We start from the raw sequence: 144,179 nt of genomic DNA, 5'->3' as shown, positions 1-144,179 counted from the left end.
TTTAAACCATTTTTCCCCAACATCTGGGATCCCGGTGGCAGTAGATAAAGTGAAATTTATACTTGATAGAGTGACTTGGTTGTCTTGGAGTTTAGTAATGAAGAGCCTAGTGTGGTGAAGTAAAATTATAAGTGCGGACACGAACGAATTCTTCTAGCCCTATAATGGGTCTAGCCACAACATATACATTCTATGGAAGAATTCCTTAGGTTAGAATCAATCGAGAGGGCCTACCTCTTAGTCTCTTATCCTGCTTCATGATGTCCTCGTTTTCCCGCTCTAGAAATCTCTGCCTTCCTTCTTCAAGCTCTTCAAACAAGTAAACAACAACAACACACAAACATAATAATAGACAAATTACAATTCAACCTACTTAACAAGTCAAGAAACATTAAGACATGAATATGTAATATTACAAAACATGTAGTAAATCAATCGATAGTTCCATATATTAATATCAAAGAGAGATTACAACCATTTGTCTTTACATTGCAGTCTTCCTCTGACAAGACCAGGTTCGCACACACTTCTGCTAGCATTCCATGATGGCTTCAAACGACAATAGTTTTAAAGCTCTTCCCTTTAGGCTTCACTCCAAACCAAAACACATTTTCTCCCTCACACAACTAGATAGATACAACTAGTAATAGCTTGCTTGTCTACTCCAAACCCAAATAGCATCAACGCTCTGCCACTATAACACTCACACTAACACTAGTTTGTGCTTGGGAAGAAGGGAGGTTTATATAGGAAATGTGGATGGGAGATGGATCCTCTTCTCATGGGAGAAGGACTTATCCCTTGAAGTAGTTCCATCATAATAGGGGAAAGGATCCCAAACTATCATCCTCGATCCCATCTAGCCAAACCATTTACTAGACTTCTATTACGTAGCTTCTACAGCTGGAAGCTTTGGCTCTAATTTTAAAAAATTTCCATAACAGGACCAACGAGACTGGAACACAACTCAGTAAATTCGTTCAATGCGAGGAGTAGTGCTAATCTCTGCACATCAGCATGGGGGAGACAAAGGCCATTAGCGTCGATCTTGTAAATTGGACAAAAAAAAAAGTTTAAGGGGAAATGGTGCAAAAGGGAAGTGATCTGCTCATGAAGAGGGACACAATGGGAGTTTGTTCATGAAGGCAAAGCATGCAAGGTTCACTGTAGAGGTCCTCCAGGATCAAGGAACGGGGAGTACAAGGATAGTGAAAAAATGTTGTGTAATAGATGCCCCCTAAAGCGTGAAGGCCGAGATAGAGTGAGGGACGAAATTCTTTATAAATCAGTGCGGGGAACCATAGTCTACCATCGGAAAACCTGCAAGAAAGTATAGATACATATACATAAACTGATATCTCTGTCAAATGATAGATGAATCGTGGCATGGACATAGCCATCCAAAGAATGATCATGTAAATGGATGCAGGTATGGGCGCAACCATCCGTCAGGGAGGATCATAACGAAACCAAGGTATGGTCGCAACCATCCAATAATGAGAAGGATCACATACGATAACTCATGGTCTGGTCACAGCCAGTCATCTGAAAGAGACATGCATATCATCATAACCATGTCACATCACTTCACAACCTAGACATTTTTTATCTAAGTCCAAGGTCTTGCGCTCCAACATGGCCTGATCTAAGTACATATTCTAGCACGAAAATAGATGTGTTGATGTCGAACATGCTAGAAAGTCACTTGATTACCATTTAATGATGTAAATTATTAACAAGTGCGAGAGAAACCACCAACAATGACAATGGTCCTTAAGGTACTATCAGCACAATTCACAGAATGTGAATACAAGAACTGAAGTCGAACACTCGTGAAATCACTTGATTGAAAGCCAATGATGTGAACTTCTCATTGAGTGCGAAGAAATTGCCATTAGGGCATGCAAGCTCTAAGGTACCGGAAAGGAGTCTCTCGGTCAACTTCCTGGATAATGAGTTGAAGTCGATGAAAAGTGATCATGTCGAAGGAGGGCCATAATGAATCTCACATCATCGACGTGAAACGAGAGGATGAAAAATGATTTTGGATGATACAAAGAATCAAAGGTAAGTGTAACTACAAAAGAACAACTCTTGAACATATCAGCGACACAACCGGAAGTTTGGAAACTTTTGGATCCATAGGATCGGTGGTCATGATGACATAGCAGAGATCATATGGAAAGCAAAATGAATGAACCAAAACCCAGGAAGGTCAATGATACAAAGGAGGATTTACCAAACTGAGATAAAGCAAAGAGTGTCATGTTCAAGAGTGAGTTGCCGACACGACTGGTAGATTTCCAAATTTCCCCCCACCATTTCTGGAAAGTACCCCAATTATTTTTTAATCACGAGCTTGAAGGAGATAACATATGCTTGCATTGCAAGTTCACCCTTCGGACGAATCTGACCTAGTAATTTTAATGAGCCCTAGAAAGGAGAAACTCATGTTCGTCATGTTGACGAATCCAATGTCATTTAATAGTTTAACGAGTCTTACAAAGGTGTAACTCAGTATCCTTTTCATGTTTAGAGAGTTTGAAAAAGACACGTAAAAGAAAACTCCACATGGTCCCTTTTCATACATTTGTGTCACTCGAGCCCGAAAGGGTAGAAAACAATACTTGAGAGAATTGCTTGACCATTTCAGTCAAGGAGTACCTTTTTCCTAAATAGTGCCTCTCAGCCAAAAAAAGGGGTAAAATTATACTGGGCGCATGAAATTTTGCATCCATTAACAAGTTCAAAACGACAAGGGCTCAACCATATTTTCATTTTTAAAGGGTCGGAAAAGAGCTAAAAGCAGACCCCCCGTTTTTATTTTCTTTAATGAGTTAAAAAGGGAAAAAATACACGGCAATCTTTTCACATAAGTTGAACGAGTTGAGAAAAGAGTTGAAACATGACTCATCGTCATCATCGAACATCCATCACCTATCATTGCACAAGTAAGGTAAAGCGTATTATCGAGTCCTTAAGGCAAAATAGGTCAAAATATTTACAAAACTTGATATTTTCATGAAAATTGAATAAAAAGGGGAAAAGTAAATATATTTTTACCATTTACCATTTTACCTTTGCAATGAAAAATTTTAACCCACTTTTGCCCTAATTGTTCTGGAGCATATTGCAGGACATCTGGGAAGTTAAGCGACGAGTCACCAGTTCCAGGTAACAGTCGAAGCCCTGAGCTCCATTTTCATACTATTTATTTATGTTTTTAGCCAATTTTTTGGATTTTTAGGGAGGTTTTTGAAAATATTTTCGCCCTCAATCGGCGCGATTTTCGGGCATGGAATCACGCCGGCCGAGGGTGATTAGCAAAGCCATCCACACTGATCAGCGCAACTATTTTTAAAACATTCGCGTCGACACTTTGGATAGGGAAAAACCCTATTTTCTCAAAAAATGACTGTTTAATCTTGAATTTTATGTGCCAAGGATGATTATTAACTCAAATTAATGGCTTTTGCAGGAGAGAATCGCTGAAAATGGTGGATTGGAAGGAATGAGAACATGAAGATGTTGACACCCAGGTAATGAATGACCCAAATTTCCTGGAGGCTTTGAGGGCTTGCGAGCTGGTCAAATTCTTCCTTACACTAGGGATGCGGGCCCAACCCGAGTTGCTTCGATACCTGATAAGCCTTTGGGACATTAATCAGGACCTTTTTTTCATTATCGACTAGAAAATGGATTTGACAACTTCAGATATTTACTTCATCGCTTGACTGTCTCATAGAGGTGAGCCAGTGAACTTGTATGGGTCACGTCTGATCGAGGAAAGCATATCTTCCCTACTTTTCGAACACTGCCCTGAGGCCCTGAAATCCAAGAGTGGGAAGATAGAGATTTCCAGTGTGCAGGATTTGACACTGAGGGTGCTTCAGTTGACTATCCACAAAGTGGCGGTGTCCAAGGCTGAACATGAGACTAACATGTCGAAGTTCCTTTATGTTATTCGTTGCATAGCTCCTACGATCTTCAACTGGGCAGAGGCCATGAAGATGAACATCAAGCACCAATTGTCCAAGGCCAAGGTGGGGACTCTGAAGAAATTTGGCTTCAGAGCAGTACGTGTGACCTTCTTCCTGGAATGAGTGCCACTATTCTAGTATCAGTTGACTGAGTTAGATCCTCCTACGCCCCATGATCCACGGATGGGCCACTGGAGTCGTTTGATGCCTAGGATCACTAGGGGTCAGCATATGTCATACTGACCTACATTCTTTTCATGGCTACGATGACAAAATATCATCGTGGAGGATTGTCCATACAACGACAGTTATTTCCGTGGAGATCTAGGTATGCCCTTACCAGATGGAGAGGACTTCGATGACGAAGGTAAAAAACCAAATATTTAAATTTTGATATTTTTTAATTGTTTTTGATATACATGTTCTTATAACATTTCTCTTGTTTACACAAGCATTGGACTAGAGCGGCTAGCTGGGATGTCCCCGATGGCCAGGCACACCCCCCACCCTATTGATGTTGTTGCCCTTTATTAGGATGGGAGCAACAACGAGGAGGAGATCACAAGGAACCTTGAGGGGTTAACTCATGGTATCATGGAGTATACTCGGATGGGAGACATGCCTCGTCGGTACCAGACGCACATGGCGGGAATCTCAGATCGAATACGTCGACTGCTGAGTTGTGTTGCACGAGTTATCTTGTGCTACCATGACCACCATGTTGATTAGTTCCTAGGTCCAGCACTTGCATATTTTTTGAGGCTTGCGTGCCACGGATGTATGAGGCTTGCGAGCCACTAATGTTATTTTAGACACACATATTATTTTTGGGGTTTTGATGTATCAAAGATTCTAACCATATATATATATGTGTGTGTGTGTGTGTGTGTGTGTGAGTGTGTGTGTGTATGTGTGTGTGTTTTATTTTCCTGTCTATTATGGTATAAATGGTTTGTCTTATCTTTTACATGTTTCGTAAATGTCTATCCAGCACATAATTAGCTAATGCATCTCTCAATGTATTCATGTGTCGAGGAATATGATGATATGTAATATAACCAAAATTCCTTTCCAATAGAAAGATACGGAGATACGTTCGCAATATTTGAGGGTTCCTAACAGAATATTGCATGTTGAGTTGAAGGACACAAGATGTGAATCCAGGTTGACAACCAATTCTCTGATGTCCAGAGTGATGGCTTTTGACAATAGTTCAATGACCACACTGTATTTAGCAATATTGTTGGTTGTACTACCTAGGCAGATACCTTGAAGGTCAATCAACTCACTGTTAGGGTCATAGATAGCCCATGCTGCGGATGATAGTTTCTAGGTACTATGGAAAGCACCATCAGTGAAACCAACGTGAGGAGTTGCAGACATCTGCAAAGCAAGAAAATTATTGTAAATAGGAAAGTTTTTTGAAAACTATCACAAAAAGCCATGTTGTGCAAAAATGAATCACACACTAATGTACATAAGTAACCATGCAAGATGACCTAGGCATAGTACTTTTTGAGGGAGTCCATGCTGGGATTTGGGTAATCAATCAACTCAGATGAACATTGGAGTTTTACCATTGCCATGATAAGTAAGCATCGACTCGACCAAACAATGGAGTGGAACTCATATAAGGCTTTACTCCCATTCCCCTTGGGCGGGGGAGGGTTACGAGTTAGAGGAAAATCGATGAAAATTCAGGGAGGGTAAAAAATCCTGAATCCATGAAGGGATAAATGTGACCTCAATTGAAAGATCTTGATAATGTTAGGATAAACTGACACATCAATAAACAATGTAGAAGGGGACTCCTCGAAAGTGATAGACATGACCACCAGGTGAGGCAGGAATGAGGAGCGATGATGAGTATCGATCCATGGTGGTTCCTCGAGAGACATGATTTCCATGATACCTTCATCAGCGAGGAAGGTCTTGACTAAGGGATCAGACGATTCCAAAGTGCTAAGCCAAGTGGATTGAGAGTACATATCGAGAGAGGTCTTCGGCATATGAGAATTAGAGGATGTAGATTCCAAAGCCGAAACAATTTCCACGTAGTTGACTTCGGCAGGACTAAGTGACATAACCTCGCCCCAAGCATCAACAAGATCTGGTGTAGGTATGACCCAGGGATCAGATTTGACCTAGATCATGCTGACAGAGGCAACATGAGGAGGTGGGAGTGGAAAATTCCCATCAAGGCAGAATCTTTCAAAAGACCTGTCCCCACACTCTCATAGAGAGCACCAGAGTGCTTGACAAACGGAACATTTCCATCTGAGGAGTAAGAGGCAAAAAATTATAGCTGATGGATGGTGACAATTTTCCCTTGATGGGAAAAATGAATCATGCAAAACAAGGAGGAGGCCACGACATGCATGGCATGAGTCCAACTTCGCCCGAGTAGAATATTGTAATTGAGATTAGCATCGAAAATTTCTACTTTGGCTTGCACTGTCTTGCCTTCCAGGGTGATGGCAAGGTTAGGTAAGACATTGAAGGGTCGCGAATCATGCCCATCGAAAGCTTCCAAAGTGTTTGAGGACAGGTTCAGTTCAAGGGAACCAATAGCCTTCCAACATGTTGTTGACATGATGCAGGTGGAAGCACCTTCATCAATGACACTGCGGTGGATGGTTTTCTCATTGATGATTACCTCAATAAGAAAGGCAATCTGATGAGGGAGTCGTGGAACATGGTTCTCCATATCGAAACATATCAAATTGGAATCGATGGGATTGATGCCCCTGATAGGTAACAGTAAAAAATTTCGCTATGATGGGTAGCTTTGGAGTACCTCGCGAGCCGACATGGCTGACATCACCTAAGCCAAATCCTCAACAATATTGTAGTTCTAAGCAGCTTGGGCATTGGGATTATACAAGGATTTTCACAGCACACCTTGAGAGGTGGCCATAGCGAAATCAAGGTTAGGGCGCTAAATTTGTAGAGGGCCAGAACTCAGGGTAGAAGAAGAAGGTGAAGCTTCTTTCTCTTTCCCAGCAGCCGGAGCTGGAGTTTGATAATATTTCGATCGGCTAGCCGTATTAATGGGCATGCTCATCATGAACACTTGAGATCCAAAGGAAGAAGATCGGGGTCGGTCTACCATTTGGGTCTACTAAGACGAAATGGCTCTTTGAGGACAGTAGGGGTCCCTTTGAGCAGGCGAATAACTTTGGATCGTTGAGGACAATCCTTAGTGTAATGATCGTCGTCGCAAATGAGGCAGGGACACTTAGGTTTTTGTTGTGAAGATTCTCCAGTAGAAGATTTGGGAGGACCCTATTTCAAGGCATCGAATTTAGCTTTTCCTTTGCCTTTCTTTTTCCATTTCGAGGGTTTTTCTACTGTGGTAGACTGAATAGTGTGGACATCTGAGGTTTTATCAGGGTTGGGTGGATTCTGAGATGAACTATTAGGAGCACAATTCAAGATCGACTTCTATTTGGAAGAAGTTTTAGCAGGGGTCTAAGATATTGAACCAATAACTCCATCAACGGGAGGAACAACTGGTGACTTTGATGTTGCAGGATCAGATGATGGCCATGGAGCATTGGGTAATAACTCGTATAAAGTGCCATATTGAGAGTAAACTAGATCCAAGTACTGGGCATGAGCGATAGCCTGCTGTTTAGTAACGCATCCACCCATAGCTATATCACGAGCAATTGGGGCTACGAATGATTTGGTAAACCATTCAATGAGCAACTGATTAGCAATCTCAAATTTGATCAGGTGACATCTACATCTCCATTCATGGATGTGATCAGAGATGTGTGTCGTGGTATCTTTTTTAAGCGATGTGAGCAAATAGGTGTCAGTTTCATAGTGAACCGACAACTGAAAATGTGTGAGGAAATCCATGGCTAATGAGTTAAAGTCATGGTAAGTACTTTGAGGTAGCTCGATGTACTATTTTTCTACAGCACCTGCAAGGGTTCGTTGGAAAAGACGAAGATGAATGGAATTGTCCACGTACGAGTTCGACAAGCACCAGAGGTGATATGTCATCACATGGGCTTGAAGATATTATTTAGCTTTTCCATCAAACTTTGGGAAATCACTTGGTATCTTGGATGGCACCGAAGGCCAATATGACAAATAAAGGATCTGATCATTCTTAAGGCGTGATACATCCGGCAACTCGAGTGTAGACAAGAAAGATAATTGAGTGTTAAAAGGCATGGGAGGCCAATAAGCAGACCCATATGGAGGAGCCCATCCCTACTAGTAAATATTTTGGCCACACAATGGGGGATTTTTGCCATATGGCATTTGAGGCTACCCCCATTGTGGATTACCTTGACCATAGGGAGGATTTTGACCTTAAATACCTTGAAATTATCCAGGCTTAGGTTGCTGAAAAGAAACGTATGGGTTAAAAGGTTGTTGAGCCTGTTGACCTGGGACATATGGATAAGGGACCTGTTGTCTTGGAACATAGGGTAGATGAACATGTTGTCCTTGAACAAGAGGATTTTAGACTTACAATCCTTGGGCATAAGGTTGATACACTTGTTTCCTTGGACGTAGATGTTTTTTACCTGGTGCCCTTGGCCAGCAGGATTTGGAACTTGTTGACCTAGGATAAGAGGATTTTGGGCCTGCTACTGCAGGACTTGACCTTGAACCTACCCCTACGAGGGTTGACCTTGTGGTATGCATAAAAGGGTTGCTGCTGCCCTGGTTGGTTTTGTTGTTGCAAGGGTTGACCTTGCTGTTGCAAAATTTGTCCCTGGGTTTGTAGAGGTTGGCCTTCCAAGGGTAGGGTTGAGAGGTGTGCGAAGTGCATTTCATTTGCTACTGCGCAGCTTGCGGCAACTGCTATAAGGATTGACCTTGCGGTTGTTGTAGGTGACCTTGCTGCGGGATAATTTGCCCTTGCTATTGCGCGGAGAGCCCTTACTGCAACAAAGGTTTCCCTTGCGGTAACAAAGGGTACCCTGATTGTTGTAAAGGTTGTACTTGTTGTTGCAAAGGTACTTGAGCAATGCCTGAGAAATTACTGAACTGAATTTGGCTATAGCCAGGCTAGATGTACTGCCCATATTGGAGGGTGTAAGGTTGATTAACAAATCCTTGAGAACCGTATGGAACGCAAGGATTTTGGTATTGGACCTCAGCCCCATAGGGCTGCTGATACTGAACATTGCTTGATCCAAACGGACCAATGGGATTCTGAACCTGTTGGTATTGGAAATTACTTGACCCAGTAGGATCAACAGGGTTATAAATAATACTGGAAGAGGGCTGGTTTATACCAAGCATGTGAGCTTGTGAGCCGCTTACATTAGTGGTACCTGACACCATAGAAACATTCAAGTTCTACCCCCCAGGCGGTGGCACAATCTAGCCACATATTAATGGGATAGAGGAGCTGACAGAGACAATCTTTGAAACTACCGGTTGTGATTGACGTGTAACTGGGATTGATGGTACAAGAGTATTCGGAACGGTGGGTTGCACCAGGAATGAAGTAAAAACTATTGGGAAGTTGTGTTCATGACAAACGGACCTGACGTAGGCCTGACGCCTAACGCCCATATAGGATTATGGTAGAGTGATGAGGCACTAGGTGTGCCGGAAACCAAGTGCACCAAAGACACATAGTTGGGTGGAAAATTAGTGGGAATACCTTTCAAAAAAGGGAAACCCTCGGGAGGAAATTGCAATTGCAATTCTTCTCCCTCAACAATGTGTGGAGTAGAACATTCGGACTCATTCGGAGATGTGATTGGAGCATCACCTTCAGGTTCCATGTTTGAAAGAAAATGACGATGAATGGCCAAAGGTGTACTGGGTGATAGTTCCAAAGGAACACCCGGCTAGTCGTGCAGACTGTAACGATGCTACAGTGATATCTCAACAATGTCAAACAGAGGGTTCGAAGGATAGATAACCTGTCCAAGTTGACCGTTAGTGGTCAATGAGTTCTCTAGAGTTCAAACAGAGTTGTTTGGAGATTCCGGGCCAAGATCAATAAATGACCCTATATTGAAAGTAGGCGAAGGATGAGATGACAATGGTTGAATACTCAAAACAATTGTGAGTTCAAACTTTTGGTCACTGAGTGACTTTGATAACTTAGGAAATGGCTCCTCAGAAAATCTTTCAAACAGAGGAGAGGAAGAGGAATTAGGTGAACTAGATGGTTCAGCCACAATGACCTTGTCTTAGTTGACAGAACAAATAACTTCAAGGATTTAAAATTTCTTTTTAAGGGAACTCATGATTTGGTCAAAAAGACTAACAAGATGTTTTGGATCGTGGGAAATCAATTATTAAGATGCATAAAAGACTAGTGCTCTTTCATTTTTTAAGAGTCAAGAAAGAAAAAAAGATGACTCTATCACTTTCGATTGGAAACGAGCTCGAAAGGACAAGTGATCAAATGATATTTTAAGTTTAATGAGTCAAAACGATCAAATGAATTCTCTAGATGATCTAGGTAAGCAGGATTACCAGGCAACTGTGAACTACATAATACTTCCCGGTGAACCAAGAAGTACGAGCAAGAAATCTCCCAGAATGTTGTGTTCGGTGTATCACGTTCACAAGGCAGTCGACTCGACTTCCTAAGGATAAAACGATTGAAACCTAGTGGGGTCTCCCCTTATATACTTGACGATACAGGGAGCACAATTCTGTACTAGCATTGTTTAATGCTGAAGCTAATGACAGCTGCTAGCTTTAAAGACGTCGGAACACGTCTCTAGCCTAGACCTTCTAGATATGATCGTTAATGTCAAATGTGCCTTAGGTTAATTGAATTCATTTTAAAGTTTATCTTGAGTTAAGTTTCAGTTTTCAAATCTTAGCGATGTGTTGGCATGTTGGGGCCTAACCTAGGTTTTGAGTTAATTAGCCAAACAAATCCCTACACTACTGGCCCTTTTGGCAATAGCCCACAGAGCATGGACTAAGGTCCCACTTGAAGTAATATGGGGGGATGTTGGAACCAAGTTTCCACACAATGGAGATGTTTGAGGGGTTGATTTAGTCCAACCATGAATGGCTTCGTGCAAGTCACTTCGCGCATTGGCCTGACCTGCGAGGCCTTCATGATCTGTTATAATCGCCTTCGTGCAGTCGTACCTAGGGGCTGAGGTGCTTTCACGCTGCTAAGGTAGCGATCTGTGTTATTTCCCCAAATTACATGACATATCTTACTTATCTTCTTATAACTGTTAGTTAACTTTGCATAAACAGATATTTTATCTTATATTCACTTAATCAACGCAATCATATAAGTTTGCGCACCATATAAATAGTGAAATTGCAATTTATACCTAATACATTCAATGCACAAAACAGGAAAAAGATACACATAAATGATATGAAACTCCTCTTTATTACTTCTCCAATGGTTATAGACTCGACTTGCCCTGCACACTCAGCTGCATGGGTCCGCACACTCAGCTGCAGACTTCTAGGCCTCTGTGCACTCAGCTGCAGAGCCTTCTCCTACTTTATGACCCAAGACTCGACTCCAAACTTAGATAAGATTCAATTCTTCTTTATCCCTGTAAATATGGCTAACATATATGCACCTTTACAGTTGCCTGCTAATCCCGGGGCTATGCCTCAGGGTTACCGGACTAAAATAACTTATTTTTTATGGCACAAGTGCCTGCACAGCCCTTCAACATACAAAGAAAATGTAGGATTACTTTGAAAGTTATGAGATTGACGACGATAGTGTGAGAATGAAGATTTTTGTCCAAAGTTTGACAGGCGATGTCAGGACTTGGTTTAGAGCACTCCCGACCAATTCCATAGCAGACCCAGAAGCCTTATACGAGTCATTTATCAACAGATGGGAGAAAAAGAAAGACCCCTTGCACATACTAGTTGAATATGATACAATTAAAAGAGGCCCTCAAGATACTGTTTTTTACTATTGTGCAAGATTCAATAATGTCTATAATGCAATACCACAGAACTTAAGACCTCCACCTGACCTAGCCTTGTATAAATTCCTTGATGGATTCGACCCAGATATGGCCTACCAGTTAAAGGAAAGAGCCCCTAACAGCCTTGCTGAGATGCAAAATTTGGCTGTCACTGTGGAGGCAAATTTAATTGCCAAAAGAAACAGAGCTAGAAATGAGAGAAGAACCACCTTCAAGGAAGAACCCTCAGCCTTAGAGCAAAAGCTAGATGCTATTATCAATGACATGCATAGACTGCGAGACAGAGTAGAGAGTGTTGAGAGGAAATCATCATGGGAAGGACAACAGCCAAATACCATAAGGAACCCAAATTTCAGAAAGAATCAAAACCCAAATGCTGGAAGGGCTAGTCCCGACCATGATATTAGGCCTCCTTTCCAAGAAAACTACACAGAAGCATCCACATCTAGTGAGCCAACAGAAGAGACTCACATGAACTTGATAGATTTGAAGGGTGAGCAACAAATTTTTCTAACTCAAGAAGACCAAGATGACCATGAGATAAATCAATTTCAGACTAAGTCTGGAGAGTCTTTTGATTTTAAGCAAGGCTATGATTCTGCTGTGTATGAGGTCCACAAACAATATAAGCTGAGAACTAGAACCATTGATATCCCTGTACCTAGCAAATCAAAAGAGAGTAAACAGCCCAAAAAGATTAAAGGCAAGGCTATTATAACAGAACCAGCTGATATAACTGTCCCAAACCCGCATCAAGTGACTGTAGAGGACATAACAGACATGCAGCCTTCTATTGATCAGCCTCTGCCACCTTCTTCCTCAGAAGAAAATTTGAACAGCACTCCTAAAAACCTTCCCAAAACAGAAATACCACAAACTATCATTCACCATAATGCTGATAATCAAAAGGAAAACACAGAAAATACACTTGAAAAGGAGAAATCTGCTACTGCTAATGCAAAGATTTCAGTGGAGAAACCATTTAACTTAGAAGCAGAGATTGGAAAACTTAAGATATCCATCCCCCTCTCAAAACTTGCCAAGCATGATGTGTATAGGCAACAAATTCAAAAATCACTTCAAATGCCAGAGGTCAAAGACAGTGTAAATGTTTTAGATGATACCCCTGAGCTGTTGTTTGGTCCAGAAGTTAATGGAAAATCAACATATGGATCTGTTCTACCCTTTTATGTCAGTCTGCACATACATGACAAAATCTTGCATAATGTTATGTTTGACTCAGGTGCCTCACACAACCTTATGCCCAAAGCTGTAATGGAAAAGCTAAACCTTGATATAACAAGACCCTACAAAGATCTATTCTCCTTTGACTCAAGTCAGGTCAAGTGTTTAGGCTTAATCAAAGACCTTTGTGTGTCTTTAGTCCAATATCCCAACAAGACAATCCTAATGGATGTGGTGGTTGTTGACGTTCCAACAAAATATGGCATGCTCCTATCAAGATCTTGGGGAGCAAAACTCCAAGGATCTCTCCAATTAGACCTCTCTTATGCCACTATATCTGTCTTTGGGCAACCAAAGAGACTGTATAGGGAAACACTAATGAAATATGTGGTAAGTAGTGAGGAAAAGCCCCAAAACTTCCCTATCTACTCAATCCATTCTGATATGGATTCATTCATTCTGTTTAATGACGATAGCTGTTATCCAACTAATTAGAAGTTGTTAGCTTTAGAGCTAGATACGGACTTAGATGAGGAAACGCTCACCCATACCCATGAAACTGTCAAAATGACCAATACAACCAGCATACAAGAAAAATCTCCCCAAATAGAAAATTCAAATCTGCCCAATCCTAAAATGACTGAAATTCTTAACACAAACCACAAGCAATAAATCACATGGTATTTAGAATTTGATGGTTCTGTTAACAAGTTAGGAGCAGAGGAAGGGATATGGATTCATAATACACATAACAATCATGCAGAAGGGATAGTAGAGAAGAACACAACATAGGGACAGCAGAGAATACCAAAATGATTAAATTCTCCAAAAATCTACCACCTGATCAAAAACCAAAGTATGTTGATTTGTTCAAAGAATTTCAGGATGTATTTGCATGGAGTTATGAGGACCTAAAGTCCTATGAAACTTTAGTGATTCAACATACCATCCCCTTAAAACCAAATCAAAAATTGTTCAAGCAGAAACTTAGAAGAATCAACCCTATGCTTCTTCCTTTAATTGAGAAAGAAGTAAAGAAAATGTTTGAAGCAGGTATCATAGCACCCATCAGATTTTCTGAGTGGGTATCCAATCTGGTTCCTACAAGGAAAAAATCAGGTGAGATCAGATTGTGTGTATACCTAAGAAACTTAAACCAAGTCTCCCTAAAAGACCACTACCCATTGCCCAAGATGGACCACATCCTACAAAGAATAGTGGGGTCATCTAGAATCTCTTTGCTAGATGGATTTTTAGGTTTCAATCAAATACTTGTTCACCCAGATGACCAAGACAAGATAGCCTTTACCACACCGTGGGGAACATTTAAGTATGTTAAAATGCCTTTCAGACTCAAGAGCACTGGTGCTACCTTTCAAAGGGCAATGGATATTGCATTTGCCAAAGAAATACATGATTTCCTAGTTGTTTACCTCGATGACCTCACCCCTTTTTCCAAATCTGATCAAGAGCACCTCAAACACTTGAGGCAAATATTCATGACATGTAGGAAATATGGCATTTCCTTGAATCCCAAGAAATCTTTGTTTGGCCTTGAGGAAGGTAAATTACTAGGCCACATCATTTCAAAAGATGGTATTAGAATTGATCCAGAAAGGATCCAAGCCATTCTCCAAATACCTTATCCAAGAAACATAAAAGAGTTGCAAGCATTCCTTGGAAAGATCAATTTCCTAAGGAGATTTATCCCAAATCTAGCTGAGCTGATAAGACTGTTAAGTAACATGTTAAAAAAGGATGCCAAGGTAAAATGGTCTCTTGAAACCAAGCAGGCTTTTGAGAGTATCAAAACTGCCTTGACTCAAATGCCTGTCCTCACAAGTCCACAATTTGACAAAGATTTTATCATTTTTTTGTTTGCATCTGAGCACACTATAGCGACTGTCCTTTTGCAAAAGGACGATCAATGAAATGAAAAGCCAATTGCATTTTTCAGCCGAGCCTTAAGAGATGCCCCTTTAAAGTACCAAATCATGGAAAAACAGACCTATGCCCTTGTTAAGGCCATTAAAGACTTCAGAGTTTACATTCTTTACTCCCGTGTGATTGCATATGTCCCAAACTCTGTTGTAAAAGACATTTTAACTCAAGAGGGACTTGAAGGAAAAAGAGGCAAGTGGATTGCCAGCATTCTTGAATATGATATAGAAATAAAACCCACCAAACTGATAAAGAGACAAGGTTTAGCCAAACTAATGTTTGAAACAAATTTTCAAGCCTTAGACATTAACCAACTGGACAATGAACAGGAGCTGGCGACTCCACAGATCAGTGAAACCTTTTTGCAATCCCCATGGTATGCTGATGTATGTTTTGTATTGTTAAACTTGTGTGCTCCCCCAGGATTGTCCAGAACCAAGAAAAGATTTTTGAAAATGAAAGCTGTAAAGTTTTGTGTCTTAGACGGTGCCTTATTTTGGAAAAATCATGAAGGTATATTGCTTAATTTCTTGACTATGAACGAAGCTAACAATATCATGAAAGAATTCCATGCAGGGGACTGTGGAGGGCATTTATATTGGAAGTCCACTGCTGAGAAGATTTTAAGGGCTAGTTACTATTGGCCCTCTCTATTTGCAGATGTCAAGAAATTTTTTGTTTCATGTCACAAATGCCAAATCTTTGAAGGAAAAAGAAAGCTATTGCCTTTGCCCCTTAAGCCCATCTCAACCGAAAAACCTTTTCAACAATGGGGTCTTGACTTCATTGGAGAAATCCATCCCTCTTCTTCAGGCCAACACAGGTGGATTTTAACAGCCACCGACTATTTCACCAAGTGGACTAAGGCCATCCCATGTAGGCAAGCCAATGACACCACCATTATCCAATTCCTCGAGTGCAATATCCTTTCTAGATTTGGTTGCCTTGAGAAAATCATCACTGACAACGCCGATACTTTCAAATCGAAAAAGATGATCAATTTTTGCCATAAATTTCACATTACCCTGGGACACTCCACAACCTAATACCCTCAAGGTAATGGCTTGGCTGAATCATCCGACAAAAGCCTCATCAACATCATAGAGAAATTGTTAGAAGAAAACAAAAAGAATTGGCATAAAAAGCTCACAAATGCCCTATGGGCAGACAGACTCTCAACCAAGAGATCCATTGGGATGAGCCCTTATGAGCTAGTATATGCCATGGAGGCCAGATTTCCTTCATCTTTGGGCATTCCTACTATCAAACTGTTACAAGAGATTCAGGCTAAAACAAATGGCATTCAACGAAGAATCAATCAGACCATTCATCTTCAGCAAACCAGAGAGCAAGTGTATGATAGAGCTCAAATTTTGCAAGAGAAGCTCGAAAAAATGTTTGATAAGAGAGCAAAGACTGAAGATTTTTGTGTTGGCAACAAAGTTCTAAGGTGGGACTCACGAAGAGAAGACAAGGGCAAACATGCAAAATTTGATTTTCTATGGAGAGGCCCATTTGTTATCAGCGCTGTGCAAGGCAATAACACATATTTTCTCAAGTCTACAGATGGCAGCACAGCTGAAGAAGGCCCTGTAAATGGCCGAATGTTGAAGCATTATCATGATCCCTTTTGTTGAAAACAGCCCAGCTGGGTTATATTTGTACATAAATGTTTGTATATATCAGCGCTTTGTTTTATTTTTGTATAAGCAGTCTGATTGTTAGAGGAGCAACATCAAAGTTTATGAAGACAGAACCAAACCAGGACCACCATTTCAAATCTCTGTCATTGCACTAATTTCAGCAAAAAAGCAGGCAGTCCTTCATAATTCACAAACAGTTCAGTTGAGGGAAAGTGTTGTTCTTTTTCCAAAGTTTCAATTATCTAATAGTCAGCACAAAGAGGTGTTTCTAGTCCACAGCAACAATAGAAGATCAAGGCAGTCTGACCTGCTGTTCTTGGCTTTCCATATGGAAAGCCATCCCCAAGTGGAGCCACTGTTAGCCTCCTGTTGCAAAAGTTGTTCATATTTCATGATTGACATTTTTACATGCCAAATATGTCATTCTTTGCATGCTGCAATGCTCCATATTTCTAGAAGAGGCCATGAAAGTGTGCTAGTCTAAATGCCACTGCCGTATTCCAATTTTGATAAGTTATCCATTTTTAAGAAATTTTCAGTTAGAGGGAGGTCCAAACAGCTTAATCTTGGTCTCCCTAGGTTTCAATTTCCTGTTGTAGAATATAGAGAATCATTATCTATTCAAACAGCTTAATCTTGGCAGATTTGTAGATAGGTAGAGAAGCAAGGGTTCTCAACTGCTTAATCTAAGCCCTGGGATGAAATAAGTGTAGATGTAGATAGGAGGGCAGTAAAAAGAAAAGTTGAAAAGCTGGGTTTGCTAGTTCAAGTGCACCCAATCCAAAAAGAAGAAAAATGCTAGGTAAATAGATTGGGTAAGTAGTTTTGTGGTTGCAAAATCAAGCTATGTGATCCATTTCATGTTTTCAAGTGTTATATTTATTCAGATCACAGTTATGAGGCACTTTTTCAGTTGGATCAGATCAAGCGAGGCATGTCTAACTTCCCCTTCTTCTTATTCCCCAAATCACTCACTAACATCCCCTTGAGGACCTTGGGATCTGCCCAACCAGTCCTGTTATCACTTCATTTGTTGTAAAAATACTAAGTCAGGCTTTGACTTTCTTCAGTCAAGAGAAGCCACATTTCTTGTGTAAAAGTCATTTTTCCGCAGTCCATTCACTTCCTGTGTCTAAGTTTCAGTTCACAAACTTAGCCTCTCCCCTACACTTCATCTCACAAATTCATATTAACTCCTAACTCTATTATCTAACTCCTTAAATCATTTCCTTATCCCCTATTATGCAAAAACTATATAAAATCCCAAAAATATTAAATAGCCCCTCCCTTTGGCACTATAGCCATATTTATCAAAGTCCGGGAAGCAGTAGTCCATCTGGGGCTCCTACTAACCCATCCGTGTCTTAACTGGAGTTAGTCTGACATCTGGTCACACTAATAACCTTTCCCCCTTATCCCTAACCCCACAGCACCCATGTTCCACCCTTATCCTAAAGTCTTACATGTAAATATTTGCCCCGCTCGCATATAATCCCATAAACCCACTTTCCTAAAGTTCCCCCCCCCTCGCCGGATTAAACAATTAATTGAAAAACACCGCGGGCCCCGTCCCTTATCCCTCCGCTGCCTTATCTGTTCCACCATCCATCTAATTTCCCGTGCCCAAGATCTACGGTGGACGGGTCTTTTCCCCTCCGAACCTGTTGATGGTTAGCGTCCGGAAGATGGGCGGTTTTCCCATCGTACTCCCGCCACGCGTTGCTCTCTCGATTGTGGTGGAGCCCCCTCCTCCCAAATCGCCTGTGCATAAAAGCGGTGCACCATGAAACCAGATACCGCCCCCCTGCGTGATGTAAGTGCCACGTCACCCTACCACGTCACCCTGCCACGTCATCCGCCGTACTGGGTCCCACTACTGTGTCATGCTGACGTCACCGCCAGAAAGGGGCGCGAAAGGTGAAATCGCTACTTAGGAAGCCCATAATCAAAATCTGAGGTAGTTTTTGATGCACGCGCTAATCGTGCATCACTAAGAAAAAAGGGCCAAAATGGAAAGCCTCAGTCCAGCGTAGTTTTTCAGCGGTCCGTTTTGCCTGGAAGGAGCAGAAAAGGAACGATTTGTCAGTTTTGAGTATCAGAGGACATATAAAACCCAATTTCATGTCAAAGAGTATCAGGATGCGGCAAAGTGTATCAGTGAATATATTTCAGCGGCTCGAAGCAGATGAACATTAAAGAGCCCCCCAGCAAAGTCAACAAAACAGTAAAAGCCATTTAAAGGCTCTCAAATCACAGTTAATGCACATTAAAGCCACATGAGATCAATGGATCAAAGCCCAAAGCACAGTTATTGCAGAAGCACTGCACCGAGCCACCAAGGACACCATAATTAACTCATTTTGATGCAGCTGCCCCCGGCGCAGCTCAAAAGTTACTTTCTTGCATTTAATTTCAGCACAAGTTTAGGTTAAAAGAACCTTTTTCCCGCAGACCTGTTTTAGGTCAGCTGTAATAGATATTTTTTGATATCTTTCTCTATATAAACGACCCTAATTCATTGTTTAAAGGGTTGGTTGGTTGATGAACTTACTTGAGAAGAGACTCGCTCTGTAACTGATATGTTTTACTTAATCAAAGATTGCTGAAAGCTTGGAGACTGGACTGTTTTATGTCTGTTTAATGGTTCTGATGAGTGAATGATGGATTTCTTGTGCTGCTATATGAATCAATAAGTATTTCTTACCTCTCTTAGTTCAATTTCATATATGCTCAAGTCATAGAACGAAAGACTGGTTTATAATTTGCTCGCTGCACTCTATGCTCAGTTTCTGTGGTTTTTTAATGTTTTCCTCTTGATTTAGGCTTAAATATGGATTCCTTATGGCTCATATTTGCTCTAATTCACATATGACTGAATTCTATCTAGGAATTCTTAGCTGCTCCTAGATAGGGCTCATTCATCTTCCCTCTGCTAACCTGATTGAGAGATTCTCTGTTGCCTCTCATTCCTTAGCATTCAATCCATCTCCATTTAGCTTGAATGTTGTTTCATGAGCAGCTACCTTGCTCCTCATTCCTCTTGTGACCAAGAAAACGCACCAACAATCCTACTCAACGACTCCATGCCCAATGGTTTGAAACTTACCACACTATGCATTGCCTCTCTACTTGAAAGCATCATCCTTCCCACCAAAACACAAACAAAACCCCTTGAACCCAATAACTAGCCTAAAATCATCATCAACAAAGCTAAATCATAAAGAGAGAGCCCTCTCTGATTGCAGGTGGGCTAGAACCTGCAATCCAAAGATTGGTCTATGGTTACCTCGGCCGTATCCCTTAAGAAGCCAAGAGACAACCTGAGTGTTAACAGGTTCAGCCACCACAACCCTGCACGAAGAACCCTTTGCACAGTTGCTCTCCCTGCATAATGACCTCCTGTGGGGCCCCCATGCACGTCCGTAAGGATTCTACTTTGTTCAAACTCTGGTAGATGTCTTTGTAGTATCTTATCATTCCCCATCTTATATAGGTGCCCTGCAATGATAGAAAAATCTGCCACGCGCACCACTAGTTCCTTCTTCTACTGAACAGAGTAACCTTCTGGAGCAGTTCCAGTTGTTAGAAAGTGAATTATATCTTCAAAATGTCCATATGCTAAATTCACAACAAAAAGTTGCGCATCGGGTAGTCCTTCCTCCAAGCTAGTAGGTTCCTCCCCTATCTCAATGTGCAACAGATGATCAGGTTCCACGTTCAGTCGTTAGGCTTCACAGCAACTTCAAAATCATATTATTGGAACAATAAAAGCCACTTGCATATGAACCCCCTCATCACAGGCTTATTGACCAAGTATTTTAGCACGAAATGATCTGTATACATCTTGAAGTGTACCCCTAGAAAATAGTGCCAATATTTTTGGAGCACATACACCATAGCCAGTCCCTCGCATTCAGTGGTGGAATAGTTCCTTTCTACTTTAGATAATCTACCACTCGCGAACGCGATAGGGTGATCCAAGCCCTCTCTGCCATCCTTTGTGAGAATTGCACCCAGTGCTATGCATGACACGTCAACATGAACATGGAATTCTTTCTTCTAGTTCAGGAAGACAAGAATCGGCGCAGTCACCATCTTCTCCTTCAAGTTGTAAAAAGGACCAAAAATAAATGCAAAGAGTAAACACACCTACAACCCAACTTAGTGAGTTCACAAACTACTGAATGGCCGACCAACTAGATGCCCTAGTGTCGTTGGCCACTCAATGACTCAATCAATCAAGTAGAAATATGACAAGCCAACAAGAAAAAAAAACCAAATGAAAAGTGGCTTTCTAATCAGGGAGAAAAAGGTCCAAAAAGCTTACGGGGTCAAAACTAGAAGAGCAGAGCACACTGGCCACAATTGGGGTCAAGCCCTAATGTTCACTTACAGACATCAGCACGACTGCCTAACTGAAAATAAGTGCTAGAGGCTAGTCAACATGATTGTTTCTCAGCAATTCGCGCTGGTCGATGCAACTGTCAGTAGATTAAGTGCACTCGCCAAGGTAGCTATGGAAAAGTAAAAATAAAATTCAAAACAGGGACCAAATATGTGACTATGAATTTTAGACTTAGGCCAATAAGTAGGAGAAAAGAAATAGAACCAAAGGGAAAACATGAAACTAGAAAATTTCTCACGAAATCATGAAATCCAAGATAAACAAAAAGATGGGATCCCCAATGGAGTCACCAATTTGTGGTGAAGTAAAATTATAAGTGCGGACAAGAATGAATTGCTCTAGCCTGATAATGAGTCTAGCCACAATAGATACATTCTATGGAAGATTTCCTTAGGTCATAATCAATCAAGAGGGCCTACCTCTTGGTCACTTATCCTTTTTGATGATGTCCTCGCTTGCTCGCTCCAACAATCTCTCGCTTCATTCTTCAAACTTCCAAAACAAGTAAACAACAACAACACACAAACATAATAATAGACAAGTTGCAATTCAACCTACTTGACAAGTCAAGAAACATTAAGACATGAATATGTAATATTACAAAACATGTAGGAAATCAATCGATAGTTTCATATATTAATATCAAAGAGAGATTACAACCATTCGTCTTGACGTTGCAGTCTTCCTCTGACAAGACCAGGTTCCCACACACTTCTAATAGCATTCCATGATGGCTTCAAACAAAAATAGTTTTAAATATCTTCCCTTTAGGCTTCACTCCAAACCAAAACACACTTTCTCCCTCACACAACTAGATAGCTACAACTAGTATTTTAGCTTGCTTGTCTACTCCAAACCAAAATAGCGTCAACACTCTTCAACTATAACACTCACACTAACACTAGTTTGTGCTTGATAAGAAGGGAGGTTTATATAGGAAATATGGATGGGAGATGGATCCTCTTCTCATGGGAGAAGGACTTATTCCTTGAGGTAGTTCCATCATAATAGCAGAAAGAAGCCCAAACTATCATCCTCGATCCCATCCGGCCAAACCATTTACCAGACTTTCGTTACAGAGCTTCTAGAGCTGGAAGCTTTAGCTCTAATTTAAAAAACATTCCATAACAGGATCGACGTGACTGGAGCATAGCTCAGTTGCTCTGGTCAGCGTAAGGAGTAGTGATAATCTTTGCACATCAGCGGGGGGGAGACAAACGCCATTAGCGCTGGTCTTATAAATTGGGAAAAACAGAAGTTTCAGGGGAAATGGTGCAAAAGGGAAGTGATCTGCTCATGAAGAGGGACACAATGGCAATTTCTTCATGAAGCAAAAGCATCTGGGGTTCATTGTAGAGGTCCTCCAGGATCAAGGAATAGGGAGTACAGGGGTGCCAAAATGCTGTGTAACACCTAGTCAACTCAGGATGGTGTTGGACTGCATGAACTTGCTCACAGAAATCATAACATCCTAGCCATTTGAAGGATTTCGTAGTCATAGGGGATGCTAAGAGTTCCCTGAGATATGTGGGTTCAAACCTGTGTATCTAGCCTCCTTTGTTCCCTGTCTTCTTCTCTATCTATTTCCCCTTCCTCACTATGTGGTCTGAATTCCTCCTCTACCATGGTGTTTAGTATCAAACCCTAGGGAGGTGTAAGGTAGGGGGAATGTAATTTTTCGGGAATAGTAAATGGGAAGGATAAATATGAAGATGATGGGTTAAGGGATATTTCTATTGGAGAGGGATATATGGTAGTAGTATGATAGTTTGGGGATGGGGTGGATTTGTTTGCAATATATGGGGTTTGGGAGCCTAGGTAGTTATATCACCTAGGACTTAGGGTTTTAGGACAAAGGGTTAGAGGGTATTTGGGATAAGAAGGTTTAGGGAAAGGGAAGGAGGGTGGAGGGAAGTGTATAAAAGGGAATGAGAGTGGAAGGTAGTTGTTGGGGGAGATCTAGGGTTTAGATATAACAATTAAACCAAATCTTGAATAAAAATTCTTAGGAATTGACTTGAGGAGGAGGAAACGCACATTCCTTAGCTGCTACTTACTTGTTTTGAGGTTGAAAGCACTTTGGAGGAGCTGAGAAGGTGACTGGAGTGTTGTTGGACAAACGTGCAGCACCAATGTAGAGTGTGTAGTGCCTCAATAAAATGCATAGCGCCTAAAGGGAATAGGCATTGCCTTAAGGAAACACAAATTGCCAGAAGAGAATGCGTAGCACCAGAAGGAAACGCGCAGCTCCTGCCCTGTTTCTATTGATTTTGCCCAAAACTATGAAAAGGCTCTCTTGGGGTTTGCTCAATCAGTGCTGGGAGGAAAATGAAGGTATGTTTGAAGCCAAGAATTCCTTTATAGGTGAGTAAATTTGATCTTTTTCTTTTCAAACCCACTTTCTAATGTTTCATTTGACCCCTTTTTGACCTTTTTGCTAATTTTATTTTTGACTTTTTTCTTTGCAGGTGGATGATGTTGAAGTTTTATAAATTTTATCTTTTGACTTTTGTTTGGATGATATTGGCAATGGATTTTGAGTAAATAGCTAAGAATAGTGACTTATTACATATGATAAACATAAAATTACATAAATAAATAAAAGTTATTGCATCTCTCTTTTTGAATTAAAATTACAAACTGGAATGACATTCTTACTTAAAATCAGATTTGGAACTTTAGAAACCATGGTTACATGCTTGTAAACCCTTATTTAAATGAAAAGGGATGTTATTTGCTTCACTCACATACTTTTCTAGCCTTATGCAGTGAAATTGTGTTTTATTGTACCTTGGAAAATAAAACCTAGTGACCTAATGGGATCTTGAATGGTTTGACTCCAGGTGGACTTGACTGGCACAAATCATGATGAAACAAGCTTTTATAGTCAATGTATGCTCAGCAAGACACATGAAGGTGGGCCAACAAATATTGATTTTATGAGAGGGGATGGGGTTTTAACTTGGGCTATCATCAGTGAGTAAATTTTTACATGATGACCTAGCCGGAATGATAAAAATTTCAACATGGGACACTAATATGATATAAAAGAGGAATTTTGATCACTAATGGCAGTATGAAAATACTGACTCTAGCAAGCTCTATAAACTTCGAACCTTGATAAGGATCTAGTGGTTATATGGCTTGGACTCAGTCTACTTCAAATGTCATAGTCTCTCATTTGAGATCAATAACAACATAATTCCAAAATGACCAGTCTATCACCAACAAGGATGGATAAGGACCGTTATCACCAAAATTATCTATAACGTTGAAGTTTGCATATTTCTTCACGCCTATAATATCAATTTCAACATCTTCAAGCCAACTAATTGCAAGTATAAAATATTAATTAGCCATGTGTAGCTAGATAGGTTAGAACACCAACTTGGGCTTGGGAAACACCTCCCATTTTTTTCTTAGCAAGATATTTACATCAGACCCCAAATATAACATAAAATATTTAATTTGGTATCCTTTGATTTGGACATTCATGCGAAACCCTCTACCTACTCTTCTCTTGTTGAGATAGACACACATTGAGTGACATTCAAGTACATTGGCAGAAATAGGTCAATCCCAAAACTTTTCATCTCTAATAATAGTTTTAAGTTTTTTCCAGAATTGGCTGGACAACTTCTCATCGCTCATAATCTGTAAAAATAATTTCAACCACTCCATAACTAGCTGGGATGTATCCTGCAAAGATCAAGGGATGCTCATCTTCCCCTTTTATCGTTGGTCTACTCTCAGAATGTAAGATGAAACTAGCCACTTGAATATTTGTTTTGCATCATTGTAGTATTATCTCTACTATATAGGGTTATAATATTTATTTAGGAACGTAGTACATATTATAGTATGTTTCTCTGGTACTTCTTTATCCTCTCTAGTCCTCTTATCTCCCCTAGTTACAATGTTGATAGTTGGCCGATGAATTGAATTAGGTACTCTAGGTTTATCATTAATCAGATATGCACCTCTTCAGAGATTACACTCTTCCCAATGTGAAATTAGTTTTGTACAATCCTTAGTGGCATGAACATTTACAAAATAATAAGAAAACCAAGGAATCCTAGGTAATGGATAATCACGAGCAACATGGCCCACTGGTCACAGTTGTAACGAATGAACTGGACCTCTTCCTCAAGTTCTCCCCCCTCTTTTTCCTCCACCTCCTCGTCCTCGAGGAGCTTCATTTACCCAGAATGCAGTGTGGTCAAGGCAGTCAGCTAGAGCATCCAAATATCTACACCGATCTATATGGTGAGTTTGAGACCCACATAACTCATAAAACACACTGTTTGTAACATTATAGTACTTCTACAATACAATACAAAGGAAATATGCATTACCATAAGTGCAACAAATTTCATAGAGTGGTAGGTGAAGCTTTTGATCAAGAAACGAATGATATTATGTATTCTCCTAGTGCAGTGCATGCGAGGAAACTTGCACAACTCTAGTTGAAGGTCTTGGTGGTGGTGGAGGTGGTCCAAATGGCATGGTATATGGTTATTCATTTCACATATGTGGGCATTTAGTAGAATGATGCCCTTCAACATGACATATATTACACCAAACATCTGTTCACAAAGGTCGTGCACGATGTATATCCTTCAATCACTCTTTCAAATATGTAATTTGATGTTGTAAACCAATGGTGGTAGGATCACTAGAAGAAACACCTCCTCTATAATCGTGAGGGCACCCCATGAATGATTCAATCTTCATGGATTATTTGAGTGCATCTTGGAAGGTGTCAATCTTCTATTGCATTAATGGGGCTTTTGGTTATGGAAAATAGAGATTTAATAAACCAATCTCTTTAATGATTAGGTTCAATTGGATAACTCATTTTTTCAATCACATCCTTAAATTGTTGCATGCATTCCCATGTAGTTTCTCCTTCATATTATTTAATATCCCACAATTCAAATAATCCCTTTTAGTTTTTCTGAGGAAGTTTAACCTCCTAGATAAACTACAGTTTAACCTAGTAAGGAGTGGGATTTTGATTCAAGCCAAACCATTTAATAAACCAAATTAGTGATCTATCTCTCAATTTTTTTGGAATTAAATAATTATATCTACATCTAGTGTTTGTCTAGCCCTCCATAGGGCTTCACAAAAGTACTAGTGTTGTTCTATATCCTCATTCCCTTGGCCTAAAAATTTAGGATACTGATTGAATGATCGTGCTATATTCTTGGCCATCGCAGACTAACCAAGAAGAACCAATACAAACCCTTATGGACCATGTTGTGAATAAACTGATAAACTAATCTGAAAAACAACCACTGGAACTACTAGAAGTACTAGTTATGTATGCACTATGAACTATCTGAAATTTTAAAGTTTTAACTAGCTTTGAAATAAAACAAGCAGGGTTCTAATAGAATATCAGGGGGATGTTAGAGAGAGAACTAACCATGTTGTTATATTGTGGGTTGTTATACTATGGATTGTTACTTCAGGGGAATGAATCATCTTTTTAAAATAATCTTTTCATTACAAAATTCATTTCATCGTCTCGAGGAGTACTTTGATCTATCACTATGACTGATTTTCTAGGAACTCCCAGTGGTCTGACCCCTTCTGAGTCTTAGTGGGCCCCATTGCTTCCATTAATATTTCCTACTGTAATTCTTCCAACTCCTCCTATTTGGCTAGAATTTATTGCGCTACCTATCTCTGTACCTAAGAACTTCAGGCTACTTGTCCCTTATTTTCACAACCTTGGACTACTTAACACCTCTCATATTTTGTGTATTTCCCTTTGTCATATCCTAATTTCAAACAACTTATTTTCCCACTTCTCATTAGCTATCGTTGCTATCATATCTTCCCTACAATATCTTGTTCTCTGCAACCCTTTTGTAGTCATCGCAACTCCCCCTCGTGTTCTGTAACTAAAAAAAATCTCTCCCTTAAACTTTACCCCCATTACCTAGGGTTTTAGGATGCCATATTTATCTGTTGAAACAAAAGTAAGTTTTCTTCTACCATCAAAGTCTTAATCCATGGAGAGATTTCTTTCAAAAATATTCCACGCAACCCATATTTGAACACTACTTCATATTTAAAGAAGGATTGGTGATATTCAAAAGAAAATTCGATGATATAACCCTCTAAAATCGCTTGAACCCAAAAATCTACAACTCTGGTCAATTCATTATCAAGTTAGTGCAGAGAAACTAAATCTATAGTAGTCCAAGTTCTACGAACTTGAAGGAGATTCCCAATCCCTATTTTAATCTTTGATCTTCTCAATCAGTTATGTAGTTCCTCAAGAAAATTGCACCAAAAAATTTCATGGTGGTCGAATGTAGGTTCTGCATATAATACTTCCTTGTTAACACACTTCAAGTTTTTCTTTCTTAGTTGAGCTTGTTGTAAGATAAATGAGTCAATATTCTCATACCACCACTCTTGGATATCACCTTTGAGAATCCTCAACACCACGATCTTCATCCTCTAAAAGTACATAGGTCTCGAGAACAAAACCATTTGTTGGTGCTAAATTTCAATTAGAAGACCGAGGATTCAACTGCTGGTTGCCAACAAAAGACTTTGTTGTAGCCTAGTGCAATGTCGACCTTGTCATTCCTTCGCAAGGGAGAAACGTCTCACTAGAGGTGTGCCAAGACATTCAAGGATAAAGGGGTATTAACATATAGTGTTGTGGATGGACTAACATATAAGTGGTTCATTATTTAAGCAATGAAACAAAATTCACTCAATTATTTAGGATTATTCATGTATCTAAGACTAAATCATTCACAAAAGAAAATATCACACAATCTATTAAACCAACATAATGAAATTTTAAAGAGGTTAGTTGAATCATAATTATTCCATACATATAACTTAGAATTGATCCCTGCAAAACCTTCTTTATTAATAAGATCACATATTTACATTACATATCAATGAGAGTGGACAGGATCTTTCAAGAATATACCAAAGAATATTACAATAGAACTCAATTACTATCAAAAGATAAACAAGAATTTCTATATTCAGGGTTTTGTGATCCATAATGATTTAAGGAAAGTCTTTCAATAGAAATCACATAAGAGAAATTTTTGGCCAACGCGTTTCAAACCAACAAGTGTGGTTCATCATTAGGATTAGATGAAGAGGCAGACCATGTCAAAGGCTTAAATAGAGAGCAATGTAGAGACATAATTTCAAGTAACGACTATATTTGAACAATATTATTTAAATTATGATATCGATTTATTAATATATTAAAAACAAATATTATTAAGTAACAACTATATTAAACAACGCGCTTTTGGAAAATAATATTTAAATAATGATATTAGTTGATTAATTTATCAAAAATATTAATAAGTAACGGCTAGTTTTTGAAAAATAATATTAAAAAAAAAGGTCAAACTCTAAACAAGGAGGGAAGTCAAAAAGGGATTCAAGACTCTAATCCAGACTACATCATTTAATAAATAAAATAATTAATGGAAATAAAATAAACTAAATTAAAAATAATTAATGGAAAAATAAAATATATATATAGATATATATATATATATATATATATATATATATATATATATATATATATATATATATATATATATATATATATATATATATATATATATATATATATTCAAAGAAAAGTAATCAATAAATAAAACAGGGTCAACAATAAAATATGGGGTTGAGGCTCATTAAACAAATAACAAAAATACTAAAAGGAGTTAAGAACGAATAGGATGATAAAATACATAAAAAACATGAAGGATCAATAAAATAAACTATAATGAAGAATAAATAAACAAGAAATATTATAAAAAGAACGCCAATACCTACATAGATAAACAAAAAAACAAAATAAATCCCAAAAACAAGCCTTAAAAACTAAGAGGACATGACAGGGGCCCAACTTCTACTAATATTCCAACCATCATCTCTATTCAAATTATTGGGTCTTTTTTCAATTTCTAGGGCCTCCCTCAATTTACGATGATGGAAATGACTAACCTTAGCAATGACTTGGGCCTCCTAAATGCAAATGTGATGCTTAGATTTATCTGCATGCTCTGCTAAAACAAAGGAGCAAGTCTTGTCATGCTTGATGTCAGCGCCATGCTCATGAATCCTTTGATTAATTGAGTGACCAATCTCACCAGTGTAGGGAATCCCACAAGAGCATGGGGTAACGTAAACACCCTTCATATTCTTTGGGTTCACTGGGTCTTTTACAGATCTAAGGGAGCTCTGGATGGTATTTAAAGGCCTAAAGGTTGAAGCCACCTTATGCTTCCTTAGGATCCTCACAATATTTTCAGTGGTCCCTTGTCTCTACATTGCTCTTTATTTAAGCCTTTGTCATTGTCTGCCTCTTCATCTAGTCCTGATGATGAACCACACTTGTTGGTTCGAAATGCGTCGACCAAAAATTTCTCTTATGTTATTTATATGGAAAGACTTTGCTTAAATAAACATGAATATTTGGAATTCATTCCAACAAAATATCAACATAGTTTGCTCTCTATTCCATTCTCATATAGTTTCCTGTATCCTTTTATAGATTTGTTTCTTCGATCCCATTTACTTGATTTTGTCCACTTTGGAAAAATCCAAGTGCTTTGTTCCATATAATATTGATCCTTACAAAGCTATGACTTCAGTCCTTCTTCCATGGATTTATAAAGTCCTAATATAACCACTTCCTTATTCTAATCGTCACTTTCTTCTTTAATTATATCACTTTATGGCTTGCTTAATCATCTTTATTTTCCACTCCTACTGATCATTTCCACAACCTTTTTATGGTCAAAATGTAATCAAAATTTACCAAAAACTAAGGACCCAACACTCATTAAAAGAAGAATTAAAATAATTCCAACGATAAAAAAACCACCCTTAGAGAATCAAATCGAATATTTCCCCACCAGAAACTAAAATATTGAATAGACATCACCCTGTAAGAACCTTTCTCACTCCAAAGAAATCCTCAGTTAACAACCACGGGGCCAAAGAAAAAAAAGCATGTATGAAGGCTCTGCCATTCAATGGACATTTGTCTCACCAATGTGGCAACAACACAAACAAGTCATGAACAAGAGATTCTAGAGAAATGTGCCCCCAACCAAATAGCCATGGTGAGGGAAAAGGAAAATTCCAAAAAATATACTTTAGAGCCCTGGACGATATCCATATTAATGAGGGTACTCAAACATGGCCACCAAACTCAACATTAAGTAAATTAAATGCTTACTCCCTAACTCACCAAAGAAATTAAATGGGTCATCCAAAATTCCATGGATCAAATTCTGAGAACTCAAGTCATCAATGGCAACATCACTAGCATATGACGAATGAAAACATGGATCTTTGATCCCCATAGATATTTTATATTCTGCAGAAACCCGCCAACTCAATGTGAAACTTCTTCAATACCCATGACTTGATAATCCCATATACAAGATCCCCCCATTCAGTATCCATTCACCACCAAATATATCCATAAACCACACTTCAAACCATGACACATGAACATCTTCCCTTTAAATTTCTATGGATCTCAATACTGCAACTAAACCACCATACCAATCAACAAACCAGGTAATCAATAAAACTTAATCCCCCATAGAAGAGATCAAATCTTATGCAAAGAGCCTTAGAGCATAATAATAGATAAAGTGAGAACATGATACACCTTTTAAGCCTTATATCAATCAATATAAATCAACCTAATAAATATATTAGAGGAATAATAAATTGAAAAAGGCAGAAATATACACTATCAAATCATTGCGCCATATAAAACTTGTTGAGTCCCTGCTAATCCTTCTAAATTCCTAGCACTTAGTGAATCATGGTAAGACTCTCTTCCCTCATTCAGAAAAAAATCATTTAATATGAGCTTGAATGACCTATCTATTTCATACTAAAATCTTCTCCCTCTAGAATAACTAAGCTACACAATTGAGTAGACATTATTTGTATGAAAGTGTGGAAGAGGAAGTTGTGTTATCATCAGATGATTAATGTGGCTATGAGGACATGAAGGAATATAAATGTGGGACTTTTTAGAAGAACAAAATGCAATATTTTTAACTAGAATGACAAAGAGGCATTAGTCCCTGTTATGTAAGTACGATAATCCATAGTGACATTCAAGTAACTTATTTGGATGATGCTCCAATTATGCGGAGAGGAAGGGAGAGTGATGGAAATTCTGTAGCGACCAAAACCCGACCCTTGCTAGGGTTATGCAGTGACTAGTTCTACCTCACCTGTGACCTAAACTAGCCTGTCTATCCTCCTGACATTGTTTACCTTCCAATCACCGTTCACATGCTCTCCCCGTTTACCCCGTCCAGCACCTGAGCATATTCCGTGAAGCCGTGTATTGTGCCCACATCGCTTTCTTGTCTGCAGTTGTTGGTCCCTCGCAGCGACAGTTACCTGATTACAGAGGCAGTTGGTGTTATCCCTGGAGCAGTTATGGAGACAGAACTTGTAGACTATTCTGAATACCCCCTCGAAGGCACTACCATTTTCGGAAGGCACACAAATATTGAGGGATTTTTACCATTTAGCAAATAACTGATAGAGGTTATAGTGCCACTTCTGTCGATCATGGGTCCTTCATGTTCAGTCATTAGTCTTCTAGAAGCTCCACCCTTCTGGATGTCGTTCGCAACTCCTTAGTTGTCGCTGACTTCACTACAATTTGTGGCCCGGTGCATCGGCCCAGACGTTGCTACCTACACCTCCAGTTATCCTCCACTCTAGCCATCCAGGGGTTCTCATTATCCCTCACACTCACCCCTTGGTGTGACATCGACCCATTTGGATCCCCCCATCTTGGCTCCAGCATCATATCCCTTGTTAGGTCCCTATAATACTAGTGATTACCCCATTACTATTGTAGTTATACCCCTTATTGATATTGTTGTGCCCCTATTACCCCCATATTGTTACTATTGTGCCCCATAGAATCCCTCTATTATTATTTTTGTGGCTTTATATTATTATTATTAGGTCTGCTGGATTATATTGTGACTCCTTACACTCCTATATATAGAAAGGAGGTTTTTTCATTTGAATCATCCAAGAATTGTTCATTTATGTAATGTAAAGGAGGTTGCCCCCTCGAAGAGGCTGAATTCTAAGGCGTTGATCTATCTTTTCTATCTTTTCTTGAGCTAGTTTCATAACATTTGGTATCAGAGCTTTGGATTCTAGGGTTTCGCTACTCCAAACAGGTCATCGTGGCATTTTCACTTTAGCTTTGTTTATGTGATGTTTCAGAAGTCACAAAAAAAACCCATTTGCGAAGACATCACGTTGAACGTTGAGTCCAAATTTCAGAGCTTTTCACACTATATTTACGGAGTTATGATCTGAGGAAGTTGGTCTTTTTGCAGACTCCTGAATTACATTCCAAAAAGGTGACCTGAGGAAAATCGTCATAACTTTTTCTTTGGGGATCGGATTGAAATTTCATAAGAAGGTACAGAAAGAGGACGGACTGTAGTTTCTTGTATGCATTTTTCAGATCCAAAGGTTGAAACAGTGACTCGTGGCACGTCGTACAAGTTCGCTCTATTGAACTAGTCTATAATCAAGTCACTGTGGGAGATTTTGCATAACTCTTCCTTGGAGAATCCAATTTGGGTCAGACTTGTGGCATTGGAAAGAGGACACAGAGGGTTACTACAGATCACAAATTCAGAACTAGATGATTGGAAGGTACAGAGATACATCAGAGGCCATTATCGAGCTCCTACAAAGTGAAAAAAGGTGTGTAGATTTTCTTAAATTTTTGCTTAAACTTGGTTTGAAAATTTATTTTGAAGGAATTCAAAGGGCATAGTAGAGCATTATTATTAGTAACTGATGCCTCGAAATAAAATGCAAACACCTAGTAAGGAACCTGAAAGCTCTAGCATGACTCATGAAGAAGAGGAAGAAATGCAACATGATATATCAAAATTACAAGACCAAGTGCAACAATTGTCCCTTACACAAAAAGGAACAGAATCTAAGATGGATGGTTTAAGGAAAGATGTAGAAGCTAAGATGGACTGTTTAAAGAAAGGCGTAGAATCTAAGATGATTGACGTGGAAGCTAAGCTGGATGATTTGAAGATAGATTTGAAGACAGACATGGACCAATTGAAGATAAATATGAATAAGTTGCTACAACAAATGGGCACTAAGGGTGAAAGGGTACTAAAGGAAACTCATGATGAGAATAAAAAAAATGTTAATCATGATTCCATAGATGCTAATGTTGGATCGAAGACTCACCATATTCCAAAAATCGATATGAGGAAGTTTGATGGCAAGGATCCTGCCACATGGATATTATAGATGGAGCAATTCTTCGATCTCAATAATGTGAAAAACACACAAAAGGTACGTATGGCAACTTTATATTTGGAACCAAATCTGTTTGTATGGTATCAATGGCTTTGCTCTCGTAAACAATTTATCACTTGGGCAATTTTTATGGAAGAATTGATAGCACATTATGAGGATACAAAAAGCAACACTTTTTTTAGCCAATTGATAAGTCTCAAACAAAAGGGTTCAGTAATGGAGCACATTGAGGAGTTCCAAAAATTGAACATAAGGGTAAAATATATACTAGAGGAGCATAGGATTGATGTGTTCATAGGGTCTTTAAAGGATAATATCCAACATGATGTTTGCCTTTGGGAACCTGATTCATTAGAGAAGGCATTCAGGTTAGCAAGAAAAATGGAAAGAAAAAATATGGCAACCAGGAAGCATACCACTCACAACTATAAAGATGGAAGTGTTGTTGCCCCTAGTCTTCCACAACCTATAAGGTTGACACCACAAAAATTGGAAGAAAAAAGAGCAAAAGGGCTTGTTACAATTGTGATAGTAAATACACTAAAGGTCATAAGTGTGCTGAGAAGAAATTATTCTACATAGATTGTGAAGAGGAAGAAAAAAAGGAGCAAGAAAGGTCAAAAGAAGAGGATATACTCCAGGAACAAAGCCTAGATGAAGAAAAAAATAAATCCGACCATATCTTGTAATGCATTGGCGGGAATTACCACTCCTCAAACCATCAAGATAGAAGGACAAATCAAGAAGAAAAAGGTAATAGTTTTGATTGATTCAGGAAGCACCCACAATTTTATTCATTGTAAGGTAGCAAAAGAATTGAATTGCTTCCTATATCCAGCACCAGAGTGTCAAGTGATGATTGCAAATGGAGGAACAATAAATTGCTCTGGAAAGTGCCATAATATCAAGCTATCCATGGGAGAATATGTATTGACTAGCCCAATGCTTTCTATTCCAATGGGAGGTGTTGATGTTGTACTAGGAGTCCAATGGCTACAATCCCTGGGTACAATAGCCTTTAATTTTCAAGAACTTTTCATGAAATTTTCTGCGGAAGGAAAGGAAGTTGAATTAAGGGGTATTAAAGGGAAACCAGGAAATATAATCAGCTCTAATGGTATGACAAAGCTTCTTAAAAAGGAGAAAAAAGGTGTAATTGCACAATTATGCTCGCTAGATGTTTCCACATCGGAATCATCTATTTCTCCAGATCTCCAAAAAGTCTTGGACAATCATTCCAAGGTATTTGAGACCCCCAAAGGTCTTCCATCTATGCTTAATCATGATCATGCTATTCGTCTGATTCCAGGAAGTGTTCCCCCAAACATTAGGCCATACAGATATCCCTATGTCCAAAAGTGTGAAATTGAACATATGGTTGCAGAAATGCTAGAGGCTGGTATAATTCAACCGAGTCAAAGTTCTTTCTCTACTCCAGTAGTATTGGTGCACAAGAAGGATGGATCATGGCGCATGTGTCCAGATTATAGGGGGCTCAACAAGCTCACTATTAAAGATAAGTTCCCCATTCCTGTCATTGATGAATTACTAGATGAATTGCATGGATCAATTTACTTCACCAAGTTGGATCTTCGTTCAGGATATCATCAAATCAGAATGAAGATTGAAGACATTCCAAAAACAACATTTAGAACTCATGAGGGTCATTATGAATTTTTGGTCATGCCTTTTGGCCTTACCAATGCACCTTCAACATTTCAAGGTTTGATGAATTCAATTTTCAAACCATTCCTTAGAAAATTTGTGTTAGTATTTTTTGATGATATACTAATCTACAACAAGTCTTGGAAGGATCATGTTGAACATGTTGATAGGGTGCTAAAACTATTGAAAGAGAAACAATTATATGCAAAAAGATCCAAATGTTTCTTTGGAGTCCAGGAAGTGGAATATTTGGGTCATATTGTATCTCATGAAGGAGTTAAGGTAGACCCTAGCAAAATTAAAGCCATTAAGGAATGGAAAATCCCCACATCCATAAAGCATCTGCGATGATTTCTCGGGTTGACAGGGTATTATCGCAAGTTTGTTAAGAATTATGGGAGAATAGCAGCACCTCTAACAACATTATTGAAGAAAGATGCATTTTCATGGACTCCGGAAGCAACAAAGGCCTTTGAACATCTTAAAGAGGCAATGTGCCAAGCATCGGTCTTAGCTACACCGGTCTTAGCTACACCGGACTTCACAAAAACTTTTATTGTGGAATGTGATGCTTTTGGAAATGGAATTGGTGTTGTTCTAATGCAAGATGAAAGACCCATTGCTTTTGAAAGTCGTCCAATCAAGGGAAAGTTTTTAAGAAAAGCTATTTATGAGAAGGAAATGTTGGCAATACTCCATGCACTTAAGAAATGGCAACCCTACCTAATGGGAAGACACTTCAAGGTAAAAACGGATCATGATAGCCTTAAATACTTTTTAGAACAAAGATTATCCTCTAAAGAGCAACAAAAGTGGGTCACAAAGATGTTGGGTTATGACTTTGAAATCATCTACAAAAAAGGGAAGCAAAATGTGGTGGCAGATGCACTCTCAAAAAAGGATGAGGATGTGGAAGCATTGTTGTGCGCCATTTCTATTATCCAAACAAATTGGATAAACGAAGCAAGGGAGGAATGGAAGAATGACAAAGAAGTGTGGGCACTTATTCAAAAGTTACAACAAGATTCCAGTACGTCTGATACATTTAGCTGGCAAAATGATTCGTTATGGTACAAAGATCGCTTATACCTTTGTAAGAATTCCCAGCTAAAACAAAAGATTCTTATGGAATTGCACACTTCTCCCTTAGGAGGGCACTCAGGATTTTTAAAAACTTACCACAGGGTTAAGAAGGAATTTTTTTGGGATGGCCTTAAATCAGATATTCAAAAGTTTGTGGCAGAATGTTTGGTTTGCCAACAAAATAAAGTTGAAACAATTAAGACACCAGGTCTATTACAACCTTTATCCATTCCAAGCCAACGTTGGGAGGAGGTTTCAATGGATTTTATCACAGGTTTACCCAAGTCTGAGGGAAGAGTGTCATCATGGTGGTAGTTGACAGACTTACCAAGTATGCACACTTTTGTGCATTATCACATCCATTTAAAGCCAATACAGTTTCTACTACATTTATGGAAACAATTCAAAAGCTACATGGAAACCCAAAGATTATTGTAAGTGACAGAGATCCCATTTTCACTGGAAATTTTTGGACAGAATTATTTTCTTGTCTTGGTACTCATTTAGCTCATAGCTCATCTTATCATCCTCAATCTGATGGGAAAACTGAGATAGTAAACAAATGTTTGGAAGGATATCTTCGTTGCTTTGTATCTGATAAACAAACACAATGGGTCAAATGGTTGCCTCTGGCTGAATGGTGGTATAACACTTCCTTCCATACAGCAACAAAAATGACCCCATTTATGGCACTTTATGGGTATCAACCACCATCCATCACATCATATTTAAGAGAAAATTCTAAGGTTCAGGCAGTGGAACATCACATCGAACATCAACAACAAGTCCTCCAACTCTTAAAGGATAACCTCGTGTTGGCACAGAATAGACTGAAACAACAGGCAGATCAACATCGCAGTGAAAGAAGTTTTGATGTAGGTGATTGGGTATTCCTACGGCTACAACCATATAAGAAAATGTCCCTCAAGCAAGCTAAGAAGGATAATAAATTATCACCAAAGTATTATGGTCCGTACAACGTGTTGCAAAAGATTGGTACTATGGCATACAAATTGGAGCTTCCTGCAGCTTATCGATTCACCCAGTTTTCCATGTTTCATGTTTAAAGAAGGTTATAGGCGACAAGTTCCCAGTTCAAACAATATTTCCAGAACTTGACGAGGAAGGAAAAATTATATTGGAACCAGAAGCAATCACAGAAACAAGAACTCGACAACTACGAAATCGTTCAATTTCAGAGTATCTTATCAAGTGGAAGAACTTATCCACTGAAGATTCCACATGGGAGGATGAGAATTTTATGCAGAAGTATCCAGAACTACTCAAGCGTTGAGGACAACACATTTTTGAAGGCGAGGGGCATGTTGGGTCCCTATAATACTAGTGATTACCCCATTACTATTGTAGTTATACCCCTTATTAATATTGTTGTGCCCCTATTACCCCCATATTGTTACCACTGTGCCCCATAGAATCCATATATTATTATTTTTGTGGCTTTATATTATTATTGTTAGGTCGGCTGGATTATATTGTGACTCCTTAGACTCCTATATATAGAAATAAGGTTTTGTCATTTGAATCATCCAAGAATTGTTCATTTATGTAATGTAAAGGAGGTTGCCCCCTCGAAGAGGCTAAATTCTAAGGCGTTGATCTATCTTTTCTATCTTTTCTTGAGCTGGTTTCATAACATCCCCCATCTGGTAGTTTCACGGACATTCCCCCTCTCCCCAACACTTTTCACTCTGTCCCTAACCTAAATCCTCCAAACCCTAACCCTAACCCTCCAAACCCTACTTGCAACAGACCACAGGAGGGCGCATCTGTCGCGGTTCAAAAATCTAGGAAGAGACATAGGTGCGTAAAATCAAAGGCATAGGAGGTGACCATCAATTGGGAAGGGGATTTCCTGTGGGGCGAAGCCATGGACATGATTGAGCGAGTGTTGGTGGGAAGATTCAGGGGAAGGAGCTACATGGCGACGAGAATCAAACAATGGGTTGCAGAGATATGGGGACAACACTTGGTAGATCCACCATTTGTTCAGACGTTCGTCTGTGGCTGGTTCACCCTACATTTTGCACGGGCTAAACATACAAACTAGGTCATGTCCTCCTTCTGGCATATAGAACAAGCCCTTGTCATGTTGCGACGATGGAGTCCGCCTTTTGATCATGATAGAGAGCAGCTTGGGGAAGGGCCTCTATGGGTACGCCTCCCTGGATTGCCGCTATAATTCTGGTACAAAGATATCTTCAGACGCATTGGGAACACCCTCGGCACCTTCCTGGAATATGACAGGTCGTATCTCACCTCGGGGGTCATGACATATGCAAGAATTTTAGCTCACTTAGATATCCGAGGGGGGTTGCAGGAGAAGATCACCCTCCGTTGGAGGAACTACACTCGCATACAGATCCTTGACTATGAGGGGGTAACATTCTGATGCAGGTGTTGTCACAAAGTGGGTCATCTCTACAAGGATTTCACCCTGCTAAAGAAATCGAGGTCAGAGAAGAAGGGGAAGATTGTTCCCACAAAGCAACAGACACTGTCTGGACCATCCCCTCTAACTAAGGATTCAGAGCACTCTGACCCTGAAGCTACTGGTACTAGCCTGACCCCGACATCATCAAAGAATCATGGAAGTGCACCTCTCCAGCCTCCCTCTCCACCTCTAACAAGGGTAAGGGCAGCTACAGGCACCGCGATTTCTTCGGGTATGTCTCTCTCTGAACCATCCTCTATTTACTTTTCGCTTTCAGTTGTTAGTTTACATAATTCTATGGGGTTACAGTACAATGTTGGTATGCCTTCTCCCCCCAGACACCTTTCTTGTCCTCTGCCCTCCCTCCACCCTATTTTCTCATCTACCCACCTCCCTTTGAGAGATTGATTCAACTGACAATGCTCCTGAATTTTCTCCCCTCCCCCACAGATAACACCTCCGCTCCCTTTCCCGCACCCAGGCCCTTGACACCATCGACATTGGCTTGGTTCCTTCCCCCACCCCTTCTAAGATCCCTAGAGGTCAGTCATCCTCCCTATCCAAATCCAAACAACAGGCAGGGGAGGAGATCACTTTGGGGAGGCAATCTACACTTAACATGGTCCTTAGAGCACAGAACTCCCTAAGTGAGTCTCCCCCATGAAGCTGCTCTCTTTCAATTGCAGGGGGATATCTAGCCTGAAAAGAAGCTAGCTATTCGTAGGCTACTAAAATCCGAAGTTGATGTAGCTTCCTTTCAAGAAACCCTGGGATCTATTGATGCCATATCTATCCTCCTACAATCCATGCTTCCAGGATGGGTCTTCCATGCCATCGACGTTATTGGTCGATCAAGGGGTATTGCCTTGGGATATAACCCCCGCTCTATCAAGTTAAATAGCATCTGGGGTGGTTATGGGTTCATTAGAGTAGACATATTCTCATCTGAGTTGGGTACAGAGATTAGGTTGATAAATGTCTATGGGCCTTGTCACTATCGAGAGGTCTTCTGGGAGAACCTTCTGTCGTCAAACATTGTGCAATATGACAATATCATCTTGGGAGGGGATCTTAATTTCTCTCTGGGCTACTCGGAATCTTGGGGACACCATGCCCAAGTCGACCCCCTATCTGCCTTCTTTGAAAACATTTTATAGACTCAAAGTTTCATTGACATTCCCTCCGCAAAGATGGTTTCGACCTAGAGAAATAAAAGATGTGGAGATGATAGCCTTGCCAGAAGGCTTTATCGATTCATTATAAACTAACAATTCTTGGAGGGTGGCTTCTCTTATTAACAGTGGGTAGGCTCGGGTGGATTATCAGATCACCTACCTATATATCTTGATATTAGGGGTGGCATAAGTAATCCAAGAGCCCCCTTCAAATTTAACTCCTCCTGGCTCAAGGATGCCGCCTATACTCAGCTGGTCATAGACTTCTAGAACTCTCACCCTCTTGCTACTGGAGGGCACACAACGGAAGGTTTTGTTAGCAATTTAAAGGAGCTAAAGAAGTTATCAAAAATATGGGCCCATAATAAGAGAATTCAGGAAGAAAAAGATCTAAGAAACCTTGAATCTAAAATTGCTGATATGGAGGAAGAATTAGGAGGGGTCTTTATACCTAGGAAACAAAAATATAAGCTCACTACCTTAATATCTAAGAGGGGGAAGATTCTTAAGGAAAGAGAGGAAACCTAGAGACTGAGAAGTAGAGAAATCTGGTTGTTGGAGGGGGATGATAACACTAAATTATTCCACAAGTTTGCTAATGGAAAAAAGGCAATCAATACCATATGGAAGTTGAAAAATGAACAGGGAAATGAGGTGGATACTTTTCATCAATTGGACAGCCTTGCCACCTCTAATTTCAAGAGAATCTATCAGGCACCTCGCAATGCCACCATAGCTGAAGTCATAAGAGTAGCACAACTCTTCCCTCGCTTTGTTGACCAAGAGGATGCCATGGAGCTTAACAGAGAAGTTACTCTTGGGGAACTGGAAGCTACCCTAAAATGGTTTAAGAGGGACAAGAGCCTAGTGCCTGATGGATGGTCGGTGGAGTTATATTTGGATTTTTTTGAAACTCTTGGAAATGACCTTCTCAAGGTCATAGAGGAATGTAAGATATCTAGCCGTATGCATGGGGCCATCAACTCCACATTCATTGCCCTCATTCCCAAATCTGACAACCCATCCACTTTCAATGACTTTTGCCCCATCTCCCTATGTAACTGCATATATAAAATCATCTCAAAAATCATTGCAAATCACCTCTGACCCATTCTCTCCACCCACATCTCCTCTGAACAATTTACTTTCCTTCAAGACCGCCAAATACATGAAGTGGTTGGCACAACCCAGGAAGTATTACACTCTATCTAGACGAAGAAGATTAAAGGTATGATCCTCAAAGCTGATCTTTCAAAGGATTTTGACCGAGTAATCTGGCTATATATCAAAATGCTCCTTACACATTTGGGATTCCCTTATGGGTTCATCAAATGGATAATGTGTTGTATCTCAAATATCTCCTTTAGTGTTCTAATAAATGGAGCAGCATCCCCTTTTTTCCATTCTGAAAGAGGCCTCAGACAAGGATGCCCTTTGTCCCCGCTGCTTTTCTTATTAGTTATGGAAGGGCTCAACAGACTCATCAAAGATATGCACCTTAGAGGAAGGATCATGGGAATCAGGATCACTGATAGGTGCATGATAACACATCTCCTCTTTGTTGATGATGTGTTGATTTTCCTGAATGGTGGAATTGGAGATCTCACTGCCTTGCAGCAGACCATCACACTCTTCCAAACTGCAACTGGTATGGTCATCAATAATTCGAAATCCACTCTCACTATAGCTGACTGCTCACCTCATGAGGTATAGTATGCTTTACACAGATTTCCTTTCACATTTCTACAGTTGGATGAGGGTCTCAAATATCTGGGCTACAGGTTGAAGCCACTCGGCTACAAAATAGCTGATTGGACATGGTTGATATCAAAGTTAGAACGAAGGCTTAATATTTGGTATCACAAGTATCTCTCTAGGGCTGTAAGACTAGTTCTCATAAAAGTTGTCCTCAAAGCCACCCTGGTTTACTGGATGTCCCTAGCATGGATACCAAGAGGAATCCTTGCTAGAATTCAAAACCTATGTTGTAGGTTCCTTTGGAAAGGAAAACAAGAGGGGAGGATATTTGCATGGGAAAAATGGGATATGCTCACTCTCCCAAAGAAATGGGGTGGTTGGGGGATAAAAAAATTGGAAGACTTCTCCTCGACGCTGGTGACCAAACTGGGATGGCAATTAATCACTTCACATAGTCTCTAGTCCAAGGTGGCATCCTCCAAATATATCGAGCCTTTAAGCATAATGGATTGGTTGAGACAGACTAGCTGGAACAGAACTGGTATCTCGATCATCTGGAAAGCATTTCTAAACTCCTTGCCACTGATTCGAGAAGGGCTCACCTGGAAAATCCAAGATGGCTCATCTGTCCGCATTGGGCTTGATCCATGGATTAGGTGTGGAAATGCACACAAGTTACCAGATGAAATCAAGCAACATCTCAACAACTCTGGCATCACACACATCAATCACATTGCGGACATAGAGAGATCCACATTTCTCCATCAAGCATGGAAATCCGCACACAGTCTCCTCATACCTCCTTAATGGCATCACTACTGGATAGACTACACAACGGCCTTAACAGAATCACATATTAGAATAACAAAAGGGGAGGATGAGATTATATGGGCACATGCTAAAAATGTCTGATACTCACCAAAAGATGGATATCTATGTCTCGCAACTATACACAAACCTCCTCTACTGGAAACATGGTGGAAAGGGATGTGGAAGCTTAAATCCCCCGCCCCCCCCCCCCAATAACCAGACTACTTATGTGGTCAATCCTGAAGCATAAAATCCCCACTGGAGATAATCTGATAAAGAGAGAATAGCATGGGACCTTTAGATGTTGTTTATGCAAAGACAACATTGAAACGGTGGATCAACGTTTTCTCTCTTGTCCCATTATTGCTCTACTCTAGACTTCCACACTTGAGAAAATCCCTTCTCAGTGCTCTTGGAGGGGCTGGTATATCATGGAGGTGTGGAACATTTGGTGGTCATCGGCATCCCCATTGAGAACCAAGAACCTACCCGTCCTTATCTGCTGGGAAATTCAGATTGCTCGAAACTGTCTCATATTTAAGGATATCTCCCCTCACCAGCCCTCCATCTCTGCCAGACTACTGGTAGATTACATGAACATACCCAAAGATTAAGGAACTTCACCCCCAAGACATATCATTCTAGAAAACATAGATCACACCTAGCCTTGGGCATATTTTGATGGATTAGTGCAAGATCATGATGTGGGGGTGGTGCTTCCCTTTACCTATCTACTTCCCACCACTTTCATATATAGATGGGGCTTGGAGGAGGCACTAATAACATTGCAGAGCTCATTACATCCAAATATCTTATACAATTTTCTATTGAAAAACATTGTAGAAACTCACAATTGTTCGGGGATTCAAAAATTGTTTATAGTTGGATCAATAAAACATCTATCTGTCATGCTTACACTTTGCAACCCATCTTGGATGAGGTCCATAGATTCATCACTATTTTTGACAGCTTTATATGTCATCATATTTTCAAGGAACAAAACAAACTTGCTAACAAATTATCCAAGGAGGCAGCGATCAGGCCCCGTGATACATGGTTGATATAGGAACAAAGGAATGTAGAACACTTTCAATATTATCATCGACCTTTCACGGACCTTGTAGTATGGGCTCAATATGAGCTTGTCTATTTTTTTTGTTTCCATTTTATATTATCAGACTTTATATTATTAACAGCTATATGTACAGGCACATACTCTCTGTGTAGAGTAAATTTTGAAAAACATTACAGAAACATATTTTGAGGATAGAGTCTCCCTGTGTGGAGAACTCATACATTTTTTTCTTTTTTCTTAACATGACAGGCTTATAGCCCTTATCATGCATATGCAATCAACATTTACAACATGTAATTTTCCAAAATATAATGAAAATTACGTTTTTTTACAAGAGGAAAAAAAACTTATTTAAGACACATGGACGCATTTTCTAAGAAGATGGGTATTCTTTTGCATGAAGCCGTATCACATTTTCAAGGCTTTGAGTATTGTAAAAGCATGTTACAGAATTATTGGAGAACTACAATAGTTTTATGAGAGATTCTTCAGCGTAAATCACATAAAATATCATTTGTCAACAAGTTTTGAACCAACTAGTGTGGTTCATCATCAGGACAAGTTGAAGAAACAAATCCAGCTTAGCATGTTAAATAGTCTGAGCAGAGTCTCCAACGGCTAATTCGACCAACGGCTAATTTTGACTTTGGAACTAGGGTCAAATTATTAATATTATTATTACTATTATTACTATTATTTACTTATTATTATTATTATTATTATTATTATTATTCATTTTTAATAAATAAAATAATTTTAATTGGTGTTAATTGTTAGTTAAAAAATTAATTCATTGATTTATTTAATAATTAATAATTATATAGATTATAATAATAGGTTGTTAATAAAAGTTAGTTAGAATTAATAAAAATATAGGAATGAGGTAACTTAAAAAATAAAAATAATTGGAATGAGGTAATAAAAAATAAAAATACATAAATAAATATTAATGTATGTAAATTAAAGACGTTGGTTATAAAAGGTACTAAAATAAATAAATAAAATAATAAAAATAAATTATTTAATTAATTAGAACATAACAAATAACCATTAATTAATTAATTAAAAGAATAAATAAATAAAATAAAAATAAAATAAATAAAATAAAAATTAAAATAAAATTAAAATTAAAAAATTAAAAATTAAAATAAATAAATAGATAAATAGATAGATAGATAGATAAATAAATAAATAAATAAAAATAAAAATAAGTAAATAAATCAATAATAATAATAAGTAACAAGAAAATATTATCGAGTTAAATAAGTTAATTAATAAAAATATCCCTCAGATCTGTGAAGGATCCTATCAACCCTAAGGACATGAAAGGGGTTTATATTATTCCTTGTTCCTGTGGGGCACCCTATATTCGTGAGACTGGTCGCTCCATTAGTCAAAGGATTAGTGAGCATGCAGCTGACCTCAGGCATAGGAGAACCAAGTCTTCCGCTTTAGCTGAGCATGCAGAGAGTACCAATCATCATGTCTGCATAGAGGAGGCGAGTGTTATCGCTAGGGTTTCGCAATTCCATCACCGAAAATTTAGGGAAGCCCTTGAAATTGAGAAAAGACCGAACAATCTCAATAGAGAGGACGGATGGAAGATAAGCAGTTGCTGGATCCCAACCCTCTCTTCCTAATTGAAGGATTATATTTTTTATTAATTAACTTATTTAACTTGATAATATTTTCTTGTTACTTATTATTATTATTATTATTATTGATTGATTTATTTATTTATTTATTTTTATTTTTATTTTATTTTATTTATTTATTTATTTATTTATTTTTATTTTTATTCTTTTTATTTATTTATTTATTTATAGAGTTCAGGCTTCTGTGATCCATATCAAGTTTGTGAGAGATTTTTCGGCAAAAATCACATGGAATACCATTTGTTGACGCGTTTCGAACCAACTAGTGTGGTTCATCGTCAGGACAAGTTTTATTTATTATTTTTTTATTTTTTTATTTATTATTTTTTTAATTAATTAATTTATGGTTATTTGTTATGTTCTAATTAATTAACTAATTTATTTTTATTATTTATTTATTTTAGTACCTTTTATAACCAGCTTCTTTAATTTACATACATTAATATTTTTTTATGTATTTTTATTTTTTATTACCTCGTTCCAATTATTTTTATTTTTTAAGTTACCTCATTCCTATATTTTTATTAATTCTAACTAACTTTTATTAACAACCTATTATTATATTCTTTATAATTATTAATTATTAAATAAATAAATGAATTAATTTTTTAACTAAACATTAACACCAATTAAAATTATTTTATTTATTAAAAATGAATAATAATAATAATAATAATAGTAGTAGTAGTAGTAGTAATAATATTAATAATTTGACCCTGGTCCCAAAGTCAAAATTAGCCGTTGGTCGAATTAGCCGTTGGAGACTCTGCTCAGACTATTTAACATGCTAAGCTGGATCTGTTTCTTCAACTTGTCCTGACGATGAACCACACTAGTTGGTTCGAAACGCGTCGACAAATGATATTTTATGTGATTTACGCTGAAGAATCTCTCATAAATTGATATGGATCACAGAAGCCTCAATTCAACAACTACAATAGATATTTTAAATGAATAGAACATTCTAGTATTGATATTATTCATTTGATTCATGGTGCATTCTCAAGTGGGAAGAGGATTTTGGTAAAAGGCGGCTAGGAAATTATATTAAATGTCAATTTTAGAACATATACATCTACTACTAAATTTGAAGTCAATTCCTTGGGATGAGTTTACAACTATTTTTGTGGCTAAAATGTCTTCAAAAAATGCAATCGAAAACTATGTATAAGTAGTGAAAAAAATTCATTCCTTCTTGTCTCAAGACCACGTCAAGGATTACCTGTAGGCCTTGTAGGAGTTCCTACACTTATCTTGTTGGGAATTTTACAAATATGCATGGGTTCAATGTTGCTATGAGATGTAAAAAAAAATCTCCACTATCATGAAAAAGGTGAAACCCTCATTGACTGAACCAACACTCATTAAATATATTTTCATTTCAATTGCCATATTTGAGAAGGCAATATTTTACAAATTTTATCTCATGAATATTTGTGAAACTAAAACTAAAAATAAAAAATTATGAAATGAGTCCAAAGTGTAGTGAATGGAGTTGAAATTCATGTGGGAATTTGAGAGTTTGAAATTAGTATGCCTTTTGTAAAGTAATTTAGTAATGATAAAATCAAGGTAGAGATAAATTTTAAGTTAAAGTTTAAAAGTCACGAAGGAGTCATTTAAATATTAGGCACATATTAGGCGCATGATCAGTGTTACTCGACACCCAAAGTTTTTAGATTTTGATCAAGTCATTGCATAAGGGTTTCTTTTTGACATGAAACCTTATAACTCAAGTGAGGTAAACATTGTTAAAAGTGTCAATGTCATGTCAATCCAAAGTAAAATATTGTAATGAAAATTCTAGTTTTTTTTTTTTCCTCTCGAAAAATCTGTAATTTTTCATTAGATTTGGAAAAATTACATATTGTAGATGCGTTACGCATATGTTGTTGCCACTATGGGCAATGATCATGTGAAAAGTAACATATAAGAAACTATGAGTATCTATAGCTAGATATACCTTGCAGGGCAATCTGCTATAATTTGTTGTATATACTGTCAAAAACTGTGTCTATACATTGAGCCTCACTAGGCTTACATGCTTTGTTCTGTACATTCCAAAATAACATATTGTATTGTTCAGATAAGTAGCAAAAACGCAAAACAAGTAATAGCACCCTGTTCAGTGATCAGGGCCTCTCTGATAGATTTGATCTATGTATGGCCGATGATAATACTGGTAGCCATTTGTCCCTTGCTGTTCGGTAATCTCCCACACACCCCTGTGCATCAACGCGGCCTCCTTGGATAATTTTTCAGCATGGCTGTTATGCTCCCTGTAGATATGAGAGCACGTAATATTGTTAAATGCTGCCTTAAACATAAATACTTCATTTAGAATATTTATTAGTGTGTGTATGTGACAGTCAAATATGCCATTGAACCAATTTATAATGATTTTTGAATCCCCAAAGATGTTTATGTTGTAACAATGGTGGCCCAGTGTGAAATGTAGTAAGTGGCGCAATGTTATTAGTTCAACAAAGTTATTGGTTCCAGCACCGAAGCCTAATTTGACTTTATAGTAATGCTGTGCATTTATGTAAAATGAAACCACCACCGCATCCATGTTGATTCGCGGCCCCATCAAAGAAGGCCCATGGTGTGTTTGTGTCAATACATGACAGTGGGTGTGTTCAGCGATCTTTGGGTGGCGGGGGATCTGGAATCTCCTCTAGTGTTGATATAATCCCTGCCTCAATCTGTGGCCAGTGAGCAGGCCTGTTGTCAAATATATGGCGATTTTGAGCTTTCCAAATGTGCCAGGTGATGAGTAATGGAAGGTTTATGATCTTTGATCCTTTGTGTCTATGAGCCCATTCTTCCCATGCGGATTTGAGGTCATCTCCTTCCCAGTGCCCGGTGTATGGAATCGAAATTGATAGAGAGGACCACAGGTCTAATATAACACTGCAGCGTAGAAAGAGGTGCTCTGTGGATTTTGATGCACCTTTGCATAGTATGCACCAGGTGGGCCCATGATAAGCTCTATGTAAGAGCTTCTCCCCTGTAGGTACCTTGTTCCTCAGCATACACCAAAAAAATAGCTTGGTTCTTGGCAGTGTAGTGAGCTTCCAAATGCTTCTCCACCAAGAAGGGATGATATCCGGTTTTGTGAGTTTAGGACGATGTACCCGAACTTTGGAGAGTGTTTTCCATTCTCAGCCTGGCTCCATATTAGTTCCTCTGGACCCTCTTTGATTCTGATATGGGATTCATTTAAAGCAGCTCTAAATTCCTACCATTCCTGATGCCATCTTTGAGGAAGGTTCATCTGGTGCGTCGTCCTCCATGCCTGATTAAACATCCCTGAGTTCTGCTGGTCAACAATGTGTGCAAATACTTTGATTTCCCGTGAGTGAAGGAATCTAATGAGATCTTGGGAAAGGATATGCATGCCTCCACTTCCAATCCATGGATCGAGTCCTATTCTAGCCAAGGATCCATCATTGATCCTCCATACCAACTTATCTCTGACTAGTGGCAATGAATGTAGCAACGCCTTCCATATAGATGAGGTGCCTGTTTTCTACCAGCTAGGACGCCTGACCCAATCCATCAGATCTTGGGACCAAATACATTTATGATATGATAGGCGAGTCCAAATATTCTGACTAGTCAACAAGGACTAGCCCATTTTGGATGCAAGGGCTTGTGCAAATAGAGGAAGATCTTTTAGACCCCATCCCCCCCATCTTTTTGGTAAAGCTATCTTTTGCCAGCGGATCCAGGCGAAAATACGTTTATCTTGACTCCTAGCCCAGAGATATCTATTGCACAATTTTTATAGTCGAGCTAGAATATATCTGGGAATCTATGCAAGAGCCATCCAGAAAACTGGGGTAGCTTCTAGGACCGATTTGATAAGAACTAAATGACCTACCCTAGATAGATATCTGTGGCTCCAACAGCTGAGCCTTTTCTCCAATTTTGTAACAAGCCATACCCAATCTGCTATCCTTTGACACGTGGGCTTTAACCAATAACCCAGATATTTTAGTCCTCTGTCCATTGGATGGATGCTGTAGGCAAATACTTGATGAGCATACTGAGATTCATGAACAATTGTGCGAGCGAATGTGATTGTGGATTTTTGTTGATTTACAAGCATGCCAGTAGCAATTGAAAAAAGATGGAGGATCCGGGAGAAAGCCTGTGAATCTCTGATGCTGCCGTCCAGCATGATAAGAACATCGTCCACAAATAAAAGATGAGTGAGATAGCAGTCATCAGTGATCTTGAGACCACCGAGGGATCCGTCTCTCTTAGCTGTCATGATTAATCTACTAAGCCCTTCCATGACAATGAGAAATAAGAGAGGAGATAAGGGGCAGCCCTATCTGAGACCCCTTTCAGCATGAAAGAAGTGGGAAGTTGCACCATTGATGAGGAAACTGTAAGTAGGGGTGGTGACGCATGCCATGATCTAGTTGATGAGATTATGTGGGAAACCCAGGTGAATGAGGAGCATTTTGATATAAAGCCAGCTGACCCGGTCAAAAGCTTTTGACAGATCGATCTTGAGGATGATGCTTTTGAGATGTTTGAACCAAATAGAGTGGAGGGCTTCTTGAGCGGAACCTATAGCTTCATGGATCTGTCGATCTTCAAGAAAAGCAAATTGCTGGGGAGAAATATTTTTAGAAAGGATGGGTCGAAGGTGATTTGCGATAATCTTGGAGATGATCTTGTATAGGCAATTGCACAAAGATATGGGACGATAGTCATCAAAGGAGGATGGGTTGTCAGACTTTGGAATGAGGGCAATAAAAGTAGAGTTAATAGCATGATATAAGCGACCAGATGATCTGCTCTCCTCCACCACCCACAGTAGGTCTTGTCCCAATAGTTCATAAAAAGCTATATAGAATTCGACTGTCCAACCATCCGGGCCAGGGCTTTTATCCTTTTTGAACCATTTTAAGGTACTTTCTAATTCTCCTGTTGTGACAGGTGATGTGAGTTCAGCTGTATCTTCCTCATTTACAAATCTAGGGAAATGATTTGCCACATTTATGATCTCTGCCAGATTTGTGCCTGGTGGGTTCCTGTAAATGCTCCTGAAGTGAGAAGTTCCCAGCTAAGAGAGCTTATTGAAAGAGTCCACATTGCCTCCTTTCGGGAGAGGGAGGTTCCAAATAGTATTTGTGACTTTCCTCCCTTTTGCGTAATTTTGAAAAAACTTTGAGTTTTCATCGCCAGCCTTGAGCCATATGGCTCTGCTTCTCAATCTTTGTGATTCTTCCCTCAATTTGAGAATATGAACCTTTTGGTTCTCCAACTCGATCAAACGTGCCTTTTCTTCTCCTGTGTTGAACCCCAAGTTCCGATCATCCAATAAGGTGCACAGTTCAGCTTCAATGTGACAGAGCTGAGTGTTTTCCCTGTTATTCTTATCCTTTGCCCAATTGATAGCCTGATGCTTCAGCATGGAGAGGTTTTTGCAAAAGCCTTTTGCCATGGATGCCTCTCTATCGATGGGGTTTGCAACCCAGAAATCAGTAACCAGCTTTATGAAGTTAGGGTCCTGCAGCCATGTGTGATTGAATTTGAAGGGGGCCTTCGGCTTCTGGTGAGGGCCAAGTATTTCCAGATAAATAGGGGAGTGATCAGAGATACCCCCTATGCCAACCCATTGCTTGTAATGGTGAAGTTGTTGAAGGAGCAAACCCTTCATCAAGAATCTGTCAAGTCTACGGGCCAATGTCGTTGCACCCACTCTCTTGTTCCTCCAGGTGGGCAGAGGATTTTGCATAGGGACATCCATAAAGTTGGTCTGTTCCAAGATGTTTGTCATATACCCAGTGATGGTATCCACCTGAGCCGAAGATCCCCAGGATTCCCTGAAGCCCAAAGAAAAATTAAGATCCCCGCCCAGAATAATGTGGTCAGGGATAAGAAGGGAGAGGTTTAGGAAATGAGACCAAAAAGTTTCTCTCTGGTGGCAGGGGCCATATACATTCACAATACGGAGGGTTTTGCCAAGTTCATCAAAGAATACATCGATACCCATGAAACCAGATCACCCCAGGATGCATCAACCTTGATGGTCTTAGGGTTATATCCGATAGCCAGTCCCCCAGATCGCCCAGTCGCATCAATAGCCATAAAATTCCATCTCGGGGCCAGAGCTTGCAAAGAGAGGGTGATATGCTAAGCCTGTCCTAGAGTCTCTTGAAGCAAAATAATGTCAGATGGCTCAACCTCAATAAGTCTCCGTAAGGCTAGTTTCTTGGGGGCACTAGCCAAGCCCCTGCAATTGAAAGATAAGCATTTCATGGGGGGGCGCTTCTCGGGGTATAATGTGCTCTAAGGACCCCATCGAGAGGGGATTGACGACCGGAGGTGACCTCTGCCCCAGCGTGCAAAATAGCTTTAGATAGAGCAGTCTTCCTTCCTTTGGTGGACAGAGGTCTAGGGCCTGGAGAGGCTAACCCTAACCGTGTCTTATGGCTTGGCGTATCCATGGAATGGGAATGAGGGTGGAGAAAGTATGGGTGGGAGGTAGAGGTCCTAGAGGAAGATGGCGAGGTGGAGGATGATATGGGTGGAAATAGAGATGGAGCAGAAGTGACAATGTGGGGGGGGGGGGGGGGGGGGGGTCGTCATATTACACTGAGCCATAGAGATCTGAGCAGATGATACAACCAAAGATGAAGTGTGATCAAGAACAAAGGAGGAATGGTTTAGAGAGATACTCGAGGCTTGTGTGGCTTCTGCTGCAGCACGAGCTCTGGTCATTGGCGGAGAGAGAGTGCCGAATCCCTTCGTTCCAGACTTTTGTGGAGTAGCTTGGGCTACAGGTGGAGATCTCGATGGTGGACGAGAAGTAACCGGAGAAGCTCCTCTGGATGGAATTGTGGTAGCCCTAGGGGATTCCTCTGGCTTTTTGTTGAGCGGACACTCTTTGGAGAGGTCCCCCACCCGATGACATCGTCTGCAACGAAAAGGGACACCTTCATAATCCAAAATTTGAACCCTGCGGTATTTCCCCCACTGTAGTGTAATTTTCTCCTCCAGTCTTCACGTGTGTACAAATGTACCAGCACACGAGCAAGGGTTCGATTCTTCGATTCCACGAAAGTGCGATTGTGATCTAAGTAGGTACCAAGAGCATTTCCAATTCTTATGAGGACATCCTCACTCCAGTATTACAGTGGAAGCCCTGGAAGTTTAACCCACAAGGGTCCTGCCCCAATTTGTTCGCGCTCCGGGTCGAAAAGGGGGCTCCACCTCTTCAGAAGGACCGGGACCATCTCAATATGCTAGTACTTTGCCAATACCATATCAGTATAGACTTCCTTCGCAAAATGGAGAGAAAACCATCCTCGAGGCAAAACATGAACTTCCGATAATTCTTTCAATAGGGCACCCCAAATTTCCTTGACCCATTGTGACAACCTATTGGCAGAGTATGCACGACCTCTCACATGACCGACCAAGACCGTACGAGCCATGACCGCAGCTTCCCCGATGGCCGAGGTCTCTCCAAACCTGATAGTAATATCTTTTGCAGTCACCTTTATGCACTTTGTTTTCCTCTTCTTGGTATGGGGGGTTGAAGGGTGGTCAACAAAGGGGTTTTGGACACCCTCAGGAGAAATATTCTTAACAGTTTTAATGTTGACCGCCGGGGTTTCGAAGCAGCCTGATGGCCGCAACCCAGTCACAGGGGGGATATTAGGTCTGTCCACAGGATCAAATTTACGGGGGCGTTAGGAGGATAGTGGAGAGGGGCGGATGAAGGTCGAACGAGATCGAGTGAGGAGTGTATGTAGATAGAATATGCAGAGTACCCAGAGAAAGTGGAGGAGCTTCAAGACCCGGAGAGTCCTCAGGGAGCGACTCAGAAGAAGAGGAAGTGGCGCTATAACCGGGCAGTGTAACTACAGACAAGACGGCATGAGAGGTAAACACAGATGCTGGGAGCGGATTAGAAACCGACGTAGTGAAGTTAGGGTTTCCAAAAATAACCTGATCTGGGAAAGGGTCCACGGAATAATCCAAAAGCTCTGTTTCCAAATTCTCCTCCATTTCAGCCACCGGTCAGTAACGGATGGCGATGGGTGTATACGGGATAAAATGGCACCGGCTAGAGTCAGGGTTAACCTCTACGGAACAGCCAACATCCTGAAAGATTATGCAGTAAACCTTGTGCGATTAACCTAATCCGGTGCGCTCCATCCTTCAGAAAGTAGCGGGTTCTCGACTCTCCATCAGGAAGAGGGTTCTAGTAGCAACAAAATTAAAAAATATATATATAGTTAAAAGAATATGATAGTGACATTTAGTTTGGCCAACTATTGTCACAAGTTTGAATCTATGTCAGAACTGGCTATTTCAACATTAGACAATGTTTGCAAGTACCAAACATAATATGTGGAGAAGAAATTGAAAAATATAATGCAATATAATCATATGATATTTGAATGATGACGAATGAAGAAAGGGAAAGGTGTAGATGACTTGAAGAAAATAAAATTTGTGGTAGAAACCATTACAACAAGAAAGTTGTAGCAAGAGGAAAACTTCCAACAGACGTTGGGTAGAAATTATTGAGGCAGCTCCACAGTCATGATGTTGGTAAAAAATTTTAGAAGAAAAGAGCAGGTGAAACTCTTGAGAGAAAGTGAGAAAGATAAAAATCATATAGCTATGACAACTGAAGAGAAGAGGAAGCTTAGAAGGTTCTAGTAGAAGGAACTAAGAATTCCAAGGGCCAAGTTCAAGAGAGGATCTTATTTAACTGTTGTGTAGCAAGGTGAAACATACTTGTTAATTTATAGGTTATTTGTAACTCACAATGAGTGTGGAGAAGTTCACAAAGGGAGAGAGAGATAAATTACTACGAATATTCAGGTAAAGGGTTCAAAAGGAAACGATAACCAAGTGAAAGAAGGAATCAATTCTATGATATAATAAGATGCAGAGATAGTTGAATAAAATGGAAACATGAGGCAAGTAAAGTTGACAAGGATGTAGGAAAGAAAAAGGATGAAGTGAGAGAAGAAAGATAGAGCAAAGAAACAAAAGTGAAGCACTGGAAACATGGTTAACAAAGAAGAAACAAAGGAAGAAAGGTATAAATAAGAGTATTTTGTGTGGTTTGAGAGGTAGATATAATAAATCCATGAAGCATAACATCCCTTAGAAATGGTCCTTGGATAATGTCCTTTAATAATGATCTTGTGCAGAGATTGAAGACTTTTGAAATTGTATGTACCTAAGTCAATACTAATGAGGTAAAGTGTACTCCATTGAATTCATAGTAAAAACCATTGATGTAAGATATTTTTCATCATGCATTGTTTTGGTAAGCATAGGGCACCAGAGGATGTAAAATCATTCTCGATGTTGGTAGAACCACTAATTTGAGGAAGTCCACACCTAACAGAATCATTGATGTTAGTGAGGAGGTAGTCGGGAAATTTTCAAGTAATGAAAAAAGCAGCTTGTGGAGAATCAAAATGATTGTAGTTGGAGTAGAGAAAACAACGAGAAAAATTTTCACAATATATAGAGGACCAATGGACATGAGTCCAAGAAGATATTTTTTTCCTCGATAGTCTAATACAGGAGCATCTAATATAGGGTCATAGGTGAGACAAAATATGAGGATAATGACAATGATGACGGTGATGCAAAGTGAGTAGTAGGTACAACTATGTAGAATTGCAATAGAAGAATGGTTGGTGAACCATGTATGAGAAGGATTTCCCTAGAGAATCAGTGAATACAACAATTTTCAAGCCACATATTCTAGTGGATGGTGATTCTTTTATAAGGATTTCAACTTATATCTATTCTTGTATGCACAAAATGAAGAAGAGAGGACCGAGAAGAAAGAAGGCCAAATATTGGGGAATGCCAAAATTATAAAGAAAGAAAAATAAGGGAAAATATGAAGAAATGGCTAGTTTAGTAAATATTACTCATGAAAGGGAAATCACTCCTTGTAATGTTTAACGAATAATATAATGAAAAATGGGATAATGTGGACCAAATCTAGAAGTCTACGTAGGAACGAGATATGGAGAAATATGATTGAAGGCAGAGATGCATATTTGTTGAGAGAATCATGGAGATAGGGTGGCGAGCTCATAGGGGATAGTTATCGAGATATTATTGGAGATAGTTAATAAAATAGTTATAACTAATTAGTTCATTATGATGCATTTTTTATGGTCACCTATAGTTATAAAAGGGACCATTTGTACACTAAATGTAACATAAGCCGGAATGATTCAATTAATATAATTTCCCCAAAAGGGGGGGATTGGAGTATGCTCCCAGTGACCTTGTTTTGTAATATATGGGTTTGTGTTTCTACATGAATGATTGCATAATTTCATAAGTATTTGATTATATATTTTTTTAATATTTAATATCTTTATTATTGTTTCAATATTTTATTATGAAATATAAAGATTTGTATTCTCTATTCTTACTATTAGATGCCTTTTTCTTTTATTTTTTGGAATCTGACCATATAATTTTTGGCAACAATGTGATTTTTCCTTATTTAAAATGCACAAATTATTCATTGTTTTGAAAATTCCATAAAGAACTAAGATTGTGAAAATTACACAACTCAAACTTATGATTTCAAGAAATACCTACCAACAAAATCAACTATAATTTTTTTTTTGAAACTATCTTGTAATTACACTATGCTAATATTTTGTATTGATCTACTATTAAATTAAATTTGTATGTCAAACATGTATTAATAACCTAATTTCATTACATTTTCATGTTAAATTCATAATCATAATAATGATGGAATAGATTGCATTAAAAAACAAATTTCTCATGATTAGTATCATAGAAATAAAAATAGACTTTGGTGGTGGTTATGAAAAGGTGTGTAAAGTACATAAATTAATATTACCATTTAATTATAAGTTGGTGGATATTATAGCACATAATAATTATGATAAATTAAAATTAACTATGAGAAATACGTAATTACTATCCACTACAATAATAAAAAATTCTTAATTCTTAATAATACATTTTTCACTTGTTAATCTTTTAATTTTCCTAATACCATGTAATTAGAAGGTGGCTACATTGTTTTGACGATGTTAGACTTGCTAAAATTTAGGGGATCTCCTGATAAGAAGTCCTAACTAGACCTCAAACTATTTGGAGTAGGATTCCTAGAAGTGGGTGGTAGTGTAATGCCTTGATCGAAGTAGTGTGAAGAGGTAAGTAAGATAACTTTGGGTGAGAGAAAGTATGCGACCCTACGAAGAGTCAAGTTTGATGCATGGGGGTTCTAATACATGGAGGGGAAAAGGAAGTGTGCCCCTTAGAAGCCTGTAATAGTACACAACTTTCAAGGAACACATGAGAAAAATGACATCACAAGCTAAAATGCGAAATAGTCAAAAAATTAAAGTGAGTGGTTAATCCAACAACACACATTCAACAAGATTCATACAATTGCATAAAAAATAGTTCATAAAAAAATGCATAAGTTAAACAAAATACATTTCTAAGGAAACTAGAATAGTCCAAATACAATAACAACATATGCATGAAAGCGTGTTGGATTTGATATTATTATTATGAGTGAAAGTTTCATCCATACATACACCATTAACGACCATTAGCCCCAATAGTTGAACATTACAGTCAAGAACACCTGATCTTCCAAAGAAGTATACTCGCTCTACGTTATGGAGAAGCTAAGGCTTGTCACAATACTTCCAAACCTTTTCTAAGCATAAGCCTAACCAAAAGCTTGGCTCTCAAAAGCCCCTTTTATGATTTATGAGGTTCTATTTATACCAAAGGGTGGGGTGACCCTTGACATTGCCCTTTGTGACTCTTTAACTTTCCTTATGAATCCTCAACTTCTTTACAAATAACTCATTACATAACATGATGACATTTCACATTCCAATAATGACACTTGGAATTTGACTTACAACATATTTATAAATAATATTACATTTCCCACATGTACCCATGTGAGACAAAATAGGCCAGAGAAAGCCTAACAAGACAAAACACTATGACATTAAAGTTTGAGGAAAGACCAACTTTTCAACCTCCACTTGGTGCTTCTTAGTCACATATTGATGCCAAGCTCGGTACTGTGTGATGATGTCCCTAAACTGTTGGATGGTGTCTTTCTGATAGTGGATAGTTGCCTCCATAGAATCCAGGTATATGGTCTTGGAACTTGCGTCCAACTTGTTCTGAAGCATGTGCAGCATGGTGTTGACCTTGAAAACACCATCGATGTACTTCTACATGTTGTGTGTGTTCATCTCTAAGTCTTCCCTGGTGGCCTCTTTCCTTAGTTGCTCCATGTACTCATCAATCTCTAGAGAGACTTGGTTCTTGGGTCTAACCTCAATGAGGGAACAGATTGATGAGATCCTGTGTGTTCTCACCATAACATCCAAACTAGTGTACAACTGTGCATAAAAGGCATGTATGCTGCTTACGAATGTGGCAAGCTACTCGTAGTTCTGGGTCAACATCTGAACCTTTGCTTTCTCCATCTCTTCCTGTGGCTTCATATTATTTGCTAAGTGAAGTGGGACCCCTTTGTACTGCATTATTCACTCGTATACATGGGAGATGGCAACATGTATGTTCTTAAGAGTTTGGACAAACTATTTTCTCCGCTGCTATAAGCCATGCACACAAACAACTGCTTAAATATGCACAATGACAAATCTATCATAAAGCTTTTGCATGGTATTCTCAAGTGTTGATACTTCATAAAGTATCACTTTCCTCATCTCTCCCATTGCAGAAACTACACTCTACTCTCTAAGTTGTTCTACCTCTTGCCTGGCATCTTGCAAGTTCTTTTCCAATTGTTCATTCTCGGTCATCGGGTACTAAAAATTTGAGTCTGTTGCTCCTGCATAGGCCAAGGTGGATTGGGAAATGGCAGTTGGATGTTTCCTGGTGTCTGACACTGTCACCCTTTCCTTGATAAATAAAGGTGATGCGTGATCATCTGGAAAGTGCTTCCTCCACGCCTGTACAATATTATTATACAACTCATCAAATGATAGATTGTACACATTCATGACTAGTTCATCATCAAGGAGAACAAAATCTCGTTTCTTACTCAAGGTTGGTTCTGACACTAGAGGTGGTGGAGACTGAGAGATGACCTGTGGTTCTCTCAGCATCATGTAAGTGCCTTCATTATATGGATCCTCCTCCAACTCCATGTTTTTCACTTCAATCAATCGCTCAATCTATTGAGCAAGCTCTCAATCCTGCATATGTTCACTCTCCTCCTCTGTTGCTGGTTGTTCCAAGGTGTTGTTCCCTCCGTCATCACACCTTGCCTTTGTTTTTCTTCCTGTTTCTGCTTCTCTTCTTGTTCTTTGCTAATCAGCTCTCGTTCTTCCTTTAATTCTTGTTATGCTTGTTGTGATCTCAGTTCTTCTACTTGCAAGCTCTACTTTTCTCTCTTCCTCTGCTCTGCTATCTGTGTCCTCTGCTTCTTTTTGCTTCTGTTTCCAAAGCTGAATGCATAAAGATTGAATATGCTTTCACTCTACAACTTTGTTCTCCCTTTATTATGTCAACAACTTCCTCTCTCCCTGATCTTGTACTCGTTTTCTACCTTCTGTCACTATTGTTGGACTTGCTTCCATGTTAGTGTTGACTCCTTTTCGATGAACAGTTGAGTTTCTGCATATATTGGTGAGTAAACTAACGCTTTCTTAATTGCTTCCCCATTATTGATTTCAGTGGTCTCTCTTGAAGAAACTCTCTTTGGTGCCATGGTGCAATCATTATTGGAGAGAAGCGCTTCACGAATGTGGTACCTGTGGGATAGAAAGGACACTCATGGCAAGCAAACATTAGGTCTTACAAATCTAACTTCACAGCATGATCAAGTAGAAATCAGGGCATTTGATGAGAGGGATTGCATAATTTTGACTGAAAGGGGTGACTGACTCACTATGGGAACTATGCATTGCCCAATCTCGGTAGTCAGTGTGGAAGCTTGATGACTAGGATTGCGTAAAGTGCAGTTCATTCTGGGCCAAGGCCTGGGAGGTATTGCGATTTGCACACTCTCAGTGGCCAAGCTGGGAGACTAGCTCCTAGAACTACGCAGTGCACTATTGGAGGCAGGTCAGGACGAGCTCTGCACAATTCTAGAAGCTAAGGTAAAGGCCTTGAGCTCCTAAATTGTGCAGTGCATGCAGTCAGGTGTGAGATCCAGGCAAGGGGAGCCCAAATTTTCCCATGGGGAGTCTAAAAATGAGGAAGATGTGAAGGATGATGTGATGCTAGGTGAAGATCTAACTAAGTGTTGATGCATGCATGTGAAACAAGTGTAGTAATTGATTAAACTGAAGGAAAATGAAGCATGTGAAGAGAGTCACCACAACAACAATCATCGGTGAAAAAATGAGAAAAATCATGCGACACTTGGGAAAGACAATCTACAACTTGAAACAACACTTCTACAAGCTAAAACAAGTTAAAAAGTTAGCAGTCGTTTAAAGAAACTATTAGGATATTTCGAAACATAAGAAATAGTTAAGTATAACTTGGTTTAGTGTAGAGTTAGGTAAAGTGTGTTTCTTTACTATGTACTTTTGTAACTTACAATCCGACGGTCATGATATGTTCTAGACATGAAGTGATCTGACAATTCATTCTCTCCTCGGTATTACCGACACTTGATCCGTGGCTTAACACCTGATTAGTCCATGATCTCTATTTAAAGAGCATGGAGGGTCATTTATAGGGTAACCATTCATGAGAGAAGCTTATGTAAATTTTCTTTCTTTTATTAATAAATTTCCTGAAATGGTTGCATTGGCTCAGGTCGTGGACTACTCCCCCCTTTGAGGGTTTTAACCACGTTAAGATTATTGGTGTATTGATCTATGATCTGTTTGTGAGTGGTGTCTTTTGGTGTTCTATCTAAGGAACTTACCCTGTAAATTCCTACATGGTATCACAACTATTTGAGGGTTGCATCAATTGGTGATCCAAATCAGAAGCTGGTACAATTGAATCTGACTGTCGTTTCCTAGATCTATTGTTTTTCATCACTTTCAGGGTGAGAGGACTACTCTATTGTGCTAGGAGCATCTGTTATAGTGAGGAACCCCTTTCGTTTCATGCGAAAAGGTTTACAGTAGCCCTAGCTATGTCATTTTTAAGATCTAGAGGTATACATCATTTATTTGCAGTTATAGTTATTTATCTCTCTATTTATTTCGGTTTATTTAGCTCTCTATTTTTTTATTACCGGATCTATACCTTTCATTTCTATGTATGCTCTTTGCTACGACTTTGTGCGATCTGGGCAAATCAAAAAAAAAAAGGAAGGTTTTTCTCATGTGTATGATCTTTTCCACCTCGCCTTAGTGTGATCTCGGAAAATCAAAAACTTTGAGGAAAATATTTAGGTTCTAGTGAAAGCTAACTTCAAGACATAAGGTTTGGGTTTTTTTGCATGTCTGTGTTGAGTTGTGTGGTTTTTTTTTTGTAGGCAAAAAAGGACTTTTCAAGTAAGCACGCACCCTAAAGGTTCGGTGACAAAAAAAATGCCTTCCTATATTCCAAAAATTACTAATCTTTTAAACTAGCTCACTTGGTCCAAAGTTACTTTATGAGAATAGAGGTCTTGAGTTCAAGTCTTTCTTTTTGTTGAGTTACTTTTTCAAAAAGCACATGTAACTTATGTTTTAAAGTTACTTTATGTAAAAGTGTTCTCACCCATTATAAAAAGTGAGTCACTTATAATTCTAAGGTCTCTTTATCTCTTATTTAAGTTACAATTTAGTGAGTAGCTCATAAAATACCATTGTAAAAGTGACTTTCACTTATTTATAAAAGTGGGTCACATAAAATATTTTTTTTAAGTGTGCTAATTAGATTAAGCTTGGAAAGCGAGCGGGGGGAGGCGGGGGGAGGCGGGGATTTTTTTTTTAAAATATAGCATTATCATTCACTTCCACACATTCACGCACTTCGTCAGCATCTTCAACAAGTTTTCTTCAAAAAGCCATAACTTCTTCATCCAGAAGCCGTTTTCAAAGCCGTTTTTTTTTTAATCAGCCTAATTTTTTGAGATTTTTCCATTGAAACACTTAGTTTTAGAATTTACAGTTTCAGCTTCTATTAAAATGGAAATTCCATGCCAAGTTATTCTTGACAACACCAACTACTTCCAATGGTGGTCCTACATTGTGGATTTACTTAGAAGTAAAGGTCTTTACAGAATAGCCTCAAGCCAAGAAACTAAACCTAAAGATGAAGATAAGGCAGCCAAATGGGAAAATAGAGAAGAACAAGCATGTGGGTTGATAGGGATGTCTATTTCTCTAGACCTTAGATTCCATATCGCAGAACTTGATACCCCTAATGAAGCAATGAAACAACTCACTAAAGCTTTTGGAATTAAAAATGAAATTAGAGCCCATCAACTCGAAAATGAGTTTCTTACATTGGACCCAAATATTTTTTCTTCCATTGAAGATTTTTTATCCAAGTTCAAGACCCTTAGACTTCTCTTGGAAGGTGTTAAGGTTAAGAAATAATATGGTAGCCTTATATATTCCATTCTCACTAAGTTGCGACCAGCCTACTTTGTGTTTTTTTCAACCTTCCATTCTACTAGAAAATCATTTATTTCTCAAGGACAAGACTATAAGTCCCCCTATTTTGATGCCTTTTGTGATTATTTAATAAGAGAACAAGAAAAAATCTTACATCCTAAAAAGAATGGTCCTAAACCAAACAGTGGTCCTAAGCAATTTCAGTCTCAAAATGAAAAATCAATTCAACAAAATGATAAGGTAAATAAAAACAAAGGGAAGAAGACTGATAGGCATTACAAATTTTGTAATCTAGATGGCCAATTATAATCCAAATGCTTTAAGAAGATGGAAGACTTGGAAGCAACAATGAAGAAGCATAACATCCATTTGGAACATTCTTCAACTTCAACTTCATCTTCAGGAGTTACACTTTTTGCATGTGGTTGTCAAGCATCTCAGTCTAGTTATGCACTAAATGTATCTTCTTCTTCTCATTCTCATGAGTGGCTCATTAATTCTGGAGATTCTTATAACATGGCCAAAAACAAAGCCATGTTTTCTTATTTAAATTATTGTAACACCAAAAATATATTTGCTGGTGATAATAGATCTCTTAGTGTTGTAGGAACTGGAACTATTCATCTAGACAATGGTCAATTTAATGATGTATTATGTGTTCCAACCTTATCCTGCAACCTTCTATCTGTATATCAGATAACTCATTCAGGTGACGGTAAAATCGTTGAATTCTCACCTCATGATGTTGCAATTAAGGACCTAAGAGATCCTAGGCAGATTTTAGCTACTGGCATTGTTGATGATTCTACAATGTTGTATAAGTTTAACAACTTCGGGTCATCAATTCTTCCCTTGGTATTTGTTGCTCATAATGATGAGGTGAGCAAAATTTGGCATGAGTGATTTGGTCACTTAAACTAACGCTCCCTTCAAAATCCATGTAAAGAAAATATGGCAACAGGTCTTCCTATGGTATCTTGCAGAGATGGTGTTTTTTCCGGACGTGTACTTGGAAAACATCATCGGGATAGTTTTGAAAAATGTGCCTCTTGGCACGCTTCAACCCCTTTACAGCTTGTGCATAGAGATTTATGTGGTCCACTTCCAGTTGTTTCATTCTCTAGCTAGAAGTATTTCTTAAATTTCATTGATGATTTCTCCAGATGCACTTGGGTATACTTTTTAAAACTCAAGAGTGAAGCATTTAACATGTTCTTGGCCTTGAAGGCCTTTGTTGAGAAACAATCTGGACATCAAATTCTTAAGCTAAGATCTAATAATGGCGAAGAATATATTAACAACAAATTCATCAACTTTTGCACTGAGCATGGAATTCAAATGCAACATATTGTTCCATATACTCCACAACAAAATGGTGTAGCTGAAAGGAAGAATCACACCTTAAAGGAAATGTCTAATTGTATGCTTCAATCTAAAGGACTTAGTCTTAATTTTTGGGTAGAAGAAATTAAATGTGCAAATTAGATAGTAAATCACACTCCTACTAAGGTTTTAAAGAATATCACTCCAGAAGAAGCATGGAGCTCAATTAAACCAGATGTAAGTCACTTTCGTGTTTTTGGATGTGAAGCATAGGCTCATATTCCAGATGAGAAACATAAAGCTTTAGAACCTAAGAGTGAAAAATGTATTTTTGTTGGATATTCTTAAGAAGTCAAAAGATATAGACTTATTCCACTTAAGTCCAAAAATGTTATCATTAGAAGGGATGTAAAGTTTACTGAAAATATATCGGCCTACGAGCGTAGTTCGACGGATGTGCCACCTCTCTCTATCCCTTCTACTTCTGAAAATATTTCTTCTTCATATGATGACAGCGAGAATGACAATCCTCCCTCACCTTCTCAGGATCCTCCTTCAGCTCCTTAGCTTCCAAAATGGGTTCATGCTACTTGAGATGTAGTAAGTGCTCTTGTAGGTGATCCTACAGATCAGCAACATACACTTTCTCAGTTCGATAGAGCCTCTTCTTTACTGGCTCAAGCTTCAACAAATTATGATGCCACATCTTTGTAGAAGCTTCAGGCCATCCAGATTGGGACGCAGTTATGAATGAAGAATATCGTTCATTATTGGAAAATGATACATGGGATCTTGTTCCTTTTCCAAAGGGACGAAAACTTGTTAGATGCAAATTGGTTTACAAAACCAAGTTTGGACCAGATGGAAAAGTTGATAAACATAAAGCTCATCTTGTTGCTAAGGGTTTTTCACAAGTTGAAGGCATTGACTGAACTAAAACCTTCTCCCCTATTCCCAAAATGAACTCTATCTGCCTTGTTCTTTCCCTTACTGCCTCTTTCAAATGGGAAGTCCATCAGATGGATGTTAAATTAGCCTTCTTGCATGGGGACCTGCAAGAAGAAATCTATATGGAACAACCTCCTGGCTTTATATAAAAAAACTCTAGCCTTGTATGTCGTCTTAAGAAATCCCTTTATGGTCTTAAGCAAGCCCCTCGGGCTTGGTATGTCAAAATGGATAGCTTTCTTTTAGATACTGGCTTTTTCAGGTGTCATTTGGACAATACTGTCTACACCAAGAAAGTGGGTAAGTCTCTTATCGTTCTTTTTATTTATGTTGATGATCTTATCCTTACTGGTTGTGATCCCAACCTTATAAACCATGTGAAGTCTAGCCTTAAAAAGCATTTTGAAATGACAGACTTAGGACACTTGCATTATTTTCTTGGTCTTCATGTCTTGCAATCCGAAAAAGGTATTTCCCTTTCCCAGTCCAAGAATGCTTGTGATCTTCTACACCACTTTCACATGGAAGACAGTAAGCCAACCCCTTCTCCCTTTTAGTGTAGAGCCAAACTTTCAGTCACTTGTACTTCCCCTGAAGTTGATGCTACCTTATACCGTCAGCTTGTAGGAAAGCTTTTGTATCTGACCCATACTCGTCCTGACATTTCCTTTGTTGTTGGCCTTATTGCTCGGTTCATGCAAAACCCACATGAAAGTCATTGGAAAGCAACTAAAATAATACTTCGTTATGTTCGAGGTACATTTCAGTTTTGTATTCATTACAGTGCATAAGCATCTCCTTTATTGGTTGGTTTCACTAATTCTAATTGGGTTGGTGACCCTGATGATTGGAAGTCTACTGCAGGTTATGTCTTCACTCTTAGTTTTGGACCTATTACATGGGCTTGCAAGAAACAAATACCATTTTTCTTTCTTTAGCAGAAGCAGAGTATCGTGGCACCATAGAAGCTAGTAAGGAATCCCTATGGCTTCGTCAGATCCTATCAGAAATTGGCCTTCAGCAACAGCATCCAACTACACTTTGGTGTGATAATCAAAGTTCCATTCAACTATGTAAAGATCCAGTCCAACATCAACGCAACAAGCACATTGAACTACACATGCACTTCATCAGAAAACTCATTCATGACCATGTTCTTGAAGTGCAATATTGTTCAACCGATGATCAAGTTGCAGACATCTTCACAAAGGCTCTCACAGAGGTGAAGTTTACTAAACTTCGATTTATGGTTAGAGTTCAAGAAGTTGTCACTAAGGGGGAATAGGCTCTAATGCCTCCTTCCTTCTCCTATTGTGTCATATTTGGACATCCTTCAATCCTATCCAAGTTGTTCTTAAGGGGGAATGTTAGAATATTTTGACACATAGGAAATAGTTAAGTATAACTTGGTCTAGTGTAGAGTTAGGTAAAGTGTGTTTCTTTACTATGTACTTTTGTAACTTACAATCCGACGATCACGATATGTTTTAGACATGAAGTGATCTGACAGTTCTCTCCTCAGTATTACCGACACTTGATCTGTGTATTAACACCCGAATAGTCCATGATCTCTATTTAAAGAGCACGAAGGGTCATTTGTAGGGTAACCCTTCATGAGAGAAGCTTATGTAAATTTTCTTTCTTTTATTAATAATTTCCTGAAGTGGTCGCATTGGTTCAGGTCATGGACTGTTTCACTCTTTGAGGGTTTTAACCACATCAAGAATACTGGTGTATTGATCTGTGATCTGTTTGTGAGCAGTGTCCTTTGGTATTCTATCTAAGGAACTTACCCTATAAATCCTCCAAAAACAAGTGAAACATCATTATCACAAGCTAAACAACAAAATGTGATAGAAAAACGACAAAATATGATAAAAGAAAAACTCACCCAGAAAAATGACGACAATGCTCCGAAGGCTCCTTGATTTCCTCAGGAATGCTAGGGCTTGATGATCGAATGTTCAAATGAGCTCTAGAGGCGTCCATTACATAGAATTGAGCAAATTGGAATTTATTACGTGCATGCCTGTGATCAAGGACAAAAGAGACACTTAGCATAAACTTTTAAAGATAACAATGTGCCCTTCAGGAAATTAATCATAGGTCCCTATTTTCTAAGGATGCTCTTTGTTTTTTTTACCTTTTCAAGAAAACTGCCATGCATTGCTAGGAGAGATTGTGTAGTTCTAAGAAGAACTGAGCAACTCTCTGGTTCATGTACTGAGAAACTTCTAAGCAGAAAGGCTTTTGCACAATTTCTGGGTAGAGTGGCTTTGGGTTGCCTTTCATGTTCCACGCAATGTCCCAACTCAAGGTTGACTGCCATCTACCACTGCACAATTATTCTCATTAGGGGAATTTTGAGGTCTAAAACAGGCCTCTTAAGAAAAATATACAAACAAAATAAACTTTATAAGAACCAATAGGATTCAGGTGATAATGTCAATCATAGGGGATGATTTGCCATTTTTGGAGTTAAAATGTAAAAATATTAAAAAATAATAAAATAATAAAACTACTTTTTCAAATCGTATTTTCAACTTATCTCCCTAAGGTTTTACCCAAATTTTGAGCAAGAGAACTCGTTGGAAGCAGAGTTTAATTCCTCATCCAAGGAGTACCCATGTTGCATACTTTCGATGGACCCTACTACATGAAAAATTAGAAATACACAAAAAAATGTGATTGTAATCACGTTTTTCAAGCATTTCTTATTTTTCGTGTAGCAGGGTCCATTGAAAGTATGCAACATGGGAACTCATTGGATGATGAATAAAATTATGCATCCAATGAGTGCTGTCACTCAAAATTTGAGTAAACTCGTAGGGAGATAAGTTGAAATCCTAGTTGAAAAAATAATTTTTCTTTTCTCCCTCTAAAATGTGATGATGTAATCTAATCTTATTTTATTATTTCCACTATTATTTTATAATTTCCTTACGAGACCCATTTTAGACCTCAAAACTCCCCTAATGCGAGCTCAAGGCTCACTGTCAGTTTGGACCGTGCTTCCTAAGAGAAAGGTTGGTTTCCCTCAAGGATTGCGCAGCTCTCTAAGGCAAGGCCATAACTGGATGAAAACCAAGTCAAAAGATCAGCTTGTGGGTTAGACAATAAACCAAGTAAGCAAACACAAGCCAAGATGCAAATGATGAGGCTCAATCAAAGCACAAGTACCTGAATCGGTGCAAGATGAGTTGTTGTGATTTAGAAGGGAGGCTCCAAAACAAAGCATAGGTAAAATTTTGGAGGGTGGTTGTAGCTGCTACAACACATTGGAATTCATCTTCGTAATATGAAGTAATTCATTCTAAATTAAAATTTATAGAAATTAAAGAATTTCAATGCTTTAAAAGAAATAATAACAATTTTTTTATTAATAATAATAATTTTTTTTTTTTTATTATTAATAAAAATAAAAATAGTGGAAATCTTGGCATGATTTTTGCAAGAACAGTTAGAAATTTTGGGAGATTTGGGTTACAACTGTCAAGTTTAGGTACCCGGAGGGTTTTGTATGGCGCTGAATCTATTTCCACCATCTAAAAAGTGATTCAAATGATGACGGTGAATCCATTTCCACACATCTAAAAAGGGATTCAAACACTCCTATGATCGGATTTTTTGAAAAAAATTGTCTTACGAAAAATAACTTTTTGGGTGAATTTGTGGTTTGTGGTCTTGGTAGCCTAATATTTAATATGATTTATTATTTATTTTTTTAGATTTTAATTATTTATTATTATTACTTTCTCTTCTCTACATTAACTTGAAATAATAATTTTAGATTTATTTAAATAAATATTAATTTTATTTTTTATGGCCTTTAGAATAGACAGTGAGGGAATGAGAAAGTCACTAGTTTGAAATTTAATGGGCAAAAATTTAGTCATGTTAAGGGTTGGTGTAGTCTAGTTCATGATTTTAATGACTTAAATAGCCCTCGATAGTGATTTGTCAAGCCAAGAGTTAAGCTCTACATGATTTTGATAACTTAAATAGCCTTGAATAGTGGTTTTTCAAGCCAAAAGTTAAGCTTTACATGATTTTGATGACTTAGATAGCCTTAATAATGGTTTCTCAAGCCAAAAGTTAAACTTGTGGTCATTTAACAAGGAAATAAACTATTTGAAAAAAAAAAAAATTAGTTTAATTTGATTATTAAATTTTTTTAATTAAATAAAAGAGAAAACTATAATTCAATACTAATTATATAATATTGTTTTTAAATTTAATCAATTATTAAAAAAAAAACCAATAATATTTAATTAAAAAACATTAAATTTATCAACTTAATGAATAAACATATAATATTTAATTAAAAAACATTAAATTTATTAACTTATTGGGCTAGACAATTCGCAACTTACATGGTTACAACTCAGATAAAAATACCAAAGTTAATCTGGAGCTGGTGAGTAATTAGCGACTTAACATAAAATTGCTAAACCCGCGTTAAAGCCATAGGCAAAGGAAAAGGAAATAGGGAAGAAATCTGAAAACGCATCTTGTCACGATAGTTGTGCTGGCCTAAACCTGTTTCAGGGTTAAATAGTCACCGTATTTTTTATTCGAGAAAAAAGTAATGCTTCTTTGTTGTTTACTCTGAATAAAGAAAAGAAAAGCACATACATATACGGTTATATAAAGCATGTGAAAATACTGGGCAATGTTCAAAACAGAAAATAGTACTGTAACCAGAAGAAAGCGTGTGCATACAGAAATCCTGATAATAGAAAGCAACAAAGGAGCTGGACAAATACCCAAGGGCCGAGGAATACCGGCTAACACTTCCATAAGCGTTAGATCAACGAATAAGCGGGCAACTCTTAATTTCTCTGAACTACTCCATTGGATAAACCGAACAGAGTCTTTACGCCCACTTCCAGAAGGATTTCAATTTCGCACATTTACAGGAAACAAAATAGGGTAACAGATAGACTATCGAAAGAAAAGTGCTGCACCTCTATGGATCACATACACTACTAGGGTTTGCTTTTGGGACACTTATTCCAGAGGGACGCATCATATATAAGGTGCACTATTTTTTTATGTTTATTTTCTTTGTTTTAGATCTGTAGGTATGCCTGTCACTGACCTGTCAGTTTTGGTCATGTGTATTGGAGATACAGTTGCTAGAGTAAGCAGGCAGTGTAGATTTACCATTTCTAATGGAGGAATGGTGGAATTGAGGGGCTCTGTCCATTTCCTCACTGCTGCAAATGTTTTTCTTTTTATTGTCTTTAGGCCTTGATCTGAATATTATGAAGGCAGTGTAGATTTACCATTCCTGATAGAGGAATGGTGGAATTGAGGGGATCTGTCCATTTCCTCACTGCTGCAATGTTTTTTTTTTTTTATTATTGATTTTAGGTCTTGATCTGAATATCATGATGCTCCTTTCAAATTTTTTGTGTCGTTCATTGATATGCTACTGTTTATTATAGGTAAAGACACTTCTGAGATATAAATACTTTTCTCTAATATGCAAGTATTGGCTTTTTCGTTAGATCGACGAGACGAGCACGTCGGCACGTGTTAGGTCGAAGAGAGAGGATTCAGGGAAGTGCCTTATATTTCTCGACCTGGTTATTTATATCTTCGTTACCTTAATTAAGGGCTCTTCCAACAAACATTCGCTCCCTCCTCCCCTGCCTCCACTTCCATGGCTGTATCTCCCAGCACCAGTTCCAATAACAATTACCAAGTGTTCATAAATCATCGGGGGCCCGATGTGAAGAATACCTTAGCCAGCCATCTCTACTATCGGCTTTCTTCTGACCGCGGATTCAGAGTCTTTCTGGACCGGGAAGAAATGCAGGTGGGAGACCGCTTAGATTCTCAAATTTTAGGAGCTATTGCAACATCCTCTGTTCATATAGCTATATTCTCTCCAAGATACGCGGAATCAGTATGGTGCCTGAATGAGCTCCTGGAGATGCATAAGCGGGAATCAAAAGCCACTATAATTCCTGTTTTTTATAATGTAAAGCCTTCTGATCTCCGGATGTGGAAGCGAGAGGGCAACAATGTAGACTATGATGAAGCCCTCCGACGGCATGTAAGCAAAGGGAGATTCAGCGAACAAACAATTGCAGATTGGAAAAAAGTGCTATCTGACGTTTCATATTTGAGCGGTTTGGAGCTGGAGACGTATAACGGGTGAGAACTTTTAGTATCATTGACCCTCTAATTAGCTTCATTGTATTGATAAACGAACTTTTTGGTACTCATGTCTGCTTTGTTTTATTGTGTATAACCAGTGATGAAGGCAAGCTCGCCAATCGTGTGGTTCAACTGGTGGAAGAAAATATTGAAAAGCCTCAACTGGATGTGGCTGAATATCCAACTGATTTGGATAAAAAGCTACAAGATTTTGAGAAAACAGTATTGCAGGAGCAGCAACAAAGCCGGGAGACAAAGGTTGTCGGGATCGTGGGTTATGGTGGTGTAGGGAAGACAACCTTGGCAACAGAGTTCTTTAACCGCTACAGATCAGCTTACAGTCAATCGTTTTTTCTGGATGATGTGAGAAGCGAAACTTCTTTGCCTGACTTGCAGAAAACCCTCTACCAAGGCTTAACTTCAAAGGACTTGAATATATGTAGCGTCTCTCAAGGTAAATCGGAGCTTCGTCATCGTCTGTTGGGTTCTAAAGCTCTCGTAGTTTTGGACGATGTCGATGATGCCGGGCAGTTAAAAGCATTATTTTCACCTCTGAAAGAGGCCCTTAGTTCTGATAGCTTAATCTTACTTACATCTCGCAATAGGGATCTTCTTTCATCTAAAGGAGTCTCGTCCATTTACAAGCTGTCAGGCCTCGACAGAGAACATTCGCAAAGCCTTTTCTGCATGCATGCCTTTCACAAGCAGCAGCCTGGTGCCGGATTTGAAAAAGCGGTTACAAAGTTTTTGGATGCCTGTGATGGATTGCCGTTATCCCTCCAAGTGCTTGGCTCCCAACTTTATCTAAAAGAATCATGGTACTGGGAAGAACAATATCTGAAAATATTGAAGTTAGTACTGCCTTCAGATATACATAGCAGTCTCAGAATTAGCTATGATCGTCTTGATGATCAGGAAAAGGAAATATTTTTAGATATTGCATGTTTTTTAGTAGATGAAGATAAAGATCTGGCCCTAAGAATATGGGACGGATCTGGATGGGAAGGAAGGGCGAGTCTTCAGAACCTTGAGTACAAGTGTATTCTCGAGATCGACTGTAAAAACCGCATAAGTATGCACAATCACTTCAGAGATTTGGGCAGAGATTTCGCTGAAAAGGAACTTCCGAAATGGCATCGTCGGCTTTGGCGCCCCACTGACAACCTTTTTCATAATGCGTTTATCCAACCAATTGTGCGTGTTTTAATCTAATTTCCAAGTTATGCTCAGAGTGTAAATTTTGAGTTCTGAAAAGCTTTGCAAGTATGTGTATATTGTTTTCTGACAGTTTTCAGATAACAATTCAGGTGCGCGGGATTATCATGGTTCAAGGAATATCTGATCAATCATTCCACGACTCTCTGTATCGCCCTCCCGTTGATATGAGCAAGTTGCACCTGCTGAGGGCTGAAGGTAATTGCTTGGGAAGCATATCCCAATCTCTTGCATCTTCGGATCAGCTTGTATGGCTATGCTGGAAAAAATGCCCGTACACCTCCCTGCCTTCTTGGATTCCAATCAGGAATTTGAGAGCCTTACAAGTGAATTTGGTGCGTATTTTTTTTTTTTTCAAACTTTAGTTTTTTTGGTCTTACTGAAAGTATTTAGAATCCAAGGTACTACAAGTTAACCGCTGAAAAACAATTTATTATTTATTATTATTTCCATTCGATATTCTTCTTGAAATAGAGTCCATTCCAATAAATGTGTCTTTACAATTTTCATATATAGATATTTAACATGTCTGTATTATAAAAATGTTTTTACAAATTTTAATATCTAGATGTTTAATAGATCTGTATTAATACAAGCCCAGGCTCACAATAATTTTAAAATACTTATATTAAGACGTCATTGCAGTGTGCGGATTCGCAAATGTCGCCGGATTCCGTCGGGGATTTAAGGTTGGAAATGGCGCCACTTTGCCTAGGTAACCTTCCTCAACTCAAACACTTAGACCTGCAAGGGACGGAAGTAAAGAAAGTATCAATTCCTAGAGGTGTTTATCCAAAACTACAACATCTCAATCTCAGCTTTTGTCCACAACTAGTGGAGGTTGGAGAGTTGCCAACAACACTAACGTCTCTGGAGTTACAAGGAAGTGGGCTTCCTGGCCTAGCAAACCTTCGACTACTAGACATCAGCGGATGTAACAAAATAGAGGAGCTTCCAGGTCTTGAGAAGTTGACTTTGTTGGAAAAGTTGGAAACATCTGAATGTAAAAAGTTGGAGAGCTTTCTAAAGTGCGTGCATGCCAGAACGGATAAGAAGAGAAAAAGAGAATCATGTAACTTATTTCAAAGTTGAGTTGGATTGAAATTAGGGTTTTTTTCAGAAATGAATGGTATAAAACATTTACCAAATATTCGCTGTGCAAAGAGAATTTAAAAAAAAAAGGGGTCGTTTTAGTTTTAGTTTATTTTAGCTTTTTTTTTTTTAAATATTAGTAAGAATGCTATTGTTGGTATTTTTAATGTGTTATAAACTAAGTAGGTAGTTCATTTGTCCAACGTCCATAACTATTTTTTGGGTTAATGCTGCACTTATGTTAATGTTGATCCTAATCTTTTCTCTTTTATTCAAAAGGCGTCTTTTACTCAACACGATATAATGTATATAAATCTATTTTTATTTATTTATTTAATAAAATATAATAATTATAGATATAAGTTTATTTAACGCCTTTGAATTTTAAAATGGTAATACTATCTCGATAGACATTCTTTTTGGAGCGATACAAATAGAAAAGTGAGGCTAGTGAGGCTAGTGCCCAAACCTCTCCACTTTTCCGATTGTTTCTGACATAATGGCAGAAAAGTTTCCTATACTGATTAAATCGAGTTTTTAATATTATTAATTTCTGTATTTAATATTTTGTGCTCTATAATTAATTAAATAAAGTTTTTCAATTATATAATGAATTAATTAAAGTTTTTCAATTACATAATGAATTAATTAAAGTTTTTCAATTACATAATAAATTAGCAAAGTCTTTTTGTAAAAATTACATAAAAGAAATTTTTGATCATCCTTAACCAACAAATATGATTTACCATCAAAACCAGATAAAGAGCAGAACATGGCAAAAATTTAAATAGAAATCAACGCTGATAGGGTTCTTTGTGCTCAACAGAGTATTTATTTTATTGTTATTCCTGTGACAATTGTTAAGAGTTTGCGTTAGGGGTGTCACACAAATAACCCTCTCTCTAGCTCATTTTCCTAAAGAAAGAAAATCTTCAGCCAAAGACGGCCGTGAGGGTTCATCCAAGGCAGAGGAAGCACACCAATCATTTTCCAAGGGCAGCACCCAAAATGGAAAAGACAATAATTTCCAAGTTCATTGTCACTTTGTTAAAGCATCTTACTCTCGTTCAAGTTACCACCCAGACTGTGTCAGAAATGGAGTTGCTTGTAATTTTTGTAGTTACTTTTGCACAAGCTAACATTTCCTACCATCTCCAGGTGAGCTCAAAAAATACTTTTCCAGGTTTGGTAAGGTTGTTGAGCATGAAATCATGCAAGATCATCGCACAAGTCGATCTCGGGGTTTTCGTTTTATAACCTTTGATAGTGAACAAGTCGTTGAAGAGATCTTAGCGGGAAAGCAGGTAAGTTCGGGTTCGCTGTTTTTCCACCTTTTAGTTTTCTATTATGCACGCTCTAGAGCAAGTTGTGTGGTTTTGTAGTACTCACAAATATTTAAACACTAAAGTCCCATGTAGACAATTTGGATCCTTTGTAGCAGTAGGAAACGTGGTTTTGTTAGCTTAATGATTTAAATAATAATATAGGTTAATATTGCATTTTGTTGTAATTAGAGATTAAGAAGGCTGAATCAAGAGGGCTTAGCGTGAGCCTAAACTTGCGTATGAAATGGATGGAAGGTCTCCATTTATTCCTAGTCCCCGTGGCTATGGGATGTTTATGATGGATTAGGTGCTGGTGACTAGAGTAGTTTTTATACAGCAGGGGATGTGGCTCTAGGGCACAATATTGTGGTGGGTATGGAGGTGTTTATTATGGTAGTGCTTATAGAAGCTATGGTGGTCCTGGTCTAGGGGGTTATTGGGGAGAATGTGTTGCTAGTTATAGAAGTCACTTTGGGTCTTACGGTGACAACTTTGGGGCTATGTAAGTGGTATGGCTACGAAGATAGTGAGGGTTTCAGTAGTTGTAGTGATAGTAGTTATGGAGGGGGATTGGCGGTGGTCATGGCGGAAGTTCTACTTATGGGAGTGGACAGGGAGGTATATATCTGATATAATCCATGTGCAATATAGGATAGGATTCATCCTTTGGTGAGTGAGTGTGTCCTAAGCAGTTTCTTAATGCACACAAGTGTAAGACAATAGTATACATTTGAGTATTGATGGTGTTAAAGTAATCAATGATCCAATGTATTCTCCGAAACATCAAGTTCCATGGTGAATGTGTCCTAAGTAGTTTCCTAGTGCAGACAAGTTCCATCCTTTGTCTAAAGCCAATACTAGACAGTTGAGTCTTAATGGTGTTACAATAATTAGTGGTCCACTGTATTATCTAAAACATCATGTTTTGTGGGGATTTTGTTTCATTGAGGATATTCATAAGGGTATTGCTTTTAATATGATGACAATTTCCATATCTTTTAGAAAGATTACATGCATCACTAGATAGACCTAGTTGATACTATATTATTAAAGATTTATACTATTTCCTGGACTGGATGATGACATGGATGAAGCTTTTGCTTCATTTGCATCCCTTGCTCTTTTGAAACATAGAAATTGAAGGCTAAAATTATATAGTATTTTATTAATGATTATTTCATTTCTAGCTTCATTTTTTGTAAATTTACTTAGGAAAACAATATTCCACCCTTCGGTGAACTGTCACTTTTTGTAAACTAGGAAAAGGAGGTTTAGAAACATTTTCTTAGACATCATGTTCTTCACTACATGGAAATTATGTGTTTATAACACTACATTCATTGGGTGATTTGTTTATGGACTTTTGTGATTGGTTGAAGCTGGAGGTTTTTTGAAGAGTCTTTGAACTAAAAATACTACATAGTCCGATAGGCTTTATTATCTGTTGTTATATCCTTTTGAGAAACAACCATTGTATATGATCTCTCCTTAATCACTTTCACCTTCAATATATGTGTACTGTTGTGGTGCTCTTTATTTAGAGCTTCTCTAAATTCTAGCAAAAAAGATTCAGAGAGGCAATTTTCTTATCAATTTGTAATCGAAATGACATCCAATTATATTCTCTACCATAGAGTAGAGAGGTCCACAAAAGACACAACTAAATATCTAGAAATCTCAGCAATGTATGAGAGTTTTTATGATTGTTATGGGGAAAAATCATGGAAGTAATGAATTTCATTTAATTTCAATCTGATAGAGGTATAATTTTCCATAGGGTAAACTCAAGAAATAGAACAATGGTAATATGTTAGAAGAATTATAAGGGGTATATCTTGTCATTGTATTAAAACACATCTAGAATAAATATGTTATCCACTTCGTTGCAAGGAGATATATTATTGTGAAACAAATATTAGCTTGATGAATGATTTGCATTAGCATATCTAATGTTGGATATTTTTAAGAATTGGATTGAATTGAATATAAAAATCAATATAGTATTTTAAACGTTGCATCACCACTTATGTTTTATGCTCAAACAAAAAGGAGAAATATCATTCATTTAAACATAAATTTGAAACTTCTGATGTCAGAAGATCATGAGCATTTTTAGAATTGCCAAATACTTGATTTTATTAATCTCTTTTAGAAATTCCCAATAATTTTAACTATGGATAGCATAAGGAGAAATATTGTAAATTTTCTACTATGTAGCGAAGGAAATAAATGAAAGATGGAAAGAGTTGAGCCAAATCTCTTTAACATAATTCAGTATTCTATTGCATGTTAGTGCAAAAATGTTAATTAATATTTTGGAGCCTCACCTTGGAACCATTATATAAGGGAATTCGAAGTTGGCCCGATTTAGAATCCTTTAAATGTTTCTTATATTAGGGTCATTGTATATAGAGAATCACAAAAACATTTACCCCCTCATAATGCAAGGCATTATAATTCCAAGCCTCAAGATATTAGTTTTATCTTTTGTGATCGATGGAGGAGTGGCACAAAAAATTACATCATAATAACACTAGTTGATATGAATTAGTCCATTTGCAAGCCCTCATTCATATGTCAAGGGTGACTTCATAATATTTTTTCAAAACCCCATTTTAGGAGTGATAAAAAAGTTAGTGTTATATGTGACTTGGCATCCTATTATGGCATAGACCTAGAATCTACCATTACAACTTTGTAAAGGCTGAGTTCAAATTCACCCAACTAGTAGTTCTCCCTATGAACTACTAAGGTTTTTGTAGTTTATTTTGGAACATTATTGGTTACCAAAGAAGCAATTGGAACAAATTCCATTTTTCATTCGGTCATCATTGAACCTCATCCACTTTGTAACTTCAAGAATTGAAATTCAATACTTTCTTGACTTGATGATGTTATTGATATCGTTACTCCAGTAGGTAGGGATAAGATGGTTTCAATAATCAAGGAATCAACCAAAAATTACATGCTTAACTGTGTCAACAAAGTCTACCATGTATGTCGTTGGAAATTTAGTTGTGGCAAAGCACATCATTGTGGATGTAATGACAAATTATTCCACTACTCGCAATGCGATGGAAACACCTCTTATAGACGAAGAGTTGGTGAAGAGTGGGGACTTGATGAGATCATGAACTAAGTAAAGCATAATTATAGAAAATCTATGTGAGAGCATGTATTTTGTATGTAGTGCAAAGGCTTAGGCACACTATATCAGTCAACACTAACTTTTTTCCATGTGGACCACTAAGCCTTCTTTAGTTGATGGGTAGATTATTCTTGCATGTATATATATGAAGATGACTCTTATTGTTAGAGTTCAAATTTTGGGCAGTGGTGAGCTTGGGGATATCCGACGGGGTAGAAAATCATTCTTCAGGATTTGTCTCAAGGGAAACCTCAACTAAAGTTTTAGATGAGTTTCTTGAAGCCATTTTCAAATTTTCATTGATGTCAAAGTGGTATAAGGGAATAACATATTGCATATTAGGAGATACATCAAACCCAAATAATTACAAGATTATCATTATAAAGGACCACTATCCTCTTGCTACACAAGAATATGAAAAGTTGGATGGAAAAGTTCATATTTGTAATGAACAACAGGTTTTCCTCGCAACTAACTTACAGGTCAAATTAGGTCTTGTCAATGGATCCCTTGGAAAAGTTGTTTCCATTTTTTATGCGCTTGGATCAAAACTCCCTGAATTTCCAACATTTGTTGTTATTGACTTCTTCCAATATAAATGGCCACCATGGGATGCCTTAAAACGAACTTATATGCCACTCCAACCAATAACACATAGTTCTCATAGGAAAATACCCCTTCAAATGGCATGGGGCTTGACAATACATAAATCACAGGGAATTCCATTACCAAAGGCGACAAATGACATTGAAAACATATACCAACAAGGCTTGACATTCACGACCATCTCTAGAGTTTGAACTGTGTCCTTGTCATCTCTTCATCATTTCCCTTCAGCTGCTACTCCCAAATGCAAGGAAATACTTTCATCATACGTAGGAATCATGAGGAGTTTTTCGTGACTTGAAAGTCTATATAGCCAATTACTGTGTGATCATTTGCATGTAGTTCCTTCATATCCCCTTGCAGTAAGTATGGTTTTCACTTGGTTTCCCCCTCGCCCTTCTTATCATGGTTTTCTTTTTTGCTTCCATCCACAATCTTCGATACTTTTGTTAGGATCCAACTCTAACCCCTTTATTTATGTAATAAGCCCAAGGGGTTGAGTCAGTGTCATAGTTAGTTAAAGAGTCAATAAATCCCGCATTAATAATTGTAATTGGTTGACCCGCGTTATAGAAAAGAGACCACAATTAATTCTAAATGGGCCATAGTTAATAAATAAAGTGGTTAACCCGTTTTATGCAAGGGACCACTAATAGTTATGGTTTTGGATGTCATTAAGCTATAAATAGTCTTAGTTAGTAAGGGAAATATCATCGAGTCTTATTGCAATTGAGATCTTCTCTATTGGAGGTTGCCCCTTGAAGAGGCAAGTGAACATTGAATCTAATTATGAATAATAAAATACATCATAGTTTTTCTCATTTCATGTGATAATTCTATGTTTTCGGCTATATTTCCTCATAATTATGGTATTATGGATTTCTCGGAGTTCAAGAGTATAACAAGTGGTATCAGAGAACTTTCAATGGCCAACTGTACCTCCAATTTTCACAAAATGCTTTTAGGTTAGAGATGTGTTCCGTCGTCTTTAAACCACAAGATTTTTCATTGAGCACATAAACCCGCACATTTGAGGAGGCATGCACATAGGAACTACAAGAGGTGGTCACACTTGTTGGACTCCCTAGTAACCCCTATGGGTACCCCTTCGAGTAGTAGCGCATTACACATAACTATGCACGGACTACACTTCCACGTACCCTTGGGTATATCAGAAGCCCCCCTAAGACAACCTGAAACCTAACCTTAGATAAGTCTTCGACCATCTTGCTGCGATAGTACACTAAGAACAACACTCGAGGAGATTACTGGCATGTACAATAAGGTAGTCGGGTAGTACAACTAAGGGTACGGTTACTCCTCCTTAGTTAGTGCCCTGAAGGATTGGATCAAGTACTATTGTTGGACCTCAGCATATATTGTGATTTATAGCACTTAAGACTCCCTTGTGACGATAATTCCCTCTGTTATTTGAATATTTCCCTCTACCTTGTGATGAGCCTCATAAATGGGTGATTATATGGGCTCATTTTATCTCATAACCTAGTCAAATCAACCATTCTCTTAAGTTATTGTATGATTTTCTGATTATATTTACACTTATAGAGTGAGTTGAGTTAGTTATGATGCCATGTGGTCAAACATGTGCTTAATGTAGATTATTGATGATTTTTGAAGTCAAAGTCAAGGATCTAGTGGACAAATGGTAGCAATAACTCGAAGTGGACAAAGGAGAGGACTTATAGTAGGGAATACCCCTCATTTATTACTCCTCACTTTGAATTCCCCTCATTCAGCTTAGAGTACAAGCAGCCAAGTCATGCGCTAGAAGGCAGTCGAGCAAGTGGAGGACGACTAATGATTATCTCGAGTTTTGGGAGCTAAGGCTCCCTAATTTTATGGACGTTGTTGGTAGCTTCATTTGTATAAGTAGAAAGGCCTAGGGCCTCAATAAGGGTGGATTTTGTTGGCATTATGAGACAAGTGTTGTCCTTGATGGCAAATCACACAGATGATAAATTATAGTGTAGCAAAGTTATTTTCAAGTTCACGCACTTTCATGCAAAGAAAAGTTTCTTTCATGTAGAGAAAATTTCACGCACTTTCATGCAGAGAAAAGTTTCTTTCATGTAGAGAAAAGTTCACACACTTTCATGCAGAGAAAAATTTTCTTTCATGTAGAGAAAAGTTCACGCACTTTCATGCAGAGAAAAGTTCCTTTCATGAAGAGCAAAGTTCACGCACTTTCATGCAGAGAAAAGTTCACAGATTTTCATGGTTGGTTCATGGTATTAGTCCGACAGTTTTTGATCCTATGGTTTTGGTCCGTGGTATTGCATCCAAAAGTGTTGATCCCAAGTATTGGGTCCATGGTATTGAATTGTTATGGTTTTGGACCGTGGTATTGTGGAAGGCCTAAGACTATAAAAGAGGAAGGAGATCATTTGACAAAGTATTATCTGAATTAATTGAATATCTAATATGTGCTAGATCTGAAATATTGGTGATTGAGGTTATGGTGCAGATCTGGATCTTAATGAAGGAGGAACCTTAGCGCAAAGAGAAGGATAAGTTCTATTGATGGGTCATAATCTTAAGGCTTGAATGATAGTATTTTTGTATGATTTTGATCTGTTATATATGGCGCATACTTGATCTATAAATCTGATAATCTAGGTTAATTAGTGTCTGAATATTTGAAAGAGTGAATTATCCTTTATAGATATATACGCAGGTTCAGTGACGCAAAGGCACGTATACACGCTGGTTCAGTGAATGAAAAAAACGTATACGCAGGTTGTTCCAAACGCAGAAGCGTATGCACGCATGTTTCAGGTTGTTGAAGTAGCGTATATCTTTTTAGTTGTGATCTAGCTGCTTCTGTTTATTGTTGCAGTGTTCCGGGTTCAGAATTTGGTGTGTGGTTACTGTTACTGTGTTTTGGGTACAGCTGCCAGAGAAGTATCTACTTGATTCAGTTCTAATTGGTGAAAAGGAGATTGTTTGATGCAGAAATTCTTGATGATTGACTGATGTTCATAGATCCAGTCTGAAAATTTATGAAACGTGGTCCCTGGAAGAAAGAAAAGGTTGTAGCCTTCTGTAGGCCAGCACCTACGTACTAGTATCTTGGCTAGTGCAAGAGCTAAGGGGGTTGTAGCTCCCTTCTAAGAGAAGCTAGAAAACGAGAGAGAGTTATAGCTCTCTGCAGGTTGCAGCCTGCGTATTGGTAAAGGACTGCACCAGTACTTTGTAAAAGGAAGTTTCTAATTAAAGGAAGATAGAGACGAATTGCAGTAGGTGGTTTTCACCCACATTGGGTTTCCACCTTATATCTTGTGTTCTTGTGTGTGATTGACTTTTGCTCTGTTTTGTTGTCTCTGGTTACTAGTTATTTGATTTTGATACACAGATTAATAATTAACTTCTGAAAGATAAAGTAAATTATAAGTTTGAATTGTATACGTGGGTTTCCTTTTACATAGTTGCGTATATACGCAGTTTTAATTAACTGAAGTAGCGTATATTATCTGGATTTGAAAAAGGGAATATTTGACTTGATAATATTGATTCACCCCCCCTCTCAGTATTATTTCCAACAATTGGTATCAGAGCAGGTCCTTCTGAAGAAGCTTGATCGCTTGAAGGAAGATCCATCATCATGAGCAACTACGATAGAGAAGCATCTATCAGGCCACCAAGTTTTGATGAGACAAACTTCGTATATTGGAAGGTAAGAGTTACTTCCTATCTTCAATCTCTTGGTATAAAAGTCTAGGATATCATAGACACAGGATACATTTTTCCATCAGCAACTCCTACAGATCCGGCTGAGAAGAAGAAATATGAAACAAATGCAAAGGCTGTCAATACCCTATTAGGATTTCTATCTCAATCAGAATTCGTCAAGGTTATGTAGTATAAATCCGCAAAATAAATATGGGACAAGATTGTTCTGAGCTACGAAGGAGATGAATAGGTAAAACGAGCAAAACTTCAAACCCTCAGAATTCAGTATGAAAATCTCCGAATGCACAATGATGAAAGTGTGGCTAACTATTTCCTTCGTGTAGATGAGATTGTTAATTGTATGAAAAATTTGGGTGAAGAAATAAAAGAGGCTGTTGTGGTTGAAAAGGTTCTAAGATCTTTGTCCCCTAGGTTTGAATCTAAAGTTTCTGCAATAGAAGAAAAAGAGAATCTATGAAACCTTACCATGTCTCAACTGCACGGAATTTTGACTGCTTATGAAATGAGGAAATGAGGACCATTAGACAGGAGAGAAGCTGCTTTTAAGGCTTCAGGCAAAGGAGATTACTATGAGTCAGGACACGTGTCAAAAGAAGAGGAGGAATCAAATTTTGTCAAGAACCTTCAACAGGGTGTTGGAAGATTCAGAGGTAAGTTACCTTTCAAATGCTTTGCTTGTGGAAGAGTCGGTCACTATGCTGCCAAATGTCCTCATAAGGATAAGATTGACAAGGGGAAGGAACATGTTAGATGGAACAAGAAACAGAATGTAACTAAGAAAAGTTACTAAACTCATGAAGACAATGATGGTCTTTCAAATAGTGATGAAAATGAACGAGGTAATAATTATAAACTTTTAATGGCTTTTTAAGATGATGATTACATGGATGCTATAGATGAAGAAGGTTTTTATGAAGAGATTTCTAGACTCAAAATATGTTTAGAAGAGAAGAATGTGATCATTGATACTCTGCAATTCCAACTTGCTGAAAAAGAAAAATTTCTTGAGAGGTTAGAATGTGAAATTGTTGGTCTTAGAAAAGAGATTCAGAAAACAAAGGCTCTTAATCTTAAATTTGTTAGAGGATCTGAAACTCTGGATGAGATTATCAATGTGCAGCGTTCTCCTCTAATCAAGACAGATCTGGGGTATAATGGAGAAGAATCTCAAGCATCCACCTCAAAACGTTATCTTGACGCAGCAAGGAGGAATGAGCAAAAGCCCAATGGAGATCACTAGGTAAAATAGGGATGATTTACATCAAGAATAAACAAAGACTACTGGGTAAATTAGGGGCAATCCACCTTAAGGATGAACAAAAGCTACAACCAGCCACAGGTAAAATCTTCCCAATTTGCCTCAAGAATGGATGACAATAGAAACTACAATCGTTTGGCTGGTAGATTTAATAATCGCAGGAGTTTCTTCAATGGACAATGTTTCTCTTGCCATAACTTTGGCCACAAAGCAGCTCAATGTTGCCTATAAGACAATCATGACTAGAGAAGCTCAAAAACAAAGAAGTATGACTGGAATCACGAAAAGGACCTATAACAACTTTTCCACTCTTGAAAATGAAATTGAATGTTCTATTTGTAATAACTTCGGTCATGAAGATTCTGAATGCAGGAGCAGGTTTTGGCAGACAACTCAGAAGGAACAAGCCTCAAGTGCTAGAACATGGAGAATGAAGGAACCACAACCAGAAAGATGTGGGATAGCTTTATATGCAGAAGGACAGGAAAATCAATGGTACATCAACAGTGGATGTTCGAAGCATATGACAGGTGATAAAGAAAAATTTCAATCATATAGTGCTTTAGAAAAAGGAAAGAAAGTTTCTTTTGGAAATGATACTTCTGCAGTCATAAAAGGAAAAGGCACTGTTTAGTTGAAAGAAAAAGTCAAAGCTGGAAATGTTTTGTATGTTGATGGCTTGAAGCATAATCTACTGAGTGTCAGTCAGATGTGCGATAAAGGAACTGAGGTAATATTTCGATCAAATGGATGTAGTGTTCGTGATCTTGATACAAGAAAAACAATGATCAAAGGCATAAGAACTCCAAATAATTTATACATATTTGAAGAAGGACAACACAATGTTATTTGAGCAAGAACGATGAACACGGGTTATGGCACTAGAGGTTGGGGCATCTAATATTTTCACAAATAAGAAAAGCATGCAAATACTAGGTAGTTCGTGGTCTTCCAGACATCAGAATTCCAGACAATACAATATGCAAATCATGTCAGTTTGTTAAGCAAACCAGAACTAACTTCCCTGAGAAGGAAGGATCAGCTAGCAGGCCCCTTGAACTAGTCCATACAGATGTATGTGGTCCATCTAGGAAAAGGTCACCTCGAGGAGAAGAATACTTTATATTATTCATTGATGACTTCTCCAGGATGGTTTGGATAGGACTTATGAAGCACAAAGATGAAGCCTTCGAAAAATTCAAATCTTTCAAATCCTTGGTTGAAAACGAATCAGATCACAAAATTAAGTGCCTCAGGTCTGATAGAGGTGGGGAGTTTACCTCAAATGAATTTTTCGATTTTTGTGAAGAACATGGAATAAGAAGGGAATTCTCTACAGCTAGGACTCCTCAGCAAAATGGAGAAGTAGAAAGGATGAACAGAACGGTTCAACAAATGGCTCATGCTATGCGTGATGAGTCTGGGACTCCCGCAACCTTCTGGGGTGAAGCTGCATTTGTTGCGGTTGCTATTCTCAACAAAACAAATGTCCGGTGAACAACACTCAAACTCCTCATGAGCTCTGGTATGGTGAGACTCCTTCGGTAAAACATTTCAAAATTTTTGGAAGCAAATGCTATATTAAGAATAATGATGAACATCTTGGCAAGTTTGAACCTAGAGCAGATGAAGGCATTCTCCTTGGTTATTCTCCTCACAGCAAAGCATATAAGTGCTACAATAAAAGACTTGGAAGAATTGTTGACAACATTGATGTAGTGATTGATGAAGAAGGAAATATTCCTATGCAAGTAAATTATGAAAATATCGAAGAGGATGAAGACCATCCTTCAAATTAGACTGATGATGAAGAAGAACCTCAAGAGGCATCAGAGGAACATATAAGGATAGAAGAGAAGACTCCATCTAGGTACGTTCAGAAGAATCATCTAGAATCTCAAATTTTAGGGTAGAAAGAGGCAGGTATACAAACAAGAAGAACAATTGTAGAAGCCTCAAGCTATTTGGCATTGCTCTCCTCCACTGAACCACAAAATGTAAAAAAGGCATGCAAAGATGAATGCTGGGTCAAGGCAATGGATGAAGAACTTGAACAGATCGAAAAGAATAACACTTGGGAGTTGGTTCCTAGACCAAAAGATAAAAATGTCATAGGGACAAAATGGATCTTTAAAAACAAGTTGAATGAAAATGGGGAAGTGATTAGAAACAAGGCCAGATTAGTTTGTAAAGGGTATGCTCAACAAGAAGGAATAGACTTTGAAGAAACTTTTGCTCCCGTTGCTAGAATTGAGGCCATCCGAATGTTCCTTGCTCTCTCAAGCTTTCAAAAGTTTAAAGTATTTCAAATGGACGTGAAATCAACCTTTCTGAATGGATACTTAGAAAAAGAAGTGTACATTGAGCAACCAGATGGTTTCATTCTTGGCAATGATCCAAATCTTGTATGCAGACTAAAAAAGGCTCTCTATGGTCTTAAACAGGCACCAAGGGCTTGGTACTACCGTTTGGACAAATATCTTCATCAACAAGGTTTTTCAAAAGGATCAGCAGATAGCAATCTTTATATAAAAATTGAAAATGAAAAATTGCTAATACTTGTTGTGTATGTAGATGATATTATCTTTGGTAGCAATGAAGAAGCTATGAGTCAAAGCTTTGCCTTGGTGATGCAGAAAGAATTCAAAATGTCCTTTCTTGGAGAACTGACATATTTTCTTGGATTACAAATCCAACAAAATGAAGGAGGTATATATTTGTCTCAAACCAAGTATCTCAAGCAGATTCTGAAGAAATATGGCATGGAAGATGCAAAACCAGTAAGTACCCCTATGGTTACAGGTTGCAGCCTCAGTGCAAATGATGAATCAGCAGCAGTGCATCAACCAACCTATAGATCCATGATTGGAAGTCTACTTTATTTGATAGGTACCCAACCAGATATCATGCATGTAGTGGGAATATTTGGAAGATTTCAGGCTAATCCTAAGGAAACCCATCTTCAGGCAGTAAAGAGAATTTTCAAGTATCTTCAAGGAACTCAAAACTATGGCTTGTGGTATCTAAGAGATACAAATCTCACTCTTCATGCTTATACAGATGCAGATTGGGCTGGAAGCGTGGATGACAGAAAAATCACAAGTGGTGGTGCATTCTTTATGGGTTCTAGATTAGTATCTTGGTTCAGCAAGAAACAAAGTTCGATTGCTCTATCTACAGCTGAAGCAGAATATGTGGCTGCTATATCTTGTTGTGCTCAACTCCTTTGGATGATGCAAACCTTGCAGGACTTTCAAATCACTTGTACACCACCTATCTCCATCTTATGTGATAATACAAGTGCACTCAGCATTTCAAAAAACCCAGTTATGCATTCAAAGACCAAGTACATACCTATCAAATATCATTTCCTCCGGGAACAAGTGCTTGAACAAAAGGTCAAGTTGGAATATGTTCCCTCTAAGGAACAAGTTGCTGATATACTCACCAAACCACTACCCAGGGAGACATTTGAATACCCCAGACATAAGCTGGGAGTAATTGATGCATCATCTTGCTGTTAAAATTTGTCTGTTTCAGAGAAAAATGGGTGTATGCGAGTTGCCTGAGGAGGATCCGCGTACATACGCCAGTTTGTGCAGAGACAGTCATGTATATGGAGGCTTGATGGATATCAGTAGGGACAGGCTCTAGTTGAAGATAGTCTGATATGGGTCTAACAGAGACAATCTGGCACAGGTTCAAGGGAAGCAGATAAACTTCTAATGATGCATTGTTGGCATTATCTTAGAAGCTTTTGGTTCTAGTTCACAGCTGTTGTTGGTTTCAGGTGGAACAAATGCAGAGGGAGAACAGAAAGAAATCATGGTTTTTGATCTGAATGGTGATTGACACATGCTGCTACTATCAGTTACTCGTGAGTTTCATAAGTCTTGCTCTAGATATTTCGTCTCTATGTCATGTATCTCTTTTATGGTGTCAAGGTCATGTAATGGCCTATTTTGGTTTTCCCATTATGCCTGGGATAAATATGTAATGTATTTGGTTGTCATATGTAAATTTCTGATGTATCCCCACTTGGTTGGGTGATGGATGTATGTATTGAGTCTTTTGGTGATAGGAAGATATTTTATGCCATTGTTCTTCTTGAAGAACATATTTTTGCAGATCTTGCCTACAGTCAGGGGGAGCATGGTCAGCACAACAGGGCAGATTTTTCAGCATGTACTCAGGGGGAGCACAACCCTTTGCCCTTGATGACAAAGGGGGAGAATAACTTTGAGGATCTTGGGGTTGCCATCAAGTCCAAAGGGGGAGATTGTTGGCATTATGAGACAAGTGTTGTCCTTGATGGCAAATCACGCGGATGATAAATTATAGTGCAACAAAGTTATTTTCAAGTTCACGCACTTTCATGCAAAGAAAAGTTTCTTTCATGTAGAGGAAAGTTCACACACTTTCATGCAGAGAAAATTTCCTTTCATGTAGAGAAAAGTTCACACACTTTCATGCAGAGAAAAAGTTTCTTTCATGTAGAGAAAATTTCACGCACTTTTATGCAGAGAAAAGTTTCTTTCATGTAGAGAAAATTTCACGCATTTTCATGCAGAGAAAAGTTCCTTTCATGAAGAGAAAAGTTCACGCACTTTCATGCAGAGAAAAGTTTCTTTCATGCAGAGAAAAGTTCATGCACTTTCATGGTTGGTTCATGGTATTAGTCCGACAGTTTTTGATCCTATGGTTTTGGTCCGTGGTATTTTATCCAAAAGTGTTGATCCCAAGTATTGGGTCCATGGTATTGAATTGTTATGGTTTTGGACCGTGGTATTGTGGAAGGCCTAAGACTATAAAAGAGGAAGGAGATCATTTGGCAAAGTATCATCTGAATTAATTGAATATCTAATATGTGCTAGATCTGAAATATTGGTGATTGAGGTTATGATGCAGATCTGGATCTGAATGAAGGAGGAACCTTAGCGCAAAGAGAAGGATAAGTTCTATTGATGCATCATAATCTTAAGGCTTGAATGATAGTATCGGTTAGAAGGAAACCCATTGGAAGAAAATGTTTGTTTAATGATCCAGGTGGATATTGGTGGCCACCTACCAAGTCCACTTGGACCTCCACCATTGTTTCTTTCAACTTTTTAGTTTCCCTAATTTTAGCACAGTTTACTATTTTTAGCAATTTTTCGGGTCCTGAACTTTCGGAGCCGTTTTGAGGCCCTAAACGACATTTTTTGGGAAACCTGGGAGCAACATGGGTCCATGGATTGATGTTTTTGTTCTCATAGTTGTAGTTCTCAGATAGATCTTTCTAACGAGATATTGTGCACGTCAAACGGAGATCATATGCCAAAGTTACGACCCCAGGAAGTTGATGTACCAATTTACCCAAACAGGGCCCACAATTTGGCGTTTCATCTTCTAGGGTTAGGTTTTTGGATGTTGATGGTTTTCCATTGTTTCTCATCAATAAATAGACCTCTGAGCCACATTGTAACACAGTTCTGAGGCATTTAGCCGCCACATCTCTTCTCAGAGATAAGCTACCATCGCCCTAGCTGGTTTATTTCCATTGTTGTTTGTAAGCATATTTCAGTATTTTACATTAATGAAATGAAGTATTATTTCCACTGCATCTCTGTGTTTATGTTTATCTATGTAATTTTTTGCGTTCCTGTTTAAATCTGGATCAGTGGTATCAGAGCGGTCTGCTTTTTCTCTGTTTTTCTTTGCATGTCCCCAACGAGGTCAGGATATAAGGAGTTAGGGCTTGAACTGGTCGAACCTTTGTAAGATCAACCTCGCAAATCCCAATGGCCTCCCATGGCGGATGAAAAGAAAGATGAAGGGGCAGGAGATCCTATCAAAATATTGCTCGAAGAAGCCCTCGAGTGATAAGGAACGCGATGATGGACAACTTTGCCCAGATCCTTCAGCGGCTACCTAGGGGTGACGAATCAGCTTCCAACAACTACTCTGGAAATGCCACACCATTTAAGGTACAAGTTAATTTTTAAATCCCCATATTCGAGGGTTAGATAGACGCAGATGCCATCGATAAATGGTTAAATCTGCTAGAGGGTTATTTTTCTGTTCATGATTTTTCCAGTCGGGAAAAGATTATTTTCGCTCTTCTCAAAGAAGCCCCCCAAATCAAGGACTGGTGGGAAACCTACTGCACGTAGAAGGATGAAAGTACAGGCTCACTATTTTTAGTCACACCCACTTGAGATTCATTTCGAGATGCCATCAAGGAGCAGTACTACCCTATCGGAAGCTATGAGGATCAATACATAAAGTGGACCATGCTGCGGCAGGGGAGGGACCAAGACATGTCGGAATTTACCAATATTTTCCATACCCTTCGCAAAAAGTTGGGTATCAAGTATTTAGAGTAGCATTTGGTACTCAAATACCGTGGTTGTCTGCACAAGTACATCCAGGAAGAAATAGAATTCCTAAACATCCTCTCGCTCGGCACGGCATACCAATATGCCGTCAAGGTCAAGCAAAAGCATAAACAAAGGAAGCGAAACTTTGGATCCGTGAATCCGAAGCAAGGGAAAGGTGCCCACAAACCAGAAAACAAAGGACAAAGCTAAGGCGGGGTGACCCAAGACAACCCGCCAAAGCTGCAAGCAAAGAACAACATTGTGAGGCCGAAAAAGGACACGGGAAAGTGGTGTGAGTTCCATAAGATCTCCACTCACAACAAAAGTGAGTGTCGGGCCAGGAAGTCACTAGTGGCCAAGCTAAAGGTTTCAGAATCAGATGCATGTTCCAATTCTGAGTTAGAACCCGCCAAGGAGAATGACAAAGGGAAGCAGATTATTGATGTAGAGCCTAACACCACCGTTGCCACCATGAAGATACAAAAGAAAGAACTGGAAGATCCAAAGGAGGACGAATGTCTCTTCCACTCCCAAATGTGGGTAAAGGGCTCCCCGCTACAGTTCATTGTCGACAGCGAGAGCGAAAAGAACCCCATTTCAGCAGAGGTCGTGAAGCGGCTGGGCTTACCGACCATAGCACATCCACAGTCGTACACCATTGGGTGGCTTCACCAAGGACGGGATCTTCACATGAGCCAGCATTGTCGCCCTCCATACAACATCAAGCCCTTCACGGATGAGGTATTGTGTGACATTTCTCCCCTTGAAGTTTGTGATGTAATATTAGGACAACCATACTTGTGGAAGTGACATGCTGTGTATGAATCAAGGCCCGGTGCTGTTATTGTTACTTTGGGAAATAAGTTGTACAGGATACCAAGGATAGCACCACCTATCGCCATCTCTTTGGTTACTACAAAACAATGCAGTAAGCTCATTTCCAAAACCGGGAAATTTGTTTTCCTGATGATACGCCCTCAAGAAAAGAAGAAGATGGTGGCCACAACCTCCAGACAGGGCCCCTCCGCATGACAACTATAGATGGACAAGGTCGTGGAGGAGTACGAGGACATCTTCACCTCCCCCACAGGGGTTCCTCTGCACTGTCAGGTCAACCACTCCATCAATCTGACCCTAGGTGTGCCGTTGCCCAATGGACCAATCTATCGACGCTCCATTCTAGAGAACTATGAAATCAAGAGGTAGATTTAGGAACTACTGCAGAAAGGTCACGTCCATCCAAGTTCATCACCCTGTGGGAGCCCGATCGTGTTGTTACAGAAGAAGGATGGGACTTGGAGACTCTGTATTGACTATTGGGTGCTGAAAAACATCACTATCCATAATAGGTACCCGATCGAATGGATTGATGATCTCCTGGACCAACTGAAGGGGGGAAAATATTTCAGCAAGATCGATTTGAAGTCAAGATATCACTAGGTACCAATCGAACCCTCCGATGTGTGGAAGACTACCTTCAAAGCCAAGGAGGGCCTTTTTGAATGGTTGGTTATGCTTTTCGGATTGATGAATGCTCCTGCAACCTTCATGAGGCTAATGGATGACATCTTACAGCCACTCACCAAATCATTTGTAGTGGTATACTTGGATGACATCCTGATCTTCAGCTAGAGTTGGGAAGAGCACCTCCACCACATCCAACAGGTTCTCCAAACACTGCGACAACACAAGTTATGTGCCAATTTGGAGAAATGCACTTTTGGCATAACCCAGGTTAAGTATCTGGGATACATTATTGATGAAAAGGGGGTGCATGTGGATCCAGCCAAGATCCAAGTCATTCAGGATTGGCCCTCTCCAACCACTCTGACAAAGCTCCACAACTTTCTAGGTCTTTCCAACTTCTACTGCAGGTTCGTGTTGGGATTTTCTCATATCACTTAGCCCTTGAGACAAGTCACCAAGGGAGGAGCGAAAGCAAAATTCTTTTGGTCTGAATCTCAACAGAAGGCATTCACAGAGTTGAAAGATCACCTCTGCACGGCACCAGTGCTCGCATTACCAGACTTGCAACAACCATTTGAGGTCGAGACAGATGCCTCTAACTATGTTATTGGGGTAGTCCTTACTCAACACTGGCATCCAGTGGCATATCACAGTGAGACACTTTCAGACATAGTCTGGAAGTATCCCACTTATGACAAAGAGATGTATTCCATTGTGCATGCCTGCTGAAAATTGAAGCATTACATTTTGGGGAAGGAAACTATTAATGAGCCTCATAAATGGGTAATTATATGGGCTCATTTTACCTCCTAACCTAGTCAAATCAACCATTCTCTTAGCTTATTGTATGATTTTCTGATAATATTTATGCTTATAGGGTGAGGTGAGTTAGTTATTATACCATGTGGTCTAACATGTATTTGATGCAGATTATTGATGGATTTCGAGGTCAAAGTCAAGGATCTAGTGGTCAAATTGTAGAAATAACTCGAAGTAGATAGAGGAGAGGACTTATAGGAGGGAATCCCCCTCATTTATTTCTCCTCACTTCGAATTCCCCTTCATTCAGCTCGGAGTACAAGCAGCCAAATCATGCACTAGAAGGTAGTCGAGCAAGTGGAAGATGATTGATAGTTATCTCAAGTTTTGGGAGCCAAGCCTCCATGATTTTAAAGAAGCTATTTGTAGCTTCAAATGTATAAATAGAGAGGCCTAGGGCCTCACTAGGGTCGACTTCTTTTGCTTGTGTAAACTCTGCTCAAATTTCGAGCATACTATTTTATGACAGTTTTATGTAATCTTGCTATCTTTTGATAATGAAGATGGAATCCTTTTTGAGTTACCTCAGAGGGCTGAAGCTCTTGGGTTAGGGCCCAATCCAACCAGCCAAACTTCTCTTTACTTGTATTTGTATGCTTTACTTCAGTTTGTAGATTAGTTTGCTTTTAGATGTATTTCTCTTATGGTTAAGAATAGGTTGCTTTTGATGATTTAGTAGCTTGCTTCCATTTGTGCTTTCTGTAGCAGGTTAAGAAATGATCAGAGAAGATTCAAAAAAATAGCCATAGTTCCTTGGCCTCTCTTCCTCCCTCTGGGACCATGATTTGAGGCAAAGACTCTCTCGCTGCCCCAAAAACACGGATTTTCCTCATTCCTAGGACTTCTAGTGTTTGCAGCTCTCTATTAGGTTGATAGTCCAGTTTTTCTTTGCTTTAGATCTTCTTTATCATGTTCACTTCCTTATTTGCAATAGTCCTTTTGTATGCTTTCCTTTTTTACAGCATTTCCTTCTATATATCATAGTTTAGGCCATTTTAATGCAAAACTCTGTTTTTCCTAAGATGCACTCATTTCATTGGTTGCTTGATTTTCTTGGTTCATTGTCAGTTTCTATGCAGCAGATATCTTCCAGCAATAAGTCAACTTACTAGCAATCACACCCTCCATTTGATCGATGCCCTATAGGTCTCCAAAACCTCACCTCAATTCTGCCTTAGTTTCCTTCATTTTTCATAGAACTTCTTCCTCTCTCCTTGAGAAAACCCAATCATCTTTCTCTCTCTTCTGGTTATTCATGGTAGACGTTAGGCACCCTAATACCTCATTCCAACCTTCATCCACCTTTTCCACCCACTCTCACACCCTAAAAATAGCGAAAATTGCTCTCGGCGTCCTCCTCTAGGCCTCCTGTAGTTTCCCTGTTTTCCTCCTATAGTTTTCCTGTGTCCTCCTGTAGTTTTTCCTATAGGCTTTCTTTTGAAGGCCGAGAGTGGGAAAATCCTCCAGAAGGCCACTTAAGACCTCCTAGGACCCATCCACACCATCCTACATCCTCCCAAGCTCCAAAACCGCCCTCTAACGCCACCTGTTCACTGCCACACTCACACACAATAAATTAGATGCATGTTAAATTCACATAAAAATCCAAAAATATGATTTTTGCTTATTTACTTCCAGAAATAGCATGGTTAGATGTTGTTTACTTCCTTGAGTAGGTAATGGCATTTCTTTCATGGTTTTCACAGTGCTTTTGGCAAAAGTAGAATTAGCTTGTTAATTAGGGTTTACTAGGTTTTGCTTTACATTCCAGTCTTTCTCTTTTCTGCAATTAGAATAGCATATGTAGAGTAATCTTTCTTTCCTTTAATCACACATAGAGCTTCTTCTGAAATCTATAGAAGTTGGCTTGAGCTCCTAGTGATCTCGTGCCGGCTGACCAAGTGACAACCTATAGTGAGAACTAGTACTTGTGCATATAGCACCAACGCTTCCAAGTCTGTTACGAACTACCGGGTTGATAAAAGTAAAGTTGGCAGCCCAGGATTTGCAGCTCTTGCTGCAATATTGATGCTCACCAATTTTTGGCACCATTGCCAGGGAAGCGTTAGAGTATTCTGTGATTACTGCTTTCTTCTATTTCCTATTGCAACGTTCTGCTAATAGTTTATTTCGGCAAAAGTAGACTAGTCATTTATTTTCTTTCAATTCTGCATTTCCTTTCTTTCCTTTTCAATTATACGAATTTCCATTCTGCAAGTTCATTTCAACTAATTGCAATTTGTTTTGTTCAAATCACAATTTCAGTTTCTACAGGTACTTTCAGTGTGGGGAAAAAGAAACAAAAACCAACCAAAAGGATTTCCTTTCATGCCTCGTAGGAATAGAGATAACTCAGGAAAATTTTTGCCCAACACCCCCACTACTTCACACAGCCAACCTTCTCTCTTCTTCGGTGGCTCCAATCAAGAAGAACCCTTAGGTGAACATCCAAACATATTTGAGGAACCTATAGGGGAAGAAGAAAAAGAAAACATTCCTCTAGAGCCAATGGTTGAAAACAGAAATGCTAGGGGAAATGGAGAGAGAATAGAGGGCATCTTCCCCATTTGGGAGACCAATGGGGACACCAAAATGAACAATATAAGTCCTTCATCCCTACCTCACTTCCATGGTCTGACTACAGAAGATCCTGACACCTTCTTGTTCGAGTTTGTTGTCATTTTTCGAACTTATGACTATGCAGAAGACGAGAAAAAGTTGAAACTGTTCCCTTCTACTCTCAAGTATGCATCACTGTGTTGGTTCATGGGATTGCCTAGCAATAGCATCAAACCTTGGGCTCAGATGTAGCAGGCCTTTAAAAACAAGTATCGAGACTATTGTAGGTCAAAAGATACTAAAGAAGAAATCTTCTGAATGACCATAGGAAGTGATGAATCCCTGGAAGACTATGAAGAAAGGTTCCAGCTCAGTTACAAAAGGGCCAGGTGTACACTTGACCTTGAGTCTTTGAAGTTGGTCCTGCTCAGGGGAATTCGAGAAGATCTGTTAGACACCCTCCATCTACTAGCCGGGGAAGACATCTACCAACTATCCTATGAGGACATAAAGACTGTTTTTAGAAACAATTCTAGAGCAGCCAGAAAGAAAGGTAGGGGGAGTCAACCCATAGCCAGTACCTCTTCTTCCAATTTATCCATTAAATGTGAAATTGGAAACATGCTGGAAGACTTCAACAGTGAGATGCTGCAGACTCTTGCCATGCAAATGGATACCTTACATATCAAAGGAAAACAAGAGGAAGCAGAGAGGGCTTTGGCCATTTTTTGCCCTAGATGCACCAGGAAGCATCCTAAGAATGAATGCCCATTGAAATATATAGAGGTTTGCTTAGTCTGTGAAGAAGATCATTCTACAGATAAGTGCCCTTCCTTTCCCAGACTTAAAGTTGTATACCAAGGGGCCGAAGGATACACTGAACAGATCTATTACATAAACCAAAAGAGGTCGCATGGACCTAGAACATACCAGCAGGGGATGCAAGGGACATCTAAGGCATACTACAACCCCAACCAAGTCACCTCCATACCTTCTTTGGGCCCCCATGCTCATCCTTCCTGGTCCACGCCTCCTCCTTGGTCCTTCACATCTTAATATCATGCCCAACCAGCCACCCATTCATTTCAATCCTATGCTCAACCGCAACCTCAGTGGAATGCATCTCATCAGGGGTGGAGGCCCCAATACAACTCTCTTCCCGCTCTTCTGCCTCCACCACCTGCCCAACCACAACCGTTACCTTCTGCTCCACCAAGGCAACCCCAAATGCCTGCCCAGCCAAATCTGAACCTGAACAACAGACAAGCTCAACAAGTGTATAGTGGGGAACCATCATGCCCAACTTATGCTGTGGAGATTCAAGAAATTAACTTGCGATCCGGGAAAGTTCTCCCAGATAACTAGCCTCCACCCAAGGAGGTTGAGGAAGATAAAGAGGAAAGAAAACCTAAAGCAAATCCACCCTTTCCTGAGAGACTATCCATGACAATCCAACCTACCCCAGAAGAGACTGAACTCCTGGGAGAATTGAAACATTTATGTGTGAAGATACCACTTCTCCAAGCCATAAAAGATGTGCCTATCTACAATAGGTTGATCAAAGAGAAGTGCTTTAGGAATCCAGGAAGGCGCAAGAGAGATGCCCCAACCATCAATGTCATAGGACCAATGTCTGACCTGATGTTGGGGCAAATAATCTATCCAAAATATCTGGACCCTGGAAGCCCAGTAGTTGACGTCCACATCAATGGCACAATGGTGACACATACCTTGATTGATCTGGGAGCTTCCATTAATGTGATGACAAAGGACACAATGCTCAAACTTAACCTCCAAGGCTCCTTAAGGAAGACCATGATAGTGCTACAGCTAGCAGACCGCTCCATAGTGACCCCTGAGGGGATTATGGAAGATGTGATGGTCTCCATTGATTCTTGGGAGTACCCTACCGATTTCTTAGTTCTCCAGCCAAAGGCAAATCTCACCGGGTATCCTCTGATTCTGGGAAGACCTTGGTTGGCTACAACCGATACCTACATCAGCTGTCGAGCTGGGAACGGGACCATCAAGAATGGGCACATGTCCAAGCAGTTAATCCTATATCCTCCTGCCCAACCCTTGCTAGAACATGATCTACCTCTCTGGTTGGAGGAGGAGGATGAGGATGAAGTTTATTCTACACCACTTTGTACATTATAAATCGCCATGGGGGGGGAAACTGCAAGATGAGGATGATATGATTGAAAATTTGATTCAGAATCCACCTCCCAGTGTATCACCATTAGAAGACATAGTAAGAGAAACTCAAAACAACCCCTCAACTGATATTTGTGTGGTCGACCCCACTTCTCTCCATGTTAAAAATATAGAGTTCAGCCCAGAAAGACGTTGAAAATCAATCCATCCCTATCTACTTCATAGGAGAAGGAGCTATGCAACATACTGAGAAAACATCTAGATACCTTCGCCTGGAGTTATGAGGAGATGAAGGGAGTGCACCCTTAAGTATGTAGTCATCATATATACATCAAGGAAGATTGCAAGCCAGTCAGGTGGCCTCAAAAGAGGATGAACCCAGCACTTAAAGATATTGTTAAGGAAGAACTGCAAAAATTGCTTGATGCAGGATTCATCTATCCCATCTCTGACAATGAATGGGTCTCTCTTTGGTGCTAGTGCCAAAGAAAAATGGTAAGTGGAGAATCTGTGTCGACTATCGGGAATTGAACAAAGCCACTAAAAAGGACCATTTTCCTTTACCTTTCATAGATCAAGTGTTAGACGGTCTGGCAGGGAAAAAGTTTTTCTCCTTCCTAGATGGGTTTAGCGGGTACAATTAGATTCAAATCGACCTGGAGACCAAGATAAGACCACTTTCACTTGTCCTTGGGGTACATTTTCATAATGGGTCCTTCCTTTTGGCTTATGCAATGCTCCAGCCACTTTACAAAGAGTGGTATTGAGTATATTTTATGAACTCGTTCATGATGCAGTAGAAATATACATGGATGATTTTACTCCTTATGGATCTGACTTTCAGGAAGCTCTATCTAACCTAGGAAAAATTCTAGATAAGTGTACTGAAATGAACCTGTCCCTCAGTCTAGAAAAATGTGAATTTTTTATGATTGAAGGGACCGTGCTAGGTCATGCAATATCTCAACAAGGGCTACATGTGGACCCCAACAAAATTGCCATCATCCAAAGGGCCCCACCTCCTCAAAAGGTGAGAGATGTCAAAAGCCTTCTAGGCTTAGCTGGATATTACAGGAGATTCATTAAAGACTTTAGCAAGTTAGCCTCTCCTTTGTTTGGCTTCCTAGGCAAAGATGTTGAGTTCATATGGTTGGAAAACTGTCACGAAGCCCTAGATACCTTGAAGAGCAAGCTAGTGACTGCCCCAATTCTCAGAGGCCCAAACTGGGCCCTACCTTTTCACATTCACACAAATGCCTCGAACAAAGCAATAGGAGCAGCCTTAGGACAAATTTATGGAAAGTTACCTTATTCCATATACTTTATAAGCAAAAACTTGTCAAAGGCAGAGTTAAACTATACAGTGACTGAGAAGCAAATCCTCGTTGTTGTGCATTCCTTAAACAAATTCAGACAGTATATCACAAGCTATCAAACCTTTGTGCACACTGATCATGCTACAATTAGATATTTAATGAACAAACCAGATGTAAATGCTTGCATTATTAGATGGTTGCTTTTACTACAGCAGTTTGATCTGACCATTATTGATAAGCCTGGTAAAGAGAATGTTGTTGCTGACTTTTTGTCTAGAGTAAATTTTCTTGCAAGTGAAGAAGGAATGGTGGATGACCAAATGCCAAATGAACACCTATTTGCTATATCAGTACGCTCTCCATCGTTTGATGATATAGCAAACTACTTGGTTTCAACACAGTTCCCACCACACCTATCCTCAAAAGAGAAGAGCAAGATAGTAAGGAAAAGTGCCCCTTTTACCTGGATTGGAGGCAATTTCTTCAAACTTAGCCCAGATCAGATCTTGAGAAGATGTGTTAGGGAGGAGGAAGTCTTTGACCACCTCCTGATCTGTCATGACGAGCCTTGTGGAGGTCATTTTGTAGCAAAAAGAACCGCCTTCAAGATATTGCATGCAGGCTACTACTGGCCCATTATTCATTAGGATGTGAGGATATACACGAGCCAATGTGATCGGTGTCAGAGGATGGGGAAACCCACTCTAAAGGATGATGTGCCCATGCAACCTCAAGTGACCTTTGAGCCATTTGAGAAGTGGGGCATGGAATTTGTGGGAACTATCAACCCCCCTTCAAAGCAAAAGTAGTACATCATTATGTGCACCGACTACCTGACAAAGTGGGCGGAGACAAAAGAAATCAAAGCAGTGACAGAGGAAAAAGTAGCTCAGTTTTTGAGGGAAAATATATTCTACAAGTTTGGGTATCCGAGAGAGTTGTTCACAGACCAAATCAGTCATTTCACTTCCAACCTAATTGAAGACCTGCTCACACCTCATAAGATCAAGCACATGACTTCCACCCCTTACCATCCACAAGCCAATGGGCAAGTGGAGGTCACTAACAAAGCATTGGAAGGGATCCTAACCAAGGTAGTGAGCAGTAGCAAAAAATACTAGAAGGATAGATTAGTTGAGGCCACTTGGGCCTACAACACAACATGGAAGACCACCACCGGGTTCACACCCTATGAAGTGGTCTATGGGAAGAAGACTTTGCCGTCAATAGAGTTTGAATTCAATAACCTAAGGATGGCACCTCAGCTAGACCTAGACCTCAGCCATGCATAGAAGGAGATATTACTTCAGCTCAATGGATTGGATGAATACAGATTGCAAACCCTTCTCCATACAGAGGTAGTTCAGCTTCAGAGAAATATATGGCATGACATAAATATCAGGGAGAAGCAATTCCAAGAGGGAGATTGGGCACTACTCTATGATTCAAGATACAAGGATTTCAAAGCCAAGCTGAGGAAAAGATGGTTGGGATCAAGAGTTTATGAGAAAAGAGCCCACTAACTCCACTAGACTCCATGCACATCCTCAAGTGGTGGAAATATTTACAAGGGCAAACAATTTCTTTGAGAAGTTTAGAGGGTTTGATGATGAAATTACCCATGGATTTTCTCTCTCTCTAGTCCCTCACACAAGTACTCATGCTACTGTAAGCATTAGAGGCCTCTCCATTGAAATAACCCCTAAATTCATCAGTAGGGTCACTACCCTTCCTCTTGGGCTGCCTTGGAGTAAAGATGAGAAACTAATTGGCCAGGCTGCCAAGAGGAAGTTTTTCCAAGATAATGAAACCCATGTTGAAGACCAGAACAGAATTAGGAGGGCTAGTGTACCATATCCCTGGGATGAGGTTAGCTACCAAGTGATCAAATACATTTCTTGTGAGGGGAGGAACAACATTGTTTATGGATATCATTTCAGAATCCTCCAAGACTTGAGATATGGCATGGATACGCCAGCACATCAAAAGCTCAGAATCCCTTACTTTCTCCTTCAGTCCCTCATTGACTCCAACACCAAGGTACAAGAAGGAAATTCACAGCAACTAGCTCACCACGGCCTAATCAAGAAGCTAGTAGAAGAAGGCCTCCATACCCTTACAATCCCTATAGCATGGGAAGTTTTCAGAAATATGACATCTGAGGATGACATCAAGGCATTAACCTATGATGTTAGTCCTGCTGTCAATGAGGAGGGAGAACAACAAGGAGGAGAGGATGAAGCCCGTGGTGACATAGCAGAGCAAGAAATAGAGGAGGGGAGAGAAAAGAGGCAAAGCAGGATGAGGAAAAGAAAAACCTCTATGTATTTCAAGGCAAGCAAGAGTACCAGAATTAAAACAAGCAAACCTCAGCCCTCATTAAAGACTCCCATTAACATTGAAGATTCACCATCTACCAAGGTGAAAGAATCTCCTTCCAAGACACCCATAACCTATGAAAGGGGGACTACAAGATCTTCTACATGGAAGGGAAAGGCAATTCTACAGGACCCCAAACCAGACCTACAGGAGGCTAAAACAGTCCTACAGGAGACATTGTCCAAACTACAAAAGATCCAAAAACTTGAGGAAAGGATAGGAGGATAGCCAGAGGTGAAAGAGGAAACACAAGAGCTACAAGAACCTGACCCCTAGCCTAATCTTGACTCCTATTACAGACTACTTGAGGGAGGCAAGATAATCCCACAGAAATTTGCAATTCCATTGTTTTTCGAATTGGAAAAAGAGAGAGTGAGAACGCATAGGTGGATGCAGATAGCCAAGTCCAAAGGAGTTGAGGATATTGGCCACATGGAAAACAAACTCAGGGAAATGGGCAGGGAATTGAGTGCTCTCAGAGACAGAGAAGCCATTACAAGAAGCCACCTTGAGAATGAGAATGAATTACTAAGGAGGCAGCTGCAGGAGAAAGAGACTCATTTGGCATACATGGCTAGTTTATCCATGGAAGCATTACAATGCAGAACGCCAGTCAAATATTATGGCCTCTATATGAAGGATCAATGGCTGCAATTCCAAATAAAAACTTTGGCACAAAGAGGCACAATGCCTTTCCAAGACTACAGGCAGTTCATGGATTTGTGTGACCAAATCACCTCCGAGGACAAAGCAAAGATGGAAGAGTTCTATCTACACAACATGGCTCTCACAAACCTAAATGTGTGGGACCCCAATGCCAAGCTAGGGGATTTTCAATTAATGGCCATGGCATTATGGATGAACCATGAAGAATTGAGGGCAGCAGAAATGAAAATATTGTTAATAAAAGAGCAGAATGAACCATTGATGATAAGAGCTAAGCCATCAGATCCTATGGCACTCATCAGCACACACAACCTACTTTCCAATGACCCTCAAATTTCCCCTAAATATCTAGCCAATCAGGCATGAGCCATTGCACACTTTGAAGATATTCTTAGGCTACTTGGGGGTGACTGTGTGCATGCATGCATGAGAAGATGGAACACCCTACCCCACAGCTTGCAGATCAGGTAACACCATTCCCCCATGAGGCTAAAGGAGGCATTGAAAAGAGTGCCAATGTACAAGCGCTCCATGCAAACGTTGAAGGTCAACTAGATTGGCCTCAAACTTAGTCCTCCACTCACATTAGGCATGCTAGAAGGTAGAAGAGAAGAAGAAGAGAAGGAGAAATGGAAGGACATAGACAGAAAGGCAGGATTTTATGGAGAACATGAGCGGACCACATCAGAAGCATGGAATTCTAGGGAGGCCACCAAGGCCATAAAAGACGAAGAGATTGACTAGGTTACTCAGAGGATGAGCAACACCTTCAGTAGGGGGTTGATGATGAGCCTCATAAATGGGTAATTATATGGGCTCATTTTACCTTCTAACCTAGTCAAATCAACCATTCTCTTAGCTTATTGTATGATTTTCTAATTATATTTATGCTTATAGGGTGAGTTGAGTTAGTTATTATACCATGTGGTCTAACATGTATTTAATGCAGATTATTGATGGATTTCGAGGTCAAAGTCAAGGATCTAGTGGTCAAACTGCAGAAATAACTTGAAGTAGATAGAGGAGAGGACTTATAGGAGGGAATCCCCCTCATTTATTACTCCTCACTTCGAATTCCCCTTCATTCAGCTTGGAGTACAACCACCCAAATCATGCACTAGAAGGCAACCGAGCTAGTGGAAGATGATTGATAATTATCTCGAGTTTTGGGAGCCAAGCCTCCCTGATTTTAAGGAAGCTATTGGTAGCTTCTTATGTATAAGTAGAGAGGCCTAAGGCCTCACTAGGGTCGACTTTTTTTGCTTGTGTAAACTCTGCTCAAATTTTGAGCTTACTATTTTATGACAGTTTTATGTAATCTTGTTATTTTTTGATAATGAAGATGGAATCCTTTTTGAGCTAGCACTGAGTTACCTCAGAGGGCTGAAGCTCTTGGGTTAGGGCCCAATCCAAGCAACCAAGCTTTTCTTTACTTGTATTTGTATGCTTTACTTCATTTTGTAGATTAGTTTGCTGTTAGATGTATTTCTCTTATGGTTAAGAATAGGTTGCTTTTGATTATTTAGTAGATTTCTTCCATTTGTTCTTTCTATAGCAGGTTAAGCATTGATCATAGAAGATTCAAAAGGCTAGCAACAGTGCCTTGGCCTCTCTTCCTCCCTCTGGGACCATGCTTTGAGGCAAAGACTCTCTTACTGCCCCCAAAACACAGATTTTCCTCATTCTTAGGACTTCTAGTGTTTGCAGCTCTCTAGTAGGTTGATAGTCCAATTTTGCTTTGCTTTATATCTTATTTATCATGTTTACTTCCTGATTTGCAATAGTCCTTTTGCATGCTTTCCTTTCTTACAACATTTCCCAGCATTTCCTTCTATATATCATAGTTTAGGCCATTTTAATGCAAAACTCTGTTTTTCCTAGGATGCACTCATTTCATTGGTTGCTTGATTTTCTTGGTTGATTGTCAGTTTCTATGCAGAAGATCTCTTCCAGTAGTAGACCAGCTTACCATAAATCACACCCTCCATCTAATCCATGCCCTATAGGTCTCCAAAACCTCACCTCAATTATACCCTACTTTCCTTCATTTTTCATAGAACTTCTTCCTCTCTCCTTGAGAAAACCCAATCATCTTTCTCTCTCCTAGTTATTCATGGTAGACCTTAGGCACCCTAACACCTCATTCCAACCTTCATCCACCTTTTCCACCCACTCTCACACCCTCAAAATAGCGAAAATTGCTCTCGGCCTCCTCCTCTAGGCCTCTTGTAGTTTCCCTGTTTTCCTCCTGTAGTTTTCCTGTGTCCTCCTATAGTTTTTCCTGTAGGCTTTCTTTTGAAGGCCGATTATGGGAAAAGCCTCTAGAAGGCCACTAAACACCTCCTAGGACCCATCCATACCATTCTACATCCTCCCAAGCTCAAAAACGGCCCTCTAATGCCACCTGTTCACTACCACACACACACAATAAATTAGATGCATGTTAAATTCACATAAAAACACATAAAAATCCAAAAATATGTCTTTTGCTTATTTACTTCCAAAAATAGCATGGTTAGATGTTGTTTACTTCCTTGAGTAGGTAATGGCATTTCTTTCATGGTTTTCATAGTGTTTTTGGCAAAAATAGTATTAGCTTGTTAATTAGGGTTTACTAGGTTTTGCTTTACATTCCAGTCTTTCTCCTTTCTACAGTTAGAATAGCATCTATAAAGTAATATTTCTTTCCTTTCATCACACATAGAGCTTCTTCTGAAATCTATAGAAGTTGGCTTGAGCTCCTAGTGATCTCGCGTCGGCTGACCAAGTGACAACCTACAGTGAGAACTAGTACTTGTGCATATAGCACCGACGCTTCCAAGTTTGTTACGAACTACCGGATTGATAAAAGTAAAGTTGGCAGCCCAGGATTTCTAGCATTCTTGTTGCAATACTGGTGCTCACCAACTTTCATCCACACAAACCACTGACCCCTGTAGTTCATATAGGCCCAAGGGAAATTTTAGAATGATCGCCATCAAAAGTGGTCCACATAAAAGCAACAGTTCCATTTGAATATCAAGTATAAGAAGGGCAGCACAAATAATCTTTCATATTGCCTTAGTCGACCACCGATCATGGCGTTAACCACCGTGCTCAACTCTTCTGGGCACAAGACTTCTAATTGGCCACTTCTCTACAAAAGCGACCGAGAATTTGGCCACACATACCAGACACTCTTGGAGAGTCAGCATGTCCCAGATCTTCACCTCTAGGATGCCTTGTTATGCCACCTGTGTCACCTTTGTGTTCCTTCAAGAAACCATGCTAAGATGATTTGGGAAGCACACTACAGTTGGGATGCTAGGAATTTCGGGGTCGGGAAAATGATGGAAGTACTGTAGAAGTATTTATATTGGCCGTATCTTTGGCAAGATGTCGAGAAGTACATCAGATCATGCACTGCCTGCACCATTACCAAACTGACCATCAAGAAGCAATGCCTCTATACCCCGTTGCCTACCCCTAGTCGACCTTGGGAATCCATCTCCATGGATTACATGTCAGACCTTCCTTCCACTAAGCATGGAAACGACTGCATTTTTGTGGTCGTCGAGAAGTTCTCGAAGATTTCCATTATGGTAGCCTGCAAGAAGAATATCATAGCAGAAGCCACTACTAAACTCTTCTTTGAATGTGTGTGGGTACACTTTCGGATCCCACAGTCTATCATCTCATATCGAGACCGTAGGTTCCTCAGTACCTTTTGGTCCAGTCTCTGGTCGATGTTGGACACCAAACTCACTAAGTCCACAGCCTTCCATCCTCAAACTGATGGCCAGATAGAGGTTGTCAACAAGATGATTGTACACATTCTATGCATGTACAACTCAAATCATCCACGCACATGGGACAAGAGCCTCCCTATGTTCAACACAACTACAACCGGGCTCTTCATAGCTGACTAGCCACAGCCCTTTTCAGGTGGGCTTGTCATTCTAGCCACTATGTCCCATTGATGTGGTCATGCCATTTTCTGCTACTCACGCAGATTCGGCTCATCTCTAGTCTGAAATAGATAAGGAAACCAGCTTCATTGAGCACATCAAACATATTCGCCAATAGGTCAATGACATTCTGGAGAAATCAAATTCCAAGTACAAGCAACGACATGATCAGCATCGGGTGCCACACAAGTTTCAGATTGGTGACAAAGTCTGTTTGCATTTGCAAAAAGAACACCTTACCAGAAGACCCATTCCATGACGTAACCGAAGAATTGAACCAACGAAGCAGGCTGGTGCAGTTCGCAGGAGGACAAGTGGCCATCCCTGAGAGCCTAATGATGGTGCCGAAACAGGGAACTCTAAGCGCAGCTGCAAGCAAGCGATCCGACGGAGGTGGAAGAGGAAGCGAACCACCATGAGCTCGAATGGCTTTAAAGCCATGTACAGACAGGACAGAGGGCATGAGTCGGGAACCGAAAGGCGGAACACCGAAGACAGAAGATAGAGAAGAGAAGAACCAGTGAAGCAAAAAGCAGAAAGAGGATAGAGGGCCGAGCTAACCAAAGGCAGCATCGAGCACCAGAGAGCTTGAGAGGTTCATGACATCCCTAAGAGGATCTGTCAGACTAGAGATGTCAAAGAGCTGGCAAGGAAAGGAGTTTGTGTACTTTAGTGGCCGGGGAATTCGAGAACCACCCTGCCAATCCAATCTGTTTCAGGAGACTCCTATTGAGCTCCTTCATTGTAATTCACTACTTCAAGACACAATAAAAGAAGGCCACCACTGAGAGCTGGACCGGAGATGTAGCCCTGGAGGATAGGGTGAACTCCTTATTAATTTCTTGTGTTATTGTATTTTCTTACTGTATTTTTCTGTTATTTTCCATGCTTAAGTGTCTATGTATTTTCAATCTGATCGATCCGTTGCTTAAATAACTTAGACACACCAGCACGAGTCTGTAATACCTCCCATTAATAATTCTTAACTAAGGTCACTCATTGGGTGATTATCAGATCAAGTGGTATCAGAGCTTTACGTTGTAAGGTTAGACAAGCTTGTGTTGGTTTAGCTGTTGAATTCTCACTAGATCAAAGCTCAAATTAGGAGAAGGAGAGTTGGTCAAAACTAATCCTGAAATTGGGAGAGTTTATCCTCGAAAGACAATGTCAGAGGAAGGTTCTGTGGGGCCAGACCCTCAATTCATAGAGAGTTTCCTAGCTATAAATTCTATGGTAGAAGAAATTTATAGGGAATTTAGAAAGCATAAGGATGAAGATTCATCAGGTTCTAAAAAAGATAAAGAAGAAGAAGAATCTCATAACCGTGACCACTCAAAAGGAAAAGGGAAAGAGGAAAACGTTCTCACATCTCCTAATAGCTCGGTGCATAATAAGAAAGCATCTTTGATTGAGCTAGATGTTAAATTTGATTTGCCTATATATGATGGAGAGTTAAATGCTGAAAAGTTGGACAATTGGATTAGACAAATTGATGTGTATTGCAGAGTGCAGAACATCGACACAGACAAGAGCAAAATTCAGCTGACAAGCCTACACCTAGGAGGCACTGCCTTGGTTTGGTGGGAAGGCAAAACCCAAGCTGACTTGAAAAGACATGGTAAGACTATCTCTATCTAGAGTGAATTTGTTTCTTCCATTAAGAAGCAATTCTATCAACAAGCCATGATGAGTTGGCAAACTCTTCGGCAGTTGAAAGGGAAAAGTGTGCAAGGGTACACTCAAGAATTCAGAAAGAGAGAATTGATTCTAGGGATCTAATTAGACTCACCAGTGACTATTTTGAAGTACATTGGTGGTCTACACAGCTACATGAGGCATACTATCCTCATGTTTAATCCCACTAGTATAGATGAGGTATCTGTACAAGCTACTCATCTAGAGGCTAGAGGAAAGAATGGAAATCCAAAAGTTGGGAGACCATCCCAACCCACTGCAAGCAAGAGCAAGGAGAAAAGAAAGTAGAAGTGGAAAGCAAGGAAGGCTAACACTGCACAGAAAAGCAAAGCTTCATGCACTCACTGTAAAAAGGATGGGCATGATGATGAGCATTGTTGGATTCTGCATCCAGAGCTAAGACCTAAGAAGTCCATGGGCAAGAAGAAGAAGACTGCTACAGCTATTCAGAAATATTTGGGGTCAGAATTGGGAGATGAAACAATCATTGCAGCCACAGGTATAAAATGTAAGAATTCTAAAGCATCTACTAGTAATTTTTCTCAATCTATTATTGATGAAGAACATGAGAAAAAAAGACATGAGCTTTTCCGTATTCGAGTTGTTTCCAAACATCAGAAGATTGATACTTTGTTTGATAGTGGCTCACAAGTAAATTTGATTTTTGAAGCAATTGTAAAGAAATTGGGATTAGAAACTACACCTCACAAGAAACCATACCCATTAGGATGGTTGAATGATAAAGCACAACTACAAGTGACTAGATAGTGCAAACTCAAGTTTTCTTTTGGGTCAGCATTTGTAGATGAGGTTGAGTTGGACATAATTCCTTTGGATATATGTGAAATTGTTTTAGGGAGTCCTTACTTGTATGATAGAAAAGCCATTTTCTATAGAGCTGAGAAAAAGTATCTACTTGTTAAAAATGGAATCGAATATTTTGTAAGAGCTCATAAGCTCAAGAATAATTACACTCTCATAAACTCAGGGCAGATGAAAAGAATGATAAATTTGTGCAAACAATTCTTACTAATGGTTGTAAAGGAAAAGAAACCTGACAAAACCAATGTATTTGAGGGCTGCAATGCTAAGCAGCAAGCTGATATAGAAAATATTGTTTCAGAGTATGATGTTCTGTTTCAAGAACCTAGAGGTCTACCACCCAAAAAGGAAATAGTACATGATATTATTTTGCAGCAAGATGTTCCATTGCCTAACATTGGAATGTACAGGTTGTCTGCTTTAGAGAATGCCGAAATCAAGAAGCAGGTGCACGAGTTGCTCGAGAAGGGGTTTATCAGGCCTAGCACATCACCATGTGGGTCACAAATCGTTTTGGTGAGAAAGAAAGATGGCTCGTGGAGAATGTGCATTGACTACCGAGAACTGAATAAGATAACAATCAAAAATTGTTATCCCCTTCCTCGCATAGATGATCTTTTAGATCAATTAAAGGAAGTTGTTTATTTCACCAAGCTGGATTTGCACAGTGGATACCATCAGGTCAGAGTTGCAGAGCAAGATGCATGGAAGACTGCTTTCAAAACAAAGCAGTGATTGTATGAGTGGCTGGTTATGCCTTTTGGCTTGACCAATGCCCCTACTACTTTATGCCTTTCGGCTTGACCAATGCCCCTACTACTTTATGCCTTTTGGCTTGACCAATGCCCCTACTACTTTGTGTATCTCGATGACATTCTGATTTTTAGTAAAACGTGGGAGGAACACTTAAAGCATGTTAAACAGATATTAGATGTTTTGAAAAGAGAAAAAAATTATGTTAAACTCTCCAAATGTGAATTTCGCAAAACCTCTCTAAATTATTTGGGTCATATAGTAGGGGGTGGTGAATTGAAAATACATCCCTCTAAAGTGGCAGTCATTGTAAACTAGCCTAAACCCAAGTCTGCTACAGAAGTGAGAAGCTTCTTAGGAGCAGCACAATATTGGAGGAAGTTCATCTCTAACTTTTCCTCAATTGCAGCTCCCTTACATGCTTTGACAGGATTGAACAAGGTGTTTCAATGGGGAGGCAAACATCAGAAAGCCTTCGACACCTTAAGGAAAAGATTAGTACAGCACCTGTACTAGCACTTCCTAATCTACAAAGACCATTTGAGATCCAAACAGATGCCAGTGACTATGCCATGGGAGCAGTGTTGACACAGCACGGTAAACCCATATGTTATCATTCTGAGACTTTTAATCCTGCAGTAGTTAACTATCCTAGATATGATAAAGAATTGTATGCATTAGTTCAGAGTGTGAAAAAGTGGAAACATTATTTAATAGGCAAAGAGATAGTAATACATACTGATCATCAACCACTTCAATATCTACACTCCCAAACTAAGTTGCAACAATCAAGACATTACAGGTGGATGGGTTTTCTACAACAGTTTCATTTAGTCATCAGATATAAAAAGGGCATACATAACAAAGTTGCAGACATGTTATCTAGACCCATAATAAATGCATCTACTATACTTAAGCATAATTCTATACTACTTGAAAGCTACATTGAACAATATGCTTAAGATATAGACTTTAAAGATGTATATGCAACTTTGAGTCAAGGCAAAAAGGTAGAAGAATTGGATTATCATGTGAAGGACCAACTCTTGTATCATTGTGGGAAACTTTGCATTCCACAAATAGAGAGAGTAAAGATAATTAGAGAGGCACACACTTCTCTAATATCAGGTCACTTTGGGGTAAGTAAAACAGTTGCACAACTGCAAAGATTTTGTTATTGGCCAAAAATGAATGAGACAGTTTCTAGGTATGTGAGAGGGTGTACTATGTGTGCCAAAAGCAAGCCCAACAATAGAAAACTAGGCCTGTACACTTCATTACCAGTTCCTTCTCACCCTTAGGAAAGTGTTTCCATGGATTTTGTTGAGGGACTGCCTAAATCTAGAAAAGGTCATGATTATCTATATGTGGTTGTGGACAGGTTCAGCAAAATGTGCATTTTTATGCCTTGTAATAAGCAGATTACAGCTGAACAAACTGCAAAACTATTCTTTGAACATGTATGGGTTCATTTTGGATGACCCACTTATATTGTATCTGATCGAGACACCCGATTTGTGGGGAAGTTTTGGTCAAGTCTATGGGAGCTGATGGACAACCAACTGAAGAAAAGCACAGCTTTTCATTCACAAACCGATTGCTAGACATAAGTAGTTAATAGGACAGTAATCCAATTACTCAAAGGATATTGCAGCGAACATCCTAAACTCTGGGATGAACACTTGTGTTATGCATAGCATGCTTACAACAGAGCAAAACATTCTTCCACACAAAGATCTCCTTTTGAAACCTGTTTTGCTTTCACACCAAGGTCTCCTTTGGATTTTGTCTTTGGTAAAGATACCACAGCTGATGGACACAGTGATGTGGACAAGGCAACTAGGTTCATTGAACAGATCTAGAAGATCCACTAGGCAGTACAGGAATAGCTGGAAAAGAGCCAAGCCAAATACAAGGCAAGGCATGACAAGCATCGGATAGAGCATAGTTTCCAAGTTGGTGACCAGGTCTGGCTGTATATCAGCAAGGACAAGATGCAAGGTGAAGGTAAAAAGCTAAAGCCTATCAGGTATGGACCTTTTAGGATACTTGAGAAGATTGGTGAAAATGCTTTTCGCCTTGATCTACTAGCTTACATGCACATCTACTCAGTCGTAAATGCGGATTACTTGAGATTGTTTGAACCTTCAATGGTTGAGGATCCTGAAGAGCAAAGTCAATTGCCTTCTATTAATGACCTGCTACCTAAATATCTAAATGAATTGTAGGAAGACACAGTCTTGGACAGGAAGGTGAGGACAACGCGCAGAGGAGATGTTGAGTACCTTAGAATTGGAATCAAAGGTTCGAAGCCAAGCAGTGCGAAGTGGATTGAGATTGGGCAAGTGAGACAACAGTACCCTCACTTAGTCGATGCTTGAAAGAAAACCAACTTTTGATGGTCCAAAGGCTTTTCAGTGGGAAGGTCGTGATCCGAATTGGATCCATAAAGAATGATTAACAGAGCCATGGTTTTACCAGGTCAGGATAGACTTCAAAGAATTTAAAAAAGCGATCAAAAACACCTCTAAACTAGTGGTAGTGGTAGCCAGTGTGGAACGACGAGGACCTCGGTCAAAGCGCGCTGACCGAGGCCCATGGAGACTACGCGGGAGGTGAAATTAGCCCCTGGGAGGCCTGGATCGAGAAACAGAGGAAGTTTTTGATGTGCGATTAGCGAAAACCCTCGAAATGGGGAAGCCTCGAACACTCGATCGCATGGGAGCCAGGAAAACCGTGGGACAAAAGGCTAAGCGCTAAAGGTGGGACCCGCTCCAAAACGGCGATATTGATCGGGGGCATCCATGGGTGGTAAGCAGTTTTGATGAAAAAGGAGCGATTCCACTCAGCGCCTGACGCGTGGCAAGCGGAGGAGAGAGAAAACCACCGCTCATCGCGCGCTAACGGTCGAGCTAGTCAACCGCGCGAGACGAGTGAATGGTGTCGGATCTGAGGGCTCCAAATCTAACGGCTGAGATCACGCCTGATGGAGAAGACGGAATTGATGGAGGGTTAAGCCGCGATTGAGAAGAACTTGAGGTCCGCTTTGACCGCCAAGGTGGCGGAAGACTCATTCCACGACGTAACCGAAGAATTGAATCAACAAAGCAGGCTGGCACAGTTTGCAGGAGGACAAGTGGCCATCCTTGAGAGCCTGATGATGGCGCTAAAACAGGGAACTCCAAGTGCAGCTACAAGCAGGCAATTCGATGGAGGCGGAAGAGGAAGCAAACCGCCATGAGCTTGAATGGCTTTAAAGCCATGTATAGACAGGACAGAGGGCATGAGTCGGGAACCGAAAGGCGGAACACCGAAGACAGAAGACAGAGAAGAGAAGAACCAGTGAAGCAAAAAGCAAAAAGAGGATAGAGGGCCAAGCTGACCAAAGTCAGCGTCGAGCACCAGAGAGCTTGAGAGATTCAAGCCATCCCTGAGAGGATCTATCAGACCAGAGAGTTCAAAGAGCTGGCAAGGAAAAGAGTCTATGTACTCTAGTGGCCGGGGAATCCGAGAACCACCCTGCCAAGCCAATCTATTTTAGGAGACTCTTATTGAGCTCCTTCATTATAATTCACTACTTCAAGACACAATAAAATAAGGCCACCACTAAGAGCCGGACAGGAGATGTAGCCCTGGAGGATAGGGTGAACTCCTTATTAATTTCTTGTGTTCTTGTATTTGCTTACTGTATTTCTCTGTTATTTTCCATGCTTAAGTGTCTATGTATTTGCAATCTGATTGATTCGTTGCTTAAATAACTTTGACACACCAGCACATGAGTCTGTAATACCTCCCATTAATAATTCTTAACTGAGGTCACTCATTGGGTGATTATCAGATTAGAAACCAATCAACTTCACCGTGGATGAAGTATTTTTATTCCACAACATATTGGTCACGAGACTACTGTGGCAGGAAGTTTGCATGACACTGAATATCATCCCAAGGGTAATCAAGGGTAGAAATAGCTTCCATGATGTCCTCATTAGAATGGAAGATGGACAGGCGGGAGTAAGACTGACTACAAGATGTGGCGACCATACCTGGTGCATCAACCTGATAAAGAAGGTTTACATATGCATCATCTGGAATGGTAGATGACGAGCTAGTAGATGGAATATCTACGAATGTTGAGACTTGGGATTTTGTCAAAAGAGGTTCGATAGAAGAGCATGCAGAAACCTCAGAAAGATTTGCCTACAAGGAACTCAAGGACGATGATAGGTAAAGGATATGGCACGTGGAGTCTCTCATCTCGACATCGAGGGGAGGGATCATGATGGTGGGACCAGTCCCCCTATTCTGGTTTACTAGTGGTACCGGAATCCAGGGGTAGAGGAGTAGGTGATCCACTATGAGTGGTCTCGTATTCGTAAAGTACCTCAAGGAAATCGTAAAATTCGTCGAGATGAGGGCAAAAATGGGAATAGTGACCATGATGATTGCACAAGGCATAAGCTTGGTGATTTGCGTGTAACATTATGATTTTCTTGGTTGGACTTGGTAACATAATTTGGACCTCAGGGATATCTGACTCAGGGAATGTTTCATGAACCAAAGGTTTGATATGAGCGAGTTCAGGACAATTATTAGTGGCATGCCCAACAACTTTACAAAAATCACGTGGAGGTGATAGATTTGGGGCTTTGGGGGCTAGAGGAGCTTGGGGAGCCTTGTCCTTAGGTTCTTTCCTCTTGGCTTTGCCCCCCTATCTGGATGCTTTCGCAACAAGAGTGGGTTCCTATTGAGGTTGGGATGAAATTGGAGCAGCGGCAGGGGCGGTAGGGACCGTTGAACTGGGATCAAAGCATGATAAGGTCTTAGCTGACCAGGCAGAATGCTTGCAGGGGGATCAATGTACCATACTGGGATCCCCAAAATTTATATTAGGGAGGACTAGTGAAGCCATGACAGGGATAGAAAAGATTCTCGGAGGAGGAAATAAGAAATGTATCTAGTCTCCAGGGTAATGTCTAGGCGGAATAGCTCCTGGATGGTTGAGACCTGGACGAACATTTCGTGGTGGGAACGTAGGGGAGCCACCCATAAATGGAGGAGGTCCTGGGGGGATGGATTCAGATGGCTCAGCTGAGGTGCGAACAATAGGGTGCTGAGGAGCGGACCATTGTTCAGATGTACTAGGATGCTTTTGAATAGCCCGTGACGCTTGTAACATGTAAACACTCAAAGAGCTAGGCTCTGAGATGAGAGGGGGAGAACTAGGGAAAGCACCAAAACATGAGGAATATTTGTAGACTCTGAGTGAAACACCAGTGGGAGGAGTGGCAGACTGCTTATCAGACATTGATGAGATAATGGACTCATGGGAGGTCACGAATGCTGGCTCGTAGTATGTTAACTGATCGATGGTGACAATCTTCCCTTCATGGGGGAAGCACATCTTGCGGAAAATTTCAGATGCGACGACTGACATGGCATATTTGTAACTACAACTCAAGAGAATATTGTAATCTAAAGGGGCATCGATAACCTCAATGTCTACATGAACAATTTTGCCCACAAGAGTCACTGGACAATTGCGATACATGCTGAGAGGCTGGGAGGACTGATCATCCCAAGCACACAAAGTGATGGTGGATGGGGGCAATTCAGGTGACTTAAGTTGTCTCCAAAAGATAGTTTACATCATGCAGGTGGATGCGCTTTCAGCAATAATGCATTGAGAGATGATGGCATTACGGATCGGACTGGTATATGGAAAGAAACAGATGAAGTAATGGGGGATGTTCTAATGTATCAAGTGCAAAGACAATCAAACGATCGTCGGAAGGATCTACTACCCCCAAAGTAGTTAGTAGAGCTTTCTTTTGAGATGGGCACGGGTACTTCCAGCATCGACATGGTAGCAGGTGATTGTGCCAAGTCGTCTACTATACTATATTTATGGGCAGCTCGGTTAGAAGTCGCGTTATGACGTAATAGTCCCTTGGGCATCTTTAGAATTGAATCAAATTTAGGTTGATGGATCTGTAGCAGACCATTTGGTGTCGTAAGAGGCTCAGTAGATGCTTTGGTTTCGGAGTAGGTGGCAGATGAAGTCGATGGATTGTCATATTGACATGACTGAGTTTGCAAGTTAATATCAGCGAGTTTAATCTCATTAGAATACACCATGAGGATTTGGTAGTCACTAGGACCAGAAGGTTGGGGGGGATGGGCTGCGTGACCTGGCTAAGGTTGGGCAACAACAAATACTTGCTGAGGGAAAGGATTTGTAAGCACTGCCGGTTGAGATGGTGTAGGATTCTAAAGTGATTGTTGAATGGGCAGTTGACCTCTAGAAGCTGCTTGAGCTTCCCACATTTGGCGCATCTCAGGTAAAAGAGGATAGTCATGTGTATAATGGCCATGCACACCACAACATGAACAAGTCTTGTTTGTACAAATATCATTATTCTTCTTGGGCTAATTGCCTTGTTGTTGGTTGTTGGTGTTAGGTTAGTTCCCCTCGGGCTCACTAGGTTGATTACCTTGATTACCCTAGTAACCCTTGTTACCTTTCCCCTTATTCTTTTTCTTTGAATTTCGGGGATTGGTTGCACTCTGTTGTGAAAACACTTGACCCTAAGGGGGCGTGGCTGCTGGGGCAGAGGATGCATGGGAGGCTGGGGTGCTAATGTTTGATGGGCTGGAGCGCTCGGCTGGGAATAGGGATAATATGGTGGAGGAGCAATGGTTTGATAGACAGGTTGAGAATTAGCTGGCTCTAAAAACGTGTTGCTAGCAAGAGGGGCATAAGTGTTGGAGGAACTGATTCCCCCTACGGATAACCATAACTCTACTGAGTATATGAAATGCATCCAACGATATCGTCAGTGGCACCATAGATCCAGTCAAGGGAACTACGATTATGTTCTGATTTAGGGTTAATGGATTCGGTTTTATGAATGCTCCAGCATGTATATATATGTATTGTAACATTGAAAGGAACATAATGAAAAATCAATCCGGTAGTCCCGATTTTTGGATCCAAGGGAAAATTTATGTGAATATTTGTTTTATGTTCTCACCATTGTATATTTTTTTCTAAGAATTCGTTTGTAGATAATTTCTATACAGGGTTAAAACCTACATTTGGTATTAGAGTTGTTTCGGCTTCAATGGGATGCCTTTGCTGCTGAGGGGTTTTTCTCAGGCCTGTGGTAGACCTTGTTTATTGGGATTTCTGCGGGATTGATTCTTGTAGTGAAAGAAGATGGTGAACAGTGGAAAGATAGAGATCGATAAATTTAATGGTCAAAGTTTTTAGTTGTGGAAGCTCAAGATGGAGGATTTGTTGGTGGACTGAGATTAGTGGATTGTTTTAGATCTAGGCATGAAACTCACAAGAATTTCCATATAAGACTTGGAAAAGTTAGATCGGAAGGTGAAGAGCACAATACGATTGTGTCTCTCAGATTCAATATTGTTGAATGTATCAAGGGAAGCTACGGTGAAGGATTTGTGGGTCAATTTAGGGACTTTGTACCAATCTAAGTCTGTGGTGAAAAAATTGTTCCTGCGAAAAACGTTTTATAGCCCGAGGATGAAGGATGGAGACTCGATGACAGAGAAACTGAACGCCTTTAATACTGTGGTAAGCCAGTTGTTATCTATTGATATAAAAATTTCAAATGAAGATAAGTGCATCATTTTTCTATGTTCTCTACCAGATTCGTGGGATAGTCTGGTTGTTGCAATAGGCAGAAATACAACTACCTCGAAGTTTGATGAAAAAGTTTGTATAGCACAGAAGAATACTACTCCATACACACCTCAGCAAAATGGAGTAGTAGAAAGAATGAAAAAACATTGATGGAAAAGGAAAGAAGCATGCTCAGTGGTGTCGGGTTAGGAAAAGAATTTTGGGCAGAGGAAATGGAGACTGCATGTTGCATGTTTAATAGATCACCTTCATTAGTGTTGGAGGATAAGACTCTACATGAGGTATGGACTGGTAAGAAACCCTATCTTTCACATCTAAGGGTATTTGGATGTGATGTATATGTACATGTTCCAAAGAAGAAAATAAAAAGGTTGGATAGTAACTCTGAAAGATGCCTCTTTATTCGGTATAAGGATGGTTTAAAAGGTTATAAGCTTTGGAACCCAGAAACAAGGAAGGTTGTGTACAATCAAGATGTGGTATTTAGAGAGGTGAAAGATGTTATTAAACATGAAGTCCTACCAAAGGAACCTGAGAAGATAGAGTTTGAGCTAAAGAAGGAAGAATCATACTCTACAGTAGAATAGGAATTAGAAGAGGAAGAGCCACATAAACCATTTTTTAGAAGATTAGTTCGAGCGATAAGGAAGCCAGAAAGGTATAGTCCACTCCTTTCTGCTCAATTTTTTCTTTATCTATTACTGATGATGATCCCAAAACTGTCAGGGATATAGTAGATTTAGAGGATGGAAAACTCTAGAAAGAGGTCATGGTTGATGAAATGGCATCTTTGGACAAAAATGAGCTTGGGATGTGGTGGAGTTGTCAGTTAGAGGGAAACCCATTGGAAGAAAATGGTTGTTTAAGAAGAAGATGAATATGGTTGTCAAGTTTGATTCTATTAGACTAGTTGTATATGTTGTTGATGCTTTTGATTTTGAGGTAGAACAGATGGATGTGAAGACAACATTTCTTCACGAGGATTTGGAAGAAGAGATAAAGATGAAGCAACCTGAAGGATTTGTGGTGAACGGTAAGAAAGAAATGATATGCAGGTTAAAAAAGTCCCTGTACAGGTTAAAATAGTCACCAAGGATGTGGTATCAGAAATTTGATACATATATACGAGGACTTGGCTTCACCAAATGAAAAGCGGATCGTTGTGTGTATTTTAAATTAATTGGTGATCGTATTTTTTATTTGGTATTGTATGTGGATGATATGTTGTTGATTGGAAATGACATAAATTATCCAGGATTTAAAGACCCAATTGTCCTCCAAATTTGACATGAAGCATCTTGGTGCTGCAAACTATATTTTCGGCATGGAAATTAAACAATATTGGGCAAAGAGGAAGCTTTGGTTAAAGTAGAGGAAGTATGTGGAGACAATACTATAGAGGTTTAATATGGAGGATAGTAAACCAGTGAAGGTTCCTATTCCTGTAAGTGTAAAGTTATCTGTTGAACAATGTCCTAACACACAAGAAAAGGAAGAGGACATGTCCCATGTTTCATATGTGAGTGTAGTTGCTAGCCTGATGTATGCAATGATTTGCACCAGACTAGACATTACACATGCAGTGGGAGTATTGAGCAAGTTTATGTCGAAGCTAGGGAATGAGCATTGGACAACAATGAAGTGGGTTTTCAGGTATTTGCGAGGAACCATTGATTATGGTTTGTGATAACAAGGAAGACCAGGATTGGACAAATTTTTGGTCATTCGTGGCTTTGTTGATGTAGACTAGGCTGGAGATATGGATCAAAGAAGATCTACAAGTGGGTATGTGTTTAACCTATTTCGAGGAGCAGTCAGTTGGATGAGTAAGAGGCAATCTGAAATGGGACTTTCAACTACAGAGGCTAAATAAATGGTAGCCACTCATGCAAGTAATAAAGCGGTGTGGTTGCAGAGATTGTGTTCTAGTATGGGGTTGGTGCAGCAAGCTATAAGGATAGAATGTCACAACCAAAGTTCAATTTTCTTGGCTAAGAACCCTGCTTATCATTCGAAGACAAAACACAGTGATGTTCAGTATCACTTTGTGAGGGATATGGTTGAGGACAAAAAGGTGTTGCTGGTAAAGGTGGACACTTTGAAGAATGTTGCAGATGGATTGACGAAGTCTGTGAGCACATAGAAGTTTTCTTGGTGTAGGGAAACAATGGGCAGTGTAGACTTGGACCAATGATAGAGCTCTCTTATGACCCCTTGTGTGGAAAGAAAACAACAAGTGGGAGAATTTTGGGTATGTGTTATATTCTTTCTACGACTAGAATTGGGTATTGTACGTTGAGCCGAGCACAATGGGGGGGTCACAGGGGGCAGTAGCCTCCCTATCAAGGGGTCTGCAAGGGGCAATAGCCCCCCTACATGGGGTCTAGGGCAATGCCTCAAGGATTTTTTTCTATGCAGACCCAATAATAGTTGGGTGGACCCAAGGATGGGGGCAGACCCAAAGATGGTGGGCAGACCTACCCATGGTTTTGTGCATGGGTTTTGCTCATGGTTTTGGGAATGATGGTTTTTTTCCTATGGTATTTTGTAGATCTAGTCAAGGGAACTACACTTATGTTCTAATCCAAGGTTAATGGATTAGGGTTTATAAATGTTTTAACATGTAAATATATCTATTGAAACTTTGAAATGAACATAATGAAAAATCAATCTGGTAGTCCTGGTTTTGGGATCCAGGGGAAAATCTTTGTGTATATTTGTTTTATGTTCTTGCCATTGTGTATTTTTTATGTTGAGAATTCATTTGCAAGTAATTTATGTACAGGGTTAAAACCTACATGCAAGTGGAGCTGGACTTCCTAGAATGTCATAGAGCAAGGTGTTGGTGACAGAATCAATGTCTCCAATGCAGTTGTTGTGATCAAGTGCTACCAATGCTTAAAAAATTATGAATGCATGGCCAATAAGGGTATGTTACACATATTCTATTGCTAATGTGGAGATAGAAAGTCCTGGGTGAAACTAGCTCGATAATGTGAAGCCTTGAAGCTTGAGTGGATTATATGCTTTGATACATAGAAGAAATGATTGATCGTAAAACTTGTAGTGTGTGGGTAGACCTCATTCTTGAGTAGAATATTTGGTTTGCATTCTCAAGTGCATGCCTACCTTCTTTCTCGAGTGCTTGTCATCAAACAAAATTTGTATATATAAAGAACATCCACCTGAGAATAGGCTAACCATAGTAGATGGTAAATAAATAAGAAATAGAATATTGAAATAGAAAGTGCATCCAAGCATTTGAAATTGATCTAATTAGTTAAATTTGTTTGGTTCCATCACAAAATTGACTTAGTAAAATCACTAGAGCAAGGTCGAGGTTGAGTTTACTGCATTATTGCATGCTAGTGATGCTCTCGTGCTGGTTTTTTTGTTAGTGATTATTCTCGCTAGTAATGCATGTATGCTCGTGATGCTTGTTAAGGGGGTATCTTTCCTCATAAGCATGAATACCCAAACCAACTTCTTCTATAGACAACTTGACTAACAGAAAGAAGAATGAAATTCAAGATTCACGTGGGATGGAAATGAATTTTGTTCAAAAACTAGAAAAACATAATTATATTCAAATGGGTGCCCTAAACTAGAACCATACACTGGAATCAACATAATTATTGGAAGTACACATTGGAATTATAGATAAGCACTGAAATCAAGAGCACTCACACGAATGAGAGAAGAGCACTCGCCAGAATAAGAGCACTCGCCGAAATAAGAGAGTAGATACCGGAATCGGTTCACTAGAAGAAGAATGTTTCATAACAAGCAAACTCAAAGGTCAAAATCTAATCATTACTTCATGGATTATGCTCTAATTATTAAATTATTTGTGTGTTCATAATGATAGAGTTGTTTTTTAAAGAAATAATCCCTTGGTGTTTGAATGGATAAAGATGTTGCAAATGCTTGTATCGTCGGTAGATGTTTGAGAAATAACTATTTATATGAAAGTTAAATGTGTCACCTAGGTGGGGTTGTGGTGTAGGAGTCATATGCAATATATGCCGATATTTTCTATGCTATAGGGGAATAAAAATATTAAATAGCTTAGAATCTAAAGGTGTGTGTAATTGATATAAAGATAAAATTAAAAATTGTTATGAGGAAAGTGCATAAGAAAGAGGTACATGCTACACTAAGCCATCACTAGGCGCAATCAGTGTATGCATAGGCGCAATCACTAGCAATGACGAGGAGAAGGCTCTTGAATAAGAGCTAACAATTAGCTCTCAATCATTTTTTTAACTGTAATGAGTGTATCGGGTACCACAAATGGAGAATCCTCGAACAATGCTTCGAAAAGTTTTGTTTTTCAAAATATTTTGTCTTGTACATCCAACTAAACTCCATTAGTCCTTGTGCGGAGCTTTCACTATGTGAAGGTCTGCACAAGTAAAGCTCCACATAATAATATTAGAGATTTTTTCAGCCTCCCATATGAAATCCTAGAGCTAGCCTCTACACTTCTGTGCAATGAAAGATTTCAGACAACAATTATATGTTTTGAAAGTGTGGATATACGTAATAATTTAATAAACTCGATAGTCATTTGTTTAATATAATCGAACATCATATAAATAACCAGTGAACCTTTTTACGCAAAGAATCTATGGCTTCTATAAATTTTTTGTGTTTTTATCTTCTTAGGTTCTTCTTGTAATTCAATCACTACATATCTCCACAATTTTTATGATTTGATTAAAAAAAATATTTTAAAAATAATAAGGATGAAATGAGTTGTATTTATATCTTGTGTTTGTCGACGAAATAGAAGAGAGGAATGATTCACTGCAATAATGGTGTAGCTAAAACTTCTGTTGCGGAAGCTCTGGCTCTAGTGCCATTAATACTTTCATATTTTTCACATACTACGTGGCCTCATATGCTTTGTTTAGCTCCCCCACTTCCCCCCACTTATGTAAAGGACCTGTAATTGTGTTAGTTCTAGCATCATTTTGTAGAGTCACCCTCCTACCCCTGCGTATGTAAATGAATTGCAATGGTGTTAGTTCTGACATCATTGGGTAGAGTCATTTTAGATGGCAATTGTTCATATGAGATTTTTCTTAATTAATAAATTTAATTAAAAGGAGATAAAAGAAATAACTAGTTTGTAAATAAATCTCAACTTTTAGTTTGTGAATAGTAGGAAGAATATTTTGATATTCTCTGCAGGTTAAATCTTTATCATCCACCTAATAATTACTAATAATTAAATTGTAACTATATAAACCTTATTTCAAAATAAACACACCTATTAAAATAATCAAAATTTACGCCGTAAGGCGTTCCCTCTGAAATGAACTTCCCTCTCGCCCACTTGTCATTCTTCTGCACCGTTAGATTATATGTTAGACTATTGAAATAGGTTTAGTCGTTCAATCAGAAGAGATAATTAGTTAGAAAAAAGAGTTATTATGCCCTAACCACCTTAACCACTTTACACACAAATTCTATCCCTCTCGAATGCTTAACGCTTCGCGCAGTGGATTGCAGGTTGTGGGGGCTCACCCATTGCCTATGGGAATCACTATGGAGTTGTCCATAATAGAACTCGGACTGCGATTTAGCTTGGTGCTTGGTGCAAAATAGTTCTTGTCTCGATACAAACACCCCTCAATACAGTCTACCACAATTAATGGACCATCCGTGATTCTGAGGGTTACTGTGACTTCTGATGATTACGGCATTTTTCGTTTCTTGTACAATTACAAAGATGGGATATGCATTGCTGTCAATTGGTATTTTCGACAGCATGTGCAATGAATAATTACTGGCTATATGCAGCTACAAACCATATTAGCATGGTGAAGCAGATGCTTTCCAGTGGCACAGATGTTGCGATTGTGATGGAAGGATTGGGTGGATTTATTACCCTTAGGGCTCTTTCATAGAGGAATCATGACCCCCATATGGCCTCAAGACCATGGGACAAATATTGAGATGGATTTTTCATGGCTAAAGGTGTTGGCGTGCTAGTAAGTTTAAGCTGAACTTAATGATTTCAATTTCAAGGGGCTATCTGCATAGCATATTCTATCTTATGAAATAACTTTTTGGAAAATTTATATGTATATTTTGTCAAGGTATTGTTGAATTATGCTCTTGGCTTTATGGAGGCGATCTGCCCAAGTTCAATACCTGGAGAAGCGCTTTCTGTGGATTTTGATGGTAGCGCATACAACATTGTACAGTACCATGGCTGTTAGCTACAATATCAGGGGAGAAAAGTTGGATTTTATGTCATTGTTTTTAGAGTTCGTAGTACCAATAGAGGGAAATGTTAGTAAATTATGTCTCTACGCAACAGGTTTTCGTCTATGCTGTTCGGCTTTCTTAATTTACAAACATAAAATACAACACATTGTATACCTGTTTCGTTTTTATTTCAATCTGTTTCACTTTTTTTTCCGAAACCCAGCACGTGTATCTGATAATGAATACCATCTCTTTTTGAAGCCAAAAATTTCAAGAGAATCCATTTAGTCAAATATTTAAATAAATTTACTTATTATAATGATCTGTTAATCAGATCTTAAACAATTTTTAAGGTATTATAGACCCATGTGCATGGATTTTCCTATATTACTTAGTGCAATGGATCGATAAGATTGTGAATAACATAGATAATGAAGTAGTTAAAGAAACATAATAGACACACATAACATAGCAAGATAATCAACGAGTTCACCCAAAACTCTTGGGCTACGTCTCCTGGTCCAGCCTTTAGTGGTGACCTCTCTATTATGTCTTTGAAAACAAAGTTTTACAAAAGTGAGCTCAATTTCAGTCTCACAACAAATGCAAAACAACCAGGCTTTACTTGGATCCCCCAAGTATTTTTGAGTACACAGACTCTCCTCACTGACTCTCTGTCTCAACACTGTTTGGTCTCTGTCTTTTTTCCTCTGTGGCTTTTAAGCCAATCAACACTATCTGTTCGTTTCCTCTTCTCGGGCTCTCTGGCTCATAGCCTCTATCCGCTTGAATCCCCTTCTGAGCGTTAGCAATCATTGCTAAATGCCTTCAGGGATGGTAGCCACCTATTCTGTAATGTAATGGATCCTCAGGCCTTGAAATCCCCAAAAATAGCGTTCTCTGTTTACACAGAGAAATACACTAAAAACTGTGAAAATTCGCCAAACTGTCGTTTATCGGATTTGAATTATTATAAATTCCGCCTTATAACTCTTATCAGGTCTGCCTTTATATTGCTTATTGCATCTCCACCGTTGATCTGAGAGATCTTGATCCAACGGTTGAGATCTATTTCGGGCGGCTCATGCGTATGGGAGTTAACCACCCAAAATGGGTGGTTTTCTCTCTCCGACACCTAGCCACGTGGCAGCCAATGTATGGGCTCGGGCGGAGCCCAGCCAAAACCACTTACCACCTACAGCCCGCCCGAAATCCCGCTTGTTTTGGAACTCAAAACATATATATTTGCATGTATAAACCATTTCGGGTCCGTTTATTGCTTTATTCGCATTTTCTTTGGTTTTCGTTTATTTAACGAAAACGCGAATTTACATATAAAGTCATGTTTCCGGATCTCAAAATATATCAAATATCATTCGTAATTTTATCAGGTCCAGCTATCGCAGTCACAGTTGTTATTGGCCCTGCTCCTTTGCATAGCTCTGATGCGATATTGCGATATCGCAATCGCATATCACTGATCCTTCAGGCTGCGGTTAAGTCCATATATATATATATATATATAATATCTATATATATATATATATATATATATATATATATATATATATATATTAGCGATGCGATAGCGCGATTGAATTTGAACCGTTGATCTACGCTTATAGATCAACGGCTCTCGTTTAATTGCGTTGATCGCTATCGCACTTTTCATAAAGCCACCTCTGATAGACTCCATTTGCCTTCGCCAATTGTGATATGCCGATCGGATCTGGACCGCTGATCGACCAGATCCGACGGCTCTCGTGCATCACTGTCCATGCCTCCGATAGCTCTGTTTTTGGTCATTTCTTTGTGTTTTTGCCTCCCGATAATATAATCCGCCTTTTTAAAAGGTTCTTCTCAAGCGATAGTTTTGAATATTTAGAAGACTTTGAAGACTTAGAGGGTTTTCTAGGATCCATTTAAATTATATAATGATTAAATAATAAAAAAATTCAGTGATTAACGAAATCCTTATTAAAATTTTAGAGTTCACAATGCAATATGAGGACATATAATCAATTTGAAAATTTTCGTGTACGTGTTTATAATTGAATGCAAAATGGAAACGCTCGTGATTGTGCTGATCATGACGCTGATATAAAATTAGTGTAGTTGGTTTTAATTGAATGTAGTTAATTAAAATTAAGTACATTAATTATATATATAATTAAAATTAAAATTATAGGGTTTTGTAGTAAGCTTTATGTTAATTTGAGGTTTTAATGTTGTGTTCAACAAAACGTCCGTAAACCACTTTGAATTATGTTTTCTTTCGGTTAATTCTTAACCTGTTTCATACGAAAATGATATTTATACTACGCTAGGACATTTTGTTTACAATTTTTATTATGATACTTGCCCTTTAATATTTAAACAACATGGGATGGTGTTAAAGACGACCTCAGCATTATAAGTTGACTCTCTTATGCTCTTCATGTGAAAATTAACTGCCTGTATTATTACCTTTATCTGAAAAATCAAGTGGTCGAGGAATGTGCATTTCTTTTTTTTAATTTTTATGTACATAATATGTTTTTAAGATTTTTTAATGAATTTTAGTCAAAATTTAGATATATTTCTTTTCCATCTGATAGAAGATTTCACCATGTATATTCCAAAAAAATATAAATAAAAATAAATTAGTCACTAAATAGAAAAGAAAAATATAAAATATTTAGATTTATCATTTACTTTAGTTTTTTTAAGAAATTTTTTAGGCAACATTATTTTTGTGTCAATCCACAAATTAGAGTAGCCGTTATATGACATCAATTATAATAAGCATCCAAATATAAAAGTATTTATAATATATATATATATATAAATATATATATATATATATATATATAATATATATATATATATATATATATATAATATATATAGAGATACGATTTACAAAAAAATAAAAATGGAACCAATAATATAATAACTTAACACAAGCACATTAATAAATGTGGTTAATATACTAATAAACTTATATCATTGTTATTGTTAATTATAATTTTTATTATAATAAAAATGTATAAATTAAATTAATAATAAAATATTTAAAATTAACATATATTAAAGTTCCTTGTAAGTGGCCTAAAAAAATACTTTCAATAGAAACACTTCTCGCTCAACATAATATTTAAGAAATTACAATATTTAATATATTAAATATAATTAATCTATCTTTAGAATAAGTTATATCATTATTTTAATAATAAATATTACTCTATTATATTATTTTTTATAATCACATTATTACTTTATTTTATTAGATTAAATTAATAATAAAATAAAAATTATTACAAAATTATATTAATTAAACCAAAAATATTTCAAATTAATGGTTATTTGTAAAAAGACATCCTAATCATAATCATAGACTTATTTTTCAATATGAATAGGTAATCAATTTATATAAGAATTACATCGTAAGGCGTTCCCCTCTTATATCAATTTCCCAACATTCCCCGCTTAAATCAATTTCCCAAATTGCCACTGTGTCCCTATCCTAAACTGCCACTGTGTCCCTATCCTAGAGCATAGGATCAAGTGTTAAACGATTAAAATTGTTTGGACCCTTGGATTAATAGTTAGGAAAGGAAAATAGTTACTCGACATAGTTAGGGAAAAAATGCATACAACCTCCCGAATAGTAGTCTTTATTATGTGGTAGGGGCAGGACCGATTCCCTTCTGCCAAATGAAAAGAACTTTCAAACGACTGCTACCAAATGCAAAAAAATTACAGATATGTGAGCTTCGTTGTGTGACCAAGTTTCTAGAGATGACATAAGCCAGAGGAAGCATATCCATGGAGACCTGGGTATTTAAATGTGAAGACATCCTTTGAAGGAAGATTGGTTTACGCATTTTATGAGGCAATAGAGCCAAATATGCCCATTGCAGAGACGCCCATAATTCTATGGATGCAAGGGGGCCCATGCTGCTCAAGCATAAATGGTAATTTCTATGAATTGGGGCCCTAGATAATCTCATCAGACCTAAAACTATATCAAAATGACTCACCATGGAACCATAAATTCAATGTTTTATTCATTGATAGTCCAGTGGGTTCAGGCTACAACATAATAGAGAATTGGATGAGGAAATCCCTACCGACCATAACTAGGTTGCATAGCATCTCTATATCGCTTTGGAGGAGTTTTACAGCTTCGTTCCAGAAGTCAATAACCGCCTTTTGTTTGAGGCGGGTGAGAGATATGCAGTAAGTATGCTTTTGCTTTTTGTCATTGTATTTTAATGAAATCTAAAAATAAATCAATGGAGAATGCATAATTGGGTTCACTCGATTATGGTGGCTCAAAACTTCCATTCCGTCTTGGTGGGCTTCTGATTGGAAATGGGTTGACAGACCCAGAACTCTAGTGCAAACATATGCCAGTGTTGCATACCATTTTGCGTTGATTGACAGAAGCCAGAAAACCCATGCGGAGGAAATGGCAGAACGGGTTTTGGAATGTTGGAAATAATACTGAGAGGGGGGGGGGGGGTGAATCAGTATTATCAGATCAGATAAGACTTTTCAATTTCATACTCAGAAACATATACGCGACTTCAGATAAGTGAACCCGCGTGTACACGCTACTGTGTCTAATGCAACTAGCGTATACCCAGAGATCTTATAATTCAGTTAGCTTAATCTTCAGTAAATGCATCAAAACATTATTAAGCAATTTAACAGTAAACAGGTGCAGTATAACAGAACAGAACATCACACAAGAGCCACACACATGAACACCATGATATAAGGTGGAAACCCAATGTGGGTGAAAACCACCTGCTGCAATTCGTCTCTTTCTTCTTTAATGAGAAACTTCTTTTACAATATACTGGTGCAGTCCTTTACCAGTACGCAGGCTACAACCTGCAGAGGGCTACAACCCTCTCTCTCGTTTTCCAACTACTTCTGGAAGGGAGCTACAACCCCCTCAGCTCTTGTACTAGCTGATCCATTTACTAGTACGTAGGTGCTGACCCTACAACCTTCAGGGACCACGTTTCATCAATTTTCAGACTGGATCCAAGAGTACAAAGCAAACATTACCGCAATACAATCATCAACTTATACTTGCATCATAATTCATTAAACAACCCAATACCGAATCACTGAAACCCTGTCATCAAGAACACAGAACCCAAACCAGAATCTAGAACTCTGCAACAACCACCAGAATCAGCAGCAACCTGACATATCAACCCTTATCATGCATACGCTACTTCACTGTACCAAAACCGCGTGTATACGCGCTTTCTCCAAAGGCAACCCGCGTGCAGATCTAGAAATGATTACTTCTGCCTTTGCTGTCAGATCCGACCCTTGCCAAGCGTCCCGAACAGATAACCAGCAATACCAGATCCTCTCACTGCGTCAGACACACACAACCATATCTTTGCCTAGTGATCTTCTCCTTATATAGCCTTAGGCCTTGTTCAATACCAAGAGCCAAAACCATAGAAACACAATACCATCAACTTCAAAACTAGGGATCGACACGCCCGTCGAGACACAATGGTCCGAAACCATAGGCACAACTTCCAAGGACTAACCGCCATGGACCAAAGGTACTTTTCCACATACACACGCGCTTTTCTGAATCCAACTAGCGTGTACACGCGACTTGGGCTTAACAAACCTGCGTGTATGAACTTCCTTGGCAAGCTGTACTAGGATCTGTCTTCTGATTAAGTTGCCATCACCTGTACCAACTTCTGAGCATCTGTACCAACCTCTAAGCATCTGTACCAACCTCTGAGTGAGTTGCCATCAAGGACAACACTTGAATCATAATGCCAACATGGAATTCATGCATAAACAAGAGTGGTTTCAGGCCTACAAGGCTAGGAAATATTTATTGGACTGGATTCAGAATGCGACTAGTATTGCAACTCCTTTCGATGTGAGGAGGAGTGTTCCTTACCACTTCTCTCCTGATTGCACCTTTCTTCAACCAGAGATCAGTGAAGGGGGCACTAAATGTTCCACTCTTGCAACTAGATACGTGGCATCATCACCAAGTTCTTCTAAAGGTACTCTTATTAGAGGTTGTATGTTTGCAGGCTCCACTATCCACATACCTGTTTAATGCAATGGGTACTAGCTCTTTACCCTTCACCTCCTCTCAAATTATTGTCGCTGTATGTGTGATTGATTGTACCCATACTGCTGCATTGGAATATCGCCTAAATAAAAGTTAAAATAGATCAGCAGCCTAACAAAGAACCCGACAACCTGATCACAACTTCACTGTGCTTTTCTCAAGCATGGATCACAACATCTGACCTCTGTAGCCTCCTGAAAACTCCCTTTCATAGGTAGTAGTCCTACTATCAACTCAAGTATTTTTAAAAGGTTTCAACAAACTTCTCTTGATGCTATTACGAATTTGTCTAACATAGCGTAAATAGAGTCTTCTTCTAATGGAATTTCAAATGCTGCCTAAATTCAAAGGCTAATCAAAACTGCAATCTGAATCTCACTATAATCTATAAAAAGAGTTGGAATAAATACATTGGAACACATAGATCAATTTCAAAAGCCCGTGTTACTGTTATTCCAATACTGCTGGATAAAAATCTGCTAGAAAATTTGTTAGAAAGTATTTTGTGTAAGAACTGAAACTAACCCTATTACAGATCCATACTCTCAATCTCTCTTATAAGTGACACCTAGGGTTCATAAAAATAGATATATTTCTTAGATTTTTGGATCTGCAGTCTATCCAACAGATAAAAAATGAATTTAAAAAGACTGTGAAAAATAAAACAGAACTGCCTCATCTAACTTAGCACTTTATCTTTAACCTGAAATCTAACGATAAAATTATCCTATTCTATTTATGGTTGGTGCATACATGCATGCATGTGCCCTTAATGCTGGAATAATAAGATTTGTACACCTAGTAGAAAATGATTTGGGGTCCACTATCTAACAACAATGAGTCACCAAACACTTGTATTTTTAAATGCCACCGTGGGATGCTAGTTTTAAGAGTATTGTTAGGGAAATAAGCTTGGTGTAGTTATTTGATCCTCACCTAAATATATTTTAAATCTGATACGGTTAGAGTTATTGAGAATTTGAGATAGAGAACACCTTTGGCTCCCCTTTTTTGGGGTACATTGACTACATCCATCAAAGTAATCCCCATGTTCTAGATTTGTCCATAGGAGCACGAATCAATTTTTTCTGTGTAGGGGTTGATGAAAAAGATTTGAAGTTTGAGAAGATTGACTAACCTTGGAAGGCACATTGAAAAAGATTTATATATTTGTTTTCAAAGATTTCAACATTTCTATCTTTAAATATTCCACATGATATTATTAGAGGAAGGCCTTTGAGGTCGTTGACATCTCAGTTTTGCTACCACTTTTTAAAGCACTCTTCAACATAGCCTCCTTGTCCACAGTTTTTTATCCTTGTCAAACCATCCATTTCAGTCCAGAGTTCCATTTATTAAGGACATAATATCAGTAAGTGGCCTATGTTCTTTTCAGAAATAGAAGAAAGGAAGACCGTGCCCCCTTATGAAGAGCTTCTTATGCTACATATGCCCGATTTTTACTACACTCTCAAGGTTATTGTATTTGATGCTGCAAAGAATAAAGAAGGATTAAATTGGTCCATTCACCCTCCGACACACATATTTGGCTTCTCTCCTTGGAGCTTGATGAATGTTTTAGACACATTGTGTGTTTACATTGTCATCTGCAAACATGAGAGGTTGTCTTTCTAGTACCCAGGGAACAATATCTCATGGGAATAATTTATGGATGCATCTTGATCAAAATTGATTGCACAACAGGAAATTTGGGCTGCCACATATCCTTATCAAAAGAATTAGGCCACGTTGGAGAATAATTGCATGAAAAATTGATCTGAAACCATTACCATATGAGGGTGAAGGGTTCACAGTCTGGATGAGGCAATGGAAGACAAAGGTCCATCCTGGGATGCAATTTTTAATGAAAGTAAGCCCCTGGATTGAGCACTTGGGAAGGAAGTCGCGCATGCCTCTATTTTGAGTAGATTATTTTATTGTATTATATTTAACATTAAGATTTATTTTTTCATTCAAATTTGGCTATAGTTAGATCACCTAACATGTCACATTTTTTTCATCTATGCTCTTCTTCCATATGCACTACCGACTTACGACATTTCCTTTGCAACATCTGATACAAATGCTAGTTATAGTTTGGTGATAAATAAATAAATATATATATATATATATATATGTATATATATATATATATATATATATATATATATATATATATATATATATAATAGATATACATATATACATTATATATATACATATATACATATATACATATATATATATATATATATATATACATATATATATATATATATATATATAATCAAACATTCCATGAATCAATATTATATTAGTGATTGGAAAATTTGCTTGAGAAATTCAATCTTTAATTAAATTCCTAATAAAAAAATATATCTAATAAGTAGATCATATACTACACATTCACCTTGGAATTGTAAAATGGTTTAAGCATATTTTCAATAATACTTATTTGTTATAATGTATTCATCACTAATTAAAATTAATATATAATAGTAATCCATATAATATTATTTACCTGTGTATATATAATTTTGAGAAATACGTATTTAATATAATATAATATTATTTATATGTGTATAGTGTGATATAAGTTTTTAATTTATTGAAAACAAATTAATAATCAACGGAATTTCATGTTCATTTGTATTTTCACTAAATTTTATAAAATGTTTTAAATTTTTATATTTCTTATATCTGTAGAATTTAGACTTCTGTGATCCATATTAATTGTAACAACATTTTCGGTAAAAATCACGTAAAATAAAATCTCATCTAGGCGTTTCGAACCAACCAATGTGGTTTATCTTCAGGACAAGATGAAGAATCAAATGTAGGCAATGGAATAAATAGATTATGAGAGCAACAAACTAGCCGTTAGAAATAACAACTAGTTTGACTAAAATATTCGAATTTTAATTGTTCCTTTCAAAAAGGATAAAAGATAATCATTGTTTATAAGAGGGTTTATTAAAAAAAAGAGAAGAGGGTGTTCTTCAAAATTTTTGGTAGCATTGAAATATTGTAAGGAGTTGTGAAAACTTTTGCTTTGTATAAAATTTGTAGATTATTTATTTGTAGAAGCAAGGTTGCAAAAAAGTCACTACAAATATGTCTTTATTGTAGGCAGCAATTATGTTTGTAAGTCGATTTATTTGTAGATTTGTATCCTGTTAACGTGAAACAAATAGAAAAAGCTAGTAGAAAATGTTCAAGATATTTTTGAGAGATTTGGAAGTGAAAAGCCAAAAGAATGCCTCCGCATTAAAATGCATAAAAGAATGTGTTGATGATAGCATATACAAACACAACCAAGGAAGCTTGGGATACCCTTGAGACGAATGTTGGTGTAACCGGGAGTAATCCAATTAAAGATGAAGAGTTTGGTGAATCCCACTATTTAAATTGATTGATGAACTTTCTTATCTTCTTAACCTAAAAATGTTGACATTGCTTGCAAATATTTTTTATCCCAAACTCAATCACCAAATTATCCCCTTCCATCTGATTTATCTATTGAATTCCATTAAATGAAATGTCCGTTAAATACCATTTTTGTGTTGGATAACCGAATCCCAACCACCGTTGTTACTCCAAGTGTCCCAATTCAATTTTAATTTAGTTAAATTGAGTTGAGTTTCACTACAATCATTTATCACTGATATCTCCAATGTAATCTTATTTAATTAATTCGTAATATTGAGAAGAGAACTCTCTGCTCCATTTTTTTCATTCCTTAACATGATATCGAAGCCACAGGCCGCATAAGACTCTAGAGAGAGCAACGTTTCAATTTTTTTTTAGGCTCACAAAGCAGGAGTAAGGGTCGTGAGAGGTTAAGGGGCTTGACAATGGAAGTGCGACAACAACTTAACTTTCACAACTATGAAGAAATTAAAGTGTGTCACTTACGCACCTATAAAAAAGGCCCAGTGCGTCACTTTCACACCCAGCAAAATGAAAAGTGCACAAAAGAACCAAAAAATTATCACATTAGGAGATGACACACCTCATGAGTTGAAAGACTGTGCAGTTTTGCACATATAACCTCTCTCCATAGGTGCACAAATGACGAAGCGATTTTTTTAAACAAAAAGGAGTTGTAATATAATATAAAATGTCAGTGTCGTACTTTGAACAAAGAATCCTATGCCGAGGCAACCAATATTTCCAAGTCTATTGAACCATATATACGCGGAGGCAGTATATGCTCGTCGTTGAATCGAAACAAGTACAATAGGCATATAATTAGCTCAATAGAGGAGTAAATATGCATTGCCCTATGGAGGTAGGAACAACATCAAGTCTCTTTGGGAATTTTAAAAATTCGTGCAACCAAGAGTCTGAACTGTGGGTCTTCATACAAAAGAGGGAACACCATCAAAATTTGAAAAAGAAATATTGGGAGCATGAAGATATTGATTAGAATAATGAATTGTGAAAATTCAAAGGTATCAAACGCACATGGTGTAAGGAATTTCGTTTGAAAAAGATTTAGGAAAAAGATAAGTCATGAGTAAGGAAATGTGTGATTCAAAAAGAGATAAGGTGAGCTCGACGCACAGTATATAAGCGATTTGAATACAGTACAGCTCTCCGAGACTAACTTTATCTACATGTTAGAAGGTGCAAGTACTGAGAAAAACATTATCGCAAGGACAAACTGATGAGAAAAGCATTTTGTCGATCGATGGCCAAAATCGTCTCAGGAAAGCCATACGGTTTATTCTGTTTTTTTTCCCTAAAAATCATAGAAATTCTGGAAAAAATTTGATAATATCCGCAGGGATTTTTGTAAATCTAAGTTACAGCTATCAAACTTCAAGGTTTTGGGTGCCCCCTAGGTTTTTTATGGTGATGAATCCATTTCCACCATCAAAAACATGATTCAAAATCTGATAATGCAAAAAAAATTGAATTTTTTTTGCTCTGACAACTTTTGGCTACCCAATCAATTCCTCTGCCGTAGTAGACACTTCCCTCAAGAAATAAGGAAATGCCCCCAAATAATTTTGTTCCAACTATATATTAATAAAGAAGGGAGGGAGACGAGTAGAGACAATCTTTTGAGGTTGTCGTTTTATAGTTGTTAGATCAACGGGAAAGAGAAATACCTTCCACTTGTCAAAAATCAATCCATCATTTTCTGTAGTTTCTCTACCGAATGGCTCATCTACCAAAGACCTCCGCTTCCCTCTCCACCTCCACAGCTCCATATATGAACCCCAATTACAATTTTCATTACGACATTTTCATCAATCACTCTGGTTCAGAGTTAAGAATAATTTCACTAGCCATCTCTATCGTCGTCTTCTTGACTGTGGATTCAAAACCCTTTTCGATCGATGAGAAATGTAGTCGGGAGACCGCTTAGATTTTCGAACAACAGCAGTTATTGCAACCGCCTCTATTCATATACCCATATTCTCTCCAAAATATGTTGAAGCAAAATACTGCCTAGATGAACTCCTGTTGATATTAAAGTTGAAGGCTGCAATTATTCCAGTCTTTTATTATGTTAAGCCTTATGATCTATGGATCAGGATGGGTGAGGGCCAAGAGCAAGTGCCAGGTCAAATCTCGGGACTTATTGGGAATCCTGTGGGCAACAATGGCCTCTATGATGAAGCCCTACGAGATCATGAAAATAAAGGGAGATGCGGCCAAAAAACTATTGCGGATTGGAAAAATGTGTTGTTTAATGTTTCAAATTCAAGCGGTTTGGAGCTTGAGGCATGTAAAAGGTTAGAACTCTTATCTGTTATTGTGCGGATAATCAAGTTCAATGTATTTTCATAAACAAAGTTTTTAGTACTCATGCTTGGCTTACTTTTCTTTGAATAACCAGCGATGAAGGCAAGTTCGTGGATAGGGTAGTGCAACAGGCGGAGGAAGAGGTTGCAAAACCACAATTTCAGGTGGGAAAATATGTAATTGGATTGGATAAAAAGCTTGTAGATCTTTAAAAGAAAATATTATTACAATTGTTATAATGTTTTTTCCTCGAAGGTGTACGAAAAGGAAACACTTAACACTGTGGATGACAAACAATCTCAACAATATAAATGGCTGCTAAACATTGTAGATCTGCAGCAAATGATAAAAACAAAACCTACCATGTCATGATCTATGCCACAATCATAGTTAAACAACAAAATGAAATAGTAATAAATGAGGGTAACTCCAATAATCCAATGGAAACTAGATATACAAGGAATATATTCTATTAAATAACACCTGTGAATGGAACACATAAATGTTACTAGCCCCCCTCTATGGGATGGGTTCTTGGCTATCCTCAAATATCTTCAACTTTTGTAGAGTCTCTCTCCTCTATAATGTGTAAACCCAACAAATAAAATGTTTGAGCTCAATGGGAACTCAAATGGAAAAGAAAAATGATGTGCGACAGTGATAATAATCAAAGTTACAACAGTGAGTGCAACAGTGAAAACTATCAAAAGTGAATAATGAATGGAAAACCCTTCTATTTATAGAAGTTATTGTCGAATAATGAGCAATAATAAAAAATTATTAACCCCATTCTAGAAATAACCACTTGAAAAATTTTATTATATTTGGTTACAAGGGAAAAAATCTTTAAAATTTTATTTAGAAATAAGAAATAAATAAATAAATGATTGATTCATCATCTCAAGAAATATGGTTAAGGAATAATAAACAAATAATGATTTATTTAATTATTCCTAAGGGATTTAGTCAAACTTGACAAGAAATTTTAATTAATTAGTGATTAATTAATTATTCCTAGAGAAAAATAAGATAGTTAATAATTTATCTGTTTATTTTTCATAACTGGGTCAAATATGAAAAGGAATATTAATTAATCAATGGTTTAATTAATCATTCCTAGAAGATAATTAAATAAATAGTGATTTATTTAATTATTCTTCATGGGTTTAATTATAAATTACTTAACAAATGTGGTTTATTAAGTGATTTCTCACAGTGAAAGCAATTTTACTATGGTAAAATTGGCCTTTCATGGTGTACTTCGATCCATCTAGTAAATTAAGGCTAGATGATCAATTTTTTGGTGATAATAGATTTCCCCCCAACGTACGAGTGTTAGGAGCAAAACGTATGACCGAAGTACGTTGTAAAGACACAATCACTAGACAACAAAGTGGAGTCAAAGAGAGAGAGAGAGAGACCAATAGAGCTGAAGTGAAAGAGCATAGGGACAGGGGGGGGAGACGAATGCAAGTCTCCTTTTATGTTGTGGTACCAAATCTCAGTGAGGTGGGGGAGGCATACCTATACCCACCGAGATAAATTAGTACAAAAATAATGATGTGCCCAGAAACATAAAACTGAGCAATGAAGTACATGCTGAATGGTACATGACACGCTGGCATAACTGAGCCAGAAAATAATACAATGTGTCCCATATAGATAATGCACTTGGAAAAAACATGAGCCAGGACTGAATACAATATCATCTAATTACATGAGGTATAATGGCCCTTCCCTAAAAAAAAAGTAGGAGGGAGGGTAGAAAAACCGAAGAAGCCCTGCTGAACATGGAAGGGCTCTGCAAAACTGAATGGATCATCTGAAGGAGACGTGCATGCTATGAACACTGCGGTCGATAGGAACCGAACCCATCAAATATGTGAAACTACATCTGAGGTTGTAGCATAATATGAAGGAATACAGGAATATGGAGGGCTACGTGAAGGGCCACCCCCTCATGAGGTCTGAAACATATAACACACACCCAGGAATCACTGGCACAATCTGCTCTATCGCTGGACCATCAAGTGTGTGAATCAAGAACTTGAAACAACCAAGTCAAAGGGAAATAATGATTCCCTTTGTTCGATCCAAGGTACCAAACGAGAGTGGAAGCTAGAACCAGGATACACCACCCTCTAGGCCATTCTTCTGCAATAAATGTGTTGATGTCGATAGAATAGGACCTGCCATAAGTGAGAAAATGAGGATCCTCACCTATGGCATGAGGGAAAATAGTATTGTGACAGATGGACTGACACCAGGCACAATGGAAGATGTGGGACTGAGGGACAAATAGACGACTTCCCTTGTTAGAGCATAAAGTGCATGGTTGACATGGCAGCAACTGACTCAACTCCGGAGGGGGTGGGGGACAACATGACTAGAGGCCAAAATGGGCAACACAGGATGAAAGGTATGCAAAGATGGATGGAATATTGTGACATGATATAATGGGATACGAATTAGACTCCATGGATGCAAGGGTGACTCGATGATGCTGCCACATAGAATAGGCTTGGTAGGGACCATGAAAGCATGAGTAAATGATGGTTACTCATGAAGAAAATCAAGACGTGAGACAACAAGCATTAAGGGAAGATGTTCCTTAAGGTACAAGTGTCGCATATGAAGAAATTCAATTTTGAGAAGCGATGAAGTGACCCTTCTTGGAAAAATGGTTTCCTGGTGAAGTATCAAATCATCAAATGAAATGATGCAACCTACCTAAATGCATGACAAAAATAAATACGTGCAAATTAATGGGAGATGCTCTGGGTACAATTTCTTAAGGTAGAGTGCATTATGAGGATTTGGAAGGAGTTTGCCTTCGAAATCCTCCAAGAGATATGCCCCCTTTCCTAAGTCCTTACGAATGATGTAAGGTCCTAGCCATAATGATTCGAACTTCCCATGTCCTAGGGTATCATGGTCCTGGTCATACACCAGAACAAGATCACCTTTGTGGAAGGCACAAGGGTTGACTTTTCGGTCATACTGAGCTTTGGTGCACGTTTTGGCCACTTCAATGGTTTGCAAAGCAACACAACAGTCTTCAGAGGCGCGTTCAAGCATGACACGTCTTTGTTCTAATCGTTGGGTGTCAGGGAGAAGTTTGACAGCTAGGTGAAGGGAAAGGATCTCGCATTCGATTGGCAAGACAGCCTCCTCGAAAAAAACAAGGTGGAAAAGTGTGAACTCAATGGGTTTTGACAAAAGTTTTATAGGCCCACAAAGTTGGGAAGAACATAAGGTTCCAGTTGGTCTTATGTTTATTCACCGTCCACTGAAGCATAGTTTTGATAATATTATTGACTGCTTCAACCTCTCCATTACCTTGAGGGTAATAAGATGATGAATACTGGTGCTGGAAGCCCAATAGCGACGATAACTCACGCCATACCTCATCTTCAAAATGTCGGCCATGGTTAGAGACCAATTGTTTCGAAACCCTGAATCGAGAGATAACATGATTAAAAAAGAAAAGGGTCGTGGTAGTCATCATGTTATTGAACGTTGGCATGGCCTCAGCCCATTTGGTAAAATAGTTGACTGCCATGATAATATACTTATGTTAATTAATAAATGGTGGTCGACATTCCATAAAGTTAATGGCCCATTTACAGAAATAACCAGCAAATATGACATGAAGGAGGGGAGATGGTGGGGCTTTTTCCTTTGGGGAAAAATGTTGGCAATTAGGGCAGTGTTTAACTGCCTCAATGCAATCACTGAAGCGAGAAGGCCAAAAGTAACCATCATGCATGAGTTTTGGGCAGTGGCCATACGAGAGAGGTGACCACCACAAGTGCCATTGTGATAGGCGTTTAGCACTTTCTTTGCTTCAGGATGGGTAAGACAATGACGAAGGATAGAATCCAGACTACGATAATAAAGGTCATCACCAATGAGAAGGTAGCGAGGGCACTGGTATCGAATTCATCGTCGATTATCACGAGTAAGATAGGGGGAGAATTTTTGGGTTCGCAAATATGTGAGAATATCTCCGTACCAAGGATCGTCCAAAGTGATGATGAAAAAGTGTTCATCTGGGAGCTCGTCATTAACCGACGGATCACGTGCACTAGTGGGTAGTTTAGAAATGAGTTCGGTGAGGGCCAAACCTTTCTTACTCTTAGGTGTAACAACCTCAAGATTGAATTCCTGGAGGATGACGATCCAATGTGCATAATTCCCATTGATGATCCGTTGACTCAAAAGGAAGGTCATGGGGTTGGAGTTTGTTACGACCCTGGTGGTACATGTAAGGATATATTGATGGAGCTTTTGGATGGACAACACGCCAACCAATGCCAACTTCTCTTCATGAGAGTAGTTCACAGGGGGGCCTATGAGGTTCTTATTGACATAGTAGATAACATGCTCATTCAAATCATCATCTTCCCGAATAAGGACCCCAACAACCAAATGGGCAGAAGTTGAGATGTACAAGATGAAATCCTTGGTGAAGTTAGTGGGACCGATCAAAGGAGCAGAAGTGCGAGCATGCTTTAGGGCATCAAAACACTGTTGAGCACGGTCATCCCAAACAAATGGAATGGTTTAGCGAAGGAATATAAGAAACCCATGTGCGGTGGTCGCCTAGTCAGGCACGAACTTGCGAAGGAAGTTGGATTTGCCTTAAAGGCTTTGTAACTAGCGCAAGGTACGAGGAGCTGGCAAGTCAAGAATGGCTTGAACTTGAAGGGGGTCAAGAGTGATACCATCTTTTCACGCAATAAAACCTAACAGATGGTCGACAGGAACACAAAAGACACATTTCAAGGATTACGACGAATGTTATACTTGCGACATCAGAGAAAAATGGTGTGCAAATCATGAATATGTTGTGCCCAAGACCTAGGATGAGTGGTAAGATCGTCAAGGTAAACAAGGACAAGGTGCTCTAAGTCATGAAAATAGTATGACATGGCCCACTGAAATGTGGCTCCAACATTATTTAAGCCGAATGACATGACCCTATATGAAAAGTTTCACCACAGACTAATGAACGTTGTCTTTTATTGATCGGCATGACGGATACTGTTCTGGTTGTACCCGGAGAATCCATCCATAAAGGATAGAACCTTGTGCCCCACACACTCATCAATGATTTGGTCAATAAAGGGTGTGGTAAAGTTATCTTTGGGATAATATTTATTCAGGTTGTGAAAATCCGTGCAGACACGAATGGTGCCTTGCTTCTTGAGAACAGGAACTGGGTGGGATACCCATGTGGTATATTCAATGGGATAGATGAAATCACCCTGCTTGAGCTTGCTGATACCGGCTTTTATGGCCTCACGATGGGAAGGGTGAATGGGTCTCAACTTCTGACAGACAAGAGTGGCATCGGCCCATGTGCCAATATGGTTTTCAACAATGGCGGGATCAAGTCTGTGCATCTCAGAATAAGACCAGGCAAAAACATCACAGAATTCTTTGAAGAGATTGGTGTAAGCTTCAATTTCTTCCAGGGTGCACTATGCCCCCAAGGTAATATTTTATTCAACCCCTGGTTTATCTGAAATGTTGATTTGATAGTAGGAAAGATGTTGGTCATATTCCCTTCTTCGAAATCATCTGGGGCAGGGATGGGATTTCGAAACCAATTGACTTCACCATGGATGAAGTCTTTTTATTCCACAACATATTGGTCATGAGACTACTGTGGCAGGAAGTTTGCACGATGGTGCATATCATCCCAAGGGTAATCAAGGGTAGACATAGCTTCCATGATGTCCTCATCAGAATGGAAGATGGACGGACGGGAGGAAGACTGACTACAAGATGCGGCAACCGTACCTGGTGCATCAACTTGATAAAGAAGGTTTACATATGCATCATCTGGAATGGTAGACAACGAGCTAGTCGATGGAAGATCTACGAATGTTGAGACCTGGGATTCTGTCAAAAGAGGTTCGATAGAAGAGCACACAGAAACCTAAGAAGGATTTTCCTTCAAGGAACTCAAGGATGATGACAGGTAAATGATATGGCCCGTGGAGTCTATCATCTTGACATCGAGGGGAGGGATCACAATGGCGAGACCAAAGTCCCCCTATTCTGGTTTACTATTGGTACCAGAATCCATGGGTAGAGGAGTAGGTGATCCACTACGAGTGGTATTGTATTAGCAAAGCGCCTCAAGGCAATCGTAAAATTCGTCGAGACGAGGGCAACAATGGAAATAGTGACCATGATGATTGCACAAGGCATAAGCTTGGTGATTTGTGTGTAACATTATGATTTTCTTGGCTGGACCCGGTAACGTAATTTGGACCTCAGGGATATTTGACTGAGGAAACATTTCATGAACCAAAGGTTTGAGATGAGGGAGTTTAGGTCAATTATTAATGGCGTGCCCAAGAACTTTACAAAAAGTGCATGGAGGTTATGGATTTGGGGCTCTGGGGGCTGGAGGAGCTTGGGGAGCCTTGTCCTTAGGTTCTTTCCTCTTGGCTTTGCCCCCTGTCTAGATGCTTTCGCAACAAGAGTGGGTTTGTATTGAGGTTGGGATGGAATTGGTGCAGTGGCAGGTGTTGGCCGGATAAATCGCCCTTGCGGACAAGATCGATCTCCCTAGTATCAAATGATACTAGCAACAAACAACACAATCAAATCTACTTTTCTCTAAACATGTTTCAATTCATAAATGAAAACTACAAGGTGTAATAGACCCTACCTCGGTCCAACGCTTGTTTGTGGCAGCTTTGTTCCAAAAGCTTCCAGCAATTCCTTTTTAATAACCTGCATACACAAACACACACATATCAAATAACACCTGCATAGATAGCATAATAAAACATGTTCATTATGAAGATCAAGGAGCTCATAAAATAAACCATTAGAGACAGTTCATTGAGAAAAATGACTTGATTGTATTAACTTTATGAATAAAAGAACCTTACAACCTTTGCCTTGATGTTGCACAAGCTCTTTCCAGGGTCCAGCAAGAATCTCCTCTACTTTGACAAGCCTCACTCACTTCCCAAATGAAATGAAAGGTATGTGATCTCTCCTCTCACAAGCTCAAAAAGGAAGTCTATATTCCAGCAGCATCTACCCTCAAGAATCTTCAGCTTTCAACCTCCTCTACAACCAGCCCAATGCCTTAATTTATAGCACAAAGGAAGGTAGTTGCAGGTCCTCCATTGAAGGGATAAGTCCCTCCTTCAATGGGATAAGCACCTCATATCATGGAGTTAGCTCCCTTAGTTATGGGATGGATGAACCAAGGTGGAGCGAACTTGCCAGCGTAATATTCCTTCTAGAAGCATCCAGAAGTGACCCAAGGTGAGTTTTTAAGAGTGAACTCACGCCTTTTTAACTTTTACAGGGGTTCACACCCATCACTTTACAGACAGAGCGGTCAGGTTCGCAGGTCATCTGACCATTGGGTGCTGTACCACAGGCAATGCTAGGAGAAAGTGCGAAACCAGGATTAGAGACATTTTTAAGGTCTTTCTCCCATTTTTAAGACTTGACATGAAGAGCTGAGGTTTGAGACTTGCAAAAGAGGTATGTATGAGTGGTGATGGACTCACACAAACTGCAGAAAGTCATGGTGACAATTTTTTGTGTAACAGCAGGGGCCGCAGGGACTAGTTCAACCGAGATCAAAGCATGATAAGGTATTAGCTAACTAGGCGGAGTACTTGCAGGGGGATCAATGTACCATATTGGGATCCCCAAATTCATATTAGGGAGGACCAGCGAAGCCATGACAAGGATAGAAAATATTCCCAAAGGAGGAAATAAGAAAGGTATCTGGCCTCTAGGGAAATGTCTCAGCGGAATAACTCCTAGATGGTTGAGACCTGGAGGAATACTTCCTAGTGGGAACATAGGGGAGGCACCCACAAATGGAGGAGGTCCTGTGGGGATGGATCCAGATGGCTCAGCTGAGGTGTGAACAACAGGGTGTTGAGGAGCGGGCTGTTGTTCAGATGTACTAGACTACTTACTAGCAGCCCGTGATGCTTGTAACATGTAAACACTCAAAGAGATGGGCTCTGAGATGAGAGGGGGAGGACCAGGGAAATTACCAAACAATGAGGAATCTTTATAGACTCTAGGTGAAACACCAGTGTGAGGAGTGGCAGACTGCTTATCAGACAATGACAAGATAATGGACTCAGGGGAGGTGATGGATGTCGCCTCGTAGTATGTTAACTCATCGATGGTGACGATCTTCCCTTCATGGGGGAAGCACATCTTGCGGAAAATTTCAGATGCGACGACTGACATGGCATATTTATAACTACGACCCAAGAGAATATTGTAATCTAAAGGGGCATCAATAACCTCGATGTCTACATGAAAATTTTTGCCCGCAAGAGTCACTCGACAATTGCGATACATGCTGAGAGGCTGGGAAGAGTGATCATCCCAAGCACGCAAAGTGATGGTCGATGGGGACAGTTCATGTGACTTAAGTTGTTTCCAAAAGATAGTGTACATCATGCAAGTGGATGCACTTTCGGAAATAATGCATTGAGAGATGATGGCATTACAGACTCGGACTGGTATATGGAAAGAAACAGATGAAGGTAATGGGGGATGTTCTAATGTATCAACTGGGAATACAATCAAACGATCGTCGAATGGATATACTATGCCCAAAGCAGTTAGTAGAGCTTTCTTTTGAGATGGACATGAATGGGGTACTTCCAGCATCGACATGACAACAGGTGTTTGTGACAAGTCTTCTACTATACTATATGTATGGGTAGCTCGGTTAGAAGTCACGTTATGACGTAATGCTCCCTTGGGGATCTTTAGAATTGACTCAATTTTAGGTTGATGGATCTATAGCAGACCATTTGGTGTTGTAAGAGACTCACTAGATGCTTTGGTTTTGGACTGGGTGGCAGATGAAGTCGACGGTTTTTCATATTGATGTGACTAAGTTTGCAGGTTGATATCAAAGGGATTGACCTCATCAGAATTCACCATGAGGATTTGGTAGTCACCAGGACTAGAAGGTTGGGGGGGATGGGCTGCTTGACCTGGCTGAGGTTGAGCAACAACAAATCCTTGCTGAGGGAAAGGATTTGTAAGCACTGCTGGTTGAGATGGTGCAGGATTCTAAAGTGATTGCTGGATGGGCAATTGACCTCTTGAAGCTGCTTAAGCTTCCCACATTTGGCGCATCTAAGGTAAAAGAGGACACACATGTGTATAATGGCCATGCACACCACAACATGCACAAGGCTTGTTTTTACAAATATCTTTGTTTTTATTGGGTTGACTGCCCTGTTGCTGGTTGTTGGTGTTTGGTTGGTTCCCCTGGGGCTCACTAGGCTGATTACCTTGATTACCCTAGTTACCTTTGTTACCTTTCCCCTTATTATTTTTCTTCGAATTTTGGGGATTGGTTGCACTATGTTGTGCAAACACTTGACCCTGAGGGGGTGGTGGTTGATGGGGCTGAGGATGCATGGGAGGTTGGGGCGCTAATGTTTGATGGGCTGGAGTGCTCCTCTGGGAATAGGGATAATATGGTGGAGGAGCAACGGTTTGATAAACAGGTTGACCATTAGCTGGCTCGGAAAACATGTTGCTAGCAAGAGGGGCATAAGTGTTGGCAGAATTGGTGCCCCCCTGTGGATAGCCATAACTATACTGAGTATATGAAATGGATCCAATGAAACCATTAGTGGAACCGTAAATCCAGTCAAGGGAACTACGATTATGTTCTAATTTAGGGTTAATGGATTGGTTTTATGAATGCTCCGACATGTATATATATGAGTTGTAACATTGAAAGGAACACAATACAAAATCAATCTGGTAGTCCCAGTTTTGGGATCCAGGGAAATCTCTATGTATATTTGTTTTATGTTCTCACCATTGTATATTTTTTTTGTTAAGAATTCGTTTGCAGATAATTTTGTACAGGGTTAAAACCTACATTTGGTATCAGAGTTGTTTCGGCTTCAATGGGATGCCTTTGCTGCTGAGGGGTTTTTCTCAGGCCTATGGTAGACCTTGTTTAGTGGGATTTATGCGGGATTGATTCTTGCAGTGAAAGAAGATGGTGAACAGTGGAAATATATAGATCGATAAATTTAATGGTTAGAGTTTTTAGTTGTGGAAGATCAAGATGGAGGATTAGTTGGTGGACCGAGATCAGTGGATTTTTTAGATCCAGGCATGACACTCACAGGAATGTCGATATAAGACTGGGAAAAGTTAGATCGGAAGGCGAAGAGCATAATACGATTGTGTCTCTCAGATTCAATATTGTTGAATGTATCAAGGGAAGCTATGGTGAAGGATTTGTGGGTCAATTTAGGGAATTTGTACCAATCTAAGTCTCTGCTGAACAAATTGTTCCTACGAAAAAAGATTTATAACCCGAGCATGAAGGATGGAGACTTGGTGACGGAGAAACTAAACACCTTTAATACTGTGGTAAGCTAGTTGTTATCTGTTGATATAAAAATTTCAAATGAAGATAAGTGCATCGTTGTCTATGTTCTCTACCAGATTTCGTGGGATAGTCTAGTTGTTGCAATAGGTAGAAACACAACTACCTTGAAGTTTGATGAAAAAGTCTGTAAAGCACAGAAGAATACTACTCCATACACACCTTAGCAAAATGGAGTAGTAGAAAGAATGAAAAAAACATTGATGGAAAAGGAAAGAAGCGTGCTCAGTGGTGTCGGGTTAGGACAAGAATTTTGGGCAGAGGAAATGGAGACTGCATGTTGCATGTTTAATAGATCACCTTCATCAGTGTTGGAGGATAAGACTCCACATGAGGTATGGACTGGTAAGAAACCCTCTCTCTCAAATCTAAGGGTATTTGGCTATGATGTATATGTACATATTCCAAAGGAGAAAAGAACCAGGTTGGATAGTAACTCTAAAAGATGCATCTTTATTGGGTATAAGGATGGTTTAAAAGGTTATAAGCTCTGGAACCCAGAAACAAGGAAGGTTGTGTACAATCGAGATGTGGTATTTAGAGAGGTGAAAGATGTTATTAAACATGAAGTCCTACCAAAGGAACCTGAGAAGATAGATTTTTAGCTAAAGGAGGAAGAATCATACTCTAC

The 144,179-nt window shown here is 38.9% G+C and overlaps 2 protein-coding genes across 2 annotated transcripts; one reads left to right on the top strand and one right to left on the bottom strand.

The window, feature by feature from the left end:
• Positions 1 to 50,132: 50,132 nt before the first annotated feature.
• LOC149214048 (uncharacterized) lies at positions 50,133 to 51,065 on the bottom strand. The gene has a single exon (XM_089389272.1). The coding sequence runs from the start codon at positions 51,063 to 51,065 to the stop codon at positions 50,133 to 50,135; it is 933 nt and encodes a 310-aa protein (XP_089245398.1).
• An 18,442-nt stretch (positions 51,066 to 69,507) lies between these two features.
• On the top strand, positions 69,508 to 138,641 carry LOC149214047 (disease resistance protein Roq1-like). The gene is made up of 7 exons (XM_089389271.1): positions 69,508 to 70,056; positions 70,158 to 71,253; positions 71,367 to 71,609; positions 71,920 to 72,302; positions 132,900 to 133,100; positions 133,205 to 133,274; positions 138,279 to 138,641. The coding sequence occupies exons 1-7, from the start codon at positions 69,560 to 69,562 to the stop codon at positions 138,639 to 138,641; spliced, it is 2,853 nt and encodes a 950-aa protein (XP_089245397.1). The 5' UTR covers positions 69,508 to 69,559.
• The last annotated feature ends 5,538 nt before the right edge of the window (positions 138,642 to 144,179 follow it).

The sequence above is a fragment of the Pinus tabuliformis genome, chromosome 1_1 (assembly GCF_031772625.1).
Source record: "Pinus tabuliformis cultivar Carrire ecotype Pingquan chromosome 1_1, CPIR1, whole genome shotgun sequence".
NCBI lineage: Eukaryota > Viridiplantae > Streptophyta > Pinopsida > Pinales > Pinaceae > Pinus > Pinus tabuliformis.
The sequence above is the reverse complement of the archived record's forward strand: the minus strand, read 5'-3'. Positions and strand labels throughout refer to the sequence as shown.

Coding starts and splice junctions, on each gene's coding strand:
- LOC149214048 (XM_089389272.1), bottom strand. CDS start 51,065: ATGGGTATCGATGTATTCTTTGATGAACTTGGCAAAACCCTCCGTATT.
- LOC149214047 (XM_089389271.1), top strand. CDS start 69,560: ATGGCTGTATCTCCCAGCACCAGTTCCAATAACAATTACCAAGTGTTC. Junction 71,254..71,366: donor ATGCGTTTATCCAACCAATT/GTGCGTGTTTTA, acceptor ATAACAATTCAG/GTGCGCGGGATTATCATGGT. Junction 71,610..71,919: donor GAGCCTTACAAGTGAATTTG/GTGCGTATTTTT, acceptor ACGTCATTGCAG/TGTGCGGATTCGCAAATGTC.